At 41.2% G+C, this 132,703-nt stretch overlaps 4 protein-coding genes across 7 annotated transcripts; 2 read left to right on the plus strand and 2 right to left on the minus strand.

Moving 5' to 3' along the window:
* Positions 1-1,713: 1,713 nt before the first annotated feature.
* WIPF3 (WAS/WASL interacting protein family member 3) lies at positions 1,714-40,199 on the plus strand. Of its 4 annotated transcripts, none has more exons than XM_059845762.1 (8): positions 1,714-1,800; positions 15,690-15,856; positions 29,778-29,910; positions 30,522-30,650; positions 32,131-32,889; positions 34,494-34,640; positions 35,360-35,461; positions 36,362-40,199. In XM_059845762.1, the coding sequence occupies exons 2-8, from the start codon at positions 15,743-15,745 to the stop codon at positions 36,400-36,402; spliced, it is 1,425 nt and encodes a 474-aa protein (XP_059701745.1). In that variant the 5' UTR covers positions 1,714-1,800; positions 15,690-15,742; the 3' UTR covers positions 36,403-40,199. The 4 variants fall into 4 exon arrangements, with proteins under 4 accessions (XP_059701745.1, XP_059701767.1, XP_059701756.1 ...); XM_059845784.1 differs by lacking the exon at positions 1,714-1,800 and adding an exon at positions 1,933-2,240; XM_059845773.1 differs by lacking the exon at positions 1,714-1,800 and adding an exon at positions 2,894-3,321.
* Positions 40,200-41,837: 1,638 nt separating this feature from the next.
* SCRN1 (secernin 1) lies at positions 41,838-79,599 on the minus strand. Its single transcript, XM_059845815.1, has 9 exons — positions 79,539-79,599; positions 68,305-68,464; positions 56,837-57,018; positions 51,548-51,750; positions 48,460-48,654; positions 46,700-46,865; positions 44,652-44,832; positions 42,390-42,549; positions 41,838-42,147 (listed from the first exon to the last, which is right to left on the minus strand). Exons 2-8 carry the CDS (start codon positions 68,461-68,463, stop codon positions 42,391-42,393), a joined length of 1,245 nt encoding a protein of 414 aa, XP_059701798.1. The 5' UTR covers position 68,464; positions 79,539-79,599; the 3' UTR covers positions 41,838-42,147; position 42,390.
* Positions 79,600-92,098: 12,499 nt separating this feature from the next.
* On the minus strand, positions 92,099-99,827 carry FKBP14 (FKBP prolyl isomerase 14). The gene is made up of 4 exons (XM_059845640.1): positions 99,515-99,827; positions 96,631-96,782; positions 93,838-93,965; positions 92,099-92,533 (listed from the first exon to the last, which is right to left on the minus strand). The coding sequence occupies exons 1-4, from the start codon at positions 99,721-99,723 to the stop codon at positions 92,375-92,377; spliced, it is 648 nt and encodes a 215-aa protein (XP_059701623.1). The 5' UTR covers positions 99,724-99,827; the 3' UTR covers positions 92,099-92,374.
* Positions 99,828-100,353: 526 nt separating this feature from the next.
* PLEKHA8 (pleckstrin homology domain containing A8) lies at positions 100,354-125,090 on the plus strand. The gene is made up of 14 exons (XM_059845748.1): positions 100,354-100,454; positions 110,402-110,518; positions 111,284-111,439; positions 113,147-113,271; positions 114,726-114,884; positions 115,820-115,860; positions 116,543-116,700; positions 119,166-119,325; positions 119,736-119,821; positions 120,434-120,492; positions 121,759-121,889; positions 122,391-122,461; positions 123,713-123,774; positions 124,683-125,090. Exons 1-14 carry the CDS (start codon positions 100,415-100,417, stop codon positions 124,878-124,880), a joined length of 1,563 nt encoding a protein of 520 aa, XP_059701731.1. The 5' UTR covers positions 100,354-100,414; the 3' UTR covers positions 124,881-125,090.
* The last annotated feature ends 7,613 nt before the right edge of the window (positions 125,091-132,703 follow it).

The following is a 132,703-nucleotide window of genomic DNA, read 5'->3' on the forward strand; positions in this document are numbered from 1 at the left end:
TCTTTCCTCTTTCCTTTTCATCTACATCTCCTAAAGACAAAACAGGAGGAGGAGACTTTCATAACTCCTAGGCATGCAATCCAGTAGGATTCTCTGAATGAAATATAATGCATGACAAGTGTCTGTACCTAGCCAAGAGGCAGTGGTACCTCCTGCAGTGTTTTAAATGTGAGCAAACTGTGTACCACAGGAAAAGCTGATTGTTTCAGAACAGACCAGTCTGCAAACTTTGCACTAGGTCAGTCCTGCCCCATAGGTAGAAATGGTTTGCTGCTGCACTGGACAAATTCTGCAGAAATTATGTGGACCTTGTTGGGAAGTGAAAGAAATTAAATGAAAGAAAAAGGACAAAACCAGGGTTGTTTTTTTTTTTTTTTTTCCTGCAGCTCTTGCAGCCTGTTCCTCTGAAGTTCTTTTTCTATCTAATCCAAAAGGTGGACAAAGTTCATTTCATCATTAGCAATCTAAAATCAAGTCTCAGCTGAGACTAATTTGCATGAATAACGAAAGCAGTTTTCAAGTGTGGTATACATTTTTTTTTTTTTTAAGTAAATGCTGACATTTTGATTTTTCTGGAGCACTACCTATGACCCTCTTGGCTTTGTTTTGTGCTTTGAAGTTCAAACTAGTGACCAGCTAGAAATGGGTTTAGAGCTCCATGACCGCTGTAGAAGCAACTGGGGCAGATACTTAGGACTGAAAATTATTTAGTCTAGCAAGCAATCAGGAGGATATTTTCAGAATAATAAATCAAACTCACACTACTGGAAAGACAGGACATAGAGATCTAGAGCACTGATTTTTGTGCCCGTGCCCTGATGAGCAGAAGTGCCACAACAGCACATAGTTGACTTTCCACCAATCTCAGGCTGACATTGCCTGCCATCAGTCAGGTCCAAGTGACATTGATTTATCTGGACTGCTTCATAAGTAAGCATGGCAATGAAAAACACTATTTTACATTTCTACAGCTAAACAGGTATTCCAGAGAAATCCACTGAAGATGGGCCTGCTTCTCAGCCACCTGAAAACACCATCCAAAGGCTGCTGGGCAGACCAGAGCCCACATTATGATTTTTAAGTTAATTCATCATCATTCTTGAGACACTTGCACATGACAAACTCGAGGTGCCCCATTCCTCCAGCTGCCTGGGAGGCTCCTCCACTGCAACTCCCTTGCCCTGACAGAAACATGGAAGGCTCATTAGAGCAAGACCTTAATATTCCCATCTTAAAGCAGCCTTGGAATCAATCCAGAAGAAAAAAAGATTTTTTTTTTTTTTTTTCCCTAGTGCACAATCAGGGATACAAAAGCCGAGGGTGGCCCACCAGCTCCAAGTGCAAGGCCCTCAGGGCATTGCAGGGAAGAAGTGACTTGGCAGAGGGACGGGGTAGTGCCATCTTTTTTCCGTGCCATGGGGCAGCATTGTGGCATCCACGTGGGCTTTCAGAAATAGTTTTGGCTCTGCCGAGGCACCAGCATGTGAGAGGCTGCGCCAGGCTGCAGCCGGACTTCACCCTCGCACCAAAGCCGCCGCGCTCCAGGGCTGGGGGTGGAAAGCGGGGCCCGCGGGTGGGCGGGCAGTGTATGAGTGTGCATATGTGTTAAATTACTACTTTTAAACACACACATTTATTTTTATTCCCTCATGAAGACCGGGGCGGGCTTTTCCCCCTCAGGATCCTAAGATCCCTGCCCTCCTTTCCCCGCCCCCGCCAGGGGAGACGGGCGGCCGCCGTACCTGGCGCCCTCTGCCCGGGAGGAGCCGCCCGGGCCCCGTCGGCAGAGGCGCCGAGCAGGTGGGCGCGGCGGGGGCGCGGCGGGGGCTCGGCGGCGGGGCTGGGGGTCCCCGGTGCCTCGGGCCCCCTCACAGCTCGGCCAGCCGGGAGCGCCGGGCGGGGGCGCGGCCGCCGCCTCCCCTCGGTCCCCGCTGAGGCCCGGACCGGGGCTGGGGCTTCCCCGGTGCCGCGGGGTCAGAGACGACTCGGCGGGCAAAGTTGGTGCCGCGGCTCGGCCCCTGGCAGTGTCCGGCCGGCGGGGCAGCGAGGGCACGGGGTGAGCGCGACACCCGCGCCTCTGGGATGTGGGTACTCCCGGCGGCGGAGGAGGAAGCGTGGCTGAATTCAGGCACGGGCTGTGCGCTGTGCTGCTCCTCTGTTGTGCTTTCCGGCGGCGGTGGATGGCAAGAAGTTTTGTTTTTTTCCCAGTTCTCGTCCTTGAAGTAGATGTGCTGGAATAGGTCAGACGAGAAAACGGGGCTGAGTGATTGTGAAAAGTACCGTGTATTAAATACTTGTGTACATATTGGAGGGGGAATGCTACAGAAGTGTTGGAAAGAAGCTCTTAAAGGTTTAATAATAATTAACATGGATAAAATTGAGACTAAAATCTAGCGACTTTCACATCAGCCTGCTGGCGCTAACTCAGAGTGACAGGGAATGTGTTGGTAAAGGATAGCACGCGGATTTTTTATTTCTCTTTGGATATGCTCGGAGTGTGCGAAGACGTAGAGATGATGGGTTATGTGACAGCCTGCATCTCTGGGCTTGTGAAGGGGGGCTGGGCTTGTGTCGCTCAAGAAATTCAAGTGTTTGAGAATAGGGAGGACACATGAGACCTGCGTGCCTTTGTTTTGTTTCGTTCTGAAAGTGGAATATTACTGAGTGAGGTTTCTGAAAAATAGCAAAGTAAGTCTGATTTAGGAGAGGAAACTGATACAAGGTAAAGTTTGGTGATTTCCGCAAAGAACAGTCTTGGGGCGGTCTGGATTTATGGGCTAAAGTCTGCAAGTGCTCGTGCTAATTCAGACAGTGACATATTGCTGAAATTGCGATAGCAGTGATACCTGTTACTGTGCACGCTGCATGAATCAAGTGGTTGAACTGCTTCCTGATACAATCAGTGTTTTCAGTTTCTCCATCTGTGTATGCGGTGCAAGTTCCTGTTGATTTCACAACGTGTGTTTGTACAGTCTTTGTTAACATCTTCAGTTCGCGTGCTTTGTACTGAAGGACAGGCCATAGGGCACACGATCAAGGAAATGAATGCAACTTTACTGCGTGATGGCAGTCGGAGCTGGGACACTTGTTAGGCACTCGAGTGCGTGGGGATGGTTCCCGTTCGCTGCGCGAACCTGTGACCCAAAGCAGTGTCCCGGCTGGAATGCGCAGGCGGTGCAGGCGCTGCTGCCACCCACGGCTCGTACGGGACATTGCCCTGCGTGCAGTGGAAAGGTTGAGTCTGCTTTGCTGTCAGGTACCGGCTTCCATGTGCAAGATAACATATGAGGAGCTCAGTGTGGGACCCTTAAAGCAGATTGCGTAAGTGTGGTTTTTTAATTGATAGACTGCTTTGGCTGTTTTGCTGTAGATAATGATGGCAAAATCTGGGTTAGACTCATAACCAGAAAGAATGCTGTGGGAGTTGATGTTTTTCCTGGAGAAGATGCAGGTTACGGAATGGGGCTTGCAACTGAACTATGAAACTTTTTTTGTCTTTTTTAATAAAGGATATATATTCTCTAAAGACAGGGGTGTATAAATAGTTTGACCAGCTTTGCATACAGACTTGGGTTGCTTAGGGGCAGATGCAATGTTTAATTCATTAGCTGCAGTGCTCAAGTTATTGCTGGTTTGGATCTATGCCTGAAAACAATTGAGATGCACTTGAAATTCAGATTCTGTGATTGTACTGCACTGGAAAGGGCAACATATGACTGTATTTATCAAATCATGTAGTATAACACAAAGCAACTTCCTCTTTTTTTCTCTCACTCCTTCCGCACCTACAAGAGGAAATAAAGATCCTGTAACATCTCAATTTCTGTTACTGCAGTAGGGGAATGTACAGTCAGTGTTTGGAGTCTGTACATAATGACTACTAAATCTGAACTTGCAGAAAGTACTTAGATAGTTGGGTTTCTAACAGTAAATCAAAACATAGCACTGTTACATCTCAGCAGTCACACCATAAAAGTCAGGACTGTTTGTTGAATGTCCTAACAGGATATAGCCAGATGCTAATAGTTATTAGCATTATTATCTTTATACTTAGTAATTTTATTGCTTGATGAGGTCTGTATTTTGGGAAACTCAATGTCCTCTGAAAAGTAGACGTTGAACAGAAAATAATATCTTAGTCATAACAAATAGAAAAATATTTGGACATTTCAAGAGACAGATGTTGAGTATTCCAAGGTAGAATAACACAATTTACTATTTTACATCTTTAAAAAATTTAACTTATGTTAAGTATTAAAAAGTTTACTATTAATATTTTAAAATATTTTAGCTCCAAAGAGAAGCAAAACAGGGAAAGGACTGATATGAAATCTTTGTTTATAAGTCATCACTCACCTATAATAATTATATTATTTTTTCAGACACATTTGCTTTTGTGGTAGCTTTTTTTCTATGTGCTCTGTGACTGGGACTAGTTCTGTTCAGTCAAGCAAAGTAGGTGAGACTGGACAGGCTCAGCTTTCTTGCCCCGTAAGTTACTGATCCTGCATGTGTGTGAGCATCTGCTGCATTATTATTTGGGTATTTTATGCAGTTCATTTAAGTTCTAATAAATGAGATCACAGATGAAAAGTTGAAGCTCTGGGGAAAATGATGCTAGGCTCTGCTGCACCAGAATAAAAATTCCCATCTTCTTCAGAGTGTATATGAAATTAGTATCTAAGTAGCAATCAAATGAGATACCCAGTAAAGTCTTTTATCTAGAAGTCTTTAGTACTCAAATTACACTGAGTTACCAGCGGCTGCCATGCAGTTTTGAGATGCAGCGTTTTGGACTGCCTTTAACACTGTTCTAATAGATCTTCCTCAATTAGTCTATGTTCTTACACAAAGTAGTTACTGTCTTTGAGAGACTGAAGCTTTCTGAAAACGGGCATATAGTAGCAAAACCTTAATGGTACTTCACAGTTGCTTTTTTATCTGTGGTCATTCTGCATCAGGGTTGTCTGGTGGCTTCGTAGCCAGGATGAACAGAGATATAAAGAGTGCTATATTTGCAAACAGAATAAAACGTCCTTGGGGCTTCCAGATTGGAAAGAAACTGTATTTTCAGACAAAATTGTATTTTTTTGAATACGCCCACCTTAATTTGACTTCTGAGTATTGTGAAGTGAACTCATTCGGTATTACATACAGGACAGCTGTAAAGCTGCCTTAGGATTGCTTTGAAAGAATGTAAAACAGCTGAAGGATTTTCCAGGATGCAAAAAGCATGTTTTCATGCCATGGTAATTGAAACAACAGCTGAAATGGATTTCACTACCAGAAATATCTCTCTCTCAAATATAATCATGCATAGAGAGCCTAATTCTACTTTGCATTGATCCTGTGTCATCTTTCCCTGTTGTTACAAATAGATAGATAACTTTCTGTGGTGTGAATGGTGTCACTCTGCAGCCAGCCCAGGCAGAGCAGAGCTACATAGCAGCTATGCTATAGCTACAGGGTAAGTGCTAAAGTGAAAAGTGGGGGAAAACTGGGCCAAAAGTCCCTACATGATTAAGTTCTCTAAGCATAAGAACAGAAAATTCAGCGTGAAAGCGCTTGCTCAGTCCTGACCCTGCTCTTACAAGTGTCTAAGAAAACTAAACAAACTGTGTCTGCTCTGCAGCTTCTGTGTAATGGATATTCTATATCCCCCATTTACCCTGGTGGCACCTGCCGTGCCTGCCTTGACAAATGGATGTGTTGGCTAGAAATTACAGTGCTCCTGCTTCATTCATAAGAGAGGGGTAAAATGAAGGAAGTGAATGAATAGGTTTAGAGATAGTAACCCCTTTGTATTGGTGCCTTTCACAAGCCATGCACAGGTCTGTAAATGACTGCTGTACCATTTAACTTCTAGTTACTATATCATGTTTTCCTCTTTTCATTATAAGTAACAAAAAAAAAAAAAAAAAAGAAGAGGACAGAAGGACAGAATATGGTACTGCAAGCACAAAGGATGTCTTGGGGTCTTTTGTTCCTCTTTTGTACCCCATTGTTTTAAAGTTATTATGTTACTTTTTTCCTAACTGGCACAGTTTTGTGTGAGAGAAAAATATGTATGCAGCAGCACTACTGATGTGTATAAAATAGTCCTGGCAGGTTTTTGGATTTTGTCCAAGTCAGTTACACATTTTTATATGCTAAAGAAGAAAATAAATAATGCTATATCTGTTCAAAATCTGTAGATCTGCTGTGTTAGTTGAGTAGACACATAAAGAAAATCATGAGAAGCATAAAAGGCAAGCCAGGCTTATATACCAGGAAAACAGACTGGGGGTTTAGCAATTTATTTTCAGAGGGAGCATTTGCTTCTCTTTGGAATATGTAAATTACTGCAAAAATATCTGTCAATTTCTGCCTGGGATTTGAACAGAAATTTGCTTTTATTGGTCAGTTGTGTGAGTGTGAACAGCTTAACATGCTAGTGATGCTACTTCTGTTGCTGCAGATTGTATATCCTGGAGTACTTTCAGAGTTAAACCATAAAGAACTGGTCTCACTTCTACTGAAAACAAAGTAAAATTTGGCATTATAAAAATTAGAGATGGATTATCCCCTAGTAAATTGGCAGAGGGGGTGGGGACTATCTCTGTAAGGTACTGTGTGAGTGATAGATGTGGGGCCTAACAGGGCATTTAATGCAGAATGAAAGCCTTTTTTAGCCTTGAAATGACTAAGTAGCAAGGAAATTATGCAAAAGCGGATTGTACAAAATATCCTTGGATCAAGTGATCATGAGTTTACATTGACTTAACAGTAGGATAAATTATGCAGTCCCATGTGGGGGTACTTGGGCTTGCTCTGAACAGACTGTACCAAGAGCTGCAAAGGCCTGGAGAGGCTGCACAATGAGTATGCTATGATTACTTTGCTCCTTTCCTCTGCCCAGACTGTTTGCCCTGCTTGATTTCTCCAATACTTCAATCTTTTATCCAATCCATCAGGTGGAGCTTTGTACATTTGCTCTAAAAAAAATATTTACCAGTTCTAGTCAGGATGTACATCCTCATATCTCCTAGAATCACATTTTCTGAGTTTTTTCAGAGCTGGGTCAGCCTAGCTCTGCATTTCTTCTGTTTTTCTCAGTAGCCTGTGCTGAACATTTAGCGTCATCATGCAGAGTTACTTACTTTTGCTCCATGTTCAGTGTTTCTTTCCCCAGGGCGGACAACTCTGCCTTTTAAATGAAGTGCCTCTTCTTGCCTTGCCTTGCAACAACAGCAGGCAAAAGGTGCAGTTAATGGTGACAAGGGCAAAGAAAGTGGAGAGTGAGAATGGAGAGACTCTTAAACCACTAAGAAGGGGGAGAAGTATTCACAAAGTGAAATAAAGAAAGAGGGTGGGGCAGATCCAGGCTGGTTAATGTGAAAGCTGAAGTCCATAGCCAGCATAAAACTTGACACCAGAATTCATGGAAACAAGTGAGTCCTCATCTTTACCCTGCTTGGTCTGATGGTAGCAGATTCTGATTGCTCTGCAAGAATACTTGGGAGCTGTTCAAAGAAAACCACTCTTCTCCTTTGTACCTATGATAGATACAAATGCAAAAAAGTTTCTATTGCCCTTTAATCACTAGAATAATTTTCCTTCTTCAGCAGGTAGCAAAGCTAGTTGAGTATTTTTGAATCCCTGATGTTTGTTGCTTATGCCATGTGTACAGGTAGGTATCAATCACAATTTCCTCTCTAAATATAATGCCTTTCCCAAGGAATTACCAGTGAAGACCTTTAATAAGTCAACAGGCTGAAACTTCAATTTAATAAACTCATATTGTTTTTTTCTCAGCACTTTGTTTTATTAGCAATTCAGAACTAGGCCTACAAATCAAAACATCTTTTATCAGGAATTTTTTTTTGTTGCAGTTGCAAATGACTGCAATTTGTTGTTCATTGTACAAAGTAAAATCATTGTCCTGAGTAAATGGATGTAAGATTGGAGCTAGGTACTTTGTGCACTTCCTTTAAAAACAGCTAACAATTTTCTATACAAGAAAGATATTTACACCTTTATGCACATAGGCAGTTTGATCTCAGCTTTGATGCTTAAGGGAAAATAAGAACATATTGCATATTATTTTTTCAGATCAACTAGTTAGATAAAATTACAAAAATGCAATGTTATGGTAGCATAGCAAGGCTTTCTTAATAACATAGGAGTTTATAGTTATATACTTGTAAGTATGGAAGCTTTACCCTGGTGTAAAGAACATCTGAGATGAAGCTATCAATTATGTCACTGAAATGGGACAGCAGCTTCAACAGGATTGACAGAAAAGGCCATGAAAGTGAGAATGAATGTTCAGAAGTTATAGTTTAATTTTTTAGGCCATTAGGGCTCACATTTTTACCACTGGAATGGAAATTAAGTAATCACCATTTCACTGGAAATTGGAATCAAAGTTTCCCATTCTCTCTTAGAGGTGAGGATTTCCCTGACAACTTATTCCTGCAGGTGACCAGATTTTGAGGTGAGGATTTCCCTGACAACTTATTCCTGCAGTGTTTTACATCCCTTGTGAAAGGCAATTCTCCTTAGCACATACAGTGACCACAGTCCATGCTGGAGCCTCAAACTGTGCTTTAGGAAAGCATGGTGCATGTTGAATTGCAACATTTCTTTTTCTTGGATTGTCAGTATTAGACTGTGTTTTAAGCTGAGAGCTATCAGCCTGACATGGCACGCATGCAGGTTTCTATAAATTTATCTTTTCAAGTTGTAAAGCTGTGAAAATTTCACCTCTGATAAAATATCATGTGGTTGAATGTGGAAATTTCAGAATTATTTAAGAACTAGATTTTTAAAGTCCTCTAGTCTTCCAATACCCATATTTGCAAATTCTTTTCACTTGACTGGCCATTTAAAACAAGGTTTGAGCTGTCTGTAGCAAATATAGAAGAGCAAGATGCTGAATACTGCCTTGTTTGCATTTTCCATTTTGACGCTAGCTACTTAATTGGAAAGCAAAACTTTCTTCTGTTAAGGGAATAGGTTAAACAATGTTTGGAATTTTTTTTTGTAGAAACCATTCCATGTACAGGTATACTTTTCAAACAACTCTGTATAAAAAAATGATAGTCAATAAATACATTAATAACTATAAAGGAATAGATCATTAATAATTATGTGAAAACATACAATTAGCTTCTTAGCAGAGGCTGCAAAATTTGCAGATGTAAACCTGAAAAATAAAATTACCTCTACAGAGAGAGATCAAGCACTGCTCACACTGATACTCTTGAGGAGTATAAGAGTAAACAGTTGTCTTCAGAATGTGGCTGTGACCTTGAATGTCTACTGAGCTGCACTTTCTTTAGCTTAGGCCAATGATTAACTTTGCTAATGGCTGTATATCAAATTCACCATTGTTTGTATAGCTGGCAGTGAAACAAGCCATGTCTGTCTTTGTGTGGATGATGTGGTATTAATTTCAAGGAAACCCTTTGTATAAATTGTTTCCTTTGAAAAGTTATGTCTTTGTGCAAGTCCTAATTACTTATAATTTACCTCATTTGTCTTTGAGCTCTCTAGCTTCAGGTTAACACTACCACAGGCACGACATATTTCTTCTTGGTATGTGTTGTTCTTTTCTCTTAGTCCTTATTTAAAAGAGGATGATGAATTCTCTTATTCTGCTCCCTTACAATCAGTCTTCTCTGACAGATCCCCATGGAGCAGAGGAAGCTACACCCTGAAATAGTCATATGTAGGGATGTGAAGTCATCTGTGCAGCTTTGCCTCTGAAGGGAGGTTTGTCAAGACATAGCACTGTAATTTCTGGCCTCAGCACCACAGGGAACCCAGCAGAGATCTGCCCACAGCACACATGGAAGCAAGGCATCTTCAAATTCCTGTAGTCTCTGCTGGGTCAGCCCTGGACAGTTTGTGGCAATTTTATCAGGCATCTGACAGAATAAGAGTCATGCTGGGCTTTTTTCAGGCAGAAAGGGGAAGCAGCCCTTAACTGCATTAAGCCTGGTGGAAATAGTCCAAGCTGAGGGGAACTTACAGTCCTTGGCTTAAATTCAGGATACTGTTACATGCTGTGAGACAGTCCTACAGACCCTGTAGAAGACAAATGCTAGTTAGAAGTGTTTCGTTAGGTATTTAATGGAGAAAGAGCCCTTCCTTAAGGTTTGTACATTCCAATGGAATTGAAAAAGTCGGATTCTGCCTTAAATTGCAGTGATGTAAATGGTAACTGAGAGCAGAAATTTCTCTCAAGTTGTACACAATTCTGATGTACAACTGTTAGATGGTGAAAGGCTGGAGTTTTCTTAGCTGTGGGAATATACGTGTGAAAATCTTAACATATATATATAGTAAGATGGGTTTGTGTATGGGTATTTGCCTTCCTGCTGTAAATGAAGATTCTAACAGTTTGACATTTCTGCACTGTTCTTAAATGTCTCAAATGCAGCAGACTATCAATTATTTTGTGAAGAGGGTTATCATTGTAGGGTGAAAAAGAGACAGAATATTCAGAGGTTCTACCTTGATTCTTTCTTGTTGGGTTCTCTAACAGAAAAAGTCATTCACACTCTAATAAAAAGAAAAAAAAATGTAGCATCCAATGCTTAAATATTAAATGGTTTGCTTATCTTAAAATTAGAATCTGGACCAGCTCATTCCAAACAGAAGCTTTTTCCAAATCTTTTCCAGTTGTGTGATAGTGATAGCAGGAAAGTTGATCTGTGCAATACACATCTGCTGTTCTCTGTTTTTAATCTCCCTGTATCTGCATGTGTTGTACTGTCTTTAAAAGATCTGTGGAGATCTCATACCAGTGATTTCAGCTGTTCTTCAGTGATGTTTTGCAGGAGCAAATGGACAATTTGCTAATTAAAAATTATGCTAATTGTCTACCTTTGAGATCATGAAAGTTGAGCAGATGCTTATTGATGCTGTTTTTTCACAGGTAATTTTCAAATTATTTGACTTTTCTGTTGAAATATAAGGACTTAAAAGCTATAATTCAGAACAGTACAGTTAATCACAAGATCATATTTGATTATATAAAAGTTGTTTAAAAGATAAAAACAGGTTATGGTCTACTCTTTTTCCTAAGTTTTTAATCAAGAAAGTAAGACCAATACTCTAGATAAGCTCTCCTGCACACCTTTGAAATATCTCTCTCAGCTTTTCCTTTGAAGGAAGAAAACCTGTACAGTTCAGAGTGTGCAACTGCAGTGATTGCAAATCCAGTAGTAATGAATCTGTTATTTTGCAGTCCTGTCTCCAATTTGTTATAAGGGTCAGATTTTCAATTCCAACTGTTGTTTCATGTTAATGACTATACACCTAAAGAGCTAGGGACACTGGCCATTTAAAAAATAGAGGAGTTTTAGTGTATAAATGCATATTATGTACATTTAAATAATTGTGATTTTTTTCCCTCTGTCTTTTCCCCTTCTAGACATTGTACTAAATTAAAGGTACAGCTGTTTTGTGCCTTCCCTTTCCTTAATGGGTGAAGGTATTTTAGAATAGTTTTTGCAAGCATACCTGTCATGGTTCTGCTGAATGTGGCAGGAGACGTGAGCTGCTGTCCAAAATCCACTGTTTCTTAGTGTGGATCTCTGCTCCCAGCAGGATTTTGTTTTAGTGTGAGCCCTGCACAGAGGCTATGGCAGTGATACTTCAGGAGGAGACCTTTGGGAAGCACTTGGATCAGAGTTTGTGTATGTCTGGTAGCTGAATAAAGTGAGACCAAAGCTACAGAAAAGCTTAGGCAGAAGTTTTGAGTTTCCCACAGGCAAATCCAGCACAAGATTGAGAGAGCAGTTCATGAAGAAGAAACATCTGTACCTCCTCTGTATTGTCTGACACTTCAAATTAAAGTCTGGGTGAAGACTTGATTTGGGCCTTCAGAAATCTGGAGCTTGAGTTCTTACATTGATGACTGCAGTCTTGTTCTTAAACCCAGCTGCTATTCAAGCACATGCAGTGAGAACACGCAAAGAACAGTCTGTGACACCTGAAATTACCAGGTTCAAAATTATCCTTACCAACAGAACAAAAGAAGACCAACTGTTTTGAGATCAGAAAAGAGTAATAATATTCTCTGACTGATGAAAAGTTCACTGCCTTGTGAGAAGTAAAACAACTCAAAAAGTACAAGTCCTTGCAAATGTACTTTTGAATTACAGTGCTTATATTCCACAAAGCTGATGCTTAGCAGTAGGAGAAACTATTTTGCTTGGAACAAGGTAGAGTCATCTGTAGTGGAGTGCAAATGGGATCAAACTAGGAGAAGGAGAAATTAGGCTGCATGTCAGGCAATCTGAACTAAAAGAGTTATTTGACTGGGAAAGAGCTTCCCGAGGGAAATAATAAAAGCCACATTATTTGGGACACCTAAAATTAGACTTCAGAAAGCACTAGAAAAAAATGTACAACCTTGCTTTGGTAGGGAAGTGGACTAGAAAATCCAGGGTTTTGGATTTTCTTCTCTTTTGTTTTTTTTTTTTTCAATAAATTCTACAATTGTTTGGCTCAATTCTGTGATATTTAAGTCAAGGTAAGATTTACATTGCTTCTTGCCTTAGGAAACTGAGGTTAAACATATAGGCTTCTCCCCTCCACCTTGCCAGCCTTTTGAACTGTATCTTTTTGTTTCTGTCCCTCAGGGATAGTTCAGACCCCTCTCTTCTAATTATAGGTATGCATATTTAGGGGAGTGGAGAAAGGGCACATGTGCCTTAAGGATCCTTTGTAGCATTTCCCTCTTACCTGGCTCTTACCAGACACTGGAACTGATCAAGATGATCCTCCTTTTTTTGGTTTTAATCCAGAGTTTATTTCGATTGTTATGGGAAAATCCATAAACTTGGCATGGTCTGAAGCTATTGTGTGAAATTATTGACCATGGAGTTTATATATATATATGTGTGTGTGTGTGTGTGTGTGTGTGTGTGTGTGTGTGTGTGTATACATGCTTGTGTGTGTATAGATATAATATAGTGAGGGGAGAGGCAAATGAAATACAGCCTTTAACCAAGGAATGGAGACCTCCTCCAAGTAATGTGTGTTGATATGCTGGAAGTGTTGCAGTCTTCTCCATAATTTTCTTTCAGTACAGTCCATGTGATATTGCTGCAGTAATACAAAAGAGGTTATCATACCCAATCCTACATATTAAAAAGTGTAGATTGTGCAGTTATGGCTAAATGTTAACAGCCAAATGTTTTTTATTGTAAGTTAGCTTGAAGATTCCTGTCTTCATCAGACAAAAACCCACTTGAACAAATAGAGCCTCTGTATGGAAGATGGTTCTTTGTTGTGTAGGCATTATCTTGTAGTAGTTCTGGTATAAAAACCATGAGTTTTAATGTGTACACAAAAGCATGCCAAGGTCAGGACATTGAGCCTCCAAATTTGTGGTAAGAGACTAAAGAAGGCATGTGAGCAGGATTTTCTGAAAGATGGTTCATTTTTAGAGGGTTTGAAACTACATGGGAGGAAAGCTATATGGTGTCTCCAGTATTTCATTCAAGGGCTGTGTGTTGTAGCCTCACAGTATCCATTTTTCCCCAATGCCCCTGGACAGGAGTATATTGGAGTGGGATACATGGTGAACCCTTCCTCTTCACTGAATTTTAGGTTGCAGTTTCTGCACAGTTTCTAGTCCTTGAATTAAGGCTGCATCATTTGGAGGAGTGCTGGGGCAGGGACTGGTAGAGAGACAGTTAGAAAAGTCATCTGATGGCATTTCAGATTGTGACTTTTAAATAGCAGGAGCTGATTCCCATTTCCTTTCTCCCACTGCTGCTTGCCTCCAATGTGCTCTACCTCCTGCTGCCATTCATGTGGTCTGCCACAGAAGCGTGGGCTGTATTTTTTTTTTCCTAATTTGACTAAGAGCATATTTCCCATTCTAAATCCTTAATGAAGACAAAAGGCCTGTATTGCAGGGTGGGAAGATACTAACCCGAAACATATGATTAGCTGGGAAGACTCATTCTCCTTATGGCCGTGTTTTTGAATGGCTTAATTGAGAAAAAAGATATCTTCTGATGATGGGTTTTTGAATAGGGCAACAATGAGGGTGGAATGATGGAGATGCTGTGATGCCAGCTTTCTTGGAAAGCGTCATTAGGAGATTATTAAAGTGATTGTAACCAATTTTGTTACAGATCAGGGTGCTTTGATCAGCCAGCCCTTTGCATAGCAATCTCTCAAGGGAGAAAGCGAGTGTTTCAGAGGCTCTGCATGTTTAATTTTTGACTGATCTCTCATTAAGTATTTTACAAGATAGAAAAGGAGAAAATACTCAGACATTATTGGGATATTATTCATGTACACTAGGTAGGAAGTGAACAAGTCTGCATATACGTTTTAATTTCACTGCCTCTTCCAATCTAACCCTTTAGCAAAACAGCCAGATATTCCACTCAGGACTGTAACTTGCCTCATTTCTATGTTATCTTCTCTCCTGAACTTTTCCAGATTTAACTGTCATGCCTCCTTCCTGCACAGATGATTCTGGAAAAGCTTTGAGTGCCTGTTTTTAAAAATGAAGGGAGAAGGAAGGGGAATAGGTTCAGGGAATTGTGGTCTTTTTAACTTAACATCAATTTCTAGTAAAACATTAAAATGTGAAAGATGTTTCTAAGACCTTTCAGGAGTTAGGGAAACAAATTATGACCTAGAGAGATGTATAAAGAGTAAATGTGAGAAACCAATGTAATTTCTTGTTAAGATAAAGCCTTGCAGAAAGAAAATACAAAGCATATGACATATCCTGTGTTTTTGTAGGGTTTTTGACACAGTTTCATATGCCATTGTGAAGAGTCAGAAAATAATCATGACATGATGGGTGTAGAACAAGAGGTAAAATTAGATGTGTTTGGAGCCTTTATCCAAGTGTCACTATCAAAGGAAGATTTCAAGCATGGCTTGCATAGGCCTCTCTTTGGCACTGCCTAGTACTTTCATTTGCAAAGTTGCTAATGAAATACAGGGGTTTCTTGTTGACTTTAATGATGACTGAGTCATGCTGAAGGCATGGTTAGGTATGAAAATCAGTGAGTGATGTACTGTCATTCTACAAAAGATTTCTTTTTTAAAGAAAAGCATATAGCTTTTGTTGGAAGATATGTGCCTTTTTATCATTGTATTACTAAAGAATTGTGAAAATTAACATTTTAAAATGGCAGGAAAACCACTTAACTTTAACACTTGAGATGTCTGATCCTTTATATTATATAATTTGGTAATTGAAGCATTAATTTACAGAATTATTTCTTTATTTATTATTAAATCATGAGGGACTTATAAAGTCCCTTACTCTCTCCTTGGAGCAGCAAATCTCTGGCTTTAAGTCAACTGAGTTTTTGTCCCAGCAGGAGTGTCTACATCTGGTCAACTGTGATTTGTTCTCTGCAGAATTGCATTTCAGGGCTATGGGCTAGGTTAAGACAAGATGTAATAGTTGGACAGGCTAGCATCTATGAATTTGGTACTCATGGCACTGGTCCAGATCCATGAGCTTGCTCTTTAGATGTATGTTGTCATCATGACTGTAATGAGGCTGCTCGTGCTGTACTTTTGGAAAGAGTGCAGTATAAAAGTCTTCAGTCTGCTGAGAGCTAGGTATTTTAGCTGATCTTCAGCTTGCAGTGTATAAACACATTCCTCTCTGTTTTTTCTTTTTATTCTTCCCTCCCTTCCTTCTCCTCAAGGACATAGACTGGCAATATTTTTCACAGCTGCGTGAAGCTAGAAATCCGAGCGGATGCCTGTGCCACCGCCGCCGCCACCTCCTCCTCCACCGCCTCCACCACCTTCTGGAGGGCCCCCTCCACCACCACCTTCTGGAGGGCCCCCTCCACCACCACCACCACCACTGGTAAGACTGACTTTTCATTTCTGTGTGCAAAAGCTTAGCTGTAGTATCCAGCTCAGAGCCCACAGGATTTTGGCATGGATATTCGTAGCAAATATCTGGGGCAGATGTTTGTTTTGCTGGCACTGGTTCTGTTCATTACAGCAGTGATCTCCAAAGTGGGGTGTGTGAGATGATCCATTGGTATGTGGGATGAAAATACTGCAACTGCAGTCATACATGTGTATACTTTATAAAGAAATAAACCTGTGTGTTTTGGGGTGCATGCTCCAAAATTTTGTTACTGCTAGGAGTGCATGATCAAAAGGTTTTGAGATGATTAGAGTGCATATGGTGAGAATTTAGCATTTGTGAATACTTTTCTAGCCAAAGGGAATTCATTTTTATATTGGTAATGTACAGATGGTAAGTATTAATTTCTTCATTCTTTTTCTTACAGCTCCTATTAAGACTCACAGTGTTCAGCTCTACATTTTGCCCTTTCTAGCACATGGTGTCTTCCTGGGGATACAGCACAATATTCTTTTGTACATGTGCAGGAACAATTACAGCTTGTAGCAGATCATTACTGTGTGTGTCATGAAGTAGAACATGTGCCTTGCCAGCATGTTTGCAATAAGAGGAGGATGCTCTGGGTGAACTTTCAGGGTATTACATTTTCATACCTTCACAATCAATTATTGTACCTATGGTAAAACCTGTTTAAGTAATTCCTTGAATTCTGTGATCAGCTGGTCATAACCTGTTTCTGCATTGAAATTCTTAGACTTTTTTTGCAAGAGCAGAACCTGGCATAGTTGTGTTCAAGTCATAAAATCTCTCCTGACTTTTTTTCATATATTTTTCTGTCACTGCTGTGGTTATTTGCAGAATATGTTAGACTGTGTAGCAAAACAGTACATGGTACTTAAAATACTTCAAATGTACTTCAAGTTTATTTTTTTTTAAGAACTACATTTCTCTCTTGCATTCCCTGGCATCTCTGCCTGTTTTTTTCCCCGGAAGGTTGGTTGATTTTGTTTGGTATTGTTCATAATGCTCTTATTTTATAGTTTTTTTCCAGAAGAAGGTTTCTTTGCAAGTTTCTTTCTGCTACTTTACAGGCTGAACAATTTTGTAAAACTCCCTATGAGTTGTGGAGATGAAGTGGAGGAGGATAAAGACAGCAAATCAAATAAGCACTGTTTGATTCTTTTCAGCATTCAGATTCAACTTTGGCACCAGGAGAAGTATTTCCAATTAGCAATTCTTCTGGGCTGGTACACAACCTATACTTAGATGCTGAAAAAAGTGGGCTGCAGATTGTGAGCAGCTTAATGCTCACAACTGCAATTAAAGTCAACAGAAGCTACGAATGTTCTTATCCTAATAAATTTAAAACAGTAAATTATGTAGAGACATTTTTAGACTCCTCTAATATACATCAATTATAAATGACTTGAGAAAGCGAAAAGGACCCCTAAGGATCATTATGAACAAGTTTAGGATTTTTTGTTTCCCCTTTCCTTTTCTGACAACTAAATCCACTCCCATTATAGGGTTTTGATACAAGAAGTCTTGTTTTCACATTGTAGTTGGATCACTCTGTTTCAAATGGGGTGATCTCTGTATAAGACATGCAGAATTTAGAGTCAGCTCCATCTTGGTGACATGATACAGACTAGATGTGTTTCTAGTTATTGTCTGATATTGAAGCTTTGCTTTTAATGTCTTGATACTAAAAAGAGTATATGAATCAACACAAATAATTAATAAAATAGCATGGCAGGGCACTTTTTTTCCTGCAACAGGAAAATTACTTTTCCCTGTCAAAACTGAATGAGAGACAGGATAAAGAATCTGCCTGGTGAGTTCAGCAGAAGCACAGAGTAAGAGGCAGCTCTCCAGCTGGTGCCAGGTTACAGAGTAAAACCTTATAGCTGGGGAGTCTTCAGGAACTTGCTACAGACCCTGTTTTCTTTTACTGGAAAGCCCTTTTCTGGAAATTGGCATTTGTCTTTTACAGTTGCTAATCTGCCCAGCTGTTGTTACAGCTGCTAGATCTACAGTAAGGGGATGGAAGAAGGAAAATTTTTACAGGCGTATAGCTTTAAGGAAAACCTTCAAAGCAAATAAGTTGTTATTTGGCCAACAGCTGGAAAAGTTCCAAAGTAAACAGCACAGTGATTTTTATTATACTGATATGATTAAATCAGAGTAAGATTTGCATGTCAGCAATTAAAAGTTAGGTTTTAATTTTACTATTAATATGTGGGTGAGCCACTAGTTTAATTTATGTGATTTATGTTAAAAGAAAAATGTCTATGTGTAGGTGGGGGTTTTAGAATCCTATAGTTTTTCATGATGCTGTTGCAGGGGTACCATAGACTTGTCTTGCTTTTCTAGTTATGGATGAAACCATACCTTCCTCTTGCTTTCACTATCAAGAGATTTTTAGCAGAAGTAGTCACCACATTATCTTTTTCTCTGCACATTTTCTTTGCAAATATTGTGAGCCTTGATCCCAAATAATTTTGCAGTCCTTCATGGAAATTCTAATCACTGTTGGCACATAACTTTTTTGTCCTCTTGACTCCTTAAGGCAGAAGAAACTTCTTTCCTAGTGTTTTTTGACCTTGTCCCTACTGTTTTCTAAGACTTTTGGACTTGCTGATATTCTGTAAGTACTTGTACTGAATTTTGTTCCCAAAAGTTGTTACAAGACAGTACAAAGTGATTTGGAGACAGTATTTAAGACATGCTAGGAGCCACCTGTGTCCAATAGCCAAAAAGCTACTAGCTGTTAGACCAAACTTAAAAGGAAACAAATTCTTTGATTTCTCAGGAGGGAATGGTGGGATGTCTGCTGTAGCAGATGCAGGTGGCTGAGTCAAAATGCAAATACAGCTAATTAGATTAATTGACCATGTCTTCAAATGCCTACCTTCTGGGGGTCATAGAGATGAGACGGGTGAGTAGGCAGAATAAAACTATACCCTGATGTATTTTCTGGCACTGGTTTACAGAATTCAATTCTCTTCATGTTCCATTTTCCTTTGCACCTTAACAAAGCACACTTAGGAGGCTTTTTCTGAAGCTCTTTTAGTTTATGGGCATGCCATATAAGGTGGGGTTTTTGTTGGTGGTCTTGGGGAAGAGGGTGGTAGGTTTGGGGTTTTTTAAAGCTTTGCTCCCAAAAAATTTAATTTTATTCCCACTCTATTTCTTTTACCACTCCTGCCTTTAAGCTCAGCATATGAGGCACCCAGGTTAGTTTTGGCTTGTCACATTTTCTGGAGTAGGTATCACCACTGAGACAGATTAAAATTTTTCTCTACTTAATTTTCCAAGAAAAGGATCAAGAGAGAATTTTGCTTTGATAAACCCTGTTCATTTATTACATGCAGTGAAGGCTGCTTACTGCTGTGCGGCCTCTGTATATATGAATTTGTAATGTTAAGATCAGTCATCACCTATTAAAATGTTAATATTGGAGGAAGTGTGGATGTGTAGCAACCCTGCTGGGTTGTGCCTTACTCAGAGATGTTTGTTTAATGATTCATATGTTTGTGGAGTTTAAAAAAATACTTCTGTTCTCTTTAGAATTGTTATGAATAAAGTCTTAGCATAGAAATTAACCCCCAAAATCGCAATGGATGAGATGATTAAAGCTCATAAAGTAGCACCAGGTGTTTATTTGCTGCCTTGTGGCACGCTAGAAACAAGGATAGCAGAAGGAGAAAGTAATATGCTTACTTTGGTAAGATAGAAATGTGAACCTTGAAACAATGATGAATGCTAGAATAGCATGTGGATTAAGTATAATAATTACCTCATCCTTATTTAGTTAAAAATTTTTAAAAATTAAAAACAGAATTACTGTTGTAGATAAACCTGTCAGTGTTTAGCAAGTTTTTTATTCTCTTCTTATTTTCTACTCTGTAATAGAAAACTCAGAAAAGCAATTTCTCATGATATAATGTTATGATAAAATCCTAAATTACACAGAAGGATTTCCAAGGTTGAGAAAAACATCACCTTGGGATAGTTTTCCTTGGGGAGGATGTTTTTTTCCCCTCCTTCATGCAGTTGTTAGATTGAAAACCTTGCTGAGCTGTTTCCTTCAGCTTCACAAGAAATTCAGAGAGCTGCAGTATTCATCTGAAGTTGTGTGGGAGTTGGTTTTGCTCCTATGACATTTAGCACTACTGTTCTTTGGAAAGAGAACAAACAGCATATGTAAAACATCTTGGCTGAAGGTAATGATGATTTTTGATATTTTGATTTGGTCTTAACAAATATAGTATGAGCGAATGTGCACATATGAGCACTCATATGCATACATTTTTGGTCATGCTTGCTAATTATTTATTGTAAAAATTAAAGTAATCTCTCAAGTTTTTATTCAGACTCCTAGACTTGCAAGTGGAATACTGAAAGAACAGCATTGTGCATGGTGCCAATAGCAAAATAGTTAGGAATGTGTTTATTATAATTTTATCTGAGCTGTAAGATCATATTTAGTACTTTGTCATGGAGCCTAGGGAGATATTAAAGCACAATATTTATTGCTGATAGGTAAAACACTGGAGTGAGAGAAAATGCTGGCTTGGTAATCTTGTTGGTGACTGATCATACAGACTGTGCTAAGAGCTGGACAAAGCACAGCTGAAATTTTTGAGTGCTTTGTTCCAGATGAAATAAAGGATACTGATTTATAGTGTTTTAATAATATATCATATCTCACACCAGTCTGCTTTCATAAAGAAGTCAATCATGTAGAAAAAAAAAGTTGTATCTTTGTGTGGTTTATTTGACTTAATTTTCAGCTGTTGGAAAATTGGGATTGCATAGCTGTGGTGTCTCAAAGTGTTGCTGCTGTAGCTTTCTACTCCTCTGGTCAAGAAATGCAGAAAGGGTAAGTGAGAGCTGTGAAATGTGGGGAAGATGAAAGAAAACATAAATACTAGGCTGTCATTGCTCTGTTTCATCTGGACAGGTACAGGGGCATGGATTGCATATAGTTCCTAGCTGCTAATCTTCTTGAATGCTTCACTTGAGAACTCTTATGTCACCGTTTAAAATGTATTTAGAGAATGAGCTCTGTTTTGGAGGTTTCTTCATAATGTCATGTGTTCTACATGTCTGAATGCAAAGGAACGCATTTGAAGAGCATTCTTTCTCTTTGTTTTTCATCTGTATAATGTACAAGTATGGAAATTGCAGAGTAGATTTACCAGCTGTAAATAATCAAGCCCAGGTACCAGAGGCAGTCTAGTTGCAGACAACTAATAGGTTAATTTACCATTCTAATCACAAAGTAATAATGCCCTTAAAAGTCAGTACCCCATCTCTAGTATATGCAATGGCTACATATTAAATTACATCTGTCAATTAATATTGTATTTTTAGATTTTTAATTAAAAGGGAACTCCTGCTTGAATAGGACTTGTCTGAATGGCTGGAAGGTGAGAGTGCAAAATATGCCAGTTTCTTCTTGTTCTCTCTTGAGAACCATAGTTTTGTGTGGATGCTAAAAGGCTTTTTAGAATGATCAGTAGCTTCTGCACAGTTAACTGAGTATGAGAAATAGCCTAGCATTCTTAGAGAGAGATTAAATTGAGATGCGTATAAGTTGTTACCTGCTGAAATTTTTGTTGCCACTACTCATGGTATCCCTTGTCATTTTGGGGACTCTGCTATGGTAGACAGAGAAAAAAAAGTGCTAGTGTCACCAGCTCCCATGGCAATGTTTTCAACCTTGTGCTGTTTGACATTTTCATTGCAATGCCAGGCCTTCAGATTTTCTTGTTTATGTAAGAGTTTTCCCTTTCTTTTCATTGATGCAGAGGCTATCATGGGACTTTGAATCCCAAAATTTTAGAAATCAATAAATGAAGCCAAAAATTAGCTTTTGAAACCAGTCTCAGGGTATTTTTGGTATTTGACTTGTGATCTTTCTGGACTGCTGGGAAACACTTTTAGGGTAGTTTAAATTTTATACTGACTTCATTTTGGTGGCTTCTGTTACTGCATGTTTTCTTTTAGTATACGAATAGTCAGAATTTACATTTAAAATGTGGGTGTCAGAAAGTGAAATACCTACAGAAAAGCTCAGCAGGTACAAATGATCCTACTTATTCTGTTGTTTTTTGTGGTTTTTTTGTATTCAGGTACAGAAATCTAGCAACCCACACTGGAAAACCTTAAGTACACCCTAGTGAATAACCCCCCTGCTCCATTTGAGGCCGGAGCAATTGAACCCTTTAGTATACAAGATTTTATATTATCTGATACAGTGGTGCCAGCATTAGGGGCAGAGGGTTTCTTGGGTGCAGTGGCATTGATTCCTGGTGGTGTTTGAAATGAGCACTGGGAACATAGATTTAGAAGAAAGTTGCTCCTGCTATGCTGGTTTTTGTGTTCTGTTCCCTGCCATTGTGTGTGGTGGTTGTTTCAAGCAGGTGCAGAGCAGGCACCGGGCTTTCCTAACACTGAAAGGCCTCACTACTTGGGACTAAAGCCAGGACTAGGTGGAGGCTGTAGTGCCAGGAAGAGATCCATAACAACTTTTGCACTACTTCCCAAGCTGAGAGCTGAGAAAGAAGGTCGGGGTAGACTTAGCCTATCTAAGTACACACATTGCTCGATGACCTTTTCAACCTGGCAGGCTCAGACTGCAGAACTTTGTGCCATGGAGACTGAGATTATGGTTAATCAGTACTGAGCTGGGTGTAGGTGGAATTGTCAAGTGCTGGTCCTGTCATTCTGTTGAAACAATGATTTTGTGAGCTGTCAGGAAGCAATTTGGCAGGTCCCCTCATGTGGGTTCCCTCAGAAAAGTTGGCTGGAGAATGACCCCTCACATGGGAAGCATTTGAAGCTCAGCTTGCTAGAAGGCTGAGAGAGTGCCATGTTTGCCCAGGCAGACCAGGTGCCAAGAATTAATTAGTCTTGTCCTATGCTGCACAGCAGAAACAGACGTAGCTCTGATCTTGCAAATGACTGTGCAGGTAGAGTCTTGCACTGTGGTGAGGTCTCCCATAATTAAAAAGCTTTAAATGAGAGGTCAGCACTCTCTTGTGAACAGAACCAAAACTGTCAGGTAGCAGATCTCCCAAGCTTGCTTAGAAACAAGCAGTTTAAAATATTTAAAATAAAAGGAGACATCTACTTTGTTATTGAGACTTGCTAGATTTTTCCTTAAACTGGAAGGTGGGGATTATTTTGATTATTTTATTTTGTATCTGACAGTGCATGAGTGAAACTACACCTGATGCATACGTGAAAATGAAATTACAAGGATGACAATGTTTTTCTTTATGGTACTCCTGTTTGTGATGTGCTGGAAACTGAGTTTTTTATTTTGATAAGCTCCTTCTTTTTGTTGCTACTGCTTTTCTTGGCACATTCCTGGTGGAGACTTTAGCTGCTGGTTTGAGAATTCTTTGTAAAAGCAATGCTCTTGCCCGCTGGGCAAACTGTTTCTGCTGCAAATGTAAAATCATTAATTCCTGGCACAATTCTAAACTAGTAATAGTGGATTGATCTTGGAATCAAGTTCCAAATTCCTCTGGGGTTTCAGATTTCATGCTGAGCTACCATTGGATAGATGGCTTTTATAATCCTGTGCACTGTCAAGGAAGAAATGCTGGTCAGCTTACACTGAGATTTCTGGTCGACTTCCATGTTTTACTTTGTTCCAAAAGAACCTCATTCTTTTAATAAAGAGTTACAACATTGTAGTTTGTTAGACTGTTCTGGCATCTTACTGGCAATATTACTTTTTTCTGTCAGTTCTGCTTTTGGAAAGGATGCAGTCTTTGAGGAGCTGAATTCATTTAAATACCTTAATCCTCGTGGTTACAGGAATCTCCTTATGGAACTTTTGTGGTCAGCAGCTTGTGGTTAAGTGGAAGGAAGCTACAGAGTAGGTTGCTTGCAAGCAGGTCTCCCCTGTTCTTGGACCACTCTTTTTTATCATCAGTGGTCCCAGAAGGGTATTTTAACAGACTCATGCCCTTTGAGGCCCCTTACTCAAGGGCCGTACCCTTCCAGACTGTTGTGAGCACCAATTCAGTGCCTGGCTTTCCTTCAAAGGAGTAGGAGATTTATGGCTGGATGGGGACCCAGTCATCATCTCTCCCTTCATTCTCCCCTGCTTGCAAAGTCTTGTGGTGCCATATGGGTAGTAAGAACATTCATCATCCTTCCTCAGATGATTTACTAACACAAACAAGCTGTGTTTTTCTCTCCTGTTCTCAGCTATCTCTGACATGATGCACATACTGCATTAGGCAGCTAGCTTCACCTTTTTTGTCCTCTTTCCTGAAAAATCTGTATTTGTTTACACCAGAATTTTGGTTATTGTTAGTATTGAAATAATATTTGGAGAATTTTGTTATGTTTCCAGTGGTTTCTGCTCTTTCTTGATGCTTTATACATCCTTTATTTAAGGTTTAGATGTTATAGTTGTCTCTCATTATTGACAAACATTTTCTTTGACCAGTCCTGGCACTATCACATCACTGACTACACTGCCTTCACAGTTCTTGCTTGTTTTGCCCTACCTGCTGTTTTAGGTTTTTATTGTCCACTGTCATGTTTGTAGGCTTTTTCTCTTGCATTTTTTAGTTTAAGTTGCATCTCTGAATCATGATAGATTGGATACCAGAATGGCCAGGACTGGCTCAGGAACATTCCGCCCCACCCCCCCCCCCGCCCCCCCCCCCCAAAATATTTGTCTCTGTGATCAAATATCCTTTATCCTAGAGCTTTCTGCTTAGTCTTTATCTTGCTGCACTATCTTTCCCTTCCTTAAAAGCCAAACCTGAGGTGTTTCATGCTGCAGGGGTGAAAATCACTTGCCTCAGCATGGATCTGTGCAGGTTTAGCTGAGCCTGGCAGAGAATAAGAAAGCAAGGGGTGTCCTCAATCTCTTTTTCTACTAAAATATATGCTGCTTATGCCTTCTGCCAGTACCTGTGCTTGATCTCTGCATTAAATCTGGGGGATTTTTTCTACAGGGGGAAAAGCTGGTAATGGGAGAGAAGAAGGTTAATTGCCACCAGATTCATAGAAATAATTTATATTGTCAGCAAAAGAGAGAGCTTTTCTTCTGCCCATAATAAAATTCTGATGTCAAATGTATTGATTGGTCTTTAATGTTATCGTTATATGTCTCACAAAATAATTAGGGAAAAGCTAAATATGTTTTGAGGTTTTTTGGTTTAGTTTTTTATCTAGTTCAGATAAATAAACAATTTTCTACACAGGTGTCTTCCAGTGTTTCCTGTAAAATATGACCAGGAGAAGGAATCTACTATGATGATACAATTCATTGCACATTAGAAGTGTAAATAGTTGGTCCTTTTAAGTTCTCTGAGTAAAAGTATGCAGTGCCTTTGGATGGAATAATGCTTTATTTTATCTTACTTATGGCTCCGATCTAATTTAGAGTTTTAGTACTGGATCATCTTTTCACATCACCTGATGGGTGTACTCTGAAAGAAAGGCCCATGGCTGCCTGGCTATTGGGTTGTCCAGAAGGCTAGAGGTACATTTTTCCTGCAGCTGTCCTGTTTATGTAGATCTGTATTACCTGAAGTACTTTACAAATGCATTCAAGAACGCATTTAAAATCAGAGTAAATACAAGCCATTTATGGGACAGTATGTATGAACTGTGACTGAGCTATCTGTCCAGAGTCCAGAGGATTTCCCCTTTTCTGTGTGCAGGGGTACTCTTTGAAATCTGAAGATTACAATTAGTGCTAATAGAAACTTTTTTAAATGGCTGGTGTCTTCTGCATTAACATCACTTTAGTATCTGAGCACGTATGTCTCCTAAATATTTTAAGTATTGTAGGAGCCCAGAGGGTAGGTCGATGCTCCCATCTGTCTTGCAGGATGTAAAGTGACGTTCTGAAGGTGATGCAAATATCACAGCAGAGTGTATCCAGAAATGGAACTCCTTGCCATGCATTTCAGTCAGTTTTCCCTAGAAAAAAATCTCAGTTCTTAATTTGTCTGACACAACTCAGTTTAGGGTGTTAAAATTGTGATTATTCAGGGTCAAACCTGGAGTGGTCCATGTATAGAAAGTGTAATAATAAAGAGCTGTTCTTCTAAACTAAGCAATCCACTGGAAGAAGCTGTCACAAACCACTGGCTGTGCCACTCCACCACAGGGTACTGCACATCACCAGGTAGCTCTGCACAGGACCTGGTGATTTGTGCTTCACAAAAAGCACTTCTGCTAGAAAGTATCCAGCCTTGATCTGAAGTATTATCAAGAGATTGATAATCTGCAGCTTGTCTGTTTGCATCTCACATTAATTCACCAAATGCCTGTCTCTGCTGCCTGAGTCCTCACCACCATTCCCAGTAGAGGTTGTTGTGTGCAGGCAGACCACCCCTCAGACTTCAGGGCTGACAGTCAAAACAGAGTTGCTGAAATCTGAGCTGTTGCCTCCAGTGTTTTGAACACTGCTTAGGCTCTTTCTTTTGCACCTCCAGGTTTCCGCAATGTAATTTTAAAAATCTGGAGACTAGAACTGAGCTTGTGATTCCATTTTTGCTCACACATTTTTCTGAAAGGATGAGAAATATTGGAGGAGTATACTATCCCTCCTTGCCATACTTACTAATTCCGCCTTGCTGCTGGAGCCCCCTTCCAGTCCAGGTTTGTGGGACTTGGAATGCAGGCTTTATTTTCAGAGATATGACCATTATTTGTAATCCAGCTGCTTTCAGTTTTACATTTGACATTTTTATATTGTACTTTTTTTTTCCCCTCTCTTTTCCCCCCTCCACCTCAGCAGTGGGGAAACATGTTTTGGTTTGTTCTTTTCAAACGGCCTCAAGTTGCAGTGATTTAGATCTCTCTCTCTATATTCATGCTGTCCTCATTCATATTTCCACTAGTTTAAGTTACCAGCTTCAAATTCTGAAATGTTTCTTTCCAACATTGATGATTTACAGTCTGAAACATCACTCTAAAAAGTATGATTTGATGGTATTTTCTTATTTACAAGTATTTTGATGACCTGACAGATTGCCTAAACAGTTGTCCCATACTTTACTGCATATCATAGCTGAGTGTGTAATTTAGGACACTGAAGACAAAACATGGTGGAGTTGGGCGAGATGAAAAGGAAGTAATTCTTATGTTCAGGCTATTTACATGTGTGGTTTGTTCCATTCTATTTCTAAGTATGTACTGAACGTGACGTTCATTGTGTCTGAAATAGTAGCAGAATAACCTAGTGGTTGCTAAGGTAATGAGAACCCACTGTTCCCTTACCAATTCCTGTAAATAAAGTATGGAATTTAATTTCACTCTGTGTTACCTGAGGCAGCTCTGGCATCTGATAAAACAAATGATCTTCACATTCTTCTCCACTTCCCTTCTGATTTTCATTGAAATACTGAGATGTTTCTCTTTTTGTAAATAAGTGAGGCTGCCCTGCAGATGGTGGGGTAGAAAGTAGCCTAAGAATTACATCTTTTGTCTTGCAGCTGTTTTCCCTCTGTGACTTAAAATTTACTTGTCTTCCTGCTGAAACACTTCAATTGCACGTGATCAGGGCTGAAGATTTGACAGCCATAAGAGTTCCTCTTTTTTTTTCTCTTGATGCAGAACTTACATGTTTGTTATCTGTGCTTGTGCAATGGATTGCAAGCACAGTGTGAGTGTGAATCCAAGATTTATTTCTTCATCAAAGAAAGGAAGGTTGTCTCAAAAAACAATATGGTAAATCCAGAAGTTTTCAAATGCTGGACACAAGTAGATGGTGAGACACTTACCTGGTGAAGTGATCCTTGGCAAGGATTATTACTGGCCTTGGGAGTGCAGGCAGCAAACAAGAAATCCAAAGGAGCTCTGACCACTATGCAACCAGGCAACACTACACCCCAGACCATCTTGACTTTGTAATGGAAAAAGAGAATCCACATCAAGCTCCTCGGCAGCTAATCAATCATCCGAGTCCACCAGGCTGGGCACGGAAGATTGAATATCTTACGTACATGAAGAGGAAGAAGAAACAGCTGGGGCATGGGATGGAGTTATGCTTGGAGTAAGGGAATCTGCTGTAAAGAGAGGCAGCTTGTTATTGCATTGCGGAATGGCAGAAAAATATTCCTGGTTTTTATGCCACAAGTGTTTGTCTTGCTTGTGTTACATTGATATCAAGTTATTGGTGGCCACAAGTCGCCACAAGTTGGTTATTTTAGCCTGTTAGCTGTCTGGGTATCAAGACTTTGTATTCTAATAGCCTGCCTGCCCAGAGAAGTAGATCTGGGAGGTGAAGTGGACAGCTGGCATAATATATGGACACTTGAACCCGGAAATGAAAGACAGCTGCTAGGTCTAATTTTAAACATAGCTCTTGATCAGATCCCTCTAGATCCTGCTTGTCCTGCCCCAGCAAAGTCATTAGTGGGAGTAGAGAAACAAGAAGTTGAAGATACTGGTAAAGAGCTTTTGTGAGGAAGGGAATCACCCTTGTTCCAGTTATGGTATTTCCATTTTTCACAGTAAGTACTGTCAGCTTCCAAAGAAGGGGAGTGGAAATGGTTTGTGGCTGGTACATGGTCTATCACCGCTGACACGGGCAGCTCTTCTGGGGCCTCGTAATGGACAGTGGGGCTCCCTGCTCTGCAAGTACGAGGCCAGGCAGCGCTGTTTCAGACGAGGAAAACATAACAGAGGGGGGGTTTTCCTAACATTTTAAAATAGCACGTGGTTACATATCAGCCAGGTTGTAATTCCGAGTTTTTACATCAGGGCTACGGAATGCGGCAGCGTTAGCGGCGGTCTGGAGCTCCATCTAGCGGGGCGGAGCAAATCCCGCTGGCTGGGTTTGGATTTTTTTAGCAAGTACAAAAATAACTACGAATAATATCGTACTGATAGAATTCTTCACTTGGGATTAGCGAGTTAGACACATTATTAATTCAGCAGCTGGTTAAGTGTCTTCAAGTTTCTGTTTTGCTTTCAGAATGCCATTACCAGGCTGGGTTGGCTTCGGGGGTTTTTTCAAGTGTGACTGTATTGTTCAGCTTTATTACAACTATGATGCTAAAATTAAGGGCTATGGAAACATTTCTGCTACTCGTTCTCTTTAAGGAGTTATCTAACCTCTGGGAATTTTGGAAGTAAGCACAACATTGCTCCTCTGATGTGAAGATTTCCCACTATTCGACTGCTCTGTTAATCACAATAGGTTTAGGAATAACAGCTTTGCTATCTGCTTTTAAAAAGTGAAACATCCAATTTTTTAAAATATATGTTTTTTTAATATATATGACTATAAACTTGAAGAAGTAAGAATAAAGAATAAATGTTGTTTGTTTTATTAAAGAACTTTAAACTGCAACTTGACTTTACACTTAGCAAGCTTGATTAGGATAGAAATGTTACTAAAACAAAATTGTATTATTCTAAAGGCATTCTGTTTAAACTGGTGTTAATCTCCAGTACAGAGTGACAGTCTAAATAAGTTAATGATCGCATTCAAATATAAGTGCAGCATGCATTTATCTATCTCTTTTCCTAAGAAAAGTGGATAAACCAGGAATTTATTATAATTCGACACAAAAACTTTGATGTAAAGCATTGTAAATAGCATGATAAGAGCTGACAGAGGCAGTTGGAGCTGGAGTTGTGGGACAGACGCCATAAATGGCCAAATTACATTTCATTTAAGCATGCTTCGTAATTTGCTTTCAACAGTATTAGCCTAACTAGTATTACTTTTGTGTTATTTTTAAACTTTCAGCTTTCCTGCCTCCTGCACAACCAAATGCTTCTCCTGTTAATTCGACTCAAAGGCTTGGGAGTGACAGCTAGCAGGGAGGGTTTATTTCATGTTTTCCCATGTATCCTTTCTAAACATGCATTTTTGTCTGTACCTCCCATCTAAAGCTCTTCTTGTCAACAGGGAAGCTCAGAGATACCAAAATTGCGGAAGGAAGAGCAGAAAGCACGAAACGCACTCTTGGCTGATATCCAGCAGGGAACTCGCCTAAGGAAAGTGACCCAAATCAACGACCGCAGTGCGCCACAAATTGAAAGTGAGTGTGTGCTCCTCAGCACGGCCCTGGGGGAGCTTTGCTAAAGCCTCGGGTGTGGGTGGAGGTCAGATGGACAGTTTCAAATTGAAGGGCAGGTTTGAAGGTCAGCAAAGGTCTGCATCATCCTATGGCTTTAGGATGCAGTGATGGGACACTTTATAAATGTGCATGCTGTTCTGTGATCAATGACTGTTAACATTTCATGATAAGTCTCCAACTGGTTACCACCTTAACAGGCATTCCTTGTTCCAAAATAAATAAGGAATGATGAAATCCCTGAGAGCATTTCAATAGAATAATTAGGTGGCAATTGTTAGCTCTAGCTGAAGAATTGTTCTTTATTAGATTAAAACAAAAATACCACTGAAAATTTCTGGAAACATAAGTTCCGTATTAGGCCTAACGCAGCTGCTTCTTGGTGTCAAAATTTGCATGAAGTTGAAGAGCACCAGAGGGTGCTGTGCTCCAAGGTATAGGTCAGAGAGGGATGGCAGTTCCTGAATAACAGTACAGGGTAGCCTTGGCTTTTGTTGCCACCAAGCCTTAGCAGTCTTAGGGCAAGGATGAAATTATTTTCTGATATACCCTGCATTTTTCATTCTTTTTAACAGAACCCAAAGGAGCTAATAGAGATGGAGGTAACTCAGCTGTTAATAAAGGTGGCTCTCAGCCGCCTCTGGGAGGTTTATTTGCTGGTGGATTTCCTGTTCTCAGACCAGCAGGCCAGAGGGACATGACAGGTAAGGGCTTCATTTGTATGAAAGCAGAGCTGGATGGGCAGAAATTTGGGATGAAAAGTAATTTGGGATTAGCTTTACTGATTGATTTTTATTGGGGTTTTCTTCTGAATGCTTAATTCATGATGTGACCATGGAGGGCTCAATTAATAATGTGATTGAAGCCACTTTTCTAGATCTCAGGTGCCTTATTTCTTAAACATAAATAAAAAGCTTTCTCCACATTTGGTAAGAAAGAGATTAAATAGATCTCTTTAGCTGAGGTTTTTACGTTATTTTAATGAAAGCTTTTAATTGTGTCTTGAATACAATATTGAAATCTGAACTTATCAATTTCAGAACAAATGGCAAAGTCTTATTTCCTTCCCTCCACTAGTGTATATTTCTATGGTATTACAGTCCTGTGTATGACTTTAAAGATTCATATTTAAGATTTTTGCCCTCTGGATTTTATAGAGCATAGCTTTGATTCAACAAGGCAATTTACTGATCTGAAAAATAAGGGTATTGTTGCTTCACAATGACAGGAGGAAGGCACATGGGGAGCCCCACTGCTGCTTTCACCTCAAGAAGTGCCAGTATCAATGAGAAATGACTTTTATAGTCACAGTAATGACCTCTGGCAATGCTGAGCAGCTGGTGCCTGCTCAGGAAGCACAGAACAAAGTAGATTTTTGTAGGGAAAGACAGAACTTGGCTCTACCTGAACGTTTTTTGCTTCCAAAAGGCAAGCCAAAGATGCATAGCACTGTGTGCGGTGGGGCTTTTGACATAGCTTCAGTGGTAGTAACTACTTTGAGTTGTTCTTAAAACTATGGCCATGCCTAGCAGACTGTGTGAATGTCGACTGAGATGCCTTTTTTGACATCTTGCTTTGTAAAAAATCCTTGACATTTACTCAGGAAGAGACATTTTTTAAGTTCAAGAGTCATCAGGCATTTGCTGTTAAAAAGGAAATACCAGAACCTTGTGCCTTCCAGAAAGCCTTTGAGGCATTGCTTTTAAAAACTTGGCTTTTATCTGTGGAGCTGAGGTTTCTGTAACATTTGTGTGGATTTTTTGATCCTAAGCAAGTACTTAACTTGAAGGATGCCAGCTGATGTGTGTCAAACTGCTCGTGTACTTTTCACCGGGAGTCTCAGTGCCCAGCCGGCTGTACCAGGCAAGATGAGGCTGGTGTGAAGGGCCCGAGACTCTGCAGAAAGGTCCTTCTCCATAAGCTGTTTCATTCTGCAGAAGCTGAGGAGCACGGATGGGAGCAAGGTCTCCCAGCAGGTCGTCATATTACTAAGCAGAATCCCTGGTGCCCACTGGAATGCATCACCTCCTAAGCCACATTATAACATGGGCAATCGGGGTGAATGAGTTTGATCCCTCCAGGTATCCACTAGGGAGGGAAGATGACGAGCTTGCCTTTATTACTGTTCGGTTTGAGGAGTGGGAACGCAATCCGGGTGTGTAACATGTGATACCTGTTTTCCAGGAGGGAGGCCTGGGCAGCTCTCCGGAGGCCGAGCAGCATCCCCCAGACCCTCCGCACCGGCGAGCAGCGGCGGTGCCAAGGCCAACAGCACCCCCTCGCAGCCGGCCGAGGTTCCAAGGGCAGCTGCCCCACCGGAGCCTCCCGGCACCTCCCGAGCCGCAGCGGGAGCGGGTCCCGGGCGGCCCAGCCTGCCCGCCCCCCCTCCACCGCCGCCCGCTTCCAGCAAGCCTTCCCTCACCTTCCCTCCTCCTCCCCCTATGCCCCCTCCGGCCGATCGCCCTGCCAAGGGGGTGACCCCCGGCGCTGCTCCCCCGGCTCCGCTGCCTCCCCCTCAGGCTGACAAACCCACCAAGCCTCAAGCAGGCGCTTCGCACCCACCCCCGCCGCCGCCCCCTCCCCCTCCTCCTCCTCCCCCGCTGCCCCCCGTGCCCCCCGGCGGGCCGGGCAGGGCCGCCGAGGCCTCTGCGGCCGCCGCCGCTCCGGCCGAGGGAAGGGACTGTCCCCTTCCCACGCCGCCTCCGCCGCCTCCTCCGCCGCCTCACGCCCACCCCCCGCCGGCGAACAGGCTCTCCTTTCCCCCCTCCCCGGCCTTCAGCGGTGCCGACGTGCCCCCTCCGCTGCCCCCCAAGTCTCCCCACTTGCTGTCACAGTTCCATAAGCCAAGCAACATCCAATCGCTGCCGCTGCCACCCACCCCCGTCCCCCCTCAGCCCGCAGCCGGGGTGGAGACCAGGAAGAAGAGACCCGGTCGAGGCGGAGGTGAGAGAGGCACCTCCGAAGGAAGAAGGCTTTTCCCTGCCTTCGGCTAGCGAGGAAAATCACCGAATGATTTGGGTTGGAACAGGACCTTGAAGATGACTTAGTTCTTCAAGGCTGCCTTCCAACCCAAACCATTCTATTACACTGACTGGAGAGCATGGAGGGGCAGGGATGAAGAGCACACATGGGAGGAATACCTGTAGGTTGCACGGCTTGTGATGAACACCCAAAACATCTGGCTTTTTGAGATCCCAGTCAGTTCTTAGCATTGGGCATGCATGCCTTATCGTTTAAGCTGCCACTCTTGGAAGTGACATGCTGATCAGTGGAGACGAAGTCTTAGGACCGCTGGGCTGCTTCTTGCTTTTGTGTTGGCATTGGTGTCTCTCCAGCAGTGCAGTGGGTGGTACCTGACAGGCTCAGGTGGGGGAACAGACTACACACCACAGGGTCTGCCAGGTCAGCAGCTGCTCATGTGCCAGCCTGCCTAGGACATCCCTCTACAGCTGTACCCGTGCAGGAGCAATATTGGCAACAGCTGGGAAACACTAGAGAACATGATGAAACAGAGATGGGGCAGCTACCAGCCGTAGGTGAGCAAAAGCAAATCTGGCTGCAGCCCTCTGCTGTTCAACAAAGGGGAGCAGCCAGTGCCTCCTGCGATCAAGGTAGCTGGGCCAAAGGTTTCTCCGACTACTTGGGAAGTGGGGTATTATCCAGTATTTCCTTGAGTAGATTATAGAGGGAAATTATGTTAGACTCCTCTAATGTAATGAAAATAATAAAAAAGATGAGCATGAGCCTAAATCTGTGTGGGTTTGAGAAATGGAGACAGCTACTTAACAGGGAACATCTGAAAGAGAATGTTCTGTACCGTGTATTTTAGCAGCCACATGTCAGGAGAAAGATTACAGGTTCCCTTTGAGATCCAGGGGAAAGGCCACGTAAGTACAGCAGATCAGGTGCCTTGTGGTGCTGCTTAATGCTGCTCAGAACTCTCTGATGAACTATGTCGAGATGCCCATTTCTCATGGTAGTTCAATTTGTATGTTTTCCATAAAATTACCCTGCCTGTCCCTTGTTATGTAAGAGAATAAGCAGTTTTGAGAGGCTGCTAACTTGGAGGCCTTGGGGTCCCTCCCACTCACACAATTCCTGTGGTCTTCCAGATGTAAATTTTGATGGCCCTTGCAACTCCTCAGTGAAATGCACATGACTAATGATAATTTCATTCCGTAGCTGCCAAAGCATCACGAAATTTTCTTTTATACATACCACCTAGTGTAGTTGTTTCGTTGATTTCCTTTGCTTAAAAAGAGACTGCTTGTTCTTGTGAAAGTGGAAGGATAATCTTCCATTCCAGACTGGGACAAAACCACACTTCAGAATGTCACACTTTCCTTAGAACTGGAAATGGAAAGCCCCAGCCAATTCCAGTAGCCACTTGAATTTAATACTTAATGCTACAAATCTGTGGTCCGGCTTGGGTATGTTTGCCCCACATACTGCATTCTTTTTACACCCCCTCCACTTTTTTGTGTAGTTTACTGTTGGGTTAAGTCATGGTGATGTTTATATGCTGGTCTCCTGGTTTTTTTTGAAAGGAACTGGTGCTGGGAAGCTGGTCACACCTCCACAGCCACCTGCAAGATCCCCAACAACTGAACTTACAAGCAAGTCTGGAGTCTCAGCCTGGGCTACAGCTCATGACCCCTACACACCACTTAAAAATGGAAATATGCACATCATTGGTAATATCATTAAATTAAATATCTTGTCTGTAGTTAATAATTTTAGAACAAAAGCCTGTGTGTGTCTCAGATCTCAAAAACTCACTCAAGACTTTGTCCTAACAATAACAGGGTAGCATAATAGAAACATTTTTGTACAACCTTATACAATTATAGAAAATTAGGCTTTTTCAAAAAGTATTTGAATTCAGTAGGAAAGAAAAGCACACACTCCCTGCAGAGTTACTTAAAAATATAAAAAGTTCCCATAGTGTGCTTATATTACCATTCTTCAAACCAGATCATGGACATTTAGAGGTTTCACTCCTATAGGGCAAAGACCAGTAAGAATTACTTTTGTGGTCTGATGAATTGACCATTCATTCTTGTTTACAGCTACATGTCTTAAACTACCACTGAAAACCTCTATTACCACAATACCATCAATGCAGAAAACTGGAACAGTAGCCAGAAGCTTAACTTCAGTTTTAATAGCAGGCAGTGGTTGCAATTAAGGCAAAAAACTTTGATGGCTCACAGAAGTACTCATCAAGATGTTTTCTATAGAATGAGCCACCATCTGTTTCAGGAGAAAATCAGCCAGCATTTTTAATAGAAATTACTTGTGGGGTTGGGTTTTGGGGTTTTGGGTGGTTTTTTGGGTATTTTTGTTTGTTGTTGTTCTTGTTTTAAGTTTCTCTCCAGCATCAGCTAATGGTTATTTCCCTGAAACTTGACAGATGACTTTGAATCGAAATTTACTTTCCATTCTGTGGAAGATTTCCCTCCACCTGATGAATTCAAACCATTTCAGAAAACATATCCCAGCAAGATACCCAGAGGTAAGTGTGTAAACATGGAAAGATCTGATCATTATCAAGAGGTTTAAAAATGGGGATGCAAAATAAAGAACTGAACCAGCATTAGCATAACTGGACTGCTAGCACAGGCACAGGGGGGAATGGGATTTGTCACAGTGGCAACAGGGAGCAAAGATATAATGAAAAGCATTTAGTTACTTTAGAGTCTTAGCTAAAAACAAATGATGTGGCTGGACATACCACCTGTGTTTTTAGATTGCTAAATTTGCAAAGCCTGTGGTGTTAAAAACAGTCATGTTGGAAAAACAGACTTGGGCAGCTACTGAGTTTGATTTTTCTGTTCATTAACTTGTGAAATCACAGAGAAAGATTACATGATCCATGTCTTCCATTATGTATTTTGATTTAAATCCTATGCATGGTGCTTTACACACCTGAATAACAAAGAGACTTAGTACCTGAACTTTGTCAGGAAGTGATAAATGGCTGAACCTTGCTCTATTTTTTTTCCTCCTTTCTTAACTTAGTAACTTAGAATCAGGTCACTGTTGTAAGAACAGTTCAGCTATCCAGTTTTGAAAATGGGTAGTTTAAAAGTGCCAAAAGATCTCATGCCCATATTCTGCTTTTTTAATAAAACCCACTTTTCTGTATTATTAGATCTCTAACTTTTAATTAACCTTTTTTTTTTGTTTCCACGCTAAGGTACTTAGCATGACTTTTCATAGCAGCCTCAGTCAGGCTAAATTGTCTGCTGTATATTCTGACTTTTACTGAAAGGCTGCAGAGCACAAGCAATATATGTGTGTATATATGTAAACATATGTATGTATATACCAGGGGTAGCAGATAAATGCAGCATCCCTGCTATATAACTGCATCCAAAAATACCTATTTAAAATCTGTCCTATCTATTTACAGATCCCTCTAAAAATCCTCCACTAAGAACACACGTGAGATGAGAAGAGTCTTCTGATGTTCTCTGGACTAGTATTAAAAAAGAAGATCAAGATAATATATAAGACAGAAGGGGTCCCTCTTGCAGTGATAGATTGTACTTGATTCACAAGTACTGCAATATTAACAATTCTATAAACTGTAAAACAATATAAACTATACCTTTTGAACTGGCCTACATACTACAGGAATGTTAGTACAGGCTTTTAAATTACTGTATATAGGTGAATATTTTTTAAGCAAAGCAGCATAAAATTTAAATTCTTTGTAGTGTTGAAACAATTCTCATTCTTATTGTGCTGACAGTGTTACCTCAGAATGTTTTGTGCTACATGCCTGTAGTTCTTTTTTCTCCTTCCATCATAATTTTTGGAAATTCTCCAGTTATTATTTAGACTTTTTTTCAATGAACTGTCAAACTAATATGCTATCTTTAGTCTGTTTTTATGTTTCTTCACTTCTTCCATTCTGCCTGGCCTCAGATTGCAGCAGGATGTCACTTTCATGAAGAGGTGGGCCCACAACCCTTTTCTCATGAAGCATGAAGAAGAGATGCCAAGGAGCTGTGGCTGCTAATGAGCCTACCTCCTAAAGATTACATATCCTTATAGGATAGTGTCTGAAGAAGCCCAGCTGGGTAGGGTGGTCTTGGACTTGACAAAGATGACAGAACCTTTCCAAAGTAGAGGAAAAGAAAGTTGCTCTATTGTAAGCAAGAAAAAGAAATGGTGTGTGTGAATACATGTGCCGTGATGAGCGTATGTAAGGACACATGTCCTGTCTTTTCCCGCCGGCAAAGTGGGTATTTACCTTTTCTGTGACAGACTGCCTTTACCCAGCAATTACAAAGCCTTTGGATGAGGGGTCCAAAACCTACATTTTAGAGCTACTACTATTCGCTAGCAGTGAAGGTTCATTGCCCAAAACACACCATGTGGAACACTCAGCCCCCAAAGTGGTTGTTGTTTCAAATAGAGTTGGTTGGGAAAAGTAACAATCTAGCAGCAGACAAGACTTGAACTACTGCTTTTAATATTCAGACCTTGGGTAAGGTCTTTGGGTTGCAGATGTTCAAATCTGGTCCTAAGATGTTTATTTCTAGCATTTATTACCCTTATTTTTGGCAATTGGGAGGAGTGATGCCAGGGAAGTGTGAGGGGAGTGATTCTTCCCCAGTGCAAAGAAGACATGGCCATGCTGAAGAGAGTCCTACAAAAGGCCACAAAGGTGATGACAGGGCTGGAGCATCTCTCCTATGAGGAAGGCTGAGAGAGCTGGGACTGATCAGCCTAGAAAAGAGAAGGCTCAGAGGGGATCTCTCCAATGTATGTAAATATTTGAAGGGAGGTATAAAGATGGACCCAGACTCTTTTCAATGATGTCCAGCGACAGAACCAGAGGAAATGGGCAGCTGCAACACAAGAGGCGCTGTCAGAACATCAGACAGCACTTTTTGACTGTGCAGGTGACTGAGCCTTGGAACAGGTTGCCCACAGACCTTGTAGAATCTCTTTCCTTAAAGATACTCAAAAGCCATCTGGACTTTGTCCTTGGCAACTGGCAGTAGGTGACTCTGCTTGGCCAGAGGTGTTGGACCAGATGACTTGTAGCCATCCCTTCCAATCCCAACCACCCACTGATTCCCCTTTTTACAGCTTTTCTCGTTCCTAGACCTGGCTTACAGCAACCCAAGGCATCGTTGGGGGCAGAGTGGCTGGAAATCTGCCTGACACTACAGGACTGGGGTGTGCTGGCTGAGAGTGGCTAAACATGCTGAACAGGGGCCAGTGTGTGCTCAGGTGGTCAAGAAGGCCAACAACATCTTGGCTTGAGGAGGTTCAGAGGGGACCTTATCGCTCTCTTTAACCCAAAAGGATACTGTACCAATGTGGGGGTCAGTCAGTCCTCTCAAGTAACAAGGAACCAGACAAGAGGAAATGCCCTCATGCTGTGCCAGGAGAGGTTTAGATTTAATATTAGGAAAAACATCTTCACCAGAAAGGTGGTCAGGTATTGAAACAGGCTTCTCAGGGAAGTGGTGAAGTCACCATTTAATACCTACAGGTATTTAAAAGACTTATAGATATGGCACTCAGGTGATGCCTCAGGTTTTAGCTTTTACACTTTTCAGATTCTGTACTGCTTTAGTGTGCAATTCTGAGCTTCATATTAGGGGATAGTAAGCTCTTATCATGGAGTAGGTAGACAAAGGACCCTTGGTCCTGGGGACCAAGGACAAATGATCCAAATTTCAGGCCCAAGAGTGTAAGCAACAGTGGAATGAAGAGAGAAAAACAAGAAGGATGGGACTTCATAATCTAAAGCTATAACTGGATAATTAACTCCCATATGCTAATGGACCAGAACTTATAAAAGTGAGAGACCTCATGACTGGTCATCCATTTTGTGACCATTTTGGGTTCATCTTGGGTGTAGTTCTGGCTGGGCTCTTGTTCTTCCCAAGACACATCCATTGAGGCCTTCTAATAAATACCTACTTTATTCTTTAACTCCATCTAGTCCCTCTTCTAGGCCAGCCTTCACAAGGCATCACAGGGACATGGTTTAATCGTGGACTTGGCAGTGCTGGGTTAACAGCGGGATTAGATGATCTCAAGAGTTGTTTTCCAGTATAAATGATTCCATGATTCACCAGCCTGAAAAAGAATACTGCTGTTCCAGGGTGAGTCTGGTGCTAACAGCCAGGCTATTACAGTTACGGCATTAATTTATATAATTGCCATCAATTCCCCTCAGTTAGAGGTGAAATAATGTTATAGATCACTGATCATCTTTCCCTGTGGCGTTGCCTTTGAACACAACTATTTGGAAAAGGCAGGTAACTGCATCTTTACATCCCTGCTTTTCTCTTTGTTGTCACAGCAGCTCAGTTATGCTGTAACTATTCCCACACACATGCACATTCATGGTGTGAGATGGTGTAGGGGTAACAAGCTCTTCACCCACTGAACTCCAAGAAAGCAACATTAGTTTGCTTTTAGATTTTCTAGCCTATTGTGATAACTTGCTGTACATAATGTGAAAAGACAAAAAAAAAAGTGGTGATGCTTTGACCAATAGTGTCACTTACTGTAGCTACTTGATAAATATGCATGAATGTAGTAACAAGCAGGGTCAAATCTACATTGCTTCTCGAACAACTGGAAAAGTTCAATACTGTTTTAAAAACTATTTTGTTACAGTATTATTAAAAGTGGCATATTGTTGGCTCTCATTTATTCTGAAATTTGTGTACTGCTCTGTAGTAAATACCTTCCTAAGGATTTTAAAACTAATTCTAGACTACCTGCCAGCAGATATATAAAGGAGAAGAAAATTTTACTCCTTTTTTTATTATGGTTTGGGTATTTTAGAAATAAACAGCATCTTTCAGGGATGAAGTGAGAAATCCTGTGCTTGTTTGCTAACATTTCTGAAATGTTTTCATATATTTGTCATTCAAGATTCATTGAAGCAGCTGGAGATACAGAGGATCACGCTGGCTGTCACCCTGAGGCAGCTGATCCCACAAGTCCCAGTGTGTTTTTCCACTGTGACACACCTCTGTTCAAGACCTCTGGAAATACTAAGACCATGCAGTTGCTCTGGTTTCTACTAACTGCACCCAACCATGTTGCTGTACCACAGCTGGTTTTGGTTTTTAAATGCACTATACAACTCAAGCAAAATCAACATACTATTAGAAAATTAATACCTGGATCACTGTGCTCAAAACAATTTATTCATTCTGTCATATAAGCAGTTCCACAAAAGGACATAAATGCCCATGAGATAATTGCAAGTGTTGCTTTCTTCTTTCTTAAGAAACAGGCAAATAAGATACATGTTTTTAACAGGAACACTCACTTCTTTCATCTTGCCTCCCTCCCAGCTCTCAAAGATTAGAGATCGTGCAAAATAACTGTGAGAAGTGGTACATCCTAATTTTTGTCCTCTCACTGGGGCAATCATTTTATTCCTGTTCCCTGGTTGTGCAGAAATACCCAGCTACTCCTATCAGGAGATGTGATTTCATGGGAAATCCATTTACTTCAGTTATGGGCAGCTGGAAAAAGCACAGGTCTCTTTCAATGGGCTTCATCCCCTGCAATGTTCTCTGAAATCAAGTGTGCTTCTTGCAGTCACAGCCCTTCCTCTGGTTACCATACAAAGCAGCTAAATTTTAGAGTCTACTTGAATATTTCCTTCCCCTATTGTCTACCCTTTAAAATACTTAGACACAGGAGTTGGTCCTAGGATTGACAGCATGGGAGGATTTCATTGTGAATGGGAGATTATTAGGTAGGCCGTAAGAGAAAATATATTCTTCCTTGTTTTCTGTAAGTGAAAAGGGCCCATGTTTTCTTGTCCAATTGCCATTTGTCATATAAGGCAATAGCAAAGTCATGAGTCTGAATGGAACAATTTCATGTAAAAAATCCTGAGAATGCAGTGTGCCAATACGGCAATGACTATTTCCCTGATGCACAACTCTTACAGTTTCAACTTGAGGTGTTTCTGCTTTCTAAGGAGCTTTTACTTCCTCAGTACCTGTGGTTCTTTACCATCCACTTTCTCAAACAGTGAAGGATTTTAGCTCCATATGTTAACTTCCACTTACTAAAGACCTCTTTCAACCTCTTGTATGAAAAAAACCCACCATCCATCTTCACTGGACACAGTGTTTATGGTTTAATTCTCTGTGTATGCCCTATCTCACTTGAACAAGAAGAAAATACAACGAGAAGCAAGTCTGCCTGTAGGGCTGTGGAGGAAGGGAAGCATGCTGCAGCAGAGCACCTAATGTAAGGAAGCATAGGACAGCCATTTCTAAGCCTAACCAGATGGATTGCCACACCCACCAGCAACTCACTGCTACTAAAGGAGTCATCAGACATGTGTCTCACAACAGAGATAACTAGGAACTGCTCAGCAGTACAGAGGCAGAAAGATGGAGAACAGCCAGGTACTTATCAATGTCCAGCATCTATTCCTTTAAAAAATTCCAAATCTGTAGCTGGTATATAAATCTGACACGTTATTAATTGCATCTTAAGAGCCAGTATGTGTAGATCTCTGTGGCATCCAGGCTGGCTCTGCACTTCAGGACTCAGTTCTGGAGCAGCAGCCAGGTGCACTACAAACACAAGCTGGCTGAGGGCGAGGGCAGAACTTAACCTGGGGACTGAATTCTGATAATTTGTACAGGCATAATGTCAGGTACTGCAAACAGATATGGCCATACAAGGCCAGCACAACAAGGTCAAGAGCCAGCACTTACCTTCCTGCCCATCTCAAACTGTGATTTCAACTCTACCATTTCAACTCTGTATGAATTAGCAAAAAGAGAAAAATGCAAGTCAGCTTTGCTGCAAGCCTAGTCCTGAGCAACAGAAGGAAAACCAGATTGCTTTCAAAGACAATATGGCAATTAGCCTGATGAAGTTAAATCTTTACTTTAATTGGTTGCCCAACATACATGATTTAACATTCTGTACTAAATTAGCCAGCATGCACACAGTAATTGGACCAGTCAGTGACTTTCTCCTTTCACTATATACATACACAAACAGGAACACCACAAGATTGGACAAAGGAAAGCAATTTGTTAACTGGATACAGCTAGCAAGTAACATTTTTTTCCTCTATAAATGTTTTTTTCCTGCAAAATCACAAGTGTGAAGACTTTCTTTCAAGGCTTGAAGAACATTGCAGTCTTCCAGTGAAAAGGCTAACAATAGCCACTGTAGCTGAAATGAGATAAAATTTGTTGAAAATCCATTCCAAGCAAGAGTGACATTGAAAAAAAAAAAATCACCTGCAATGCAGCATAGGGAAAAGGGACTTTGGAGACACGCTGAGCAGGTAGAAAGATGGGTTTGAACCCAATTCTTAACATCCTCAGCTTAGTGTAAAAGAGGAGGAGGTTCAGAATCAGATCCAACATTTCACATTCACTGGTAGAGTAGTACCAAAATAATCGTTTGCTTACTTTATTTGAAGAACTTTAGTTCTGTGTCAACACAGTCATAGAAAAGATCCACTACTTCAGCTGGATCCAGAATCTCTGTACGAGAAAGGATATCTTCCATTGCTTCTAAACCTTGTTTTTCAAGGTCTAACATAATCCTCATCAATTTCTGGCCTTTATCCTAAAGGCATGAAATAACCAAACTCAGTTAACCAATAAACAGGCTCATGAAAGCATTTTACTCTTTGTTACAGAGACATTTTCAAATATTTTTAAAAAGAAAAAGCCTTTTTAAGTACAAACCACTTCTGTTATTAGTTATTTTGGATGGCCAAAGGCTAAAAGGAACAGTCCTGGACATTTTGTGCATTAAGAAAAATAATCAAAAAGGAGTTGCTAAGTTTAAAGCAAAAAAGGAAGAGGGGGAAAGATGGATAGAGGAAGATTATACAAGGCTTGTACATATAATATAGGTTAGTGGGATTACAATTAAGCTTGTAATCCCACTAACAGAACTATGTGAGAAGACTGGAAGCCCTAAGAATTGTACAGGTTGTGGTATTTGCATGTGCATCCCACAAATCAACACCTGCAAGATGATGACTAGATCTGAAATGATGTGTCATGTAACAGTGTTAAGACTCCACATCCCAGGGAGGTCTTGTGTGCCATTCTGATTTACTGCTCTTTGAGTTTCTAGAAAATTTACTCGTGGAAAAGGTGCGATTTCATTTTATCCAGATGTTATTTAAACTCTACTTTTTTTTTTACCTTTTTTTTTTCTTTTTTTTTTTAATGGAGAAATGCTGCTTGTTTTGCTTGCAGCTTTCAAAACTGAGTTTCAGGGGAAATCAAAGTCATTTAGAATGAGTGGTGGTTCTGAGTTTTTCAGGGTTTTTTTCTCGGCATTTTGTCCAGAAAGAGTAGGGCATCTCCTCTAAGGTTTAGGCTCTTGGATGGGCAGCTTTCATAGCGTGAAACCTGAGTAGAAAATGCATCTTCTTTTCTACCACAACTATTGGTGTCACACTGTGGGGACTTTAACACGCAAGAGTCCACAAGATGCTAAGATGCCTCTTCCAGGTCTTCCCTAAGTCAATGTCTTGCATAATGATATGAGAGCCAGCAGCACATTAAAACAATGTTACCAGAGGCCACAGATTTTAAATTACATCATTCCAAGAAATTAAAAATCTAGCCCAAACTGCATTTAAATAATGTTTTTACTAGCAAAGGTTATCATAGCTTCCTTTATCAATAGTAGGTAGGTCTGCATGTTGTTATGATCATAGCAAGACTCTGACCCATGCAAATACACACAGAGGAAAATTGTAGAAAAGCAAGTCCTCTGTGGGAGTTCAACCCAACTATAGGAGGGTCCTGAATACCCATAAAAGCTTGACAGGTGTGCATTGGTGATCCTTCCCTCTGTTTCACTTCCTTAAAACCACTTAACAAGTTTACTGCTGTAGTTGTAATTGCAAATGTTACTGAAGTTACTGAACTAACTGCCGAATGACACCAAAAGTTGTATCTCAACCATTTGGAAAAGCAATACAGAATTCCCTTCCTGACTTTACTTATTCCAAAATTATTTGTGTAAGAGATCTTCAACAGTAAGTTTTTACCATGGAAGGTTTTCAGCCCTTGGGTATGTACTGCACAGCACTGCAAAGTGTCCTTTCTCCTCATATGGCATTTTCAGTTAAAAATTAACAGAAATGCATTGAATTGCAAAACACAAGACTTGCAAAACTGTCATGTGCAAATTATTCCTTCAAGAAAAGTACCTTTCCAAACTATGTAGTTCTTAATCCAGTATATGGTTTAAATCACAACATTCCTGCCCTCTTCCTGGCACATAATTCCGATACCATGTTGCACTAGCATCCACTGCTCTAATCACTGAAAGGACTATATGCACAGTGGGGATTGAACAAGATAATCAGCTTAACAGTTTGACTTTTCATTCTGTAAAAGTAACGGAACAGAGCTCTACTCTCAGGACAACAAAAACTATGCGAAACAGTTTGTCCTTCAGAGGGCATCATTATTCAAGCTAAACTCACAAGGATTCTAAGAATATCTACACTGACTTCTATTCAAACTACACACCTATAATCTCAGTTCTATCGTTCAATTTTAGAAGCCTTCTCCATAGTCTCAAGTCAAATGTAATATTCTCTTGAAAGTCTGTTCCTTTCAGCACAGAAAGCCAAATACTCTCAGTATTCAGGGTTCCAACAACTTCAGTTCTTTAATTCCAGGTCCCACAGCTCTTACCTGATCGTTCTCCAGGAGAGATCGGGCCCATTCATGTGCCTTGTACAATTCGTGCCTACGATCTGGTTTCTCCTGGAATCGAGGTATCTTTTTAGCAGGATCATCATTGCCAAAAGAAGGAGACTGCACTTTTGGTACTAATTTTACATCATCAACAAAAATAAAGGGTTTAAATATGGACCTGAAAGAAATGAGAATTACTGCTTGCAGTAATAAGAGACATCTCGTATATGTTATTGAAATGTTCACCAGGTTATTTTAAAACAACACATACAGAGCAGCATAGATAATTCATCTACACTAAGCATGGGTAAGGTTAGAGACTTGGTACTGGTCAAGCAAAACAAATCTACGTGCTTTAAAAGAACTGGGTTTGGCAATTATTGCAAAAATTTATTACCCCTTTTACCGATAAGATTTTCTGGTGTCCTCATGCCAGTTCTGCCACTTCTTTAGAAGAGTAGAACTGATTTTCTCCTCCAAGTTTTTTTGTAACAAATCTCAACATTCAGCCTCACATCAGTTTTTCTCCTCTGTTCCCACTGGCATCTCTCCTCCTCCTTCCAGATTTAAGTTTTATAAAAATCAAAAAAAAACACTTGCATGGAGCAGGGAAGATTACATTATCTTGCTCAATATCAGAGGATTTTGCATATCAACAGCAGCACTTTAGTATTCTACTTCAAGAGCTGGGAGAAGACATGGCTACCAGTATTGTGACATTTCTCAACCATTTTAGCACTGAATTTGGATCTAAACTCCTAAGAGAGACAAACAAAAAGCCCCACCAATACAGAATCTTCATTCCTGAGAAGCTGAAAATAAGTTTTGGCAAGTGAATGGAACAACTGCCTTCCTTCTCTTTAGATACAGAACAACAAAGCACCCTGCATTCTGCAGTGAAGAACCTGCCAAAAGTGAAGACTTCTGCAACACACAATTAATAACCACTGCCTGTGTACAGTCAGCAGGTTCAGTGCTGCAACCCTTTTCCATCAGTGTCACAAAGCCTTGCTGACTAAGAATTTACATGACTCACTAGGTGCATTTAAAATAATTCTTTCTTAATGCACTACAGTGTTGAATAAAGCAAGAAAGGTCTCTAAACAAGGCTATTAAGGCAGGTTTTTGACCTTGAAATGGACAGAGATCCCAACAAAATAATTTGGAGCCTCGCTCCTTTTTATCACAGAGGATTTGCATCAAACCAAAGAAAAGTTTGGGTAAGCAAGTTTAAAATTGACACTTAACCCTGAAAGTCTGAATTGCATAATGCAAGGTGGGTGGAAAGTCCCTTTGGCATGGATGACTTCCACAGCCCTCAGTAAAACCTAATGATTGCTACCAATCCTCTGACAGGAATGACAGTCAAGGAGTCAAGGGCACCATTTTCTTCTCCCCATAACCTCTTTACCTTAATGCAAGTGGCAGATCTCCTGAAAAATTGCAAGTGGTTTAGTTTAATTTCTGTGAATCCCAAGCGGATTCTGTTTAAAACACAAGATAATTCATTAGTTCTTTGATGATCTGACCCATCAGTTCCCTAATTTCCTTAGCTACTTTCAGCTAGAAAGGACACCATGTAAACCAACTGGAAATTGTCCCTCAAATAAAAGACGTGCTTGGGATCCCAGCAACTTGCAGATGTTTTGCTGTGTTAACATTCTGATGTCCTATGGAGCTACCTAGAGTACATACCCCCTCTCTGATAGTTAAAACACTTCATTTGTTGGAGTTTTGCACCTACCTGTTCAAGAGAAGTGACTTGAGAAGTGACTTGTTGAGATGATGAAGTCCCCAACTTCATCACCTCAACAACTTTCTAAGTGGAAAGCAACTACACTGGAATTCCTGGCCCCTCCCTAAACTGCATTTCCCCTAGAAGCTCAGTAACACAGGACTGTCAGATTGCACATCTCGGAGCACTGACTGCATTTCTGGTTAGAACATGCTCATGAAGCATGTTCCAGTTTGGGTGGCAGGGTTTGTTTGTTACCTTTCAACCCATCACTGCTCTGCACCCCAGGGAGCCCAGTGCTGTGGCTTACCTTGAAGGGTCTGGCGTGCCAGTGAAGTAATGAATACAGGGAAAACTAGGGTCCTGAGGCAGAACAGACACTATGCTAGCTGTAGTAAGGAAAGATTCAGAGTCCACACAGACACCACTGTCCTTGTCACGCAGGACATCAATCATAGCTTGTGCAGAAACGTCACCTATATGGAGGGGGGGAAAAAATTCCTGAGTGTTCAATGGCTTGGAGCCCAGGTAAAGATTTTAGCCTGAACAAGCTTTGGCCTAAAATGGCCACTGACACTTGACATGGGCATGTCACAAATCCCAGTTAATAGTTTCTACTTAAGCAATGAACATTCAGAAAGAACGTGCCTAGCTAGTAAATGAGAACAGTAAGAAGCATTAATTAGGCATGGCAATTGCCAGGTAGGGAGAAATGTTATTAAAAAGGTACATTTTCAGGAAGAAGGCTGTAATACTGCTTTAGCAGTCACTATGAACAGACTACTTACTTGAAACGTCCACTTTTCTCTACCCAAGCAGGACAGAATGAGAACACCCTGATTTTCCACTTCTCAATTTCCATACTCAGTTGAAATTTTGAAACATCATCTTGCAGTCACAGAATGTTACAGCAGCAGACCTAGGCACCAGGATTTTTCTCCAAACCCCTATCTACAAGAATCCTCTGTTCTCACCGTGTCTCCTGCCTTTCCCCCAATGCCCCTCCATGTTTTCTCACATACTCCTTTGGCAGGTCAGGCCTCTTCCCCATACCTTCCCAGGCTCTGCAGTGACTCAAACCTCCATGCACAGCTGCCTCAACACACCAGGAAACACAGAATGACTCAGCAGCCTGCAAGATTTTAGCCATAGCCATTTGTCTGTAGGAGCCCTCAGGGTTTTTAGTGCTATAATCCAGATTTATTAAGAGCTTTTACCTATAGCCCTTCAGAGTTACTGTATGTGCCTCAGACACTAACCCCACTCCCTGCAATTCCACAGCCTTAGCAAGAGCTCTGCAGTGCAACAAATATCTCACCTCTACACTCTTCAGAACATTTACCAACATGTGAAAATGCCTACAGTCTAGTAAATTCACATCTGTAGTAAAGGGCTTTCTGGAAAATGATAATTTGTGCTATTTTTCATGCATGAAAGAGCAGATATGCACGCAGTCCCATGCACTGCTGCATGCTGTGCATTTCAGAGGTATTTTGGCCAGGTGCAGCAAACTGAAAGTCAGTAATAAATCTGGGTCTGGAAATAAACCCTTTCTTTGATTGCAGAGAATAGCACAATGCCTGTTCCAGTGGCTTTGTTCTGCTCAACAAAGAAAAAGGGACTTCAGTTTGCAACTGCTCTTCTTTAAACTATGCTCTTGAAACTTTCCCCAAAAGATTAAATCTACATTTTCCCCAAAATGCAGATTCCACTGAGCTCAATCTTTGATATGTGAGGCCTTTTTTTTTTTTAATAGTATAATTTTAGTGTTAGGTAGGGCCACTAAAATTACAGGAAAGCACAGCTGCAGCGGCACATCATGCACATCAGAGCACTGAAGGAAGTTACTTTGTAATTTAATCCTGTTTTGAAACCTTGGGGGTGACATTAAGGGCTTCATCCTAAACAGTGGCAAATTAAGGGACAGTCTTTAGTTCTGATCTTCCTTCCTACACAGTTTGCATGTAGAGGTGTTCTCAGTCACATGTAGTTCTGGACAGAATGCCTGAAAAGGAGGCAGCAATGACTACAAAACCTACTGCGCCCACAGAAAGATAGTTCAACACTTACCACCTTGCTTCTCTAGGCTTTCTCTGCCAGAACAACAGGCTAAATGATCATCAGCAAGAGAAAACACTTCAGAAAAATTGAAGTCAGAGTCTCCATTCCACCAGCCTTGACTTTTCACATAATTCCTTAGTTCAGGATGCTCAGCATCAATTTTTGTAGTTAATGAAAGCTGATTGCAAATGCATTTCACTCCCTCTAGAAAGAGCCACGTATTAAAAGAGAGCATTAATACAGTTTTCCTGGGAGAAGCTGGAAGGAAAATGTCATATCAATTAGGAAACAAATTAATCCATTGGTTGGTATGTACATTTGGCATGACTGTGCAGCTATATAATTACACATACACAGAATTACCAATCCCTGCAGGTTGCAGAGCTCAATCCTCTGTGCCCTGCTGAGACACTGACACCTGTGATTAACAGTGGGGTTTGGACAGGATGCCAGTTTCACCATCCACACCTCACACCTTCTGACCACAAAGCAATGGTGGTATTCAAATGCCAAAGGCACCCAATCTTTTTTCTAATGGCATACTCCCCCCACAGACATAAGAAGGCTTGAGATTTGACTTGATTTCAAAATATATTTCAGTAGAGCTGCATTTAATGAACCGTCCTTGCTCTTCAAAATTAAGAATTTGGAAAATGTTTTTAAAATCATCACAATTGCTTTAAGCTTCCCAGTTGAGAAACAGTTTCACTGCAAGCTACAAGACAGATTCAAATTACAATTATTTTATCCTAAATTTTAAAATGGCATGAAGTAAAAAGAATGTGCAAGTAGCCTCCAAAGAATACTGAACTTTTTTTTTTAGCTCCTTTTATCAAAAAATACTGCAGTGCTTATAACCATATATCCACAGCATGGCAGTGGTTGCTGCAGATATTCCTCAGAGAGAATAAAGCAAATGTATTGGAAGCCAGAGAAAGAGCTGATAAAGTAAAACTATAAACTAAAATAAACAGAGATTCTGGAATTTGGCACAAATCATTTCTTAGACAGAAACAAAACCAGTAGTAGCAGAAGTTTTTAATACTACCTTCCAAAAAAGTTAGCTTGTTTTTGCAATGCCCCATGCATGCAATTTAAATAATGGGTAACAACTTCAGGAAATTCTGTGCATCATTCTGCAAAAAAGTCCCTGTCATCCAGTTCGGACTTACACAAGGGTCACTGACAGCTTATTCTGACTCACCCTTTCAAACAGCATACTTTTCTGGGAATTTTGTTGACTTGAGTGATGAGGATATTTGTATCCATGTCCAGGCAAGCCACCCTTTAAAGAGCTCTTTAGGTATTACATTTATAAACTCATGCAAAATAATATTTCATGGGTTTGATCTACCACCAAAAAAATCATCAATCAATTTTTTCCACTGAGATGCAGGAACATTAATAGAAAGGATTTTGAAGTATTGATTCTTAAATAATTTTCAGAGAGCTGCTTGATAAACACTCACGATAAGCTTTACAGTCCTGCAGCAGTAATATTAGAACTCTGAGGATAGTCAGGAAAAGATATGCCTTCACACTGGGGAATGACACATTTTCCCCATTTTAACAGCATTTGTGCATTCATTTGAAAGCTTAAGAGGCACACTTATGGTTGGAAAAAAGACCCCTCTGAACAAAATATGAAATGTAGAGTTCTTACATAGCCAGCAGCCTTTCCTGCAGGGCTGCAGGAGGTGGAAACTACTTATCTGCAGCTCACAGGGACCTCCTGAAGAGCAGTGTGCTGGTAGAAACCAGAACAGAGCTGCAGAATCATTTCAAAAAGCTGCAAGCAGCAGATGAAGGCAAGAGTTTATTTGCTGGGAAGGAGGATGTGAAGGTTATGTATTGCTGATGCAGCTAAAACTGCTAAATAAAACCCACTGGTCTTCAAATATCAGGCAGGCAGGTCAAGAGAAGAAGGCAGGCTGTCACTGCATAATCCCAGGAACCTCAGGAGTCAGCTGCTTGCCAGAACTGGGGTTTCATCAGGACAGCATTTTCAATCTTCTCTCCTCTGTGTTAGGTATCTGTTCGTGCCAGATAACCTAGGTATCCTTAAAATGCAAGCTTTACTTGGGAAAACACCACCTCAGTGAAGGAAACTGCTTCCTGTTTGGTGGCAGGGACTGACAGCAGGTCATCACACAACATTGAACAGCCTGGTGGTATTTCTTTGCTCCTTCCCATATCTGCTGTCTCCTACCTTTAATGATTTAGGGAGAAAGGAGGAGAGAATTGAATGGATCTGTCATAGCTCGAGTCACAGATGACAAAAGTCCTCTTGAACACTCTGGATTTTCACTTCATTCAAACACGAGTACATTTTAAAAAGCTCTGCTTTTATGAAAATAAAAATCCCTTCTAAATTAAGATGAGAATAAATTAAATACAGACCTTAAACAATCATATTACATCAAGGCAGCCCATATATGCTGGAAAAATTTTAAATTAATTCATCCACTGAGCCAGTGAATTCTAGAAGTTAGTTTGGCAGCTCTGGCTTCACACATACAGAAAAAGAAACCATTTACAAGTTTAAAGAGCAGAAAATTATTGGTTTGCATCATTTAAAAAACAGGGATACAAAGGGAGTGTATCTATTTCAGTAAAGGAACCACCATTCCTTTAAATAAAAAAGCAATAAATAAAGCAACCCATTCAATTTATCACCTGAAAAAAGCCCTTTTTAAAAACTATCAATGGTTATCCTTTCCTCACAATATTTTACATTTGTAAGTAGTAATTTGGGCATCAACTCCATCAAAAAAACCATCTGACTTGTTCCAAACAGAAAATAAATCTTGGAAAATACACCTATCAAATATAAAAATTATTATTATTATTATATAGTTTATGCATAAAGGCAACAATCTCCATCTTCGCAGAAAATACTAAGTCTCATCAGCAAATGCAAATCAACACATTAAAAAAAGTCAGAATAGTACAAATATAGTAAACTAAAATTGGTGATTTAATCAAACATTTGCATTCATTAGTCACTTATTTAAACTCATTAACTTTAAGACCAATTCTTCCAAGACAACTCTTTACAGCTATTTTTAATAGGATTTGCTGTGAGTTCTAAACTAACCTGTGATTTTTTCAGCTGCCCAATACTTTCCAGAAGTCTCCAGTATCCAGGCTTCATTTCTGTCCACAATCAAAAATGCACTTTGGAAAGTATGGCATGAACTCCCATCTTCGTAATAATTTCCACCTTGTCCATGCTCTTCCAACAGAGCAACTATTACATCCAATGCTTCTTTAGCTGTTGCTCCCCTTTCTAGGCCAAGTCTATAAGAAAAGGGTAAAACAGAGATTCAAAGAGGAATGATACAGTAAGATCTCCTTAACTTATTGTTTTTAAACACCACCACTCATCTGAGTTTAAAATATTGAAGTGCCTGGTATGCCTAATATAAGAGTTCTTGCTTTAATTAGTTACTAAAGGATGAGCTATAGAATTATTTGTTTCTAGTCTTGATTTTCTACCCTGGCTCTTCACGCTCAAGCCTATCATAGCTGGCTTTTAGATTTTTTAAAAGTCCAATTACCAACCAATGATCTCAGCTGCACTGTAAGCATGCAATGCTCTCTTTATCTCCTCCTCAGGCAGAATACATTTGAAGGACAATTTGCAAGTATTTTTTTAAAGTAATAGCTGTACCAAGGTTACTTTTCTGTACAAGGGTGGGAAATTGAAAATAATTGAAAATTAATATTACCAGGTATTAAAAAAGAGAAGGAGTATTCAATATTACAGCCTCTCTGCAACCTCTCTTTCCCAACGCTCTGCTTGGCCATGGAAATCAGGTGTTATCCTTATATGCATAGTACATGCTGCAAAGACAAGCATTTGTGCACAGTCATACTTCAGAGCTCCTGCAGAGGCTTCCCCAAAAAATTATCTGAATACCAGAAATGGCTTTTGTCAGAAGTAAGAGCAACCACATGCCTGAAAGAACAGAATTTTAAAAGGAAGTTGAAGCAAAGCAAGGGTATTTTACGGGAAAGCAAACTGAGGTGTGGTAATAAATTTTACAAAGCCATAGGGAATGACTGTATCCTGCCTTGAGTAAGTGGCATTAAACAATCCCCTGATATAATTTACAGCCCTAATTGAATCAACAACAAAAGCAGTAACCAGAAGTTGAAATCAGAAGTGCAAACAATTTCACTGGTTCCAAAATCCAATTACTGGTAATGAGGAAATGCAGTGTTTCAAACAACAGCCTATCCTTGCCTCTATCCTTTGGGAGTTACCTGGATCAGTCCAAAATTTCTCTCTGTTGTTTTGTCACCTTAATATTTTCCTCTGTGTTTGTCTTTCTCTAACTGCTCTATGGAAAAATAATTTTGACTGATGGATAGTTCCAAGAAAATCACTTTTTTAGACAAGTACTGTCTATGCTAGCTCTTTCCATTTCTCTTGAAATCACATGACAAGAAAACACTACTCTGTTTCTTTCCTAAAAACTACAGTAGACAAATCACGTCCTGATAATTTGAATACAGATTTGTTGAGCTCAGTACTTCTCTGCAGTGGCTCTGCATTGTTAAATACTTGGCCACCATTAGCCTTCTTTTAGGCTGAATTATTGAAAGCAGTGTTTTCATCTCTCTCAGCAGCATCTATTTATCACTAACTCACAAAGAGGAGCCAAGAGCCAACTAGAATTTTAAGGCCTAACTTAAAGTGACAGTTCCTTCCCCATCATCTTCTTACTTGCATTTATAGGGTCTTTCCCTCTCGTATTTTCTTGTTAGCTGAAACTTGTTTTGTACTGGTGACTCCATTTTTAATCCCTCTGCATTTATGGTTTTCCTTCATTCTTTTCATCACTGGTGCAATTGCTTTTTCAGGCCAATACAGCTATGCCAGTCTTTGCACATACCAGAGACATAATTTAAAAGCCAGTCCCAAAAGCATGTCGCTTTTGTTCCCAAAGAGCAGTCCCTGCCACAGGTAAGTGAAGGGACTGAAAACTACCTTGGTGACCATGCAGTCACGAGATTCAGTGATAATCTGCTCCCTTCTCTCCAGTTAATGACCAAAACCATTAGGTTATAATTAGATCAAAACCTGCTAAGAGACATAACATCCCACTAAAACTTTAATGTCTCCCTGGAATGTTCCATCTGAGATGGTCACAGCCTAGCTTCCACTGTCAAAACCGCAGCAGGGATTTGGGCTGAAGAAGAACCCTTTAGGTATTATTTTTTTATAAATGGCTCCAATGTTACATTTATTTCCATTAAGTAAAGGTCTAAGCTCTGCTTTTGCTTGGCAGGTCCTATCTGTCAGTCACAAGGGACGGGGAGAAAAATAAAATAAAATGGAAAAAACCCATCCTACACAACAACCACACAACTCATTTCCACAAAATTAAGTCTTGTCAATTATTTCAGCATCAGTGTCCTGGGCAACCACAGCATAATCCTCCCACTAGCACACTTCAGAGTGCCCTTCAAGGTGAGCTGGAAGAACAGTTAGAAGCAATTTCAACGCCAGATGAGAGCTTGAATTACTTATTAATAAAATTGCAGTGATTTAGTACAATCCACTGCCTAAGTACCTCCAATATGCTGTCATATCGTCAAAACAACATTATCTTAAGCTTTTCAACTTCACCTATCAGTTACATAATGCAGGCTTTCCAAATTAACTAACACACTTGATGACATTCTACTTTATTCAGTTTTGAGGTCTCTAAGGAAAGAAATTGGTAAACAAATTAATACCATTTTAAAGAGCATTCTTGACTCCCTGCCAAGATTGGCATCTCTGTGTGGCTCTGAAAAAATAATTGCACCTGTGATGAAGAGAATAAATAAATAATACAAACACATAGGGATTAAAATTAAGACAAAAATGCAAAAATGAGGGTGTAATTTACAGGTTTTTCCATATTTATCTTTTGTATGATAATGCTGTCCTAACTTATCAGCAAAACAGCACATGAACTCTTCAGAAGAATATGCTTCCCTAAGTGAACAGTGCTTTATAGTTGCAACTGTGCATCAAAAAAAAAAAAAAAACCAAAATTGCAGGCAGCTAGGAAGAATACCTGAAGAAAATCCTGATCATCCTGATAAGCTAACTAATGCAGCAATATTAGTATAGCTTTCAAAAATCAGCTTTTGAATAAATCCTTAGCAGAAAAAAAAAAAAAAAAGGTTCCTTAGGAATTTGTAGTGGGGCATATTTTCTCTCAGTTTTTCTGTATGTTGTGACTAGGTTAATGTTCTCCATTTAACTGGGATGGGGACCAGCCTGCATGGAATAGGACCAGCTTCTAACCCTGAAGTCCATCACAAAACTTTATCACTTTGTTAAGAATCATTCAGGTCTCCTGACATGCTGTGATACTCTATCAAAGAGGCAGGGCTGGTGCCAGCTGCCTCACTGCAGCCTACAGAGATCCATTTTTTACTTAATGGCTCTCTATTCTATGGGGTGACATGAAACAGACACCCTTAATCCAACTGGCCAAGTCTTCACAATCAGAGAAAGAATCACTTAGGCTGCAACAAGCAGCAGATGGTAACAGCACATCTCTGGTTCTCCTTGCCTGAAGCACCCTCTCCCTGCATCTGAGCTACAATTTCTTCTGCAGGTAAGAAGGAAGAGAGGGAGGGTAGCACCTACAGGTGATGATTACTTGTAGTTTGTGGCAGTGCCTCCTTACTTTGGTATGTCCTGATTTGCTAGTGTGGGTAAATCTAGAGCTGTTGGATAACATATATTTTTGAATGTTAAATGTCCTTTCAGAATGTAATAATTGAGTAAGAAGTAAGTAGAAATTGACATTTAAACCAATGGTTTGTTAAAGTTTCAAAAGGACAGTGGTAGGACAGGAAACAAAAAAGTAGAAAGTTATCTAAGTCCTTTTCTTCACAAAAGATTGTCCTGCACTTTCTTAAACAGCCCCTCACATCTACTCAGCCTCCTTTGATGCAATTAAATTTACTAGTTCTCTCAGGTACAGCTTCTCCACAGATTCCTTCAGTATATACAGGGCTTAGAGAAAATACCAAAGAGAAAGCTAACCCAAATTCCCTCATGACTTTGTCATTGGTCAGATTTTATAGCTCTCTGATCACATTTCCAATTTCCACTGCATTCTCTTCAATTGGCCCATATTCCTCTTGATTTATGGTAGCTGGAAGCAGACACCATTTCTGCAGAGACATGTTAGAGAACACTTAACAGTTACAGATTCAGGCAGCTGTGCACCTAACAACAAGTTCTTCTAACTCATGCTTCCCAGCTTGCTCATGAGAATAACTCCTAAGGTTTTAACATCCTCTTAAAGTCAAGGTATCTGTTTCCTATCCTTTTATTTATAAAATATCTTAACTCATTGCAGGAGTAAAGTAGAACGGTTTGACGGGATTTTTCTTGACTACCAGTTATTACTGTGCATTTATCAACTCCTTGATATTTGAGGGCTTTCTCCTTCAGCAACCAGGGTTAAGCTGGTTTAGAACAACTCTTTTTAACAATATCAAGCATAGCCACATTTAACTTTTTCCAGTCAACTGAAACCTCTCCCATTTTTCACGAGTCCCCAAGAAAAATAAGAATTCACCTGTAACTGCTTCAGTCAGCTCATTAAGAATCCCAGAGCAAAGTCCAGTAGAACTATTTTGTCTAAGACTAATTTACTTAAATATGCAGCTGTTGTCCTGCTTGGTCTTTGAGTTGAGTCCATTTGCTTCATTTCTCTTTGCACTAAGTCCACACATTCTCTCTTCTTTCCTTTTCAGCTTTCATCCCCCACCCAAGCCTCCTTTAAATTCTCTTCACCACAAGATCAGCATGCAGGCTGAGACTCAGAGTGCAGCACAAGCCTTTTGGGCAGGCAGCTGTCAATGAACAGCCTCACAGGAGTCTGTGTGCCAGAGTCTGAATAAGGGCAATGCCTTGCCTTGGAATGCATGGGCTGAAGTAAGCCATAGGAGTTTGTTATGCCTACAGTTGGCTATAAGCCCAGAATAAGCTTTTTAGGTCAGAGTAGGCAGTTGTAAAGTGGGGGAGAATGAAGGGCACACCAGAAATCTGATATTACAAATTAGTTAGCAGCTCCTCACCAACAATGTAATCATATCTCTTACCCTGTCAGAATAGCCACTGCTGGACTGTAGGGTAGGTAGACAAGGTAGATTGAGTGAACCCACAACAGACTGGCACATTCTTGGTAGCTAAATTCAGATTGCAAGTGGTCTAAGTTTTCACTCAGCTGTATCTGGAGCCCTACCTAGCCTGCTTATATTGTTTTAAAATCTCCTTATGCCAACACCACAAAGCTGTTACCCGGTACCAGCATCATCTGAGGCTGACGATGAAAGGCTGCTCACAGCTCAGCAGGACACCCACCTGACAAGATCCATGCCAAGCAAGGCTTCGGACTCAGAAGCTGGTTCTCTGGTCACGACAGCTTCATTAGCCACACACACTCCGTGCTCATTAGCTCCCATTTCTGCCCCCCAAAGCCAGGAGGGCCTGCTCAGCACCACAGCGTGAGTCTTGGGCACCTGCTCAATCTCGATGTACGTGCACTGCAGAGACAGCAGGGAGAGAGAGAGTTAAACAATCGCTTCATCTGCTGCTGTGACTGAAACAAAACAATGTACAGAAAGGACACACGTTATTTAAAAGGTCTCTGCTTTGTGAATGAACAAGGAACTTGTTTAAACAATATTTAAGGGTCATGTTTGAACCTTCGCATCCTTACATTGCATAAGCCTGGGAAAACACGTGCTGATGTTGTAGGCTTCCAAAAGACAAGCAGGACCCAAATGCTGGCATCAGTGGAAAGCAGCAGGAGACAGACTGTACTGTCACATTAATAAAGCACCGATCATACCTGCACATAGTAACAAAATCAAGCCATTCTACCACCTCCCCTAATGTCGGGGTACCAGTTGTGGGTTTCTCTGGGTCTGGATTGAAGGCACTTGATTCAGTTTGGACTCAAGTGTTTATTATTTCTTATCAGTAAAACAGTCTCACTACTATGAGTTTGGCAGCTTTTCATTAGAAGGCACAAAATGGCTCACAATCTCTTGTTCCAAGGTCTTTTAAGACTAAACTATTAAGAACTGACACCTAGATTATTTTCCCTTTTAACCCAATAACTGATCCCACAGACCCTGCAATGCGGACTTTTCTGCCCAATTACAAAATGCCACCCAAACCCAAGAAGAAGAAGGAAGAAGAAGCATGAAGAAGAAACTCAGGACAGCACCCTGTGCTCTCCATCTTGCTTCCATCCATAACATACTAAAAATCCCAAAACCTGAATTTCTCACCAAGTGACACACCTACACTGATCTCTATAATCTATTTCACACTTTTGTGGATTCTAGTTTATCTTGAAGTCTAGGAAACTTTCTCCTTGAATGAGGGTCAAAGTCAGTGCTCCCCTGGGGGTCAGGGTACCCCAGAGCAGACAGAGAAATATTCCTGGTGCCCTGGGTTTCCACACCCTCAGCACCATCTCCAGTGCTTTATTACATACATAGAGTAACAATGGTAACTGGGACAAAATGCCTTCAAAGGCTTCCTCCTCTCCCTTGCTGACTCCCCTGCAGCTGCCCCAACACAGACACAAGTGGTAGAAAGAGGAAAAAAGACAAGCCTTGAAAAGATTCAGTGGTACAATAAACCACTTTGATAAACAGTCACAGAAGTAAAACATGGGTATTGCTGTTGCTTAAACTGGTGGTTTTACTATTTTAAACGGTCTAATTTAAATGGCTTTAATTAGATGTCTGCAAATGTACTCTGACAAGTCAAAAATACAAAGGAAAGCTGCTGCAGAGAAGTCCTAGTAACTGCATGGAAGAAAGAAATTATGTTGCCTTTCAAATACATTTACTTTCCTTCAAAACAAGCACTGTTTTCCCAGACAGCATGGATGAGAGCTCGATCCATCACTGGTTTGTGCAAACCAAAGAAATAAGCTTTACATTTTACTGTGGAGCTCACATCAAGTTTTTCACAGATCAAACTCTGCAAAATTTGCTTTTGAGAAACCTAAAATTGTCTGTATTTATGAGGCATCTCTAAAGGTCCAGCATTCCTATCGTAACACCTTCCTTACAGGAAGTAATCTGCAACAGGTTTTTTGAGGAGTATCTGATCAGGTATATCAAAGTAAACAGAATCATCAGAACGGACTTGTGGACTAAAAGCTATTTGCCTTGTTTGCCTGGCTGTGTCAATATTAAAATCTAAAGCCAAAGAAATCAGTCCAAAATGATCAGAGCTTTAAGAAGCTTTGTTTTTTTCCAAGCCTTTCTTTCTGCCTTTAAGGATTATACAGCATGATCATCTTCAGCCTCCTGTCTTGAGCAATGATTTTTACATTAATAGTTCCTCTAGCATGCAACTAAAATGTGTAATGGACTATCTTTGGTCAGAAATGGGATTTTCAGAGTCCTTCACTTTGACCATGCAAGAGGGATACAAGAAATGAGCTTGCCACCTTCATTATGTGTGTAATGTGTGCACCTAGGTCAAAACTAAACAAAACAAAAAACAAAACATCACAAAGCAGAGGGGCAGTGAACTCTTTCAGTCTAAGGACAGGCTCAGGCAAGCAGATCCTGTCAGGGACAAATGCCTGCTGTATTTGTAGGAGATCATCCCTAATATTTGACCAGGCTGTTTGACCAAATTGCATATATAGTAATACACTGTGATTTTGTAGAGGCAAATTCCTCATTTATCAAGGTGCAACAACTTTTGGCACTGGCCAGGAGCTAAGATCTGACTAATAAAAACTCTTTATACAGTTCACTCTTTTGCTTCATTGTGTAACCAAGCCATGCCATAACTGACATTTCTCATCAAAACTCCCCCCTCTCCTTCTGAGCTGTCAGCAAACAAATCTCATTGTTGACATTCTGCACAGTTTCATTTCAGAGCTTCAGGTCAGTGCTGTTTGGAGAAGCACCCAAAGCATGGGTGTGAACGGGGAATAGCTGTATTTGCTGGATGTGCAAAGGGGAGCTGGAGCAGCAGGGGAGGATTATATGTGAAGACAACACCAGAGCAGCTGTCAGGCCCCAGGTCTGCAGCCTCAGCCCCCTACATGTCACAGGTGGTCAGCTGCCTGTAGCCATCCTGCAAAGCCACCCATGAACCTTCTCAGTCCTACAGCAGAAAGCAAAACCTAGACACAGTGTGGAGGAGACTCCAGTACTCCATGCACCCACACTTGCAAAGCATTTTCTGGTTGAATAGTCCCATTACACAAGCTTGCTTACACTGACTCTTTGATTTTTTTAGAAGGAAAAATGATAACACTCTGAAAAGTGATAGTTAAGCTAAAAAAATGCTGAATGCCTTTGCTCTGCAAAACATATTTGCAAGGCTATCCTTGCAAATTATTACTTGGTGTCTCATTCCAAAAGCAAGCACTACCAAAGCTGCTATTCATTGCAAAGATCTTATTGTCAATGGTAGCAGTTGAGAAAAGGGAAGGAGGAAATTGTTTGGTCCTGCTTGAGGAATCCAGAGCATTCTGTAATAATAATGTGGGTTTGTTTTGTAACTATGTGATCAGAGGCCAGAAAACATCCATAGGCAACACTACACACCTCAAAACACAGCTGTCACCTTCAATATTGCCTCTTTATGTCCCCCAACCCAAAAAGAAGTGAACATGGAGCATATTTTCATGCTATATTCAGTTTCCATACTCAGGTACATAGACAACATTCAAGCCCTGCCTTATTTATATAAATTGTCTCAGAAGACCTAAATAAAAATAAAAAAACATTTCAATCTGACAGTTGCTGACAGGCCTTGTAAAAGTACTATTGACTTGACTCTTATTCATTTGTCATGGTCACTGACACTGCTGAATAAGCCTTGATGACATTTTACCTTCCCACTATAATTATTTACTCCAGTAAGCATAAAAGTAGGCACTCAATGGGATTTATGTGTTAAGGCAGGAGCTTGGTTCATATTTATAATAATAGGTATGAGATTCTCAAAGAAGTAGGGTCCAGAGGTGACAGTAGATTATTAATTTTAAACATAAAGCTTCATAACTTCATCATCCCCCCACCCCAAAATAACATCAGAAAATCCTTTCCCAAGAAACAAGAGGAACTGGGCTATCCACTTGTAGCCAAGACACATAAGTTGCAAAGGTAGGTCAACTAGAGCCAGACACTGGATTTGCAACACAGCAAACCACTGCTTCTTGTTCCACAAAAACCAGGACATATCCTTTCAACAGCTAAAGCACTAAAGGAAATAGTGGGGGAAAGACAACACCATCCACCAAAGAAACCTCCCTGGCCACTACATTTCTAGAAACAGGAGCTCAGATGATGACAGGATTTCAAAAACAGGCAAAAATTCCAAAATCCCTGTCCCCCCTCCTGCACCCCACAGACTTGGCAAATCCCTCCAGCACAACAGCAGAGCAGCCTGTTCCACTGAGCACTGGGCCAAATGAGGCAATGACAAATAAAACAGACATCAGGTACTGCTGTGATTCTGCTTGCCACTAACCCTCTCTTCAAAATTCCTGAAATGTCCAGCCTCAGCTGGACTAACATTTTTCTTTGAGTATGAATGCTAAAACCAGAAGAATACTGACAAATTTGGTGGCAAAGGCTGAGAGTGAGTGGTGTCAGGCTCCACTGATTTTCTAGAATTCAAGCCCTGGAAGTGGCATAACTGGCATCTTGCCCTGTGACAGTAAATTCCCATCAGAAAATACAAAACTGAAGGAGAGACCTCACACACAAGAGATGCAGCCAACAACTTTAAAGAAAATTGAACAGGCTGGGAACTAATGATGCTTCTTTTATTTCACTTACAGCATCAAGAAGAAAATCTTATCGAGGGAGTTCTAAGAATAGCACAAGGCACAAATGTATCTGCCAGCCTAGCTAGGGCATGCAGATAAGTTGGAGGTATTCCAAAACCAGACAGGACAGTCATAAGCACAAGAGATTTCTTCTTCCATTAATGAAAAGAAACTATTGTGCAGTTTCTACTGTACCAAGGCTGCAGAAGCCCAATTCCTAGCACTGTCTGTCAGGTCATTATGAAATATCAATGAAATCACATAGGCTTCAGCCCTGGATAACAATGGCAATAGTCAGGGAATGCTTTAGAAAGAAATGATCTTTGAAAAGGGGCATTAAGATCCCAGATACAAAAGAGATCCCAGGCCAATCCCCTTCCCTGCCATCAGATTGTGGCTGGAACTTGGCATTAACTCTTTGCTTCACTGCTTCAAGCACTGCCACACCATAGCACATATCTGAAAGAAGGCAAATATCTGTATGATTGCAGTAACTCAGTAAGTTGCACCATGGCTGCTTTTTTAACCCCTTCCAAAAGAGGGGTGCAAAAAACGTGCTGAGGCAGTCTCACAGACTGAGCCTCCCTGGCCAGCAAGGCATTGAGACTGACAGGTTGGAAATGGACAGACAGGTGATTCCACAGGTGACATGGGCTGCCTGGGCTTTCCCTTCAGGGTGAAGTGGCAATCTGGAAAACTAGAACAGAGTTGTTCAAGGAAGCTCCTCAGACTATCTACTGCAGATGTGCCCAGCAATGAGCTTTACAGACAATTCTTCTGCTGCTTATTTACAGAAACAAATTTAGTAGAACTCAAAGAAGTGGGAATAACCTCTCCCTGGAAAGAGAAACATGCAAGCAGTAGTGCACAAGACAAAAGAGGTGGTTAGCCAATGCTGTTACCACTGCTTGCTCACACAGAAGGCAGAACTAAGTATAGAGTGGAGGACACCTGGATGATTTTACCACACCCATTAAACATGGCCATGCCATCTCCTACAGCAGCAGGACTGGTGCCACAGTGAAGGGGGACAGCCACACACCAGGGTAAATCCAGCCTGGGCACCTCTCAAGTAGTCAGCCCAGTTCTAGTGCTCACATGGTCAAACCAGGACAATGAGCAGAAGCCTCTGCAGCAGCAGGAGGAATCCTCAGGCAGCCAGCTCTCAGAAACACACACTGAGCATACTGCTTGTATCCTCACATTGTAGCCAGACATAAAAGCATTTACTCACTGTACAAATAGGGAAAAAAGCCATTTTCTGCCTCAGTAAAGTGTCTCTTCTTCAAATTAAAAACAGTTTTTTTCACTTTTTATGAAGATCCTAGTGCACTTTACATGTTCTTTGTATTTGCATATTGTTCCCAGCTGTTTGTATTCATTGCAACCAATAACGGTAAAATTTGAATCTTATCTCTAGTGTATAAGGATAATAGATCTTATTCTAGGAAAAAAAAATACAGAAGCTAGAAAATGCTAAACAGTTCCCCTGACAAAAAGTAAAACTATCTGCACCCTCTGACTGACTCTAACCTGCTCTATCAAGCCACCAAGGAGCCTCAGGCATGAAAGCCACTGTATGGAAAAGTGCTCTGCAAAACAAAATTTAAATATCTTTAAACAAATCAAATACCACAGAGTGCAGCAAGGCACCCAAGGCTGAGAACACTCGCTGGAGACTCTATATGTCAGAGTAGACTGAGCAGTCAAGAATGCACGTCTTGTTTTTCAAGACACAAATTTAGCAATCTCCCAGGGGATAAGCAAAAGTAAAACTGAAATGTGGATGAAGCCTATTAATTTAATGTTTTAAAACAGTGAGAAACAGATTTCAAAGAAGCCACAAAAAGCCCATCACAGAGACATCCTTGGAATTCTTGGATATCCCAGGCATTTGAAATACTTGTTCACTCATATGTTTTGACACAATTAAATGGTTTGGGTCAAGATGGAAGAGTTGACAGATTTTTGCCCCACACAGTTCTAATACTCTCCCCTCCTCTTCCTGTCTGCAACAATTAAAAAGGAGAATTAAAACTATTAAGAACAAAAAAGGAATAGTTCAAGCTAACCAGTTTCGCTCTGGTAGCAGAAGAGAACAAACAAGCAGCACTCCCACAGTAAAAACAGGCTTTGAGAGGGCAGAAACATCCAAGAGATTTTGGCTTCCACCTCTGAACTGCTGCCGGAGTGAGCACTGTGCCACAAAGCAAAGTCAGACACATCAGTGTAAAGGCCAGTGGCCTGCAATGGAGCAGAAGAGAGAAAACACTCACATTAGCCAAGCAACAGAGCTGCAGGCAGCAACCAGTTCCTTTTCTGAGCTGCTGGCTGCCTGCGTGGTGCCTCTCCTTCAGCTCTGTGTGAAGTCTCAGGGAGAGCTCCAGCAGGGTGGCCTGGACAAAGCCTCCAGTCTGTGTGTGCAGGAGCTCTGCTGCCCAGCAGCCAGCAGCCAGTCTCAGCAGAGAGGCAGGAATGCAGCTTCCTAAACCCCCTCTGAACTGCAAACCTTCAGGCTAAAACCTCAGTTTAAAACAGAGTAAGCAAAACACTCCATCACAGGCACAAACACTGCTGTGTCTCATCAAAGTTTCCTGCCAGGCACCACTTTCCCATGGAAGTGCCACTGGGGGTGCCCAGGTTTACACCCACACCTGCAGCAATGTGACTGTGAGTTAGCACTGCCACTCTTCTCAGGAGATCCTGCTGCTGATTGACTTCTGTTACCAGATTCTGAACACCTTGCCCATGACACAATGCAGATAACCCAAATAACTGGCAAAAAGGGGAACCAAAGCACCCCAGAACTGAACTGCAGCACTGGTGTGATGCCTGGTGATTGTGTCACAAACACCAGGATTAAGATCACCAGGTGATACAAAGCCAACTTTGATACAGTCAAAGTCTGCTTTTCAAGCTTTATACTGTCTTGTGACACCCATCAGTTTCCTTTAGGTGAGTTTTTATGTCTGCAGTCCTCAGACCAGTGTAGAGAAAAACACCTTACTGCTCCTCTGAAAACTCAGAGCAAGGGGAGGTAGAATGATATCCACTGAAAAAAACAAAAAGCCAACAGAGAAAAACAAAAGAATAACTAAGGCATAACTATGTCATGATGTTTTAGAGAACAAAAAAAAAATTCTTCCTACCCCACAGAGGGCTGGCTTTTAGCCCAGATCTGTGTTTAATACCAACATACTAGAAAAATTTTGAATATTCCAGAGTTTTATAGACTTCTTTGCTAGTTTACCCTTTCTACTTTCCTCTTTCCATTCCTCTATAAGAAGTGCATGCTGCTAAGGTGAAAGAGCTTTTACAGCTCTGTAGTGAAGCAAGAAACCATAACTACTTTGAAATCATGAATAAAAGGTCAAATTAGAGGAAAGGAAGATGGATCTTAAAGGAAAAAAATAATCCACATGGGAAATTTATCCACAAAAATGTCATTCAGCCAAGATTTCTTCATCAGAAGGAAAACCACAGCAGGTTACTAGAGAATAAAAGAAATCTAGTGAGTAAAATCTACCTTAAAAATAAGACAAAGAGGCTTGCATCCTAATTCTCACTAACGTGACAAATTCTTAAAATCTGCGTCTGGGAAAAAAAAGAACACCCTTTTAGTAGAGGAATTTTAAAAATGACCTTATTTATGCTCAGGGGAGCAATGCTTCACCTGCTCACACAAATTCAGTAGGCTGATCACTACAACAAGGAAGAGGGCTGATCAGCATCTGCCCCTGCAAAATTGCAATGCAAGGGAAGAACAAACTTTTGAGAAAGTTGTCACACACATACACAGAAGGGACCTTTAATGAAAAGCCCCATTGTTCAGGGTCTTGGGAACCTGCTGACGTGGAGGGAAGGAATTATGTTGATGAGCTAGCTGCAGGGTTACTTGTCTGGTAGATTGAGCCACAAAGATCAGGCTGAAAATGACTTGCAGTATTCACTGAGTTCCCCTGAGACCCTGCCACAAACTAACTGAGAGCTGTACAGCACAGCCCTCCCATTTCTTTATAGCAGCAATCTCACTGAATTACTGTGAGCCACTTTGGGTTCCCCTGTGCATTATCACAGTTGCAAATGGTAGCAGCACAGAACAGAAATAGGAAATAAATAGGATACAAACTCCATGGCAGAGTTCTGTAGAACGACCCATCTCATTACCACCTCTTAACAGAAATTCAGAACATGAGTGCAGCCACAAACAGGTAATCACAATTTGATACACACTGTGTGCAAAAAAACAGAACATAATGAAAACCAAGTCCACTATCATTGTCCACTGAAGGTAAAGAAACCAAAGCAAATACACAACACAGAACGGAGAGAAAAGCTGCTCATTTGGAAAAAAGAAACCCAAAACAGTAGGATGGATGAAAAGAAAAAGCTAGTCAGAGGCACAAAGGATTACTGACTTAGAAAAACTGCAGTGTGAAATTGATCAGCCACATTTTTTCATTTGTAAATATCATACATTTAGTTTCTCAGAGCTGTTTAGTTAGTTTTACAAAGTGCAGGGGAAGGAAAGCTGTAGTAAAAAAGAAAACGTAAACCAACAATAACTGAAGTATTGGCAGAAGAACAAAGTATTAATCCTGAGTATGTCAAAGCTACCTATAGAAACTTTGTTTGACACTTCTCTCCACTCCCCCATCAGTTAATTACCTCGACAAGTTTGCTTCAGAGGTAGAGAGTGTTGCATGCCTGGTACTTAACAAAGGAAGCAGCTGGATTCAAGCCTTTCCTTAGAGCTTTTCTTTTTTGAGGTACCACTCACTACCAATACACACGACTGTGAAAACCTCCAGACAGCTACCTTAGACCTAACAAAACAAGTAAAATCAGTTCTGTGTTTTAACCATCTTACTCTACTTGAAATATGCATGAGTAAAAAAAAATAAAAGCACATTAACAATACTTAGTGCTGAGTGTGATGAAGAGGCAGTGATAAGCAATTACTTGGAAAATGATGATGTTTTTATCCTGTGCTAGGAGGAAACAGGAAGAATTTTGGCAAACATCTGGAGCCTGTATGTTGCTGTACACAACTTTACTTGAAAAACCTCTGGGTATCCAAGGAAGAATTATGTAGTAGCATAGACCAGCAGAAGCCAATGCATCCATTAATTAGGACTCAAGCCCCTACTTTAGAAAAGAAAAATAATGGCCCACTCCAGTCTGTCATCGAAAAGAGTCATCCACACTGCAAGAAACTTTACCTTGATTAAAAAAAAAATAAAAATCAGCATTTAAGGAGAATGCTTGCAGATCCTTGTTAGCAGACTAAATCTACAAACTGTGTTGTGCTATGAAAAGGAATTATGTTTTCTACTTCCAAAAGGTCAGAAAAAGAGCTGGGTTCATGACTGAATTCTAAAAAACAGGCACTAAACCAGTTAATCATGGTGTGAAAGAGAAATTATAATAGATTATATATGGCTTAATTATATGCTTCAGCAAATTATGACAATCTCATCAAAGAGTAAGATATGGGGCAAAGAGTCCAAAAGAATCAAGAACTCTTACAGTAAGTTCTTACAAATTATTCTCCATTAAGGGTACAAAACAGAGAAGCTTTCCAAAGTTGTTCTTCCTCAATAACAGAACTTTTTTTTTTTAATTTCCTGTTCTAAGAAGAGGTGTTTCAAAACAAACTGCTCTGTGTCTTATTGTTACACTTTTGTTACATATGCCAGCACATGTCTACAAGGTGCTACAGCACTTAACTGTGCAGAGTGCTCCTGGGGGAGGGGATATCTTTGTATCCAAAATCAAACCATTTAATAATGCATAAGTTGTACTAGATGTTGGCAGCAAAATAATTAACAGAACATTAACAGTTAGAAAGAAGAGTACCAAACCCTCTGGAGGTCATCCTATTTGAAAAACAGCATTAAAAGTGGCACTGGCTTTCAGATATCTTCTGGGAAAGTGCAACCAGAGCCAACAGAATGTGTTGGATGAGAGACATCAGCCTGGTGCAGAACATCTCCTGTCCTCAGCCTTCTGCAGAGCCACAGGGCCAGGAGGAACTGAATGCAGGGAACCTCACAGATTCTGCTTTCCCAGCTGCCAGACAGAGCAAGAACCTGGGACTCTAAAAGCTCCTGGCAATGCCACATCAGGCTCTGTCTCCTCTGATAAAATGACTGCCTGCATAGATCCCTGTCTTTCCTTCTGGTGCCTGTGTCTCTTCATTCCACCTTCACTTTACACTTTCCCCTCTTCCTTTCTTCTGGCTCATATGTCCCTTTGCTTCAGTCTTCCACATCTGCTTATTCTTTCATTTCTCCTGTCATTAGAACTAGGCTGCAGTGACAGACTACAATTACAATAACCTCCAGCAGGGTCCTTTTCAACCTGCATCCATGGCATCAGTGTCCAGCTTCAGGACTCCACATCTCAGCCTGGATTCAGAGAAAAGCCACAGCACTAAAAACTGACCATGATGCAGGTGCCCAGCTGCAGAACATGCCAACAGAGCCCATGGCACGTACAAGAGTTAAGTCTGGCTTACAAAGCTTGTGCACTCTCATTCTCCTCCTCTCACATTCCCTTAATAGAACACAAGTTCCTCAAGTCCCACATTTCTGGCTACCTATTTTTCAACTTTTCAAGCCAAGCCCCATTATTGCCAAACAACAACCATGAATGAGAATAATTTATTTGGCACATGACAAACTCTGAAAATTAGCTTCTAGTTCCAGTTAGCCAGGACATTTTTCCCTTAAAAGTAAATCAATTGACTACATGGTGCAGGAATCCGAGATGTGAACAGTTTTGCCTGTCTGCCAGAAAAAGTAAAGGTCATGGATTTTTCCCCAGTTAAAAAAGTTACATTGTGAGTTTCATTTTCAGACTTCTAAAAAAAATCTTGTCTCTTTCTACTCAAGAGATTTGAGTGAAGTGAGCAAGGACTCCGCAATCTGATGGGAAAACAAGACAGTATTCATTTCTTCCAGTAACAGTGATTTCTCACAGTTTGAATGCAACAATTCACCCTTACCTCAACTTTGCTTCCTGGCTCATGTTCTGCAGCAGCAAAGTAGACCACCTCCTGCACTTCATCCCTGGGCCGTGCAGAGTTCTTCCCAAAGACCACCAGCCCATCTTTAGAACAGGGGGGGAAGGCTACAAAACAGTAGCTTGGAGGAGCCGCAGCCATCCTAGGAAGGAAAGAAAGCGTAAACAAACAAAACTAGTGGGGTATTTTATCCATAACTGCATACATTAGAGAATCATTCAGTCTACTGGTAGCACCTGTAGCTAAGAGGGAATGCACTCCCTATGCCAGTTGACTGTCCAATGATAAGGGAAGAATGGGTCAGCTCGCAGGAAGCTTATCTGAATTTAATTTTAAAAATATAATAATTTGCATCATTGTTCACCCAAGCTTTGTGAAGGCATAAATAGGAGAAAAGGCAAGAGAACTGTGCCTTAATGAGCCTGCTTAGTCCCCACTGAAAGAAGATACTCTGCACTGGAGCTCCTTGGGAACGTGTGACCTAGATGTATTCTGCTGACTCAGACAAGTGCAGAGACACAGAATAACTTTAAATAATTTACTTCCTCTGCCCACATGCACTTTAATATTTTTAAAAAGGAAAGATAAAACATGTTTGAGGGATTCCTAAAAGAGGACAATAGTATAACTGGAAACAGAACAAAGATACAGCATAATTACATCAAAAACTGTCAGTCAATTTATCTACTCAGATGGGAGAGAGACTGAAGCACTAATTGCACTTTATTTTCTTTGTGGTTTGTCTGCATTGCTGCTCTTACCTGAAGTTAATTGATTGCTGCTTATTTGTTTATGTAGGCTAATGTGAAATGCTTATAGGATAAGTTTAACTGTTTGAAATGACAATATATTAAGAAAAAAATATAAACTGTTTCAGGACTATTACACTACTGTAGCTGGTCTTGTGTCCATTGCCATATCTGACATTTTTTTCAACCATTCAGGAAAACTTCTGGCACATATGGCCACAAAAGAAAAATGTGGGGTGTTTATCACTTGTTTAAAAAGCACCCAACACAGATGTCTAAATTTTCTTCCTAATTCTTATCACAGCAATAGAAATTTCGCCCCCAAATAAACAAACACGTTTCTCTTCATCTTCCACAATATCCTGAAGAAGTAAAATACTTGCACACATTTCCGCTCCTTAGAAACAACCAGCACATGAGTTTCCTCCCCCAAATTCATCTGCAAGACAATGCTGGGCATGGGGAAGTGTGCAAAGCTGTTTCTTTACCATTAGCTTGCACATGCCTCAAACCATTCAAATTTGGCTTTTTCTTTTTTTTTTTTTTTTTTAGCAGTGCCATTTGAGTACATACTTCTCACAGAACAGCAGATAATAAAACAGAGGAATAATTCCTTTTCTATAAAGACTGTAATCCATAAAATGGTAATTGTTTGCCTGTGGGCTATGAACAGGTCACACAGATGCTCAACCTTGCAAAAAAAAGTCAAGTAGTTCCATGTTAGAAGTGCCCTCTACCAACACAATGTGAGGCAATGAATTGTCCAGGGAACTCCCACAATCTTTCCATTTAGGTAAAATTGCATTCATTCACTTGAGCTAAAAATGCATTAGGAAACAAACAAATCCCTTTTCATAAGCAGAGTTTTGACCAGTGGGAAAGGACAGGCTACTTTGAGCTGGAATTACTTCAGCTGATAAAACACATCTGTCAGAGGCCACTGGGCTGCAGACCTGCCTACTGCGCCTCTAAATCTGGGACATTACTGGTTCTACTGGTTCTACAGGAGTGTCTTGCACACAGACACGACACAATGCCCCACTTCAGTTGCCATTCATTGCCTGCAAGTCCTCAGAGCACCTGTGGTTTAACTGGAACCTGGGGTGTTTGTGGAGTGTTGCCCAACCTCCACCACCAATGAAACCATTCAGTACTTTGTAATGAATTACTCCAAGCAGGAGTATTGCTGTGTTGGTGATGTCAATGAAACTCCTTTCCAGAACTCTAGGAGTTCCCATCTGCCTTCAGGTAGCTCATCTTTTAGAGCACCAAATCTGTCTTCTGATTCATTGCCAAATGAGCCAAAATCTTGAACATCTTGCAGATTTAGCGAGGATCTTGCTATTCCAAATAAGTATTTCCTTTATTCCAAACACTAACTCAGCAGATTTATTTGAAATACATGACACAGCTGAAAAACATTAAGCATCCAAGAGCCTAGCAAGAAAGGCTAAAATTATATACAATACTAGTTTTTATTAAATTAGTACCTAAACATACTGGCAGATAAGCTTAAAAATATGGGAAATGTTTCAGCATTCTGTTTCTGAACAATTACAAAGGTATGCAAGGCAGACATTTACATTCTTACAGTCTGAGTAGATAGGGAAAAGAATTAAAAGCTTAATTAAATTCTAATGCCCTTAGAATTCTGAAACCTCCCTGAAAGAAACAGTCTCAACTGTATGTGTGAGATTTTTTTTTTCCCCCTTAAACATACCAACATTTACTGAACCTAAAACAAATTGCCATTTTGGTAATGCTTTATAAGTATGAAAGTATGAGTAAGTGTGGGATTTTTTTTTTTCCCTTAAATATGCCAACAGTTACTGAACCAAAAACAAACTTGCCATTTTGGTAATGCTTTTTAAGCATGAAAGTATGAGTAAGCTCCTCTATAACTAGAGTTCCCTTCAACACACAGTATATTTCATAAGCATGAGCAAGCTGCCCAGTAACTAGAGGTCATTGAAACACAGTGTATTTCATACAGGCAAGTATGTAAAAGTCAAACACTATCTCAAATGTTTTAACCTTATCCTGAAGACATGACTGTCAATGGAGGAGTTTGCACTAGGATCCCAGATGACATTTCAGAGAAGGATGCCATCCAGCAACCTACTGCAGTTTAAATCTACTCAGTTTTGCTAGGCAGCACTTTTTCCCTGAACCTCATTTGGTTCATTTTGAATATGACAAGGATGGCCACTTCTCAGATATACCCACAACCTCTACTTGTTCAGAACTCTACTGTACTTTATCTTCCTCCACCATGTAGCTCACACAGTCTGTTAGCAGCCACCTATCTAAGCAGGACATTTCTACTTGCCTGCTTCATGTTCTTCCTTATTCAGCTTCAGGTTCTCCTCATACTCATTTTCATACATTTGCCATCTTTTTGCACTCTTACACCAGTGAAGATGTAACTGAACAAACATCTTTCACCCACAGGAGGAAAAGAAAACTCCTTCATGGTACCTCCAATAAATCAGCCTGACTTATAAAACCACCTACTGTTATAATTCCTGCACTTCTTTTCACAGAGAGTTTGCTCCTCCAGTGAAAGGTAATCCTGGAAACATTAGAAAACACAGGGAATGACTGCAAATAGATCTCACAGAACATCATTCACACAGATCTTTACCACAGAGCATGTTAAGCACAGTGGCCTGATTTTCTCAGCAGACCATACCTCAGACCTACATTTTGGTGTAGGCAGAGGTAAACCTACACATTTGTCTCAATTGCAAACCATCACACTCATAGATGGGCAAGTTCAGAGAAATGAGGACTGCACAGACCATTGTAGGCTGTGCAACATCCAACATCACCCTGTACATGGAAGCCCTGGAAATGGAGAAAGAGCTGTACATGGTGCTGTGCCACTATGGAATAACTGCTGCAGTTGCAGGGAGTTAACAGGCATCATGCTTGGTTGAGCTCAAATCACTGCAGGCACAAAGGCTGAAAAAAGAGTTCTGAGCAGCAGACACAAGCTAATATACTCCACTTGCTATCTTTTTATTTGACAAAAGCATGATGCAGCAGGGATGCAATATTCCACCTGGTCATATATTTTTTCCAGTCTCCTGCGTTCTGACACTATAAAGGAGACTTAGTCAACAAGTTCCTTTATTAAGATCTTTTCTCATTGTGATAAGTCCCATTTAACACCTGACAAGCCAAATTAATTGAATGAATATATCACCACTGCTGTCAGGGGTAAAACAGACAGTACTGAGTTCCTAAGTATTTTAATGCAGAAAGAAAGGAGTAACAACCATTGGGCAATCATAGACTCAGATCAGTTGGAAAATACCCCCATGATCATCGAGTCCAACCTTTGAGCAAACACCACCACATCAGCTATACAACAGCACCAGGTGCCATATCCAGGGGTTTCTCAACCAGCCCCAGGGATGGTGACTCCATCACCTCCCTGGGCAGCCTGTTCCAATGCCTAACAAGCCTTTCAGTGGAGAAATTCCTCCTGATGTCCAAGCCGAGCCTCCCCTGGTGCAGACCATGTCCTCTTCCCCTGTCACTGGCTGCCTGGAGAGCAGGCTGATCCCCAGGCAGCTACAGCCTCCTTTCAGGCAGCTGTAGAGAGCAATAAGGTCTCCCCTGACTCCTTTTCTCCAGGCTGAACACCCACAGCTCCCTCAGCTGCCCCTCATAGGACTCACTCTTCACAGCTTCATTGCTCTTCTCTGAACGAGTGTCTGCCTCCAAATACCACAAAGGGAAACAACAGGTACAACAATTATCAGGGCTTTATAAACATTTCTGAACATTGCTGTGCTCCTGAAATAGGGTGAACAGGGGTGTTTTATTGCCTAGCATCACCTCAAGAAAACTAACCCATAAATCTTGATAAAGCACCAACTTTCAGGTTGAAACTATCAAAACCTGAAACATTTTACATGAGGATCTTACAGATGCTGACACATATTAAAAAAACTCATAAATTCCAATTAGAACAACTTGTGCTATTATAAATAAAATCTCTGTCTAGTAAAAAAAAAATCTCTAGTAAATATCTATCCACAATCAGAAATTTTAAGTGCTCAACATAGAATAAAATCACTATTCAATCTGTACATAGAGGTTGTGACAATCTGGAATAATGGAAACTTCATTTAGAGGTCATTTTTCACTTACAAAAAAATGAACAGACAAATAATGCTGGAAGAGAGATTAACACATGGAAGAGAGATTGCAGTACCCCATCCTCCACCTCATGAACATGAGTGTCAGAGGCTGAAGCCACACTCTTAAGAAAAGAGAGACAGGCATAAATAATTCAGTGTGCTTTGGAGCCTTCCTTCCCCCCAGCCCAAGAAAACTGAAATAGCTATGCATCCACAACAAAGCACTCTCAGCTTGGCATGACAGAGTCCTAACTAAAGAAAGGAAGATTTTCATAGTAACTCATTTTAGATTCCTTGGGGTTTTATTCTGTTATTTTTTCAGAGTAACACTGTGTACGTCTCTGAAAGATGTAATTTGGCACTGCAATAATCTTTTATAAAGCTCAAGAATCTGACTGCTACAATAAAATTACTTCTCAGAAAAATAACTTTATCATCCCACATCAAATAGATGTTGACTTTTAAAGTCAACTTACTTTCTTTGCTTGCCTAAATAACCTGAATACATTCAGCACAAAGTAATTAATAGTTTTACAAAGCTACAAATTATCCGAAAATTGGCTCACCAACAACAGCTTTCAGTTGCTCTTTTTAAGAAAAAAATTACCAAAAATAAACATTTTTTATGAAGTATTGTGATCTTGAAGCTCTTATAACAAGTTAAAGTAATGCCAAAACTTATAAAAGTACAACTGAATTTGTTCTTTTCTCCATCTTCTCTGCCAATTGAAAAACAAAACAATAGGTTTATAATGAAAGTGCAGCACACACCAGGAAGCAGTGGGTAAAAAAAAAGGATTGGTGTGGCAAAGAGGGTGAAAGGAAGGGTTTGTCTTGAAATTTAACTGATGTTTATTGAACTAAACCAATATTTGCTCTTCACCCTTCTCTTTAAATTGCTGCTCACTTAATTTTAATTGCTGCAACTTTTTCTCAGGGAAAGCTAGAGATGCAGCTAACATCACACATAAAAACCCTTTGGGTTTAATATGAGTTTCCAAAATGTTAATTAGTAGTTATTGTTAATCTCATTTAATATTTATACCAGATGACAAAGATCTGAAGATCTGAAGGAGCTATTCCTGAGTAGAGCAAGTCCTTTCCAGCAACACACCATGTAAGACATTTTAAGTGATGTATGTCTGCAAACAGTTCTGCCCCTAACACACTATGCAGAAGTTGTTTTCTACACAATTTAGTCTCTTGCTCAAAAATTAATAATATCTAGTCATTATCATGGATAAAGTAAAAGGTGCTGCATGAGAAGTCAGCTGCCACCAATACAGATCCTCTTTGCAAGAAACTGGAGCAACACTGAAGCAGATATTAAGGATATTGAGCTTCAGTGAGACCAAGCAGTCAGATCTGACACCAGCAGAGCATTCACCTCATGCTGTGATGAGTAGCATTCAGCTGTAAAATTTGCCTTGTATTGATTTGACTCAGAAGCTGGCAAAACTTCAGCTTGATCAGGCCAAACCTTCACCCAGGAGCATAACTGCTGTGTTCATTACTCAGCACAGCCATGCTAGCAAGCAAGGATGGAGCAAGGAACAGCACACCTTGCTTCCATTCACCTCCAGGAGGTTCCACAGACACATCACACAGGCTCATCTTTCAAACATTTTTTGTCAACAAAGCTCTTCAACAGCTTTGTTGGTATAAATGCCAAGCTCTCCAAAGCTCAGACATGATCAAAGTGTTGTACAGGGTGAAGACTAAACTTCTCCTGATTCCCAATTTCCCAAGCACAACCTGTGATTGTCCTAGATTAATATTAAGATTATTAATGTCCTAGATTAATAGTACCATTATTAATGCTGGAAATAATCAGCATAATGCTTTCAAGACAGCACAGGTGTCCACAAAAACAAGTGTGGCAGTGTCAACACTATGGTTTCATCTCAGACCTCCACAGCAGTTTGGTCAGAACATCAGTTTTATTGATCATATAGCCTGATCCTTCCACCCTCACTTCTTTGGTTTCTTCAAATTAAAGCTGGTCTTTAACAGGTGCTTTAGGTTGCAGAAATACAGACTGCTAAACTCCTTGCTGCTAAATTTGGACTATATCCTGGTGATGACAGCATCTACTTTAATATTTATCTTGCAAAAGAGATTTGAGCTGCTTTTAAGGTCCAGAGAGCACATTAAACCTTTTATGAAGACACATAATGTGGTTTTGTGTATTAAAGGATGACTATTCCTCACTATATTTTGTGCTTTTATAAAACAGAAACCCAGCTATGCTAATACTGCTGAACTATTTCAGTAACATTTAAATATTTCAATAAACCTGTTTTCATTGCAACCAGAAAGAGTAAGTGAACTAATCTGCAAGAAACATTTACAGTAAAAAACAGAGAGCCAACATATGAGCAAGGGTCCTCAGATTTGGATCAAGGCTGTCTCATTAGGAAAGGAAGAATATATGGAATGGGCCATGCATCATTTATTCTCAACTCTTCCATATTTTAAATGGAGTGGCAAAAGAAAGGTCTGTTAAAATTGTGAAAACTTAGTTCAGGGCTTAGTTGTTGGTTTTCAACCTCTACTTTAACATTAAATTAAGATGTTTCTTGTGCCTGAGACAAGCTTGTGTTTCCATTTACAAATCAAGCCCAGCATCTTATGCACATAGAGACATGTGATCTCTGCACCCTGCAGAAAAGCAGTGCTTCCAAAAACAGAAATGAAAAGAAAAATTCATTCAGCTGCAGGCACAGAACAAAGACAGCAAACTGAAAGGCACAATAATAATACTGTTCCCATCTAAGGAAACACTGAAAGGTTTATTTTCTTCTTTTTATCGACAATTTGGACAGTTTTGATGCATGACTTATCAGGCAAGAGGAAGGTTGCATGTATTAAGAAATTAGAAAGCAGAGACTGTTCCTGAATATAAAACCCAAAACCATGCCAGATGCCTGTGTCCCTATCATTTGGGCATTATTATCAGCCCTAAGTCAAATTGCTTGACTCTTTTCTAAGTACCAATGGATGATGATGCCAATTTACTGCTTGGAGGTGCCACATCCAACTGTGATTGTTTCTGTCCCTCCAAGCTGTGCCTGACAAGTTATCCAAGAGGAGTTTGATCAGCAGCTGAAATTTAACAAGCCATGCTTAACACTTTCTTTTTTTTTTTTTTTTTTTTACATTAACTACATGCTGAAAATTTCTCAAGAATTTACTCAAAATGGTCAAACTTTGAGTCAGGGATTTGGGATGGCCTTTTTCTCCAGTAAATTTACTTTTATTTTTGAATTATGAGAAATAGCAATTCCCTACACAGGCATAAATTCAAGTTACACTTCAAAGCTTTACTAAGCTGTACGTGCTCCCTTCAGTCATTTAACGGAACAAATGCATAATAGGCCTGGAAGGAATTGAAAATATTTTTCTTGCTGTATGTGGGAAAATTTGGAATATTCCTGACAACAGCTGTCACATTGCTTTAGACTGTCTAAAACAAAAAATATCAGGTAGTGGCCATCAAGTGAGCATTCTAAAATTCTTCAGCATTTTAAGTCCCAACAAATGGCGAGACTTCAGCTGTTATAAAAGTTTACAATTCCTTGACCAACCAGTTCTATTTTAATTCTGCAATACACCCTTTTCCAAAGTATGTCCTTGCTTTCAAAGCAGGCATCTTTCAAAATAAGACAGGATCTTATTTTTTGCCCCACGTCATCTGAATTATGCTAATGAAAACATAGTTCCATTTAAAAACAAATCAGGGTCAGTCATCCAGAAGACAAGAGATTTCAGACTCATTTCCATCACAGGCTGCACATACAGGGAAAATTCATTATTTATACAGACTGTTCACTGAGTGGGTGTCAGTGCTCTTAATTAACTCTCCAAGCAGTCACAGAACTCTATCCCTTTTGTGGCTCCTATCCCAGCCCGCAGTTTAGGGTCATATTTGTAACACTCTCCATTTTGTAGAGAAGCACCTGTTCTCTTGCTTCTGTCTCTGGGGCACAGACCCTTGCTAGGGGCTGCTGGCATCTAAAGCATCTTTGTACAACACCCAAGTTCCCAATGAGAAGTTGCTGACTGCAGCTTTTGCTGTTTGTGAGGATACAGCTCCATCGCGTTTGGTGCCTCGGTCGGGTCTCCGTCCCTGCACAAGGGAGGCTGCCCAGCTCCTCACACAGCTGCCTAATGCGCGCTGACTGCTCGTCGTTTCACATCAGCAACATTGTTATGTCAACAAGGTGCAAAATTAAAAGCATCAAAGTAGCTCGCTGGGAGTCTCCCTGTAGTTTTAAACGCACCCCAAAAACCAGAAAGTGTCGCAACACTATCCATAAGAGTTTGCAAATGTTAGGATGTAACACAGCGCATTGTCAGAAACAGAGACAAAGGTCTGGGTAGCAATTCTATTTCTCCATCTGCTGAATTTACAGCAAAGAGAAAAATACACTGTGGGAACAATGTCCATCTTCACAACTTTTCGAGTTCATAATAAAGAAACTCTTACTAGAAGCTTTGAACATCTAGCAAACTTTCCAACGTGCAAGCTGCGTAAAGCATGCACAGTTGATGACTTCTGAAGAAGAGGGTGGAGAGCCAAATTCAGCACCCTTTACCAAAGATACCAACCTTGGCACAAGTAAATAAATGGAGCTTAAATCATGCCATATTTTACCAGGAAAAAAAACCAAAAAACCAAAACAACAACAACAACAAAAAAGTTACAAATGTCTTTCAAAACTGGAAGAGACCTTTAAAAATCTCAAGCTCTAAGCATTAAAAATACTATTCTGGGGAGGACAAAACTGACTGATACCAATAAAGGATTTTCATCCACCACATTTGCTTCAATACAACATTTTTAGACTGTTTCTGTAAGCTATGGGACATAAGCTACTTACAGCATTATAAATGGTTTAAGTTAATTTCAGTGTTGGTTCACCTCAAAAAAGCTGAAAGTCTTGTGTTCATTAGTCCAGAGATCTACTTCCTAAGTAGAATATGATTGAAGGGTTTTCAAGATTTTGTTTTGCCTTGCTGGAAGATTTGGAGTGCATATTATGAACAAAAAAGCATGTTTGGAGGTGCCTTAAATCACTAATTCTAAACCAGCTTTTAGAGCAATAGTTGAAACTGTAGTAGCCTATAACAAAATGAGCCAGTCACTCCACTTCTCACAAGCCCATATATTTATTATCTTTTAAACTAGCTAGTACAGACACATAGTTTGCATCACAAAATTTACCAAGTTTACTACAGCACAATCTTTTCTCTAGGTTTATTAAAGTTTCATATCTTACAGATATGGATGGCTTTTCTCAGTTCCATGACACTTTTTCATAGGGATAGATTTACGAGCATGTGCATTCATAGCATCAAGGCCCTAAGCCGTCTTCCATTTGAGAATCTGGTTTAATAAGATTTATTTCCTTTTTAACTATCAGTACTGGAGAATTTTCTTTTTAAGGCAGATTAATCATAGCCTGTACCATTATTACAGTAGCACAAATAGAGATGTCAGTTTGTAGGATCTATCTACCTGCAGGGAGGTTTATCTGCCCATCAGTGACTGAAACTAGCACTTACCTACCTGAGCGTAACAGTATGCTTAGAAAGGCACATGAAGACATCTAGGTTTCAAGGTGACCATATGAAAAGGCACCTTCAAGAAAAAGATGGGGGGCAACAACCCTCGCCGAGTCCTTACAGAACAGAAGGGAAAACAGCAGCGAATAGAGAGTGCAGCCAGCGAAGACGAGAGGCCGGAGAGCCTTGCTTCAGCCAGGAAAGCAAAGGACAGCCGGGGACAGCATCTGCTGATGCCAGCTCCCACCACTGAGTCCTCCCCGCACCGCCGGCCGGGGGGAGGCGGAGGCGCAGCCACGGCGCGGGAGGCCCGCAGACCCCGCCCGGCGGCGCGGTGCCTCCCGCCAGCGCGGGGACAGGTGCGCGGAGCCCCGGGGACACCGCCCGCACCGACTCCGGGAAAGCGGCTCTGCGCCATCCTCCCGCGACATCCCCGCCGGTCCCCTCCCGCGCCATCCCCCACGGCTCCCTCCTGCTTTGCCTCCCTACATCCCTCCTTGCCTCCCTCTCCTCCCTTCCCTCCCTGCCCACCGCCGCCGCCCGGCGCTGGCGGGGCTCGCCCCACCGAGAAGGTCGCTGCCCGCGGACCCCGACACTTTCCCCCGCACCAAGAAGTGACACGCTAGCCCGGCCGCGCCGCTCCGAGGAGGAAGGGGACGGGAAGGGGACGGGGAGGTGATGGGGAGGTGATGGGGACGATGGGGAGGTGCCGCCCTGCCCCGCGGCGCTGCCGGCGTCTCTCCCGTACCTGAGCGCCGCTCCCGCTCCTCCCGCTCCTCGCGCTCCGCTCGGCCCCGCGGCGCCCCGGCCCCGCCCCCTGCGCGCGCAGCCGCCGCACGCTGAGCCCCGGCCGGCGGCGGAGGGCGCGGCCCGACCCGGCCCGATCGAGCTGCGGCCGCTCCCGCACCGCGGGTGTCGGGGTACCGGGCAGCCCGAGCCCGCGCCGCCTGCCTTGGGATGGCCCTGGACCATCGCACTGTGGTCCCTTCCCACCCGAGCCGTTCCGTGATGCTGCGGAGAGCCGTCAGCGTTCGTTCGGCACGTTATCCCTCAGCCCGTCTTGAGGACCGAGAGAGAGTTGAAAGAGAAGGGGCTTTTTTATTCAGTTTTAGTCTCATGACTAACTTGCATTCCTCTGTCTCACGCAGAGGTAAGTCTAGAAAGTGAACTGGGAGTTTTAAAGTATGGCTGCTGCCTCGTTAACCAGTAAAACCACTGCGTAAGTTCTCCAGACTTTGCCAAGCTGAGGAGATTACCTTATCAGAAGTATCTCCAAGGAAAGGGTTTTTAGGATTGCAATGTGCTGCCCAGGGAGGTGGTGAAGTCACCATCCCTGGAAGCGTTCCAAGAAACATCTGGGCTGGCATTTAGCGCCGGTGGTCTAGTTGATGAGGAAGTGATCAGTCAAATGTTGGGCTCGATGATCTTGGAGATCTTTTCCAACCTAATGAATTCTGTGGTTCATAACTGAGGAATTCCCTGCTGCTGCATGTGAAGTGTCACGGTGGGCTCCTGCCCCTCCAGCCGCTGAACCTCCAGGGACCTCTCAGCTCTTTGGATGCAGCAGCACCAGCAGCAGCCCAAAGCAAAGCAGTACTCACTGTGCCTCTGAGGGGGCCCCATTCACGTCCCTCAGCCGTGGCATGTGGAGCAGATGGCCTGCTCTCCTTGCCGAACTTGCCCAAATGGAGCTGTCCTCTGTGCTCCTTCCTCAACGCACAACCTGTGCCTCCATGCAGAGGTAAATATAGTTTAACTGCTGAGTATAATCATGCAGGTCCCTGCATAAATGGTTAAACTGCTAAATATGGTCTAACAAGTATGGTTACATGGCGCTGGTATAAGGCAGCACCTTCATGTTTCTATCTCTGTCTTCAATGAGAAGAAGAGATAGAAACATGAAGGTGCTGCCTTATGACCAGCGCCATGTAACCATGAAACAAGAAGAGATGAGAATTGCTGCACGTTCCACCAATTCCTGCCCTAAACCAGGCATTTAATGTGCAGAAGAGACTGCCAAGTATGTTTCATGGGAAGATAGGAAGGTTAAAATGAAGCAGGGGAAAAGGTCAGAGAGGCAAGGATGAGCCAGTAGAGGTATTAAAGAGCATTACAAACTAGAGTATTTCACCATGAGAGCAGAAAGAAGCAAGTGTGTTAGGCTGGAAAAGCCTTACCACTTAAATATCACACTGCCTGTTAGATCTGGTTTAGTAACCTGGCTAAAGAGAAAACAAAAAGCCAGACAGAATCTGCATATGGGATCTTACATTTAAAGAAAATATAGGAAGGAAAAATTCTGAAACTCTATGCACCAAAAAGAATTTCCTCTCATCACCACAAACAGCACCATGGGTCTGCATCTGTTCAGAAACTGTGGATAAGCATTGGACACTGCTGCTGTCAAACTTAAGTGCAGACCAAAAGTTGCAGCTTCATTATGTAACTAGGAGAGAAAATAGTTTGCTGTTCCCAGTCTCAGTGAATGTGAAACACTGTGGCATTGCACCCTTTGGGGGTATGTCAGTAGCCTGAATAGGGACAACTTAGGCTCAATGCTCTTGATTAAAAAGTAGGGCTGATCATTAGCAATGTGGAAGCCCTTCATACTCTAAGGGTTTCCATTATATATTTTAAGCAAGACCTTTGTTTTCCTCTGATATCAGTTTTGCTGCCATCAGAATTACATTTCATTGTGTTTTACAACAGGAAAAGACTGTATATCTCCTGCTTGAGATATATGATTGAAAGGTGATCTGAATCACTGAAAAGCTGAGGACTTTATACCAATTTAATTGTAACAAGTTTAGTTGAACATAGCAACCCAAATTCCTTGCTCTGGAGTTACATCAAGGATGAACTGCGTCACAGGCAGCTTGCTTCTTAGAATTAGAAAGACAGCTGATGAAAAGAGCAGGTGCAATTTAGAAATGGGTTCAGATTATATCCTATAGCACATCACTTATATTACCTGTATTATGCTCACTTAGATGACTAAGTCTTTTCTCTAATTACACTGGAGATGATTATGGCTGAGTATAATCTACCTAAGAATTATTAGACTGTCTACAGAATGATTACATACTGTCAACACAGAAATCCTTGATGCTTCCTTTCTGTGTAAGCTGTCATGAACTGTGTAAAGCAGCAAGGATGAGTGGTTAGAGCACAGTACTGGGAATCAAGAGAGCCTGGGGTGTATGTTGTTCTGCCATAAGCTTGCTGCTTGGCTCTGGATAAATCCTGTAGCCTCACAGTAATTAAATTACCTCACACAAGAAACGGGGAGAGCATTTACTCAGAGCTGCATCTTTAAAGTCTTTGAATGGGGATTGCTGAGTAAACAGAAAATACAGAATTATAATAATTAGGACAAAGCCACAATGCCTATCTATTGATTATTTCCTCTTTAAAAACATATCAGCAGAATGTATGGATTTTATAGGGTTTTTTTTTTCTCTTGTAAAAGATTGGTTTCCAATGGGATGCAAAATCAAAGAAGAAGAGCAGGAAGGAGACCTCTTTAGAAAAGAGAATTTCAAAGAATCTCTGTTTCATGTTTTATATGTGAAAGGAAGAGAACAAAAGGCAGACACTGAAATATACAACTTAAGTTACAGTGGGTTTTTGGTTTTCTTTAACTGCCTCCTTAGTTGGAGATCAAAGCTAGTTCAGCAGAACTAGTGCCCTAAAATCATCAAGACACTGCAGCACTAATCTTTGTTTTATCATTTCCAAAATACTTTCCCCTGCAAGTTCAAGTCAGCAGCCATGCAGACATATAGCAGATGAGACTAGTTTTCTCAATAAACTGTGTTTAGGAGAGAGGCTGACTTAATATAGATGGTAGAAAATACCATCTAAGTGTTGAAATTATATTAAGAGGCTTAAAATGATAGATTTTGGTGGAAGGGTAGTACAGCCAAGAAAAGCTTTTTGTTGGTATTAATTTTTGTAATTTCAGGGCACCATCTTAGTTGTGTTCTTTCTGGTGGAACACTGATTTGGAGTACCTAAAAATCAGATGAACTCCGGTTGTTCAGAAGAAATGCACTTGATTGCTAAAGGCAATCTAAGCCTATGCCATGAAGGCATCCCACTAAACTTAAATGATTCCTTTTACAGTGAGTTACAGGAAGAAAAGAGCTCCTTTAATACAGAAGAGTAAGTAACATTGAAAATGCCTATGAGACCTAGGTGATAGTTACATCACAGGCCAGTAAATTCAACTGATGTCATAGAATGAACCCAAAGAGCAAGAAGTATCAATGGCACTTGGGTGTTTTAGGGTATTTCTATATAGTCAGAAGACTGGACCAGAGAACTGAGAGTAATTCTCCCACACTAAAGGTAGCTTCCATCCATAACAAAGAAAAAGGATGACAGGTGCTGGATTATGATGTAAAATAAAGATGTCACTTGCTGAGCTCTGTGAATGTTCAAAATGAAAAAGATAGGAGAAATCCTGGCTGCAGCCTCTTCATCCAATTATACCATTGAAGTTTAATCTATGGAAATGGCTGCAGCTGTACATAAAAAGTGACTGTATGCACAGCAGCAGCCTTAGATGCTGAGCTCTTACTCATGCACCACAGAAGGTGATTCATATCCCCGTTACACAAGTGACAGAACAGAACACGACTCCTCAGTGTGACAGGGACAGAGTGCTGCAAGGACTTCAGGCATGCTCAGTTACTCTCAGTGTCCAGAAACCTGTTAGGCACAACAGCACTGAACCACACAACCAAGCTGCTCCATTGCCCAGTCAAGAAGGTTGCCTATTCCTGGAGTAATGTTGTATCAAAAAATCATCAGTCTCTTGCTTGGTTTTCACAAATTTTGTCATTTTCCTTATTTCAATTCACAGAAATCTGGGACAGGGTATTTATGTTTGTAACTCTATTTATTTTGAACTCTATTATTTTGTAACTCTATTTATTTTTGTAACTGTATTTATGTTTGAAGTCTATCACAAGACACATTTATTATTATTGGCCTTTTTATTGTGTTAGAATGCCACTAGTAACAGTGAGGCTAAAGCACTTGACAGTAGCTAAAGACTCATAATAATAAATAGTCCAGGCACATGGACTGTTATCCTCAGAGGGTAAGGCAGTAATGACAGTGCAGTAGCAGAAAATACAGAGGCAAAAGCATTACCTTCTTAAGAAATGAGCACGTTTAATCTTCATCTATGCTTCATGGTTTTTGATGCTGCCTGTACAGAAATCCTTGTGGCAGGCCAATGAACTGCAAAACTCGTCTCACTTCCCTCTGCAATAAATGTGCTACAGTAACTATGTTATTAAAATTTTATTAAAATTCAGGTATAGGGTTTTTTTCTCAGCTTAGCATTGTTAATCAAATTGCAGCAATGTGAACATCAATACATAAGAAAATACATTCTTGGTGTTATACAGGTGATACAGGAGTTCATTAAAGTGACTGCACACCTGCAGCAGTTTCATGTCTTATATTAGGGTCATCATGTCTTATATTAGTGTGTCATGGCTAAATAATCTATGTGTGAATTGCTGCAAATTAAATCATTGCACTTGGAGAAAAGATCGGACAGTAACTCAAGGGACAGCAAATTCCCCTGTGTGATTTATCAGCCATCTGGTGCAGTGCAAATAGCACTCATTCAGGGTAGGCTCTGGTTAGTAACCACAGCAACAGGTCTGCTGAGTACTCCTAGAAGTTATGCATGGGGTCAGCAACCTTTTCTCTCCTCCATATACATTATTCACAGGGGACTGTGAGCAGTGGCATGTCCTTCCTGGGCTACAGATGTTTTTGCTGCAGCATTTTCCAGTATTCCATTTTTCAGCAGACTTAAAACTCTTGAGAGTTTTGTTTTGGTTTTTTTGTAATATGCCTTCAAGGAGTTTTGACTCCAAAACCTCTCTCCATGATGAAGCCATTTTCCTTATTCATGGAAGGGGTAGATAGCTGCAAGGTGGGAAGAGATCACTGATAACAGAAATATTTCTAACTAAGGTAAAATAAGTGCTTTTGGCTGCTGTATTTCCAAAAGGATAGGAAAATGTGTTTTCTAAAATGTTCACAACTGAGTATCTCTGTCATAAAAGAGTCCATATTGTTTATATAAATGGCCTTATCCACAAGGTACAACTGGAAGATAGTAGTTAATAGATAGTCAAAATTAGAAAGTTCACACTGTATTGTAAGTTTCATGCTGGTTGCATTTTAGGTACATATTTTAACAGAGAAATGTAAATAATAAATTAGCCAGGAGTTTTTAAACTTCCTCATATTTGCTGTGGATATCAGCCAAGAAAAACTGGATGATATGGAGAGATATTCCCCTGCTTATCTTCTCTGCTATTCCCTGGCAGCCCAAGGGCCCTGATGTTTTCTCCAAGCCTACCTGTAGCTTTACTGGTGTGACAGCATGAGCCTGGCTGCTACCGCTCTACTCTGTCCTGAGGCTCTGACACATCCCACTGACAGCTGCCTGCTCAGGAAACAAGGTGTGAAGGTCCAAAGCCAGCAGAGGTCTGGCAGAGCAGAACTGGTGCCCTAGAGCCCAGCCCACACAGCCCCAGCACTGCATTGGTGCAGGTTGTGGCTGTTTCAAAAGGTGCCACGGTGAGCTGGGCTTGGCTGGGGTTGGCAGGAGCAGAATCTGGTCCTAAAGGCATGGGAGCATTGGCTGCTTCTGCTCCATGCGTGCTCCCACTGCAGTCTGTGCTCGTTTGTCAGCTGCAAGGTGAGCACCAAACGTCTGGGAACTTTGCTTCAGACTGTTTTGCAGAGGTGGAGCATTGGATTATGTCAGAATGTGTTGCAGACAGATAGAAAAATGATAAAAGAAAGGTCTCATAAAATCAGGCCTACTCTATTAAATCAATAGCTAGCCTGTAATTTCTTCTAAGTGCAGCTAGTACTTTGCAAGTTTCCATTGTGAAAACAATATTGGTGTGAATAGTTCGTTAACATAACAACCGATTATTGGGTGAAAAATAAGTGCACCTGCATAAACATTAGATCTGTTCCATGAGAACCCACAAAAGAAAATGTAAACAACCTGAACCTTAGCACGTACACACAAATCATCTTCTGACCAATAAATGAAGTAAGACAACTACCAGCCAGTAGATGTTGCACACGAGGTCTGTGAAAACTGTATAAAATGAGTTATGTGAGTAAAGATTCAGCTTTTCCTGCAAGAAGAAAATGGAACCTCACATGATTTATTCTGATAAGTGCACTGCACAGCCTGATGTCCACGTGAACATGTGAAGCCCAGGTTTTAACCCAGCTGCTGGTAGTGACAACAGCAGTACAGACATGATGGCACATAAGGGTTGAGATACTGGATGAAAAGGTAAATTCTCACCTTCTGTAAAAATGAAGGAATGCCACCAGTCTTGTCTCTCTTAAGTATTGTGGTCAGTAAAGTATTGCTAAGAGTAAAATCCAGCAGGTCATGATTTTCTTTCAACTACAATTAGTCCATTCCCAGAGATGGACACAAGTTCAGCAAAACCATTTTCATACTGCATTTGTGGAATGAAAATCTATTCTCTAAAGAGATATCCCAGCAGATTAGAGAGACCAGAGCTAAACTCTGCTATTTACTCCCAGAGAGAGAGCAGGCCAAACACACACAAAAAAAATAGGTGTTATCTAGTTCACTACTCAGGGAAAGTGTCAGAAGAGGAAACATAACTGCTTTAAAGAAATTTCAATGGCAATAACATGAAAGAGGACAGGACTGATTTAATGCTTCCCGTCTGAATCCCAGATGAGGAATCAATTATCCTGCATCATTTAATCTCCTTATGCAGGTCATGACACAAGCTAGAAATTAGAAGCATCGTGTCTAAAATGAAGAGCAGCTCTTAATGGTAGTTAGCATCAGCCTCAGATTTTTTAGAGGAAAACATAGGTAGGATTTGGGGAGCTCTGAAAAGTTGGCTCCACTGGATTTCTGCAGTTAGACCCTAATATTTAAAAGTGGATTTGTCCTTGTTAACCTCATGGAGATGCAAAGCAGTTATAAGAAAAGAAAAGGAAAAAAAAAAAAAAAGTAAAAAGAAAAAAAAATTATCCCTTTGGACAAACTCAAGCCTACAAGGCACATGACCTTCAGAAAAATTGCAAAAAAATTATTTACCTGCTATATTTCAAACTATCCTCTTTCATGGCAACTTTCTCAGATAAACCAAGCTGCTACTTTTTTTACTTGATTCAACAGAAATACCACATGTTCTCTGACCAGGTACAACCCCTAGCTAAACCAACCTTTTTTTGGAACAAAAATGCCCAGGAGGGAGAAATGTGATGCAGTAGGAGCCTCCATCTGAATCCCCTCCGGGCTGGAAGAGATGATAACCAAGTTCTTGTCCCTATACAGTCTCCCACTGAGATTGTCAATTATATTTCTTGTGTGAAACTGTTGACATAGTCAAGCACAGGCATGAAAACAGAAGCAGTATAGCTAAAGAAAGATCTTTATTTTGTCAGAAAGTTGTTTTTCCTATGAACCAGGAGAAAACTAGGACACAGAATGTAAGCATTACGATTAACTTTCAAGTGAAGCTAAAATTATCCAGGATTATACAAATATAAGCAGTTCTGATCTATTTCCTGTTACCAAAACAATTCAGCATTGAAGACAAATAAAGGGGTTTGGGGTAGTGTGTTTTGGGCTATGTTTTGGGGCTTTTTTGCAAAAACTCTATGATGAGGCCAATGTATTTTCAAGAAGTAAACTCAACATACCATTCTGAAAACTCTAACAAACCTTGGAAGTGTGAATTTAAATTTTGCCTTAAATTCCATATAGGAACTTTCCAAAGCAGTTCTAATCAAAATCAAAACAGGAACTAGCCTTATTACTTGCAGTCCCTACAACAGTGGTTGCCAATGCTCTTTCTTCCAACTAACCAGATGTCAAAGAATCTAGGAAAGAAAATCTTTTTGCATATCTCACATCCCTCTACATAATCCCACTCTCTCTGACATTTTCCCTAGCTTTGTGTCTTTTCTCAGAATACCCCAAAGCAGTGAGTTTCCCAATCCTGCTGGTACTCACCTGCACCTGAAATTAGATTTCTGGATCAAGGGATAGAACACCATGTATCTAACAGCACAAAGGATGGGACATGGGGAACACCTATGACAAATGTAATTTAAGGACTGATCTGTACAACTTATTTTTTACACCCAAGTACTCAGGAAACCAACAATGTACCACTTTCATTCAAGATATCATGAAGAAATTATGGCAGCAATTTGTTCAATATGTACTTAAAACTGCAACTTTATGACTCTCTAACATATTGTGCTCACCATGATACCAAAACACACTCTATGCTTGGGATGTTCCTGGCAGCACAAGGACAGGCTCTGCAGAGGGATCTGGACAAGCTGGATCAATGGGCTGAATAAGGTTCAACCCCCAAGTGCTGGGTCACATCATCCCCAGGCAGTGCTACAGGCTGGGGCAGAATGGCTGAAAGCTGCCCAGCAGAAAAGGACCAGAGGATGCTGGTTTACAGCAGCTGAACATGAGCCAGTGTGTGCCCAGGTGGCCAAAAAGGCCACTGGCAGACTGGCTTGGATCAGCAATAGTGTGGCCAGCAGGACCAGGGCAGAGATTGTCCCCCTGCTCTCAGCCCTGGTGAGGCTGCAGCTCAAACCCTGTGTTCAGTTTTGGGCATGGCACTAGAAGACACTGAAGTGCTGGAGTGCATCCAAAAAAGGGGATGAAGCTGCTCAAGGGTCTGGAGCACAAGTCTGACGAGGAGAGGCTGAGGGAGCTGGGAGTGTTTAGCCCAGAGAAAAGGAGGCTGAGGAGGGAAAACCTTTTCACTCTCTACAGCTGCCTGACAAGAGGTTGTAGTGAGGTGAGGATAGGGCTTTTCTCCCAAGTAACAAGGCACAGGACAAAAGGAAACATCCCCAAGTTGTACCAGGGGAGGTTTAGTTTGGATGTTAGGAAAAATTTCTTCATGTAAAGGGTTGTCAAGCATTAGGAGAGGTCACCCAGGAATGTGGTGGAGGAACCACTGAAACACCTGCAGGTATTCAAAAGACGTGTAGCTGAGGCACTCGGACATTATTGAGTGGGGGACTTGGCAGTGCTGGGTTAACAGTTGGATTGGATGATCTTAAGGGTCTTTTCCAACAGAAATTATTCTATAATTCTATGACATAAATTACTGAAAAGATTTAAGACCAAATAAAGTGATCCATTCTGTTTGCCTTGTCAGTTTATCTCAAAAGAGAAAACTTTAAAAAACATTTCAGACTAAAGCACCGTTTCTGAAGCTTTGCCAAAAGCTTTCTTGTGTCATTGCATTGCTTATCAAGAATTTTCAAATAAAATGTGCTCTGAAGGCTTCTTCTGTACCTACAGAAGGCAGCAACTCCCACTGTAATTGTTAGGTACTGGCTGTGAATGACAGGCTGCAGTTCTAAAAATCATCACCACATATTTTCCAAAATAACCACAGACCAAGAAATGTTTGAAGAAGTCTATAGGATGCAGAAGGAAAGTGCTCCGTTTTGAACCCTCTCCACTTTTTCAAGCACCAGGTTTTACAGATATGCAGTGAGAGTTTGTTTCTTCAGGGGAAATACACCTCACACTTCACACACAAGCCACCAAAATGTTCCTGAGTGCCACTGAAGTTCCAATATTCCTCCCCACTTCAGGGGACAGGCAGCTGCCTGCCTCTGGTGTCCTGCAGGTTGTTGGCTGGCTTCTGCTGGCACTGCAGCAGTTTGTTCTGTGGATTAACAAGCAAATGCAATTGAGGTTAAAACAGGCAGTGCTATTTCTACCTCAGAAAGCCTTTCATCTTCACAGGAGGACTTTTAATGGTAGCAAATGATAATCAACTTGAAGTAACTTCTTAAATCTGCTGCTGAATCTGTACTTTAAAAAAAACATTTTCAGTTCAATTTCAGAATTTAACACAGCTCTCAAACAAATTACTAAGAAAAACCATACTCTCATTTGGCATAAACCTATCCACAACACCACATAAGGCATCTTGGTCTTGCAGCTTTAACACTCTGCTGGCATTAATAAATAACTATATGTTCACTGAAAGTTATTTTTATGAAATGCTTTAAAAATCCAAGCAGAAGATTATATCTATGTACATTTCACAGCAGTCACTGACTGTAAACTCCTATTTAATACAAAAGAAACAACTGGCCCTTACTGGAGTCACATATTGGCACCCCATTATTTAATCTTAACTTTTATTATATTAGGTCAGTAACATGGGCAAATTTTATTCCATGCTTTTATGCTTTCATTCCCCAGCCAGATGTTTTGAGAACGTGCTAAACACTGCAAACAATGATCTAAAACCCTCTTAGACCCAATGAAAGTCTCAGTTCTGCTCTTCCCAGCAGGGTACACACACAGTATTTCCCCTTCAGTTGGTTGGGTACCTGCCAGTCCCATCTAGGGGGGACATCTAGGCAAGACTGGCTTAAGGATCAACTTCATATCCTGTTATCCTCCCTTGACCTAGGCTATAGTTGCTTAGCTTCCCCACACAGTCAACAGAGAAAGACTCTATTTGGTAAGGCAGCTACCTCAACACAAGGTAAAACACACATGCAATGAGCTGCCCCAGGTGCCCAGTGCTCCAGTGACTGTAGGGGAACTCAAGACAGCGAGCACAGAACATGTCACCAGCCCTGGGCAATCTGAAGTCAGGCAAGCTTGATTTTTTGTAAGTGATGAGAAAAAAATATCAATATGCAAAACCATGACCAGTAAGAACAGCTAAATAGGTAGTGACTATTCATTATTTCTTCACAATAAAAGAATGAGGGCAGGAAATGAGCCTAAAACAGAAAGGATACATTTTCCTGTGCTATTTAACTGAAACTCACAGCATTAGAAGTCAAAGTTTTATTGGGGTCAGAAAAGCAGATGGCATCACTGAGGAAAAAGACCTAAGGTTACCGAAAACAAAATACATGGTTGCAATTCCTGTCACTTAGAACATCACCCACAAAATGTCAGATGCTGGAAGAAAACTAGAACAGAACAGCCCAGCACTGCATACCCTCACAACTTTTCTTTCCCCTCCAGCTGTCACTATTGACAAGCCCCTCCACACACCCCTCTGCAGCTGAGCTCAGTTCAATGAAGCAGTCCTCTAATCCTCAGCTGCAACACTAGATGGCAGGGAAACATCTAACACACATACAGCACCAAGAGCCTGGAATGCACTTTGCAGTAGTTAAGGATTAGTGCAATGCAGCAATCTCACTTTCATACAACTGGATTTCTTTTGCTTCCTTACATAGCTTAGGGCAACAATTTCCAAGTACAATGCTGTGTCCACAGACCCATAGGTTAGTGATGTCAGAATAAATTCTGTCCCTGAGATACCTTGCCCTCTCATTTAAGAAACCATGGACAATTGTAAAATATCCCTTCTCCAGAAAGATCTTTCAACTCCAATTTTGTGTTTGAAATCCTAATGATCTCCACCTCTGTAAAGACACAGCACCATAGCACTTATCTTAACACCTCTTTTTTTCTAAAAATTCACTTTTTAATTCAAAATTCAAACCACTTGTGTGCTACTTGTGAAAAATGCTGCAAAGGGGCAATGAAACAAGTTCTGCTACTTACACAGCTGCAGACAAGTCCACGGAAACTGTTCTTCAGACCATAGTGATCTTCCTGTCAGTACACTCTCTTCTGCAAAGAGGAAAAACTTCAGACTTGTAACATTCTGCTCAAGCTACTCCTCAAACTGTGAGAGAAAGGTATGAGCTTTTCTGGTGAATGCAAAGTCTGAGTTTCAAAACTAATGTGTCTGTACATTTCAAGGACACCACCTCTGCACTGCAGCACAACTTGCTGCTTTCCAAATTACAGATGTTTCCTAGAATGTTGCTGGCAGTAGAAGTGAAAGTCTGACATTTAACTCCTGCTTTGTTCACAAAATTTAATGAAAAATGCAGACATTATTGGCATGGGTGGTAACACTCTCCCTTTAGAAGGGCAAAATCAGCACATGATAATCATTCTTCTCATTCAGCTTTGTATCAGTTTCTCAGCCATACAGAGAGATGCTGATGCCTTCTACTATATCTTTTGAAAATCTGCAGGAAAAAAACCCAAGGTCAGCAAACTGCTTTTTAAGCAGTGACACTCAAGAAGGAAGGTCAAGTAATTAAGCCACAGACTACAAGTGATACGTAAGGTAGCTGCTGAAAGTGATCCTGGCACACAAACAAATCACAGAAAGTCACTGAACTGGATTTTGATTTTCATAATGAATGATAAATGGAAAATTTGTTTCATTTCTGAAAAATAATTTAATACAAAACTTTAAAAACACTGATGTGCAAGTCTTCGCTGTGTAAGAGGAGGAACATTTTCACACTTTAAAACAGTTTAAAACATTTGTACAGAACAGAACAGAACAGAAATTCTCTTTTATATAAACAAAGTGTTTCTTTGCCAACAGCAATTGTCAATTCTGAAGCACAGAATTAAGATGACAGGAGAACCAGACAGTCTAAGTCACTGCTATTTGTGTCCAAAAAAATTACGCCACTCTTTTCTTTCTACAGCTCATCATGCTTGTACGTGAATTCCCTTGCAGATATAAACCCATCACTGTCTTCATCCTCTTTATCAAATATGTCTTCAACCAAAGCATCATGCTGGGTGTCATTTACCACTGCTCCATGCTTTTCAAATTCTTTCTTCAAGTAAATTTTCACCTGTTAGACAAAAGGGGAGAGTGAATATTTTCAGACTTATGAAAGAGTTGATTACTGCAGATAACAGAGGGACACTATGCTCAGGATGGTGGTATTAGATAACAGATACCTCCCCTCCTATGCCACTGCCAGAATAATACTTGTCTAACTGATTCTGCAGTCTCTTTAAATGAAGGGTCTTTAGTAATACAAGTGACAGTAAAACTAGCAAAGCTGTTGCCATACCTTGGTATCTGACTCAAAAAATGAGTCAGGACAGCCTGTCTTCTGATATCTATACAGTAAAGTAAAAATAGCTGGGCAGAAGTTATTAGCTACCAATTGGTCAGAGACAGCTTTTCCACATTCTAGCACCCTGACAACCCAGTACCTGTAAACAGCCATTCCAGATATATACAGAAATCTGTCCACAATCTCAGTGCTTGCTACTCCAATGGGAAATACATTAAAAGATTTCTAGATATCTCAAAATTTTTAAGGATGCAAGGATTTTTTAAGGATTTTAAACTCAAGGCAGGTTTTAAACAGACCACTGGAACACTTACTTACAATAAGCTAGATAGGAATGGTAAGCAGTGTTTTCAACAACATCAGATTGCTCTTCATAAGTTTTTAAGGTTTTACTATGGAGATCCCAAGTGTTCTGAATCACAGAGCCTTCTACAAAAATTACAATACCAACATATTCATCTATTAAACAGACATCACTTGTGTAAGAACCACGGGCCACTTTTCAGGTCTGTTTTAGTCACTTTAGTCTCTGGGACTTGTTAGGGCTAATGCTTATATTCCTAATATGCAGACATTGCACACACTGACTGTCTGATACATACAAATGAATAATTAGCCCTCTGAGTCTGGTAAGCTGGTACCAGACCCAAATCAAAAAGAACTCAGTGGTTTATACTAGCTTCTTGTGGATCACTCGCTGAAAAAGCAGAAGTTTGAAAATGAGAGGCAAACAGATGGTGAAGAGTGCTGAATACATGTCCTTCACCAAGTGAATGCTATGAAACAGGATTGCCCTGCAGCAGAAGAGATCCCAGTTTATTAATAAATCAGCAATTAAATCCAAAAAGCCCTGAAGTCTGGTTTTATTTCTAAGATGCTTTACTTTATCCCAGTCTTCCACAAGCGTGCAGCACACGAGTCACATGTCTATCCTCAGCTTACCAAGGCTCCTTTTGAACCTCCAGTCCAGAATTTTCACCAGGATGCAAGGCTCAGAGCAGTGTAGCATTGATGTGCATCCTTTTCCACTCTCTCTCATCCCTCTGCTCACAAGAGAAGGATAACCCACTCACCTCTTGCTTGGATAGTTTCCAATCATCATTAAGATCCATCTCTTGGAATGACTCATGAGATCTTGGTCCATTTCTAATTTCTAGAAGGTCAATGTTGAAAATCAATGTGCTCTCAGGTGGAATTTTTCCTGCCCAAAATGGAGAAAAGTTAAAACCAACTATATATTCAATTCCATACAAAAGCCACACATGTCAGAGCAATGCTCCAGCAAGCCTAGTCATTTCAAAGCATCCAGCAGTTTGAACTAGTAAGGACAAGTATCTGTAACAGTGGTGACCACAACCATGTCAGCCTGTAGCCTGGATTCTGAGCAGCCCCTACAGCATAAATGCAACTTTAGATGCAACTGTTTTGTTGGAGACTAGTAGGTGTTGATGCAAGCTCTTATTCAGCAATTACCATCACAAGTTTGCCAAACAATGTTCTTGAATCTTTTTTCTTTCATGGCCAGAGCTAGATAAACTGAAAAACAGTAAAGGAGACTGTACAGTCAGACAGACTACAGCCAAGAGTAAAGTACAGAGCAGCAGGAAGGGAGAATTTAGTCCTCTGGACACCCCATCAGTCCCCAAATTCCTCTCTACTGCCAGCTGATACCTTGTATCTGCTGTTCTGCCACTGGAAAAACTCTTGCAGAAGGGATGATGTTGGTCTCCCACAGCAGTCTCTGGACTCAGGGCACAAAGCAGTGAGCTATTTCCAAACACACAGCAGAAACCAAGCACCCAAATCTGATCACAGGGCCTGTGTTATCACAACATCATTTTTGCCATAGGTGAACAGACTGGTAACTTCCTAATAGTGCCACAGAGCACTCCCCATGCCACCACACCTCAAGGATATCAGTCTATCAGGCACTGCCTTTGACAGAGATGTGATATGCCCTCATGCTGATGGCTGAAGCCACTGTCAAAGACCTTTCAGCACATCACTTTGCTCCTTTATATAGAGAGGGCTTGAATAGGACCAAATATATCTCTATACTGGATGGCAGATCCCCAAAAATATTTCTGTGCCTTGAGAAGACAGGGGAAAAATAATCCACATCTACCACTTTGGAGCTGTGGTGTTAAATACACCCTGAGCTGCAGCAACAAACAGGCCTGAAGATTGCTGGGATGAATAAATGTGCAGAATCTTCTGGAAATACAGGGCACAGTGCCCTGTGTAGGGCTTGGAACACAGGTAATTTTTTAGAGTCTTACAGAAAAAGGCATCTGACTCAAATGATGAGTCAGAAAGCAACCAAGGTGGGAGGCCAGTGAAATTATGTGCATTTGAAGGAAAGTATGAAGAAAATGAAATAATTCTGTCTTCAAGGGTATCACTTGAAAACAGCAACATAATTATGCTCAAATAATTCAAAGTCCTCCTAAAGCAAGTAATTTCTTACAGCAGTTAGCAATGTTTAGCTGTTTAACCTTCTTGCACTAAACACAGAGGTGAGGCTTGCAAGTCTTTGAAGAACAACTACAGTGCTATACATATTCATCAAACAATTAGGCCTGTGATGACTACATAAGCACTGCAGCATTTCACATCTTTTTGTGGAAAAATTGACAGCTGAGCTCTGCATAAAGACTCAATGACAACCACGACGTTTAGAAACATGATTACTTCTAATACTGTATCTTGAACTGTAAACGAGGGCTTCTAGAAAGATATGTGTTGAACGGGTACATTTAATAAAGGAGAGTATGAAATGTGCTGTAGGTATGAATACTACCTGGCATGAGGTCATATGGAGCCCTAAGCCTGTGTGCAGTCCTACTTGCCAGAAAACACTGACACAAACAGTCCTCATTCCCAAAACAGTCTCATAGTGATGGGAGAGAGTCCATCAGCAGGATGGACTGTGTGTTCCTAGACATTTATCCTTCCTTCTTTGGAACTTTGTACTACTGTAGGTCATTTGTTGCAACTCTTGTCATGACATAAATATTCATAATAATTGCTAAAAAAAGTTAACTAAAATAAATCCCATAAAGCAGAAGTAGAACCATTCAAGCTGTCACTCATGTAACTGCATATTCCAAATCTGGCCCTCCTGTTAAAGGAATCTGGAAATATTTGAATGGAAAAGCCCCCAACACCCTCAGTAATAGAGAGGTTGAGATGTTTGTATCTGTCTGCACAGCTGTCAAGTGCATTTTCAGTAGGTGACAATGTGACTGCCCATGCACATCTTACTGGATGACAGGGACCACTGCCCAAACTGAAAATAGGTGTAAGAAGAAAAGAATTAATGTCCCTATATGGAAAAATAAACAGTGACTTCTTACTGTATCATCTAAGAACTGTTTGAGCAGCAGTACAGAGAGTTTCTTAGGGTTCTAAAAGAAACCTGAAAGCAAGAATGAGTCTTGCACATGCACATTCATGAAGTATTACCACAAAACCAGATCCAACAGCCAAAAAGCCAACTGTTACCTAAGCAACCACCTCCACTTGACTGTAAAAGAAGGGAGAAAAAAAAAACAAACTAAAAACAAAAAGAAAAAGCAGGGCACTATTGAGCACAGCACTAACAGAAAAGACACTCAGAATATACAGCACAGTAGCTACCATCAGTTTCTGGGGTTTTTTTCCCAGCATTCACCACATAGCCACTTAATGGATATTACTGCAGGAAACAAATTTATGAGAAAGAGCACTTGACTCCCTCAATTTTTCTTCTTTAACAGAATCAACCTGGAAAGCTTGAAAGCTTGCTAACCTCTTAGGTCAAGAATAACAGTAAAATACAGAGATTAGAAACAATTAGAGCAAGTAGAGTGCTTCAGGTGTTTTACCTTTCCCTTCTTTTCCATAAGCAAGGGCTGGTGGAATAGTCAGCTTCCGTTTCTCTCCCACACACATGTCCTTCAACCCTCTGTCCCAGCCTTTGAGAGCTTCCCTTATGCCAAGTGTAAACCACATAGGTTGACCGTTGTTGTGCTTGTGACTGGAAAAGAAAGGAATAAAACACTTCATATCTAAACACCAAGTTCCACAAAGGGCTGATGGAATATGCTCATAATGTAGATATAGAGTTAAAAACACAGCACCACTCAGCACCTTGACACCTCTTAAATGAAAGACCTACACTTTCAAAGTCTTTAAAACTTCTGCTTTGGATAACAAGGTCCTTTGGGAAGTGGAAAGAAATAAAACAACATTTACCTTGTGTGTTTATGACAACACTAACCAACAGAGATCACCTCCACTTACCTGACCACCTACTTCCACTTGGAAACTGATCAGACTAGAAAAGGCATTTTCTTAAAAGTCAAGGCCATTGTAAACTGCAAATCACAGACCAGCATGGTCATCATAGCAATATACATTTTAACATGCTCAGAAGCATCAGCCTCCTCTCTTTCAAAAGAAGCCATTGGGGAAAAAAAAAAAACCAACAAAGCAACTACATAACAGTCTAGAAAAAAAAGAAACCACTGCATGCAGAACATTCAACTTTAGATTTGGGAGATAATAACTTTTTCTGATTTAACCAGATGGACTGCTTTCACTCTACTAAGAGACAAGGAATTTGAAAGCTCTATTTACTAGTCATGCAGGAGAGGTGTTTAAGAAGAAAACAGAACACTTACAGAAGTTAGTCAGCAGCAAAAACTTTAGTGTGTCACTAGAAGTCCTTTTAAAGAGGCAGGTTAACTACAAGAGAAAATTAGTGAGATTTTAGTTGAATTGTCTGCAAGAGCATAAACATGCAAAACTGTCTTTTTTTTTTTTTTTCATATACAAAAGTAGCCTTCAGGCAGCCAGCAGAGACTTGAATATTCTGCTGTCTCCCACTATTAACACTTGATGTTTCGCAGGACATCCAGCATTAGCAAGTCGTTGCAGGCTCTTAGCAAACTCCCTCGAATTTCTGGCTCTTCCTCCTATTTGCATTTCTGTGGCGCTGGTATGTTGACTTGTCTAGTCGGGGGCAGGTGAAGAATAATGAAAAGCTGTGATTGTGCTGCCGCTAGTGGAAGGGCACATACAACTTTGTTTTATTTTTTAACTAAGAGTTTGCTTTAGAAACCAAACAGAAATTTATGCGTAGCACAAGACCTATTAAACCGCTGAGATCATATACCAAACCTGCACCTAAATCACAGAATCATAGACTGGTTTGGATTGGAAGGGACCTTAAAGATCATCCAGTTCCAGCCCCCCTGAGCCATGGGCCGGGACACCTTCAACTAGACCAGGTTCTCAGAGCCCCATCCAAGCTGGCCTTGAACACCTCCAGGAATGGGGTTGTCAGCAACTTCCCTGGGCAGCCTGCTTCAGTGTCTCACCATCCTCAGAGTAAAAAATTTCTTTCTAATAACCTGATCTAAACATGCTCTCTCCAAGTTTGAAGCCATCCCCCCTTGCTCTGTCACTACATGCCCTTGCAAAAAGTCTCTCTCCATCTTTCTTCAGGTAGTGGAAAGCCACAATTAGGTCACCTCAAAACCTCTTCTTTTCCAGGCTGAACAGTGCCAGTTCTCTCAGCCTTTCCACACAGGAGAGGTGCTCCATGCATCACATCCCCATCTTTTAAGAAATGCCACATGGCATTTCATTGTGAGACAGGCCTTACTACCTGTCTCACAATGTACAGCACTGTGAGACAGGTAGCAGTGGAAGGGACCCCAATGACAAGTTTATCCAGTGTTATTTAAGCACTTTTATCCTAAAACAAATAAGGCATTCATGCATTGCTTTTGGGCATTTGGGGAGGGAGGAGTAAAAAAAAACCAACCAAACAAAAAATCTCTTGTCCTTGACCAAATGCCCCTCCACAGAGCTATTCGCAGATGGATTGTGGAGCCCTGTGAGAGGCCTGGATTCAGAAAAGCATGACCAGAAGAGATCACCTATATTAAAATAAATAAATATGTATGTATGTATGTATGTACGTATACACACATAAAGGAGCAAGTCCAGAGAAGGTGCTCCAAGACTTTTGGTGAGAAAAGCAGAAAGAACTGGGATTGTTCAGCCTGGTAAAGAGAAATCTCCCAGGTGACCTAGTTGTACCCTTCCAGTACCTCAAGGGAGCCTACAAGAAAGATGGAGAGAGAATTATTAAAAGGGTGTGTAGTGACAGGACAAGGGGTGATGGCTTTAAAGTGAGAGCAGGCTCAGATTAGATATTAGAAAGCTCTTTACTCTGAGGGTGGTAAGCCACTGGAACAGACTGCCCAGGGAAGCTGTTGGCAGCCCATTCCTGGAGGTGCTCAAGGCCAGGCTGGATGGGGCTCAGAGCAACCTGGGCAGCGTTCAAAGGCGCGTCGGGTGCGGCTGCTCTGAGCAACTTGATCTAGTGAAGGGTCAAGGAATCTTAAAGGTCACGTCCAACTGTAGACATTATATATATATATATATATATATATATATATATATACACACACACACACACACACACATACACCCCATATATATATTTTATATATATATATGTATACACCCCGATATATATATATATATAAAAAAACATATATATGTGTGTGTATATTTATACACACATAGATATACCTATACATATATATATATATATGTATATATTTTTTTTCTTTTTACACCTATATACACACACACACACACACCTCTCTATATATATATTTCCCCTGCAAACTCAGCCAGCAGCTCGTTCGGGGAAGACGCAGCTCGCTGGGAGAAGACGCGCCGCTCACTTACGTTGAGTGAAACATGGAGCCGTCCCTCTCCAAGAAGCCCTCGTAGTGAACCAGCATCATGTCCCCCCACTTGGTCCTCCGGTGACAGAGGAAAGGCTTATGCAGCACCTCCACCTTCACGTCGGCCGCGGGGGGGATCAGCGCCGCGCCCGCGCAGCCCAGCACTGCGCACAGCAGGGCGGAGCAGAGCAGCAGCAGCCCCGCCGCCATCGCCGCCGCCTCGCCGCTCTCACCGTGCCGCCATCCCGCGCCCCGAACTCAACCGGTCCGTCCGACGTGGCAGCAGCGCGCACCGCCGCCAGACCCGGCTCCAGACGGCCCAGCAAGGGCATCGCGCTCGCTGATTGGCTCTCCTCAGGGCAAGCTCAGGAGGAGCTGTCGCCCATTGGGGCACGCCCCTTTCCGTCTCTCAACCCATCCAATCGGCAGGCCCGAACAGCCGAAGGGGGGTGGGCGGGCCCGGCGCTCCGGGAGCGCCGGCGAGCGGGGCAGCCCCGCGGAGCGCGCGCACAATAGAGCCGGCCGCTGCCGGCCGTTGATTGGGCGGCGGCCGCGGCGAGGGCGCGTTCCGATTGGCCGCGAGAGGCCACCTGCTCTGGGCATTCCTCTCCTGCCCCCCGCGCCCGCCTCTCACTCCCGCCGGTCACGCGGGCCGCGATTCACAGCGCGGGTTGCGCTGACGTAGCGCCGCGGGACCGTGCCGTGGCTGCGCGGCTGCGGCGCTCCCTGCGCTGGGAGCGTGGCGGCGGCGGCGGGGGGCGGGCGCGGCGCGGGCCGGGCGGGGCGCGCGCCCCCCCGCGATGGCGCTGTGTGGCGGCGGCGCGGCGGAGCGCGGGCGGCGGCGGGCGGCGTGACCCCGCCGGGGGGCGGCCGCGCTGGATGGGGCCGGGGGCCGGCCGGCATGGAGGGGGTCCTGTACAAGTGGACCAACTACCTGAGCGGTGAGTGCCTGCCAGTGCTCAGCCTTTGCGGGACGGGCGCCGTCATCTTCTCGTATATGTATTTATACAAGTACATACATGTATGTATTCACGGTGCTTGCTGGGTACGGGTCAGCGCTGCCCCTTGACCCCGCCGTGCAGGGGAACAGCTCCGGCGCTGCCTTGTTGTCACTGCCCGGCTCTTATCCCGGGGCCAGTGCCGGGGTCGTGGTTTGGGTAGTTTGGATGCTCTGGGTCACATCTCCAGCAGCGAACTTCCCCGTTCTCCACACACCTCCGTGGAACTTTATCGAGGCGAGTCCCAGAGCTGGGCGAAAAACGTGTTGCCATTCAGTCTCACTTGGGGGAGTCGGATGAGAAGGCATGCAGAAAATCAAAAAGACAAGGAAAAAGGTGGAGGGGGGTTACCCGGCTAGCTCTAGGCCCAGATTTTAATTTTTCGGGTGTTCCGGTGCCACGGAAGGCTTGCTTGTCATGGCAGGTTGGAAACAGCCGTGTGTGGCCAGAGTTTGCTCAGCAGAGGTTGAAGGTGGTGGGGTCAGAAGCCCCCTTTGTTCCCATGGGATGTCCGCTGCCGGATGCCTTCGAGTCCGGTGGGGCAGAGGTGTGTGGTTTGAGGCTGTGGTTGGGGTCCTGCCAGGTGCAAACCTCTCTGTGGTTTGTGGGAACAGTTTGGGAACTTGGAGGTCAGAGAGAAGTAACCAGGACCACCTTGACATTGCCAGGTGCGAGTGTTGCTCAGCGGTGTATGTGTGTAAGGGCTGCCGCCTTGCTTGACTTTTCTCCCGAGAGGCTGGAACAGCTGCACCACTCTGGTTAGCTGGGGAAGTGTAGGAAATCAAAATTAAACAAAGAAAGAGCTGAAGCACGAGCGAGTGTTGAATTCATGTGGTAGGGATGGGGGGGGCAGCAGTGGTGCACGGGGCTGGATTTATTGCTGTGCTAGAAGATTGCTGTGACTTTTCCCCTTTAGGCAGTAGGTGTTCTGAGATGAGAATCAAAATTTGTCAGGTCTCAGTGAACAGACGTGGATTTTTTTTCTTTTGTTGTTAATTATTTGTGAATGCTCTTGAATTATGAAGTGGCAGTAGGAGCAGCCATGCTTGCCTTTTTCATGTGAATTGCAGAACTGTGGTAGTGAGGTTAGTCCTTTCCCCATACTAACACCACCTATGGTTCAGCTGATCGAAAGTTTTACATGTTTTCCTTTGCATTGCTGAGATGCTGGGGTGTGTCTGGAACCCTTGTTCTTGGTTTCATGCCATGAGACCTGGGAATGTGTGTCTGTGGGAAACAATGCATGTTGTAGATAACTGACTGGCATTTGACATATTTATGCCTGAGTGTGCCTGTTAGGATAGGATCAGCTGGTCTTCTGTTTTGATGGTAAGATGAAAACTAAGAAGTATTCTCTTTTCATCAAAATTAAGTTTTCTTTTGCTAGCCGTGTTGATAAGCACTTCCAATCAAATGACCCTTCATGAAGAAGGATGATGCTTTGCAAACCTCAGTCAAGTGAATGCAGACTGAAGCAAACTTTTCCTTGCATATGTAAGATTTGTACTGGCTGAAAACCAGGAGAGGTTTTGCTGTCAACACAGAGAAAATCTGTGATGGAAGATTGAAGCATCCTTCTGATTTCTTGGTTGAAACTTGACTCTGCCAGTAAGTGTGATGGTCAAGGTCACTCTCTGCCTTTTGTTAGGTTGTAGAAGGCCCATGGTGTGTTTGAGAACTGTAAACTTGCTGTTCTGCAAGCTGTCTGTACATACTAGTGCTTTCTTTTGCTGTAAAATGAAGACTTCCTGCCCTGAAGCCATTAAGCTATAAATTTATGCAGAGATGCAAAAAAAAAAAAAAACCAAAGAAAAATATTCATTCTGGAATGTGGTGATCATTGTAGCACTAACAAAGAGCTGGAGAGTGAGAGACAGGAAAGCCTCCTTTTAGGGATTAAGGGAAGTAAGAAGGTTCAACAGGTCATCCAGAACAGTATTTCTGCCAGAATTCTGCCCCCAGTATGCTTTTCCTGTTGCTCAAGGTTGATGAATCAGGTGCAGTACAGTGTAGACAATGCTCACAAAAATGGGGAAATTGTGTGTCATCCCTCTGTGTTGGTGTGTGCCTGTGCTAATAACACAGTGCTGATGTACCTCAGATTGAGGAGGACCCCTCACAGTCAGAGAAGAGACAGAACATTCAAAAAAGAACAAGCATAAAGCTGTAGAAAAGAGCTGCTGTTCCTTCTTGCTGTGAGAGAGGAGCTGATTGGAGTTTGTTGATAATTGAGTCTTTTCTGGGAATTTTGATTTCGTAATGTCTTATGTCATTGCCATCATGAGAGGTCAAGTCCACATCAACCCATTTCCTCCCAGCTCTTGGGCCCAGAGCTAGATCTATGTTGCAAATTACATAGTTATTGACAGAAGGAAGGATTCAGAAATACAAAACAAGTTTGGTTTTCTGTGGGTAAAGGGCAAAGAAAGCACACCATGATTGCCACCAAGTGAAAGACAGATCTGTTTGCCTTACTGCTTAAACAAGTTATCTTGCTTGTAATAAATGCACTTGTTTGCTTTATATAGATTAGAAAAAACTATATCAGTATTACCTGGTTTCTGCTTAGGGGGTAGGGTTTTTCCTCTGGTGTTGATCCTGCACTCACATTGTGTTTTCTGTGTGCAGGGTTTCCAGTGCTAACTTGGAAATCTCTTGAGTTTAGAAAACTCAGATTTATAGAGTTTTTCTGTCCCTGAGTGCAATGGCCACCAGATATTGATTTCTCAGTGTGTTACTTTTGTTTAAGTTCAAGTGAAGTGTGCCAGCTTTGGATCAGCTGTACATTCACAAAGTTCTAGCCTGTGAAAATCTGTTGGGATCTTGTGTTTGCAGTGTGTGTCTTTTGATTGCTCTTGTCTATGCTTCCCCCACTAAATTGGTTAAAACCTTAAGAGAGAACTTTGCAAGAACTTTGCAAGCAGAATTATTGTCATATAAGGTGAGACAGCACTTTTTCTCTTGGGCAGATATATAATGCATCTGCAAACTTCAAATTATTAATCCTCAAAACCCAGAGCAGGGTGACTTAAATCATGCAGGCATGTTAGCTGGCCTCAGCTGAGCTTATAGTCAAAGCATGTAACATAATCTTAAAAAATTCCTAGATTTCCTCCTTTGCCAAAAGTCTCTATCGGATGTTAGCTTTGCTTGCTGGGGGCTGGGTGTGTAAGTATTGTTTCAGTGCCTCTTACTGTAGTAAGCAGTTGGAATGATAAAAGTGTCACCCACCGTGTGCCCTCCCCATAGCTCCTCGGTCTGTTGTGCTGCCACTGCCTGCAGTCCTGGCTGAGCACAAACCATTCTGGTGTGGGCAGCATCAAAGGCAGATCCTGGCTGCAGTGTCATAGCGTGACTGATCTCCAGCTGGGGAATGCTGCTGGCAGGATAGAGAAAGGACAGAGCAGAAGGCTGCTCTTGGCTGCTTGGAAACTGCCTCCCATGGGACTCTCTGAATTTAACCTGCAATGCGTGCTCTTTGTTGAGCATAACTTCTGATTAATAAAATAAATTGATTTACTCTTTGGAGTTTGCCTTGTAAAAGGCATTGATGATTTTTTTTTCTCATCAGGTTTATGAGTAAGCTATTGCTGGGAAACAGCATGGAGTTGGAGAATACCTCCCTTCAGCGGTGTGTGTGAGAACTTGCCACCTTTACTTCGATTTTTTTCTTTCTGCTGAAATTCAGTTCAGTTTAGATCTTCAGTGTAGGCACACGCCCTACCTGGAATTGCTGGCCACAGGCAGGATTGCTGCCAACTCTGGAAGAAATGGTCTGGATCAGCTCTTGGCTGTGGGGTTCAAAGGCAGCTTCCTCATTAGATGAAAATGATGACTTATTCCACTGGCTTACCTGGTATTTGTTAGATGCTTCATAAAGTGGCTTTGATCACTTTCCTTTACAAAACTAAGCTTTGCCTGATACTTAAATATTCGCTTTCTTATTTGTGCTGAGTAATTCTATAACCCTAAGTGATTAATCTTCCTCAAGGCATGATAGACTCACCTTCATGCCATCACCAGTGACACTGCATCATGCCACATACTTCAGTTAGCTCTCCCCATCTACCTGTATGTAATCATCCCCTCTCAGTTTATTGTTGTACTTTGGATTCTTTTCAGTTTATCCCAAGATAAAACAAGAGCCAACACCAAGCAGTATATTTCAGCTTTCACATATAACTTTAAATTGCTCTTGTCTCTAATGATTCAGAGTTCCTTAATAAACTTGGGGGTAGAGCTCAAGAAAATGAGAAAAAGCATTAGTTCTTGTATCTTGGATCTGGATGCCCATAATATTGCTTAGAGCAAGTCTTTGTTTTGGGAGTGTAGGAAATCTGACCTTCTGGGATGAGAGGCACATATCCTTCCAGCTGTTATCAAGCTCTGGAAATAAGCTCCTCTGTTTCAGATATGGAGGAATTAATCAAAAACTTAACACTTAGAAAAAGACTTGGTTCTAAAAAGCCTTTTATAATTTCGCCCTTCATTTTAGCCTCTGGGTATAGTCCAAGTTCTGATTGTATAAAATTAGAAGTCTGGTTTTTGTGGAGGTGGACCTAGACAGCTGAGGTTTCCGTTGCCTTCAGGGCAATGGTCTGCCTTCTATTACTGGCTGTGGCTGCTCTCAGGATCCAGGTGTTGGTTTAGATGAATGTCTGACTCTCAGCCAGTTCTGGCTGGATGAGACTTTCCATGCAGTATACTTCAGGGACTGATTAGTTAATTCTCTTTGGGTTTTGCTTAGTTGTCTTTGTGTGATTCGACCTTTCTCCTTATCTTCTTCCCTTTCCTTCTGTATTTCTTCATGCAGCAACCTTGCTTTTGTCCAACCTTTTTGGAATTAGGTAATGTGCTCACAGTAGAAAAGTTTGATGAGGCTGCAGGAATGGAAATCGGTGTCCCCTCTCTCCCCTGTGTTAGAGCAGTGCTGCAGAGCCTCCATGGTGCAGCATTCCCTGCCAGGTATGCTGCAGTACCGGTGCCTCTGCATTCAGTCCCTCTGCACTGAAGTGAGTAAGTGATCACAGGAAATGGCTGGGTAGGACAGAAACCAAAGGTGTGGTAGACTGATGGTGAGGAGATACCATCATGTGGTATCTGTATGTGCTTACATAAATTCAGTGTGTTAACTTAGTCTGGCCTGATAGCCACCCCAGGGGTCAGAGAGAGGAGCAGTTTGGTTGCTGGGGCTGGGAAGTATAAACAAAGGAGAAAACTCCCAGGAGCTTTATGTTACTTGAATTAGTGTCTGAGCAGTGGGCCCGTGTTACTGAACTTCTGTCTCCACCACAATCCCCTCTCTGCCTTCATCCTTTCACTGCGTCCCCTTCAAAAATGCCTGGCTGGTACATTGTGCTCTCTGTGCCTTGGCTGCTCACTGCCATAAAATCATTTACAAACAAACCCATTTGCCCTGTGATGACAAGATGCTCTTTCAATGCTGCTGACATTGCCCTGACAATTGTGACTGAAACAAAAATGGACTTCATGGAATTCCTGTGAGAAAAATCGTTTGGGAGAAGGTCATTGTGTTAAAGCCTGTTCCAGCTGTTGCTTCCTTCACTTGAACCTCTAGTGTCCCTCAAGTAAGTGCTTTAAAAAGTGGTACCATTGTTAAGGTGCTAAATCTTTGATCTTCATTACCTTTAGGGGTTTTTTATATTGATTCCTGCTGTTAATATGCACATAATCAGAGTAAAATTGCAATATGGGCATTTCCAGAAGCTGCTCTCTAGGTGACAGGAGAATAGCTCACAGAAGAAGCATAGATTGTTGCACACTCTTGTCTGCCTTTCTGCTGTTCCTCATGGATACACACTGGATTTTTATCCTGTCAAATTGTTCTACTATAGAATTAAGGCTGCAAAATGTGTTCCGGCACCTGGGATTGCCCTTCCCAAAATTCTGGGTAGCCTTAGGAGGCTGTATAGATAAAGTAGGCACCAGTTTTGAGTGCAAAATGCTTATGTCAGGATAACATTTTACTTCTGTTCCTTGAATGAGAAAAAAGGGGAAGAGTGTGAACTTTGATCTGTGTAAGATCCTTTCTTGCTAATTGCTTTTTCTGACTAGAAACCTGGTTGAATGACAGTGTCTGTGCCCTGCTAGAGCTGAGTTTTCAGCAGTTCTTGTCCAGCTACCAGTCGCGGACACAGCACTGGGCAGACAATGTGCTATGCTTTTGCCCTTGGGAGATAAAGCTGGAGATGGTGGGACAGTGAGCACATGAGCACATGGCACAGTTTACATTTGCTGAGGGTGGGATGAAACAGTGGATATTGCTCATTCTCACTGTGAGATGGCTCTGACTATCAGGGCAGCCACTCCGGGACTTTTTTGTGACCATGCACAGAAAAACAGCAATCTGTCCTGCTATGCCACCTTTAACTAAGTCTTGGATCTTGCCCTTGTTATAAGCAGTAGGGAGGTGGTGGTGGCTTTAACTCCTCCTATTAGACAGATGTTGTAACATGGAAAGTTCATCATTATCTCCTATCTGCAGTTAAAGTCTAGATTAGGGTCAAGGAGTCCAAGGACTGTCTATTGCAAAAGCTTTACAAAAACTTATTCTGAAGCTCAAGAAATTAATAAGCCTTAAGTGTTACATAATTCTCATGGGAAGTAAGCAATAATAAAAAACTGGATGTCTGGGCTTTATGCATTTTAGAAATGCAGGTGGAAGTGGTGTCTCTTAATTGCAGCTTGTTTTCCAGGTCATCAGTTTGGCTTCTTGAGTATGTAATTCTCCCAGATGGCTTGGCTTGGTAGATGTCTGACATGATCCACACGTCTTCAAATGTTGGTTTTGTTTTTCTTTTCTTTAGGCTTGGCACTTTGGAAGGAATGCTGTCTGGAGTCTGAGTTGTATAACATTAAAGTTTGAATTATGTCCAAGTTTCAACTGTGTTATCAAGAAATGTCAAGTTTGCTCAGTGATAGCTACATCCAGATTTCCTGAAGTGTAGTGATAGAAGTAGGCAGATCTTTCTTTCTGTGGAAACTTCTCGAGAAGTAGTGAATCCTTAGCAGGCACAGACTACTTAAATATCTGTTTTTGTAGTGGACAGTATCAAATCTTCAAGGTAGTGCAGACACTAACTTTAAGTTTCATACAGAAATGTGATTTGTACTTTAACCAGTGCCTGAGAAGTCATCTGGAATATCTTCACTCTCTTCTGTGGCTTAGACCTTAAGCTACTAATCACTTTTTATTGTGCTTTGTGCTCTGTTGGGGATTTTTTTGTACATACCTTTCCCACCAAGGTCAATTTTTACTGTTAATGGTACTGTGCCTCTGAACTGAGATGTTGGAAGTACCAGCTGTATTTCTTCCTGCCTGTGCACCACCAGTATAATGGACTTAAATTCTTCTTCAAAGTTGTGATAATGCTGGCACCAGTAAAACCTTAAAAGGTCTAGCTTTACCTTTTCACATCAGGTGAAATCTGAATGCTCAGTTCCAAAAATTGCAATATTTCTATGACAATTTATAGGAGGCAAATAACACTGAATAAACCCAAGATTTGTGTTATTGGAAGCGCCGAAGTATCTTTTTGCTGCTTTGGTTTTCATTTTGTTTTTTTTTTATTCCTCCATTCTTCACTTTTCTGCGAAAGTGAAGCTCCTGTAATTAAAGATTGAATCCCTGTGCAGTGCCTATGATTTGCCAACCACATGCTATTTTTAGCTGGTTGTTTAGGATAACCTTCCCATGGCTGCTTACTCTGTGTCAGTGAGTACCAGGTGGTTAGTGCATCTTCTGACAGAACCTTGCTGTGAGGTTTTTTTTGAATTATTTTCCTCTTACAAAAATGTGTTTTTATTAGTGTAACAATTCAGTTCTGAAAATATATATTGTCCTAGGTAAAAATTGTCTATCACAATCTTTTTTAATATGTATCTAATAATTAAAGAAGAATTGGCTTCTGCAAAGGAATACAGATAGTTACTCTGTTTCCCACAAAAAAACCTAAGACCCAGAACCAAAACAACCAACCAAATAAAAGTCTCAAAAAATATATTCATTCATAATATATTTTTAACCAGCCTCCAAAGTGATGGAGGCAGAGTGATTTGTATGTTGGCTAATTGATTGCACAGCCTTTGATGGATGGGACACAATTTGGTTGAGCATCAGCTGCAATTGTAAGCTGTAGGACCATGGCTGAAATGATTCATGCGCAGCAGCAGGAGCTCCAGACTGAATTAGAGGCTTGTATTGACTGTGGCGCTGTGCATTATTTAAAGAATTGGTTCTGTGCCATTGAGTGTCTGAAGCAATTAACTGCTTCTCTCTGCTGAACAATCACTTCCTTTTTTTGTGAGTTCCCACATATCAATAGTGACTTTCAGGATAGTTGCTTTATTTTACAGGCAAGACAAATAGAAACTAGTCTTGCTGATTTTTTTTTTTTTTTTTTTATTTCTCATTCTTGTGATTTTTTTTCCCAGAGGTGTTGAGAGTACTTTGGATTTTTGATATTTTTATATTCTTATGGGAAATAATGGAAGAGATCTAGAAGGGAAGGCAATATTATTTATGTTTAATTTGTTTTCCAGCCACCACACAGGGTTCAGCAATCTATAAACTGGGTTGGACTGAATGCAGTGGTATTGATTTAAAAAAAAAATGGGGGGGCAGCAAGCCAGACCTACTCCTGCTGTTAGCCTGAGGCTTTAGGCCTTTCTAATCTTAAACTGTGTTGTGCTTGGCTTCAGCAGTTGTCTAAGGAACCAGTTTCTAGCTGGAAAGGAGCTGTCATTCCTCCAGTGTGATATCAGCCCAAGCCCAGCCTGGGCTCCTGCTGCGCAGTTCTGGTTGGCAGAGCCCTGGTGCAGGGGACAGTAGAAGTGAAGACCCTCTATAATATCTATATGATCCCCCTGCCAAAGTATCTAAGAGCCATGTGGCCCACATGGTCTTGTCCAAGTGTTTCTTCCAGAGATCATTGGCTGGCACAATGTGGGAGTGTCAGAATCTCAATTCATTGGACCTGGCCAGGGAAGCTTGTTACAGCTCAGTAAATGAAAGCGGCTTTCCTCCAGTGACGTTGCTGCCTCATTTCTTCTTAAGTTAATGAGCTTGTAGTTTTTAATTAGACATAAATGGCAGCTGTCAGGTTGTGTTTGGTTTTATCTTTTCATACTGCTGTAGTGCTTCCAAAAGTAGAAAAAAAGGATGATTTACTTCTAAAGTTGGGCAGCAAGGTGGGCAAAAGTGTACCCAGAAGTAATGGTGTGGGTCTAGCCTTGTTTTGGTTTTTCTCTGGGAAGGTATCCAGAAGTGCAGGTCAGTAATTCAAGACTATGTTTTATGTGGGCAGCACAAGGAGTTTCAAGAGCTGTTGAAAACTGCTTCACTGAAAGATGGTATTCAGAATGTTCAGAAATCAACAGATCCGCCTCTGTTCATCTGTTGGTTTTTAAGAGATTCTTACATGTTGTTTTTGAAGATAACCTGGCTAGCCCTTCCTTCAAGGGAAGAAGACTTGTAAGGCAAGACAGCAGGGGTGGCTTTTGGGAAGAGTGAAGAGGCGGGTTGAGGAGTGGTGGAAGGAATTGAGGGGTGCTGAACTGAGAAGGTGATTTTGGAAGACAGAGTGAGTCAGTGATGCTGTGTTCAGTAGCAAAACTACTGAAAATGACATATGGCATCTCAAGACACATGCTGCTGTGGTCCAGCTGTGTACAGAATGGACGTGTAGGTGCCATCAAGCAGGGGTTATGGTTTACAACATCCAAGTCTGTCCACAAATCTTAATACTTAAAAGGGTTTAGTTTTCCAGGACTGAGAATCTTTGGGGGCATAGTTGCAGCAAGTCTCAGGTGAGAGAGATGGTGGAATTGCAGGGAGAGGCGTAACTGAGAAATGCAGTTTTGTTTTTCAGGCTGGCAGCCTCGGTGGTTCCTTCTCTGTGGTGGCATCCTGTCCTATTATGACTCTCAGGAAGATGCCTGGAAGGGTTGTAAAGGAAGCATCCAAATGGCTGTTTGTGAAATTCAAGGTAACTAAGATACAGTAACACTCAGCTGCATTAAGTTTGTCCAATAATGTTGCATTCAAGATGGAATTTCAGGTGACAAGAGCTATTTGGGAGCTTGATTTTTGTGGAATGTATTTGCAGTAACTTGATGTTTCAGGTCTTTGGTGCTGCTAAAAGTTAAGATAAGTGGGAATATTGACTAGAAATCTAAGGTATTAATTCTCAGGGCAGGGATTTGGAGACTTTGGTTTTTTCTTAAAATACATGCTATAAAAATATAGTTTTTATACTATAGTGTTTTGAAAATGTTGAGAGAACTTCAAGTCTCTAATATCATGGGTATTCTAGGTGCAAGTGGGTTACTACTTTTCATGAGCTGTGGTGGAACATCACACAGCTTTAAATGACTCTTCATAAGCACATAGCTGAAGCTAGAAACATTAGTAATAAACTTCAGTACTAGCTCTGCTCAGTCATATTGCCACATTTTTGAGGTTCACTTAAGGGATGGAAGCCTGAGAGAGAGGATTGCCAGAAAAGGATGCCCTTTCCATAAAGACTCTCAGATTATACTGATCACAAAACTGTCTCGCATAGCTATACACATGTGTGTCCTGTCCATTCCCTAACTCAGAAGAGAAGTCATAAAATGGCAGTGGGGGAAGTTGGGACCATAGATTTCTCCTCTTTCATTTCTGTTTGACCTGCCACCTAACACATCTGTTGAGATGTTTGGTTGGGCTGGGAAGGGCCAGGGTGCTGGTCTGAAATCTATGTTGCTTTCAGTTCATCCTGCAGATAACACACGAATGGACCTGATTATCCCAGGGGAACAGTACTTCTATCTGAAGGCAAGAAATGCAGTTGAAAGGCAAAAGTGGCTGGTTGCACTTGGAACTGCCAAAGCCTGTCTGACTGACAGCAGGACACAAAAGGAAAAAGGCAAGAACACCCTTTTGCTGGCACATGATGTTTGCTTTATATTTCCCCATGCTTTCCCTAGTGCATGTACATACAACTTCAGTGTCCAGCCTGTGCTCAGGTCTTTGGTGCTGCTTAAAGCTAAAACATGTATGAATATTAACTATAAATCTGAGGTATTAATTCTCAGGGCAGGGATTTGGAAACTTTGTGGTTTTTCTTAAAATACACTGTATAAAAATAATTTGAAAACCATGTGCTGATGGGTTCTGTAAGCACAGTAAGTAAATAATCCCTGGCTAGGGGTCACTGTGATGCAGACTGTACAAGAATGTAAGACCCCCACCTTCTACAGCTGTCTAAATATGATGACCCAACCTCTCACACCAGTATCTCTTCAGCTCTGGAGTTCCTCACGTGTTTCCATATTCTAATTGGGCTGTCTTCTGCACTTTGAGAATTGCCTCAGCAATTAGGAAAAGGTTTGCACTGGGTTCTAAATCTATTAGTATTCAGAAACTTAAATCTGATCATGGTCAGGCTGTGAAAATCAATTCACTTACCACTTGGCTTTCATCAGCAATCTCACTTCCCTCCCCCAGTGAAAACTCTTCTTGCTTACAAATGTAGCATCAGTCACAGAGCATTGTGAGTCCTCATGCCTTAACCTTGTGTAACCTCAGCACAGTGACTATACAGAAGATGGGAAAACAGAAAATTATTCATGTCCTGAGTAAATGCAGGGGGTGGCAAGCACTTCCTTTCCCTGAGGTGAGGATTTGCTTCTCGTCTTAGCCTTATGTGTGTTATCTCCAGGCTTTGCATCTACTGGTTCAAACTGAGTCAAAACTGAGCAGAAGATGCTACTGTAGAGTCCTTCTCCAGATGGGATCTGATGTGCAGTGCCTAGAAGCAGAACAAAGTTGCATCTGTAAAGTGACATACAGTAGCACAGGGTGAAAAGCTAGTAATGCATTTCCAGAATTAAGCCATGTTAGTCTTACTGAGAGACAATTTATTTTTTAATTTGGGGACTCGAATATCAAAAACATTACTTCTGAAAAATCTCAGAATGACTGTTAATCTTATCTGGATTAGTCTTCTCAGTTCTGCAATCTCTGTTTCTCAGAACAAGAAACATATGGACCCACTGGAGTGAGTCCAGCAAAGGGCTGCTAAGATGATTAAAGGAAATATCTAGTGAGAGAGCATAAAAAAGATGAAGCCAGAGTCTTCTCACTGAACAAGAGAAGATGTGCATGAATTTTTATACAAAGCATTCAATTGAAACATAAGCAAAAATGTTTATGTTGTGAAGATGATGGAGCACTGAAAGGCTGCACAGAAGAGGTTGTGTAGTCTCCGTCCTTGGCACTGTTCAAAACCTGAGTAGACCTGAGTAATTTGCTCTGACTCTGCTTGAACAGGGGAGTAGGACTAGCTGGTCTCCAAAGGTGTCTTCCAATCTCGTCCATCCCATGATTCAAGGATATCTATATTAAATTAATCCCTTTCTGTTGGACAGAATGCATCTTTTATGTCTAGTGTTTCCTACCTACAACCCTATCTAAACAATGCTATTGCTTACAGCTTAAACTACTTTGTGAAAACAAAGAATATTATATGTAGGGCTTTTCTCCTGTTTAAAAGGCCTGCTAAGACCAAATGTTGTGTACTTGCCTTGTACTGGATACAGTAAATTTAACTTTTCTTTTGTTTAACTTTCAGAGTTCACTGAAAACACAGAAGCCTTGAAGACCAAAATGTCTGAACTTAGACTGTACTGTAACCTCCTTGTTCAGCAAGTGCATAAAACAAAGGAAGCCAGCATTTCTGGTGTGTCAGAACCAGAGGTACAGATAGACCACATGTGTAATGTCTTGGGCACATGAGCTTTTCTGGATACCCAATGTAGTATTCACTCACAGTTACTCAATGTTGCAACCTCCTTCTGCAGAGAACCTGGGGGAAATAAAGTGCTCGCACAGCAGTTCTTGTTCAAATGGAGTATTACTTTATTGCTGCAAATGACTTGCCCTTTGTTGGGCTAGCAAGTAGTGAGACGAGATCTGATATCCGTGATCTAGACAGTAACACCCCTATAGGTGATCATGTGTTTACAGTGGATCAAAAAAAAGCAAAAGATCCTTTATAAAAAGATAATTTGCATGAAATGCACATTTTTCTGCCTGAGTCGTTAATATCCTGCTCAGCAAAACACATCCAAAGCCTTTAAAAGGTCAAGATATGTTGCTGACCACAAAAAGAATAAAAGTGATATAAAGAACTGCTTGTTTGCCTCACTTAAGTTAATGTTTCAAACCTTGCAAATCTTTGTGACCAAAGAAACTTCATTTAAGAGGGATGTCCTAAAGACTGTGATCTGCCCCTTGCTTTGAGAGAGAAATGTGTGAAGAATGTGCTTCCCTTGCTAGAGAAGCTGGTGTGGAGTTCCAGGACACCTCCCACTGGAGAGAGAGATGAGTCCTCAGATGCAGAACAAGCAGGCAAAACACCTGAAGGTTGATCAAACCTTTGGTTTGGTGTCCAAACATCAAACATTTGGCGTTTGGTTTGGTGTCCAAACCATCTCTGTAAAGATACCTGATAAACCGTGTAAGGTGTATTGAAAGACAGTGCAGAAGCATGATGTGGTGTACAAATGACTAAAAGGCACTGTTAGAACTTGCAGCTCACAGGTGTTGACCTGTGGTGTGGTGTTTATCCTGCTCATATTTCATGCATCTGGGGGAAGACTCTATTTGCCTGATCTTACTGGCATTTAACTGCAAAGATTTATTGCTAAAAGCATTTCAGCAACAATGACTCACTTTGCAGAGATGAAGAGGCTATGTGATACCTCATTCTGCATTTTTGTCATTTCCAATAAGTTTTTGTTGATGGGGTTTTTGAAATTATCATCTGCAGATCATTCTACATCTATTTAATTTGTTTATTTTTCATATCTCCTGTCAGTGGTGTTTCCTGGAATGCTGTTGTTGAATATCTTGAGGCTTAGTATTTCATGCACTTCTAACACCAATAAGATAACTAAGAGGCATTGATTTCAAAACACAAGCATTTTAAGCTGCTTGTACTGAGAGGCTGAAAAGAGTGGTAATACTGCAAGGGCATGTAGCCACAGTAATATGTGATGCCAGTACTCTGAGCAGCTGACACATTGAATTTTAATTAATGTTAACCAGAAATCACAACTGTAGCAGCTGTTGGCTTTGCAGAACATTAGTAGCTCCAAATTGATCTTCGGTGGTGAGTCTTATTTCTTCCAATTGATTTCTTCCCACAGAGTGAGATTGATATGGGAGCTCTGTTGAAATCAACCTGTGACACTTTCCTGAAGACTCTTGAAGAATGTATGCAGATTGCAAATACCGCCTTCACTTCTGAGTTATTGCATCAGACCCCACCTGGATCCCCAAATTTAGCAATTCTCAGAACGAGCAAGGTAATGGCCAGTATCTTCTTCTCTCAGCCTCAGCAGGGATGCTAATGGGTCCTTTTGTCAAAAGTAGCATTTGTCGAAGTAGGGAATGCTATTTACCCATGTCAGAGCTACTGGTCCTACACTGGACATACTCTGCTATTTATTGTGGTTTGCAAGTGAGGTAGGGCCATTTTTTAATAAGCAGTGACCAATCTCTTAACCTTTAATGACAGGTGAAAGTTATTAAACATTAACTTTCAGGGCTTGAAAGTTATGCAGTGGTGTTTCAAAATAACTTGGCTCCACAGCAGGTTTGTCCATGTGGGACTTCACAGCAATTATTACTCTGTTAAGCTACAGCAGTATTGGATATGTACTAATATGTCAGTGGGAGCTGATGAGTTTAGCTTTCTAATGAGAAAGGCACTTTGATTCCTGAATCCATAACTATATATGGAAAACTGGAGCATCTCTGGCAATCAGGAAGTTAAGATCTATGTAGGAAAGTAGATGCATGACTGCATCTGAGAAATGAGATTGCTTCACTATACCTGATATCTAGCTTCATGTTTCTTCTATTTTGTTCAACACTTTTTGATTAAGTAAAAAAGTTACAAAGAAAGCTTACTGTGTTGTTTCCCTTCCGTATACTGTATGGTGTCTCACTTGACACTTGCTAACTGCCTTCTGAAAGAAATCTTCTGATTTTCTAACTGCCTTCTGAAAGAAATCTTCTGATTTTCTTTCTTTTCTTTTCTCTTTTTTTCTTTACAGTATTGTAATGGTGTAGTAATGTAGCACCATTTTCACATTTGTCTGTATACTGCCTCCAGGTCAGAGAATTAGGGAGGGTTTTTTTGCTGATTCCAACTTGTGTTTAGTAAAATGTGAAGTTTGAGAAACATGATACAGTCTTCTTGCTTTAAACAATGTTCTCCCCTCTCCATATCTTTCAGGTAAAGCACTCTGTCTTGTCCAGTCACACCTCAACAGAAAGGTATAACAGAAGTCTTTACTGTCAGTCTCTTTCTGATCTGAGTTTGGTAGCGTCTGTTCTTTCCTTATTGCTACTACTCTTACTGGATGCAGGCAGAATTGTGTTGCTCTGAGCTGCCTAATTGGAAGCAGGTGAAACAAAAGGGATCTGGCTCATCCCACTTCATGTCTCTTCTGTATCAGCCCTTTCCCTTTCATTTTTCTCTGCAATCCACTTGGTGTCTTACTGCTCAAGCACCAGCCAACTCTGTCCCACTTCAGTGCTCCTTCCTGCATTTTAGGTTCCACTCCATAAGCTCATAAAAATCATTGATGGTGAGCAGACTATTCCTGGAGTAGGTGGCAAGGATGTATGTTTTAAAGTACTAATGAGGCGATATTCTACAAGTTACAGTACCTGCCTGCAATTTTCTTTTCTGTAATCGTATTATTTTGTACCTTTTTAATAAAGATCATTGTAAATATACTTGAACTGTGCAAGCTGAGATTGAGTCTTTAATCCTCTTTGCTGCAAAAAGCTGCCTCATTCTTGTTATTATTTTAAACAAGTTCTTTGCTCAGAGCAGCCTGTGACAGCCTGTAACTCCTGTCACCTATTTTTCTCTTGTTATTTGTGTGTTCACAGGAAGAAGCTTACCAAGCAATGCTTTATGCACTAAGTATTATTCTTTCCCTTTCTTCAGGCAGGTGGAATTGAACCCCTGTGAAAATGGCTGTGTAAAAGCAGAAGTTAACCATCAAGAGCAAGCAGTTATTAAAAGTATGGAATGTTTAAACTTGGAAACAAACGTGGGGGCTGGTGGTGTTTATGTTGAAGATCATGTAGCAAAGGATTTGGCAGGTAAGTATATGCACAGTCTTTTGTCCACCATGACTATTCTATAGGTGTAAGTTAAGGAAGGTGTAGGCTCCTTGTGAGCCTGCTGATGCCTGACTCCCAGGAGAGAGAATATCAGTCTTTTAGTCTGATACTGCCTCTTGCAAGTTTTCTCAGCATAGCTTCTGCTGCATTTGTTGATGGCTAACTTGGGACTGAATGGTGAAGGAGATCAAAAATTTGGTTTTGGACAAGTTGAGGCTCTCCAGGTGCAGATTGAAGCCTGGCAGGGCTTGGGCTCTCCGTGCATGGTGGGCAGACACATCATTCCCTGCTAGTATGTAGGGCTGCAGTGTCAGAAGGGGCCATGGAAGGTCTGTGTGCGTGTCTGAGGGCTTGAACTTTTAGTCACTCTTGATTGCTCTGACGAACGTTTACTGAAAATTAACCCTTTTTCTGCAACTAAGAGTATCCTAGAAAGCTTCTTATTTCTTGCTTTATCTTAGCAATGGTGTGAAAGTTAGATTTGTGCATGATTTCGGTGAAATACTGTTGAACTAATTCAGCATAAAATTCCCTCCAATGTGCTTATATTGTTAAGGGCTGCTGAGCTTAATTTGGAGATTCATGTAACATGATTTTTGCACATCCTCTTGAATGGACTGTACTGTTCTTGAACAGTGGCTTTCTCTGCCTGTCTGTTATTCCAAAACATAAATATTCAGTCAGTGAGTCAGCAGAAGTTTTTAAGTCCAAGTTAATGATGGTAGTCATTTTGCCCTTATGGGTTCTCTTTGGAGTTTTTCCCATTTTTGGTGTTGGTACTACATAATGTGGCAGGCAAGTCCCTGCAGAATAACACACACATGATACCATCTAGCATAATATCAATAAAACAGTACTAAAAAAAAAGGACATCAAACTAATTCAAGTTTTTGGTGTCATTTAGCTACTGTGGTTCCTGTGCACAAAAGAGAAAAGGCTGTACCCTGTTGGGTACAGATATTTGAGCTGCAGAGTTTTGCTGTCAGTGTTGGGAGGAGTTAGGATGTGCAGGGCCATCCATATATGGTGGGCTGACCCAGCCAGCCCATGGGCTTTGTCTTGCTGATGGCTGTACCTGGGTGCTCCCTCTGACTCCAGGAGCTCTGCCCTGTCTCAGTTACTTTTTCTTCCCTCTCCCCTTTTTTAAGAGCAGCCAGTCTTTAAAAGTGCTTGAGCACTTAAGTCCCATAGCAAATTTCTCTGTCATTTAGGGCTTACAGTGTTTGAATTTGAAATTTCTGAGGACCCAGGGTTTTTGCATAGCAATCTTGCAGTGTCACTGCAGACCTGGACTGTTTCTCTACTCCCCAGCCTATGTGGCTTGGTGAAGGACAGATGAGTGGCATCACTCAAACCTCTGTCATTCCTTGGCAGAGACACTTTGTTTGGGAATGTCAGTGATGTCTGAGGCCGGAGAATGGCTGGTCTGGGTATGAGGGGTTTTCTTTTCACCCAGCACCAGGTTTGTTCAGTGGTTCTGCAACTACTTGGCACTGCTGGAAGCCTGCTTTCAGTTGTCACCTGGAGGAAAAGAGTTCCTTGCAGCTTGATCCCTTCAGCCAGAAGCTCAATTCCACTTCACGTCTCTCTCTAATCCTCACTGACACTTGGGAGTATTCCTTTCCTGGAAAGACAGGTTCCCTGGGAAATTCAGGCTGCTAGTTTGACAGACTGGCAGCAAGATGTGCTGTAGCTATGGCTTGTATGATGCAGATGCCGTGAATCATTTTTACTTCTTTACTTGTTCTCTGCAGTTCTCTATGAGGTCAGAAGGTCTTACCACATATGGGATGTATATGAAAGATTTTGTCTTTCCTTTGTCTTCCTTGTGCTGTATGTGAAACAGATGTACTTGGCCCCAAAGAAGAAATAAAACCAACCACAGTAGGGAAGATGTACCTGGATCTTTTTCTGGAAAACTTTAAAGATATTTATAGAAATCAAGGAGAACATAGCAACTTTGATATCCTATAAGTGTCCATTTAAGCAGCCAGTTTGCTTACCTATCAGAAGGGGTAAACATGTTGCTATTATTCCTTTCCTTTGACAATGCATTGTGGCACTTCAGCAATACTGGGAAAGTTACAACCATGTGAGAAGTAATCTTCCTTTCAAGGAGATGAGTTAGCTCCCTGCTGCACCAAATTGCTTCTTCAGTGCTCTTCTTTCTCAGAGGACTGTCCTTGCTGAGATTGTGTGGGCTCACCTGTACTGCAGCCTGGTGCTTGGTCTGTCTGATGAAAAGAAATGGGGGGATGACTGATTGAAATGTTGTCTGAGCATCTACCAAACCTGCAGTGGTACTGGCAGGGATGCTTTTAAACTTGCATTATCCAGATATCCAAGTGCCTTCCTTCAAATAAGCATTTTGATGAAAAGGAATAACAATATGTGTATGTAACTGGTTTTTGGATTTTTTTTCTTTTGTTTCCTATAAATGTTAGACATTAAAGATGATGGAGAGGACAAGCTGCAAGCTGTAGAAGGCTGTGGTGCCCCCAAGATGCTGCAGTCAGAAACAAATTCTTCAAGTGGACTGACTCTGTGTGAGGAGGAAAGAAATGAAAATGATTCTCCTACCTTCTTCAGTGTCATGAGCAATAGGTAGTATAGATTTTAGTTAAAAGGATTATTGCAACTTAATGTTAAGCCTTAAATTGACTTATTTTTTAGACTTTTCTGTCTGTAAATGTGTATTTACTGAGATTATTTGACAAGACTGCCTACAGCACAGTAATTTGAAGAAGATATCTTCTGTAAAATTTAGCTGTACAGAGTTAAATGGGAGGTTTTTCCTTGTTTGTAATTGCAGGCCTTGCTTGCACACCACCCAGTTTGTGTTCTCTGTAGTCAAATACTTTAACATAGTAAAAGAAAAGCCATGTTGGTGGTTTCATGTCTTTAAGTTTTCCCTCTATGCAAATAACTTGGACAGGAAATCTAATTTTGCTTTTGGAAGTTACATAAAAAGAATTGTTAAGGTAACAATATTTTCTGCTTGTCTTGGACACCAGGTTCAGTGACATTGAGCTTCGGGAGGAAGAGGGCATACCAACAGAGGAGTTCCTGGAGTCATGTTATGCAATCGTGCCTGTTCTGGGTAAGCATCTTCTTTTCTTCTGACTCCTTCTGACTGCTGCTAGCAGCAAGCAAAGGTGGAGCAGTTGGGTTGTAAAATCTGTTTCTTCACTAAAGTGATATAATAGAACCAGTATAAGCAGAATCAGTTTAACTGGTACCAGAACATGTTTCTTGCCCCTCTGCTTTAAAGAGGATCCACGCTCATTTAGATGGGACCCACATATAAGCTGTTCGGCAATCTAGGTGTCTGTATGGAACACTGATTTCTCCCCATCAGAAATGGAGCACGGATGCCTTACAGCACACCATCAGCTGTACTCTCTATTTGATTTTTCCAAAGACTTTGATCTTCACCTAGCACAGCCCCCCACCAGCTTGACCCCTGCCATCTAGTGGATGTGGTAGCCCTGTGAGCATGCAGCCTTTAGAAGACATCTGAACTGTAGGTCAGAGTATTTTAACATGTGTAGCAACTGGGATGGATTAGTTCTACACCAGAGAAAAACATCGGTTTGTCATTCATTTAGTATTTTCCTGCCATTTGTTAAATGTAAATGAAATTAATTTTTTCTAAAACATGAGAACTGGAGAAAGAGACAGTTTTAAAATATGGCTCTTTTTTTTTCCCTAGACAAGCTGGGACCAACTGTTTTTGCTCCAGTTAAAATGGATTTTGTAGGCAACATCAAGGTAACTATTTCTAGCTCTGGTTTTTGTTTTTTAAACAGAATATCTACTTTAGACACAAGTGCTCAAGAATCTTTATGGTAGGACTCAGTAGTGGAAGGTTATTTAATATTTCATAATGTTACCATCTGTCAGGTTAAAGCACTGAAATGCCCCTAATTCTGTTCTGACAGTACATGCTGTGTTTAATAAATCCACTTGTGTGCAAACTTATAAAATACTTGATTGACTGCCAAGTAAAACATCTGTTTCACCTAATGAATATGACTTTGATGCTGAGCTCTATAGGTTATAAGTCGTGACGTTAGCAATGTTGACTTTAACCTGTAAAACAAATGGAGGGGATGGGGGAAAAGCCCCTTTGCTCAATCAGGTAGGATTAAGAAGCAGTTTAAGAAGCAGTTTCTCGGCAGACTGGGGCAGCCCATGCAGGCTTGGTTCTTGTTCTGGAAGTTCTTCCAGCTCCAAGTACCTTCTGAAGAACCTTCAGGAACCTTTGAAATACTGGTTATGAGACAAAATGTGTTCATAGCAAGATTTTTTGTAGCATTTTTTTTTCAAGAAAAAAATAATAAAAGCAAAACATATCTTCTGAATGTATGCTAAGCAATATTGTATACAATTAGATTTGTTTGGTTGCTTATCTTATAGAAGGTAGCCACTGGAAGACTGAAAATAGCAAGAGAAAGGAATGCTATTTAAAAACCTAAAACATAGAATATTTATTGTCAAGTGATAGGCACCTACTCCTTTAATGTAGAAAAAAAATCTGTTTGTATGCCTTTTATATATTTTCTCTTTTGTTTGTGTGAGGAGTTGTGTATGGAAACTTGGGAATAAACTGAAACCATAGGCATGCTGAGCACTGCTAAGTGTAATATTGAGAGTTTGCAGTGGTCAGAAGGTAAATTTTGCTTGTACTTGAAGCTCTGGGCAAATGGGACTTTGCTTGAAGAACAGTCTGAATTAACTCCTTTCCTCCAGTGGGGAGGATGTCATAGGAACTTCAAGCATTTTGTTGGAAATGGTAGCTCCCATGTGAATTTTTCACTGAGATGCTTTATTTTGTTGTTTTAGCCAGATGTGTCTGGGGTGTGCCCTGGGATGACATGCCCAGGGTGTCAGAGCAGCCCATGCCATGCCAAGGGGGAGTGTGTGACATCCTTGTAGTATCTCTTAGCAGGGAAGAGTCCTGGTAAATAGGTGGTGTTCATAGGCCCCTGTTGGGCCTTAGAAGACCTAAAGCTTTGCCTATTATGTTCTTTCCAGAAAATAAACCAGAAATTTATAACCAACAAAGAAGAGTTTGATACCCTTCAGAAGATTGTGCTCCATGAAGTGAACGCAGGTGTAGCACAAGTTAGAAACTCTGCCACAGAGGCTCTCCTGTGGCTGAAAAGGTAATGAATGGCCTTGTAGCTGCCTTCACTGTGAACTGCTGCTGCAATGAGGGGCCTTTCACCAGTGCAGCCTTATGTACATGGGGCAGGCTGGTTACTTCCCACAGGCTCCATCAATCTAAACTGGCAAGCTACAAGATTCATGTGCTTTCTATGGTTGTATCACTGCAACTTTGCCAAAAGGCCTGAAAAAAACATTGCAGGCAAACTTTTTTCGTGTAGAAGTGAAATTACTGTGAATGACTGACTGATCCTGCTTGGCTGGGGCATCAAGGAGATGAATTCAAGCTGCAGCAGAAATGTTTAGCAAAGTGGTTTTCCCTTGGACTGGGAGAGAGGCTGGAGGAGGTGGCTACAATTTTGTTCAGATTGAAATTGGCTCCTTAATACTGAGTTTTATTGCACTTTGGAGTTGTATTGCAACTTTGGGGGCTTTGTTATACTTTGGATTACTTTCTTATAAACATGGTTTCTTTTTACTTCATGGGTTCATCCTGGCAGAGGTTTAAAGTTCTTGAAAGGGTTTTTGACAGAAGTGAGGAATGGAGAAAAGAATATCCAAACAGCTCTGAGTAAGTACCAATTGCTTTGTTCTTCATGTGCTTCTAAATTGACATACTTGGCTGCTTTCCTTCTTGCTTAGAACCTGTATCTTTTCTTCAGTGGCTGATGAGGAAAGTGATCTCTAAGACAACATTTTTGAAAACTGCAGTTTTTAAAAATGGCTGTCTTGTGATGGGTTACTAGATAACTGGTAAATGTCGATTCATTAGCAAATATTCCTTTAATTGGCATACTTTTGGCAGAGGAGACAGTCAAGTGCTTTGACTCATTCAGATTTCTCTACTGGTTTGCAGTGGGAGTTCTCCCAAGTGTATAATTGCTGTTTTCTTAGTTTTCTAATTCCTTGTGTGATTGGCCATCATTCTTGCAAATCGCCTCTTTGCCAATTTGGCTGTGAATTGCCTGCATGAATTAAAAGGGAGGTTGTAACAAAGAAGAAGGATTTTTTCCGAGTACACAATTTCTGACACTTTCTTTGTCAAGCTACTGGCCACAGTATGTACAAAACAAAATACAAACTCCTCTTAGACTTGACTTGGTTGCTCCTGGGCAAGGCCCTCTCCAAATGCATGCAGTATAATGTTGTAATAATCCTTTAAACCAACTTCAAAACAGCTTTTTTAAAGCTTTTTATGTTATCTTCTTTTACACAGCAAAGCAGTTGCCTTACAGGATTAGTAAAAAGAACTACTACACTGAAGTATGTAGCAGCTCTTGGAAGTGAGGCTGTAAATGCATTGCTACCAGATATGGGTGTTAAACACCATGGAAAGTGATTAGACACTTATTTGACCTTCTGAGTCTGAAGGCTTCAGCACTGAACTGCTCTTTGAATTGCTCTGTGTCTGCAGCAGAGTCATGCTGCTGGTTTTTTCTACTTTTTCATTCTCTTTCTTCCCCAAAAAGCTCTTCTATATCTATACCACCACTGCAGCTTTGGTTTACTGTTGGAATTTCACTCCATACAGTATTTTTCTTAGACTTTGCATTAGCCTTCCTGTCTGTTGGAACACTTACTTGCTGTGGATGAGTTGAAGGAGATTTGGCAGGGGAGCTGAGACCCCAGTGCGGAAATCCCAAATCTGTCATCTCCTTTCAGTCATAACTTCGGTACTCAGAAACAGCCATTATTTAACGTTGAGTAGCAGGAATATACCCTTGAATAGTCATTTCTAAGCTCCCTGTTCTCTCTGTGATGCAAACTTAAAACTGGCATACATCTATCTCTTGATTTTTATTTTTTTTTTTCCCCCTTTAAGACAATGCTTATGGAAAGACATTACGGCAGCACCATGGTTGGGTTGTCCGCGGGGTCTTCGCTGTAAGTATTTATCTTGGCTGCTGGTAGAGCTGGGGGTCTTGTCCATGTGATCTTATATTGTGTGCAATTAAGAAACTGTGTTAAAATTCTAAGTATTAAAATGAATAGATTCCTTTGCCAGATCTTAATTTCTAAGTGAGGATTGTGGCTTTCATTATGTATAGTACTGGACTTCCAGGGTGGAGCCTTATTTCTAGAGATGAAACAGGCAGATTGCACTTGCATACACAAATTTTTAATTATGTGCTTTTGAGCACAGTCTTGCAGGGCTATTAAATGAAGAAAAGAGGTTTTGAGGTTGCTTTTTTGAAAATTGATCTCTGAATATGAAGAGCATTCAGACAGGGTTAGCACAGTGTGTGTAGGGAGTTGGATAGAGGAAATTTTTCGTCCGGTCTGGCAGCTCCCCCTTGTGTCTGTCATTGGAAAATTATCACTGAAATTACAAAAGGAAAAAAAGAAAACCTCGTCCAGGCAATCATGACTTTGAGAGAAGCAGAATTGTTGGAGAGAACTTTCTAAAGAGCGTGTTGAGAATTTGGTGATGGTGTGTAACGCTGGGTTGGGAGCTCCCCTAACAAACTATACTTTATTTGGGGTTTGTATTTAATTGATTTCTGTGCTCAATTTATTTATACCGAATATGATACAGAGACGCTTTCTAAAAGTCTGGCATCTCTGAAGATATCTTAGACTGGGGATCTACACAAAAATAATAAAAAAATAATATTTTATGAAGTTAACCTCCCTTCTAGTTAAAATTCTCAATATATGCATGTACACATGATTAAATGGAAGCTGTGCAGTCTAAATTCAAAGGGGGAAGTCTTAGAAATTTTTCATGGCTTTAATTGTATTTCTTTTCCCATTCTATGTTGCAAATCTAACAACTTTGTTTCTCCTTCCAGTTAGCTTTAAGGGCCGCTCCAACGTATGAAGATTTTGTGGCAGCTCTGTCTGTTGATGAGTGCAATCCTCAGGAAGAAACATTTTACAAAGGAATGCAGAGGGACCTCAACATTTACTTACCAGCCATGGAAAAGCAGCTGAATATCTTGGACACTCTCTATGAAGTACATGGTTTGGAGTCAGATGAGGTGGTATAACTACAGCAAGACCACATCTTAAAAATTCAGGGACTGTGTCTGTTAACAAAGATTCCTTCCATTTTGGTTTTGAGACATCATTTCTGATCATTGTATCTTTTCAGGTGGGAAAGGTGTTGAGTGTTTTGGGGGAAGGGTATGTGTGATTTTTATATTTTCATTTTGCTTGTGTTGCATTTAAATGCAGACGTAATGTCTCTCTTTGGATGATCACTGTGTCCGTGATGAATGTTTTGGACTGTTTCTCTTCTGCCTGTGCACCTCCTCTTCTCCTCACCTCATAAAAGTAACAGAGCAGAATTTGGCCTTTGCTGCTGTACCTGGGTGCCAAGTGTGTCACCACTTGGCACCCAGGCAGGTGCTGCTGCTTCTGACTCTCCCATTCCCTGTGCCCACTCCCTGCCATGGTGTAGGAGGATAGTGAGAGTTATTGTTACCCTGGTAGCAAAAAAGAAGGACAGCTTGACACCAGCTTATAATGTGGTCAGTTTGTCCCTCGATTTGGGTTGAAGCTCTTTAATGCAAATAATATATTTGCATGACATAAATATTTAGTAAATTAAATAAACATTTTACTCCAAATATTACAGAGATCTTCACCACAGGTGTATGTGGCTGGTGGTCCCAAGGTCTAGCCTTTGAAACAGGATGTTGTGTTCCCTGACCAGCTTCAAGTACGTTCTGTGGCTTCCCTGCCATGTGAACCTTTTAGGCTTTAGGGGTTTCTTGAATCAAATTCATGCAAAACTGTAATACTTGCTTTTAAGTTGAATAGAGTTAGCAGTTTGAAAAGTAGATATCATTAAAATCCTTCCTAGACTGTCATTATGGGCAGAAACCTCATGCAAGGGGACATGAGTAAAGTATAGGGGAAGCTAAAATTTGTGATGGATCTATTAAACATGGGGCCAATTACAAATCTCGAATTTTGAAATTATTTAGAAGTGACTAAAAATTAAGAAGGATTTCCCCCTTTTCCAATTTTGCCAGATAAAAACGTGTTTGTTAGCATTGCTGCTATTAAAAATAATGAAGAGCTCCTTCTGGCTGGTTAGCAACAAAATTTCCAGTTGTGTTGATGACCAACCAGCAGGCTGTCTGTGAATTCCTGACTCCAAGGCATAAGAAGGTCTCTCTGTGTTGACCTAGAGCTTTGGATGGCTTTGTACATAGAGCTGAGTTTAACTCATGTGCAGGAGTGGTGAAGACTCTGCTAGCGAGGTACTTAGAATTAGTAAGTTTTCATAAATACAGAAGGCAGTGTTGCCATACTTATAGAAGTAGTGCTGGCTTTTGCTAGGCTAAAACCAGTGTTGTTAGTAAAATGAATGTATTGCAGACCTGCTGCCCTGCATTGCTCTGTGACAGGAGCCTCTGCACAGTGAATACTTGATCCTTTCTAAAGAACCTAGCATTTTAAGCTTTAAGAAAAGCATGTGATACTTGAAGAAAAGGCCAACATCAAACTTACTGTATAAAGAAAGATACCAGGACTCTAATCAGACATTAATAGAGTCATAGAATATGCTGTGTTGGAGGAGACCCAAGGGGTCAGGATCATCAAGCCCAACTCCTGCTCCTGCACAGGACACCCCAAGAATCCCACCATGTGCCTGAGTGCATTGTCCAAAAGCTACTTGAACTCAGATGGGCTCAGTAACCATTTCCCTGGGGAGCCTGCAGACCCTTCACCATCCTCGTGGCTCTCCTTTGGACATTCTCTGACAGGTTAAATGGGTTTTTTTATATTGTGGCACCCAAAACTGCCCCCAGCACTCAAGGTGAGGCCACCCCAGCTCAGAGCAGAGCAGGACAATCCCCTCCCCTGCCCAGCTGGCAATGCTGTGTCTGCCCCCCCAGGACAGGGCTGGCCCTCTCAGCTACCAGGGCACTGCTGACTCAGATTCAGCTTGCCATCAACCAGGACCCCCTGAGCTCTCTGCAGTGCTGCTCACCAGCATCTCGTTCCTGTCTGTGCACACAACCCGGACTGTCCTATCCCAGGTGCAGAATCTGGCACTTGCCCTTGCTAAACTTCATGATTTGGTGAGTGCCCCCTCTAATTCTTCAGGGTCTCTCTGCAGGGCCTCTCTGCCCTCAAGAGAATCTCAGTTTAGCTCCTCCCATTTGGTGTTGTTGGCAAACTTACTTAGCATCCCTTCCAGTCCTGTGTCCAAGTAATTTATGAAGATGTTGAAAAGCACAGGGCCCAGGATGGAGCCATGCGGAACTCCACTAGCGACAGGACATCAGCCTGATGAGTCTCTACAACCATTTGTGCCCAACCCATGAGCCAGTTGCTCACTGATCATGTAACGTGGTTATTGAATTGTCCAGAAGGATACTGTGAGAGACAGTGTTGAAAGCTTTGCTGAAGTCCAAAAAGATGACATCAGCTGGCTTTCCTAGATAATTAAGTGGCCTACCCTGTTGTAGAAGGAAATCAGTTTTGACAATCAGGACTTCCCTCTCATGAAGCTGTGCTGTGACCAATGACTGCATTGTCTTTCAGGTGTTTTTCAAGACCTCCCAGAATGGTCCTTCCCATGATTTTACCTGACACTGAAGTGAGACTGACAGGCCTGTAATTCCAGGGCCCTTCTTCTTCCCCTTCTTGAAAATCAGGACAATGCTTGCCAGCTTCCAGTCAGCTGGGATCTCTCCAGGTTCCCAGGAGACTGTTTAAATAGTGTGACTTCTTACTCTTCTCGGAGTTTTACCCATCTGTAGTTCCTAGGTACTCAAGAGGGATCAGAAGGAATCAGGTTTTAGTTTTGTGGATTTTCTTAAATTAAGTATGTGTGTGAGTACAAAGTCAAAACTTTTGACCAAAACTCTATTCAATTATTTCACTACTCACAGTGCTAAAAATGAAGCTGAGAGCTTTTGGAATTTGGTTGTCTGCTGCTTCTAAGCATGAATCCAAAGAAACCACTCCTGTAGGAGAACAACCAACTTTCCACCCTGTGTGGTTTCCTCATGGTTTTCAGCTGTTCTGTGGGAAACTTCACTGTAACAGTTTTTAGCTGAATGGTCTGGAAATATAATGGAGACCACATTTCCACACAATATCAGCTAGGTTATGTGAAGATCAGGAAGAGATCCCTCTTCTCTAGAAATTAACTGTCAGATCATGAAAAAAAAATTAATTCCTTTTTGCTCTAAGTTTTTCCAGTAGTAGGCAAGTATATTCAGATCAGAGTGTTTGGGAGTATTTTTGGGGTTTCTGTTTTGTTTTGGTTTGTTTTTTAACTAGCAGGAGAACCACTAGTTTGTTGGGTGTGCATCAGATGCAAAATTTGTTTCAAAAAGTCAGGAGGCTTTATTTTGTAGGCAAGGAGCCACTAGCTCCAGTTACTAAGTTCTACCATTCTTCTGTCATCCAACGAGCAAGGAGAGTGTTCCACATTACGTATTCTCTAATCAGCATGGCATCCTGTCTCAGAGCAGGCTTTCTCATCTTGCTGTTTTGTGTAAAGTTGTTTTTTCTGGAATTGGTGCTTGAGAACGTTTTCAGGAGACCGTGGCTCCAGGAGGCCCCTCTGTGCTTGTTGTTAAACAGGGGCCTTGCAGAGAATGAATTGAGCAAGGTCTCCTTGCCTTCAAAACTTGCACTTCTCCATGCACTGCTCTTGCAGGGCGTTGAGCACTTCTAAGACTTCTGAATGCTATCTTTGCAGTCAAACCACCACTGAGAAAGAAACCCATTCAGCATGTTGCAAAGCTGAGCTCCAAGTTACACTTCTCAGGATGTAGTAGGCCATGACCCAGTGGAAGCAAATGCACTGATGGACAACTCACTGTCTTTTTCTGTGGTGTCAGTTTGGCAAGCAGAGAGGATGGCATTAGAATAATTGTAGAGAACAAGCAACTAATTTTTGGCCTTCAAATTTAGAATTGGAGAGAAGGTCGGTGTTTTTTGTTTCATCTCTTTGGTTTGTTGATTAGTTAGGGTTCTTTTCTTTGTTGTGTTTTTTTTAATGGCTGACATTTATGAACAGCTGACCTGCACACTGATAGACATCCATATGACTCTCAGATAACAGCACCCTGGCTCTCTATACTTCACCTGAACTGCTTTGCTTTCTTGAGTTGTGCTAGTCTGAAGTTTTGCATCCCTTTCCTTTAGAAATGCTTTTGGCTGTTTCCTTCAGTGTCTGACAGTTGCATATTCTCAGGGATTTTACTTACCCAAGGTGAAATAAGAGTAATCACAGCCTTACCCTAGGGGGGAGTAAGGCTGCTTTTTGTGAAGTTAGTATAGCTGAGCGTAGAAGTCTGATACAGCATGTGAGACAGGCAGTGTCTGTACAATGTGCATCCTTGCTGAGACATGGTAATTCCAAAGCAATCTGATAGAAGTGCTATGTAGTACTGAATAATTGCAGTCAGCATATTTGAATAGAGATCATGAACACACCTTTGTTGTATAATGTCATTGACATTAGAGCAGAGCTCTCAATTTCCATTGAGTTCTGCTTAGCAATCTGATACTCTTATTTCTTTTATTTATTTTGTGGTTTTTTAATGTGTTTTTTTAAAGCAAGCTGTGTTCTGGAGTCCTCTCTGCTATTCAAAATCACCATACTCAGTTCCATATTGAAGTTTTGTGACATTACAATTGTAGAATATGAACTGCATACTCAAGTGCTTTAGTGTAAACATAATGAGTCATTGAAAGATCCCATCTTGACACTGTTGTGCTGTGGATCTCCCTTTAACAGATGCATTTAAAGTTAAGGGCCATGTACCTTCACTTGAAAGCTTTTTGTAAAGCATCATCAGGATTTAATTTACAGCTGTTTGCTTTTGAAATCTTTCCTAGTTTGAAAAGCGTTCTTAGTTGGTTGGACATGTAAAAGGTATGCCCAAAATCTGCCCCAGGTGTTTGCAGCCTCCTTTGGCAAAGGGGTGTGGGCCATTATAGAAAAAAGTGCTACATATGTCCATATGCTGTACCTTCTGCACCCTTTCTTTTCATTGTCACTTCAGCTTTTGTGAAAACCTTTAGGGAAGCTTAAACTGCCTTTCAGACACCAGAAAAGATCATTAGCCTGTTCCTACCTGGCTGTCTTGACCTTTTTCCCCCCTGGCCTTTCCTTTCTATCCATTGTCATCTGCTTTGCTATGAAAGCTGTTGCTGTCAGAGCAAAGCAGGATATTTTATAAGGCATGCAAATATAAACTCAGATATTCAGAAATGAATTCTTTGGCAGGCAGTGTAAATTGGGGCATTTCAGACTTGGGTGTTCTGCCTCATAGGAATGAAAGCACAAAGTTTTTTGGTTTTGTTGTTTTATTTTGTTCTTTTAGTTAGTACTTATTTCTCTCCTCTTGCCTGCATAGCGCAGATAACAAAACAGAACAGAAAAAGCAGTGTGAAATAACTGAATTCATGCCTTGTCAATGCCTTCTGTAGCCCCCTGGTGAACAAACCCTGCAAACTTCTGCTTGCTCCAAGCAATATAAAACCTCCCTTGTGCAGGAGGGGTGTAATAGTGCACTTACTGGCTCTGAGCAAACCCAGACCATAGCTGATCCTGCTCACAGTTGACACAAGGATTAAAGCACTTGCTTTGAAGTTATGGCATAGGCATATGCTTCACTTACATACACGTGCACCATGCCACTGGCATGCAGTTCTTCAAAAAGCAGTCTTAGATTGCCATTTTTAATATCCCTTTCTTGGTGTACCCACATACTTTGGGTATGCTAAAGCTGGATTTTTTTAAATATGAAACTTCTTATTTTCATTTCCTTATTTCTGCTTAACATTAAGTATGTCAACTTCCTTTCGCATTTCAGCATTCAAAGTGTCCAAAAGTTATTGATTCCTTTATTCAAAGCCATGTTGAAAGTTTGAGATTTATGTCTACTTGAAACTAAATGAGTAAATTGCATTCCAGAATACAATTAAACTGAAAACCAAGGCAGCTTGCTTTTATGGTTTCCTTTCCTATTTTCTTTTTTTCAAGCCAGTTTTTGGGCATACATTTTTATCAATGTCAAGCTAAGCTTAATGTAAGCCTTACTTTGCATACTTAAACATATACGTACTGAAATATATTTCAACATGCAGAGAAGGTATATTGCCTCACACTTTAAATTTCCTGAATTCTAAGGGCTTGTTTGTGCCCCCCAAATCACCTCTCTCAGTGTAAGCTTTGCACAAAGTGTGCTGTCATAAGCAGTTCAGTCTGAAATACTCTGAAGTTTCCAGTCTGCATCATCTCTCAAATCATACAGCGTCTGTCTCTTCTTTTGGAGCGTTTTTAAGACTTTGACAGACTTTTCTATTATTTCATTATAATAAACTTATTTTAAATAAGCATGTTTTTAAACCTCCTTTTCTCCTTGCATGGATTTTGTTTCTTTTATTACAATATAGGGACTAAAGTGCTCTTCAGGACTCCATTTGTTATGGTTACTGTGTGAACAGTCAAAACCAGTATGTTTCTGGTTGACAGAAACTGCCTGTATGTATCTTTGTATGAAGAATGTTAACACACATGAAGCCTGTTCAGACTGTGAGAATAAAAGCTGTGTCTGGCACATGGTTGTGGGTCCTTGGCCGGTGTAAATATGGGAAGATTGTAGTTACAAAACCCAGCTGGGCAGGGGGAGAGGAATTTGTATTTTCAAGTTACATGTATTATTTGTCCTTGGACTTGAATCTCTTCCATAGAGGTTTCAAAGACTTCAGCAACTCCTGTGTGGTCATATTGAGATGCAGGTAAGGACTGGCACTCCTTAACCTGGGTGGTACATATCCCTTTCCTCTCCCTTTTCTTTCTCCATCTGAAGACACCGTGGACCTGACAGCAGATCTGTGATGCCCAGTCGTGTCACTCTAGCAAGGGCAAGTCCCCCTGTTTAATGGCAACAACCAGGCAGAGAGCTGGGCTGTGGCAGAGGCATTTTCTCAGCTGCAGAAGAGCCCTTGCCTAACCAGCCCTGTTAGGGGGTGGGGTGCACATATCCCATTGCAGCAGCATTGCTCAGCCAGAGCTGCTGTCTTCCATGGGATTCAGGAGATTCTGAACCCTTCTAGTTGCAGCTGGCCCCAGAGCATCATCCTTGCAAAGGCCAGGAGTTGTATTTGCTTCAGCAGGGACTGAGCATGAGTTGTCAGTCCCTTCTCCAAACTGCCTCATTCTCCTGAGCAGCCAAACACAGACCAGCAGCCCTGCACAGACATGTTCTGGTAGAAATCCCACGCACAAAAAGATACCTCCCAGGCAAGTGTTACCTCGCTGCAACTTCTGCTGATTAGAAAAGTCCATCTGTTGCTGTTACAGGATCCCGGATGAACTGCAAAAAGAGACCCAGCTTTGACAGTTTGCCATATTTGTTAGTAAAGGTCAGGGCATGTGATGCTGGCTGCTAAATTCCTGTCCCTGCAGGAATCTAGATCCATGGTTCAAAATAAGAAATTGGTGTGCTGAGCATGTAGGGTTTTTAGGAACATACAGGTGCTGCTGTTAAACTGGGAATGTCTAAGAGGACACATCAGATTCCATAATAACCAAAATATACTTAAATATTCTTTTTCCTTAGGGTTCATGTGTGTGGATAAAAACTGTGTTTTCTGATTTTAAGAGGGAAAGACAGTGCAAGCTCGCAGCACCAAAGCTATGACCATTTGCAACAGGGCAGAGTGCAGCCTTCAGTGGGCTGGTTTCCTTTTAGCCCAGCTGGAAACCCTGCCTACACTGCAGGCAGCATAGGGCTGGCATGCAGTTTTGCTGACCTCTAGGAAATAAAAAGATATTGAAATGCACAGTACGGGACCATAGTTCAGCACTACAGCAAAACCTGGAGTA

This window comes from Haemorhous mexicanus, chromosome 1 (assembly GCF_027477595.1).
Source record: "Haemorhous mexicanus isolate bHaeMex1 chromosome 1, bHaeMex1.pri, whole genome shotgun sequence".
Lineage (NCBI taxonomy): Eukaryota > Metazoa > Chordata > Aves > Passeriformes > Fringillidae > Haemorhous > Haemorhous mexicanus.

Coding starts and splice junctions, on each gene's coding strand:
- WIPF3 (XM_059845762.1), top strand. CDS start 15,743: ATGCCTGTGCCACCGCCGCCGCCACCTCCTCCTCCACCGCCTCCACCA. Junction 15,857..29,777: donor CACCACCACCACCACCACTG/GTAAGACTGACT, acceptor TCTTGTCAACAG/GGAAGCTCAGAGATACCAAA. Junction 29,911..30,521: donor CAGTGCGCCACAAATTGAAA/GTGAGTGTGTGC, acceptor TCTTTTTAACAG/AACCCAAAGGAGCTAATAGA.
- SCRN1 (XM_059845815.1), bottom strand. CDS start 68,463: ATGGCTGCGGCTCCTCCAAGCTACTGTTTTGTAGCCTTCCCCCCCTGT. Junction 57,019..68,304: donor AGCCAGGAAGCAAAGTTGAG/GTAAGGGTGAAT, acceptor CTGTCTCTGCAG/TGCACGTACATCGAGATTGA. Junction 51,751..56,836: donor CTTGGCATGGATCTTGTCAG/GTGGGTGTCCTG, acceptor CTTTTCTTATAG/ACTTGGCCTAGAAAGGGGAG.
- FKBP14 (XM_059845640.1), bottom strand. CDS start 99,723: ATGGCGGCGGGGCTGCTGCTGCTCTGCTCCGCCCTGCTGTGCGCAGTG. Junction 96,783..99,514: donor GGCTCCATGTTTCACTCAAC/GTAAGTGAGCGG, acceptor TTTCTTTTCCAG/TCACAAGCACAACAACGGTC. Junction 92,534..93,837: donor GGAAACTATCCAAGCAAGAG/GTGAGTGGGTTA, acceptor TTTGTCTAACAG/GTGAAAATTTACTTGAAGAA.
- PLEKHA8 (XM_059845748.1), top strand. CDS start 100,415: ATGGAGGGGGTCCTGTACAAGTGGACCAACTACCTGAGCG. Junction 115,861..116,542: donor AGTCACACCTCAACAGAAAG/GTATAACAGAAG, acceptor CCCTTTCTTCAG/GCAGGTGGAATTGAACCCCT. Junction 119,822..120,433: donor TGCAATCGTGCCTGTTCTGG/GTAAGCATCTTC, acceptor TTTTTTCCCTAG/ACAAGCTGGGACCAACTGTT.